Raw genomic sequence first — 121,896 nt, forward strand, 5'->3', positions numbered from 1 at the left:
AGTCATATCTTACTTTGCACACCAAGAACTCCAGGTGGGTCAAAGATTTTAAATGTTTTTTAAAAAACAATTAGAGCATGTGGGTGAATTCCTTTATAACCATGGGATAGGATGACTTTTCTGATAAAGACTCAAAAATCCAGAAGTCTTAAAAGATCAGTAAGGTAAATACATAAAATTTTTTAAACTTTTTATGACAAAATAAATATTTAAACAGATAAAGTGTAGTAAATTCTAGGTACATACATAACTACTGGAAAAACTATAGCTTTGACTAGATGGACCTTTGTCGACAAAGTAACGTCTCTCTGCTTTTTAATAAGCTGTCTAGGTTGGTCATAGCTTTTCTTCCAAGGAGCAAGCATCTTTTAATTTCATGGCCACAGTCACCATCTGCAGTGATTTTGGAGCCCAAGAAAATGAAGTCTCATTGTTTCCATTGTTTCCCCATCTATTTGCCATGAAGTGATGGGACCAGATGCCATAATCTTAAATTTTTTGAATGTTGAGTTTTAAGCCAACTTTTTCACTCTCCTCTTTCACTTTCATCAAGAGGCTCTTTAGTTCTTCTTCATTTTCTGCCATAAGGGTGGTGTCATCTGCATATCTGAGGTTATTGATATTTCTCCCGGCAATCTTGATTTCAACTTGTGCTTCATCCAGACCAGCATTTCACATGATGTACTCTGTATATAAGTTAAATAAGCAGGGTGACAATATACAGCCTCGACATACTCCTTTCCCAATTTGGAACCAGTCTGTTGTTCCATGTCTGGTTCTAACTGTTGCTTCTTGACGTGCATACAGATTTCTCAGGAGGCAGGTAAGGTGGTCTGGTATTCCCATCTCTTTTAGGAATTTTCCACAGTTTGTTGTGAGCCACACAGTCAAAGGCTTCAGCGTAGTCAATGAAACAGAAGTAGATGTTTTTCTGGAATTCTTTTGGTTTTTCTACGATCCACCAGATGTTGGCAATTTGATCTCTGGTTCCTCTGTTTTTTCTAAATCCAGCTTGAACATCTGGAAATACTCGGTTCACATACTGTTGAAGCCTAGCTTAGAGAATTTTGAGCATTACTTTGGTAGCATGTGAGATGAATGCAACTGTGGTGTTGAACATTCTTTGGCATTGCCTTTCTTTCTTTGGAATTGGAATGAAACAGGGATTAGAGTAAGGCTTTTCAGTGTAATTTTCGTATTTTGATTTAGAGCCATATAAATATATCAGCTACTAAAATTCTTATCTATTTTTAAAGTTAGTACAATAAAGGAATGTAAAATGCAGTTGAGTTTCAGTTAATTGTTCTCAAACAGATAATTAGTTCTTTAATTTAACCTAATGTTTATAAGAAAAAGGGATTAGGGAGAATAACTATTGGAAAAGAGGGGGAATCAAAATATGATTTATATTTAGAAAATTTTAAAGGATCAATTAAAACATGATATTTAATAGTTTTACAGTAGGTCAGTACAAATAAATAAATATCAGTAGCATTCTTAAACACAAAATAATGAGAGCTCTCCTTCAGAATGACTATAACATAGGAGTAATATAGAGAGATGTTTTATATGGTAAATAGAAGAGATTTTTTGAATATTGGAGAGAAACAGGTCTAAATGGGAAAACTAAAATCAGGTAAAGATATCAGTGCCCTCCAGACTTATACTGTAAATGTACTCTGTCAAATTGGTGAAAGAAGGGAATGTTCTGACTAACTCTACCAATATTAGACACGTTATGAACAACAAACAGTGTGATACTAAACTTCAAAAGTATCAGAGTTAAATAAAAATAAGTCATAAAAGAATGGCCAGAAAACAATAGAAATTTATTGGATTTTAAAAGACTGATTTTCTGGTTTTAAGTTGTGGGGTTATTATAGAAAAAGAATTTAATTTTAAAAATATCAATGATAAAGAGATTAAGATTTATAATATATACAATTTATGTATTTTTATTTATTTTTGGCTCCATTGGGTCTTTGTTGCTGCAGGCGAGCTTTCTCTGGTTGCGGTGCTCGGGCTTCCCAATGCAGTGTCTTCTCTTGTTGCAGAGCATGGGCTATAGGGTGCTTGGGCTCAGTAGTTGTGGTGCACAGGCTTAGTTGCTCCTCGGCATGTGAGATCTTCCTGGACTAGGGATCGAACCCATGTCCCATGCACTGGCAGGTAGATTCTCAATCCCTGGGTCACCAAGGAAGTGCTATAAAATTTATTTAAATTTATAAATGTGTCAGCCAATAGATAAATTATTAGTTTGCAATAATCAAAGTGCAAAATAAAGCTACAATGAGAAACCATTTTATACCTATTAAATATTTGAAAATTATATCTACTACCAGCAAGATTAGTTAAAATTGATACCTAGCCACATGTTGATGGTTATATTGAAATCTGTACAGTTCCTTTGGAAAGCAGTATGTCAGTTCATCTTAAGAGCTGCAGTTAAAAAAAAAATTGTCCTGTGCTTTGGCCCAACATTTTCATTATCCTAAGGGGATCATTAAATGAAATAATTTTAAAAAAAAGAAATCTATTGGTGTGAAAGTGCTAAATCCAGCAGAGATTCAGATTCTGGCTTTAGGATCAGTCACATTATCTAAAGTGGTTGATTTCATCCTTTAATTTCACTAAGTTGCCCAGAGTCAGGCAAAGTCCCTTGTCATTCCACCTGTTCATAGCATACTTTTTTTTTTGCTTTGTTACCTAGTCTTTGTAATCTGGTGGGTTTTTTTTTTTTATGAAACTCTTCACAAATTTGCGTGTCATCCTTGCGCAGGGGCCATGCTAGTCTTCTCTGTATCTTTCCCATTTTAGTATATGTGCTGCCAGAGCAAGTGCTGTAATCTGTCATTTTACACAGGCTTTTTTTGGAACTACAAGTCCTAAGTATACAGCTCAGATTTCCACAAAATGAACACATTTGTCTAAAATCAACTAATACCCCAGATATCCCTCTTGTGATCCTGTTCAGTCACTAGTTTCCATTCTCCCCTGAAAAATGACAACCATTGACTTCTACCATAGTTTTCATTTTATCAATTGTAGTAGTCTTTTTTTTAATGTAGATCATTTTTTCTCTTTGGCTACACTGTGCAGCATGCAGGATCTTTAGTCCCCTGACCAGGGATCAAATTCAGTGGAAGCACAGATTCTTAACCACTGGATTGCCAGGAAAGTTTGCTGTAGTAATCCTTTCATGTCCTAAAAAATAATACACTGTGTGAAAATACTTTGCCTCCTTTAGTTGTGGTCATTTGAATTGTTTGCAGTTTTTCACTATATTGGATGTTATAATATTAGCTAATTGTATTATAATATAGTGAAAACCTGGAAGTAACTCATCTTACCATTTACTTACTAGCCTCCTAAAGATTACAAGTAGTACCTTTTAATATTTATGTCCTAAAAAAAAAATATTTATGTCCTTCACCCCCTGGTCCTTATTAGCTCAGTGATTTACACATAATATAAGATCAGTATGAACTTGTTGAGTAATTGGTGCCTATTCAGAAAACAAACATGGAAATCTTTCAGTCTAGTTCCACACATTTCATTAAAAAAAAAAAAAAGAGAGGACTATGTGCTTTCATTATGGGTAAGGGAAGATTTATCAGTCATGTATCCCATCCTCAATAAGGATGAGGAAGTGTTGATGGCAACTTTCTGCCCGTCAGATTTCTGATTTTCAAGGTTATGGTCTCATGAGAAATCTAACTTGGGTTTTCCTGCATGGTATCATATCCCTCAAAAATTATTATATTTTCTCTCTGTTTCAACAGTCAGTGGCAGTAATCCTGAGGGTGAAGAGCTTCAGACGGAACCTGTAGAGGATGAAGATCATAGAGAAGAGTCTTCAGATTGTGATGAAATGGATTGTTCCATGGTCCCTGAGCAGTCTCCAGATGGCCAAAAAGAAGAAAGATTAAATGCATCTATTCCAAAGGAAAGGAAAATGAGAAATCTTTTAGTTACCATTGAAAATGATACTCCTCTAGAGGAACTCTCAAAATACGTGGATATTAATGTTATCGCACTTACCCGAAATCGTAGAACAAGAAGATGGTATACTTGTCCACTGTGTGGGAAACAATTTAATGAGAGTTCTTACCTTATTTCCCACCAGAGGACTCACACTGGAGAAAAGCCCTATGACTGCAGTCACTGTGGGAAAAGCTTTAATCATAAAACAAACCTTAATAAGCATGAGAGAATCCATACAGGAGAGAAGCCTTATTCGTGTTCTCAGTGTGGGAAAAACTTCCGTCAGAATTCTCATCGAAGTCGCCATGAAGGAATCCATATAAGGGAAAAGATACTTAAGTGTCCAGAATGTGGGAAAACCTTCCCAGAAAACAAAGAGTTTGTGATTCACTTGCAGAGTCATAAGGCCAAGAGGCCATATGGTTGTAAAAAGTGTGGGAGAAGATTTGGTCGGCTGTCGAACTGTACCCGGCATGAAAAAACCCACTCAGCATGTAAGACTCGAAAACAGAAGTGACATGAGGGAAAGGTCTGATGATACCACCTCAAACTGAAATATTCCATAAATAATTCTGAATTGCCAGGCTGTCTGAAAAGTTACAGATAAGAAAACCTCATTATAGCCAAAATCGGATAAATATTCAAGTTTGCTGAAACCTCAAGTTTTTAGAAAATTCACAGGGAAAACAAAACATCCTCAAGGGCTATACCTCAGTTAGCAACCAGGCTTTTTGGACTAAAGAGCTTTCTTTTGTGAACTTACACAACAATGTACAGCTCACAGATCCCTTTCCCAAAAAAGGCTTTGAAATACAAGTCTGGGGGCTGCTTACTTTAAGGTGAAGACTGATAAGTGTACTGAAAGTATCAGAATATTCCATTCCCCCCCACACACACACACATAGGAATTCACACCTGAGAAATAATGTAAAGATCCTTATCTGAAACTGTTCCCCTAAAAGAACCAAACTGCTGACTTGGTAATAAGTCAACAGCTTTTATCAGCCATTCATAGCACCATCTAAAGATACCCTGAAAGCTTGAGAGATGAAAGGGATTTTTACTTTGGAATATAGGAAAACACAGCAACTGAATGTCAAAGACTTACTCCATCATTTGTGTGTGATCTAAAAACTAATGATCAATTTCAATAACTTGCAGTTTGTGGTGAAAAGTGATGTTTACAGAAGTCCTCTTCACAGTGTAATTTAAAAGTGTCTGCTGTTCTTACTGTATTTTGTGCAGTTGTTAATTGCTCAAACAGCTCTCATGCCTTTGCCTTGCTGGAAGAAGTTTGGGTCACTCAGGCCTGGCCACCCAGCCCCGCTCTTGGAAAAACTTCTGAATTTTGTCCCTCTGTTGAGTCAGGAAAACCTGCCAGGAAGGAAACCCCAGGAACCTGCAGAGCGGGAGGAAGACATTGGCTTGGATCCGTGGCTAGTCAAGAACCTTGCCATTTGTTAGTTCCCATCAGACCTTTGGCAATGGGTGGTCACTACCTCACAAGCATAGTGTTTTACTTTTAGACATTATCTTTCCAGTGGCTCGCTCACATTACCCCTCAGGAGATAGGGTTCCGGTGTCTTCATTGTAGTGGACATTTGTTCTCTGTGGCTTCCTGGTACCCACACTTTCCTGACTTGTCTGCCAGAGGCAAGGCCAGCGGTGCCTTCACAGGACCCATCCTGTGGTGTGTCATTTCCAGATTCTCCATCAGTCTTGCTTCTCTTAGACTTCCTTAGGTTTTAATTTGGTATCTGGATTGGAATAGGCCAAATCCTGTACACTAGTGGTGGAAACTGACCTTTACACGTTTTGTTCCCATCCAGAAACCTACCTTCCATTGATTCGAGTATTCTGAGTATGTTTTTTTCTAATTTTCTTCAGGTAAATTCTACACAAAATTTTGTTTTTGTAAATAGTTTTTTTTCCCCCCCATTGTATTTTTCTAGTTGGTTATTGCTCTTGCATAGGAAAGTTATTCTTAATTATATATTTGCAAAACTAGCTACTTCTGTGAATGTAATTTTCAGTAATTTCTCGGTTCTTAAAATTTGTGATTGAGAAGTATACCATCTATAAATAATAGTTTTGTTTCTTCCTTTCTGCCTGTTGCTCTTTTTTGTTGTTGTTACATTTAAAATACGTGGTTCTAAACTTTGTTGTGGTACAAAGCATACTAAGAGAAGGATGTTTTATGATGCAGTTGTCTTGAGTCGTAGTCAAAGATAGAAAAAGAAACCCCAACACTTAAAACCCACATTAAAACAGGCCTTTATCCATGTTGTGTATTTCAAGCCTACTATACCCTTTAAAATAAGGGATAAAACTGGCTGTCAGCATTATTCTCTTACTTATTTGCAATTCTGGCCAGGGTTTACCCAGTTATCATGCAGAGGGACCCACCTGCACGCCCAGAAAACCAAAGGCTAAATGACTGTTGGACAGAAAAGGGCGAAGGTGAGGTCCCAGAGGTGAGAGGGTCCTGTCCCCTGCCCAAGGGTTGAGCCACAGAGTCCCCAAGATGTAGGTGACTTTGGGTAGGTGACTCTTAGGAACCCTACCCCTTCCCCACACCCAGCAAATGTCCCCAAGATGTAGGTGACTTTGGGTAGGTGACTCTCAGGAACCCTACCCCTTCCCCAGTCCTAGCAAATGCCTTCTGTGCCCCACATGTAGAGCATGCAAAGTCAAATTCCCAGGGACAGCACCCCGAGAAGCTGTTAACAATTTTAAAAGCAATTGGATAAAATAATATGTAGGTAATTTATTGACTATGCCAAAGCCTTTGTGTGGATCACAATAAACGAAAATTCTGAAAGAGACGGGAATACCAGACCACCTGACCTGCCTCTTGAGAAACCTATATGCAGCTCAGGAAGCAACAGTTAGAACTGGACATGGAACAACAGACTGGTTCCAAATAGGAAAAGGAGTACGTCAAGGCTGTATATTGTCACCCTGCTTATTTAACTTATATGCAGAGTACATCATGAGAAACACTGGGCTGGAAGAAGCACAAGCTGGAATCAGGATTGCTGGGAGAAATACCAATAACCTCAGATATGCAGATGACACCACCCTTATGGCAGAAAGTGAAGAGGAACTAAAAAGCCTCTTGATGAAGGTGAAAGAGGAGAGTGAAAAAGTTGACTTAAAACTCAACATTCAGAAAACTAAGATTATGGCATCTGGTCCCATCACTTCATGGCAAATAGATGAGGAAACAGTGTCAGACTTTATTTTTTCGAACTCCAAAATCAATGCAGATGGTGATTGCAGCCATGAAATTAAAAGACGCTTACTCCTTGGAAGGAAAGTTATGACCAACCTAGATAGCATATTCAAAAGCAGAGACATTACTTTGCCAACAAAGGTCTGTCTAGTCAAGGCTATGGTTTTTCCTGTGGTCATGTATGGATGTGAGAGTTGGACTGTGAAGAAAGCTGAGTGCCGAAGAATTGATGCTTTTGAGCTGTGGTGTTGGAGAAGACTCTTGAGAGTCCATTGGACTGCAAGGAGATCCAACCAGTCCATCCTAAAGGAGATCAGTCCTGGGTGTTCATTGGAAGGACTGATGCTGAGGCTGAAACTCCAATACTTTGGCCACCTCATGCAAAGAGTTGACTCATTGGAAAAGACTGATGCTGTGAGGGGTTGGGGGCAGGAGGAGAAGGGGACGACAGGATGAGATGGCAAGATGGCATCACTGACTCGATGGACATGAGTTTGAGTGAACTCTGGGAGTTGGTGATGGACAGGGAGGCCTGGCGTGCTGTGATTCATGGGGTCGCAATGATTCAGACACAACTGAGTGACTGAACTGAACTGAATGTATTGTTGGGCCTTAGCACATAGAAATGTAACATCTGTATAGCAATATAGTTCCTAATAACAGCAAAGAAGCTGGGTGGGAGTAAAGCTTTACAGGACTAAGGAAATGACGGCAGACAGTAAGGTAATAATTATAAGAATGTGTTGTTTAGTTTGTAACATTGATACAATATGTAAACCGATAATACATCAGTTCAGTCGCTCAGTTGTATCCGACTCTTTGTGACCCCATGAATTGCAGCACGCCAGGCCTCCCTGTCCATCACCAACTCCCGGAGTTCACTCAGACTCACATCCATTGAGTCAGTGATGCCATATGAGGTGGCCAAAGTACTGGAGTTTCAGCCTCAGCATCAGTCCTTCCAAAGAAATCCCAGGGCTGATCTCCTTCAGAATGGACTGGTTGGATCTCCTTGCAGTCCAACGGACTCTCAAGAGTCTTCTCCAACACCACAGTTCAAAGGCATCAATTCTTCAGCATTCAGCTTTCTTCAAAGTCCAACTCTCACATCCATACATGATCACAGGAAAAACCATAGCCTTGACTAGACAGACCTTTGTTGGCAAAGTAATGTCTCTGCTTTTGAATATGCTATCTAGGTTGGTCATAACTTTCCTTCCAAGGAGTAAGCGTCTTTTAATTTCATGGCTGCAATCACCATCTGCACTGATTTTGGAGCCCCAAAAAATAAAGTCTGACACTGTTTCCACTGTTTCTCCATCTATTTGCCATGAAGTGATGGGACCAGATGCCATGATCTTCATTTTCTAATGCTTAAAATGGGGAGGGAATAAAACCATATAGAAGAAGCATTTCTGTATATAACAGGAATTAAGCTAGTATAAATCTGATGCTGATGATCAGTTAATCCTAGAGCAACCACTAAAAAACCCAAAAAATATAGTAAAAATTACTGGTGTTAAAATGCTACATTAGAAAGTACAGAATAAATGCAAAAGGGCAGGAAAGACAAAAAAGACACAAGACACAGAAAACAGAAAGTTAAATGGTAGATATTAGTATTACAAGTGAGTGGGGGGACTTTGCTGGCAGTCAAGTGGTCAAAACTCTGTGCTTCCAACACAGGTGGCATGGGTTCAATCCCTAGTCAGGAAACTAAGATCCCGCATGCTTCCCAGTACAGCCATAAAAAAAAGTGAGTGGGTTAAAAATTCAACCAAAAGTCAGAGATCATTAAACTGGATTAAAAAACATGATCAAAGTATATGTTGTCTACAGGGTACACACTTTGGACTCAAAGACACATTGAATTGAAAGATGGATGCAAAGAGATGTCATGCAAACAGAAACCACAGAAGACCTGAATGGTTACAATAATATTAGACAAAATGTTACTCTAGATAAAAGGGATACTTTATAACAATAAATGATAAAACAAGATTATATAAAACAGAAAAATATGCCTGTATCTAATAGAACACAAAAATACATGAAGCAAAGGTTGGGGATTTCTTTCAGACTTTGGAAGAACAGGTATTGTCCCTCTTATTACAAATAATACTTGGATATATAGACTAAAAATGGAAAACGCTACCATTTATCCCTTTAGACAAAAATACCAACACACAATTACAAAGAATATAAAACAAATCATTGTTATAAACAGAAATCGCCTTGGATTCAAATTCTGTCCATTTTCATAAAAGATATCATCTTAGCTCTCTCTGAAGTTAAGGAGAACTGCCCTATTTTTTGTATTTGTCCCTCCTTCTCAGTGATGTTTTAACCAGTTCCATCCATTTATCAATGTTTTATTTTCTGCAGTCATTTTCAAAATATAAAGTTGTACTTTTAAATAGTAAAACTTCCTTTATGTTTTAATTCAGTAACAGGGTGACTAGTGAGTTTACTTTGCTAGAGCGACTTGATGGAAATACAAAAGGGAAGGAAAATATTGTGGAGACTATTCAGAAATTTAGAAAGACTATTATAATATGTAAGTGGAAGATCAGGATATAGGTTTCTAGTATCAAGATTAAAAGACAAATTTTAAGTTTTACATGATGGAAAAAATAAAAATATAATTTTCTTAGAAATTAGTTCCCTCTGTGATTTTCTTAGCCCATTTCATTACTGAGCAGAAAAAAATTTCATGGCAATCACTTTTCCAAGAGCCCCTTTTATGTCCTGGTTTCTCAGGCTGTAGATGAAGGGGTTCAGCATGGGGGTCACCACAGAGAACATCACAGCAGCTGCTACATCCGTCTCAGCTGCGTGGGAGGACAAAGGGTTGAAATACAGAAATATGATGGTGCCATAGAAGAGGAACACCACAGCCAGGTGGGAGCCACAGGTGGAGAAGGCTTTCAATCTCCCCTTTGTGGATGGGATCCTCAGGACAGCACAGGTGATAAGGACATATGAAGCCAGGATGCAAACGAACGGGGTGATCATGATCAGGGCACCCTCAGACAGTATCATCACCTCATTGACGTGTGTGTCAGAGCAGGCGAGTTTGAGGAGGGGGGTCACATCACAGAAGAAATGGGGGATGGCATTGTCTGCACAGAAGGAGAGTCGAGCCATCAGCAGGGTGTGCAAGAGCATATCCAGACTGGCAGTGACCCATGACCCAGTGACCAGCAGGGCGCAGAGCTGGGGGGTCATCTTCACTGAATAGTGTAAGGGGTGGCATACAGCCACAAAGCGGTCATAGGCCATCACAGCCAGGAGGAAATTGTCCATGTCCATGAACATAAAAACAAAATACATCTGTGTGAGACACCCAGAGAAGGAAATGGTCTGGCTCCCGAGTACATGGTTGGCCAGCACCTTGGGGACAGTGGTGGAGGAGAAGCAGGTGTCCACAAAGGACAGGTTGCAGAGGAAGAAGTACATGGGGATGTGCAGGCGGGAGTCCACGCTGATGGCTAGGAGGATGAGCAGGTTTCCCAGGACTGTGGCCAGGTACATGGTGAGGAAGAGCAGGAAGAGGAGCTGCTGCTGCTGGGGCTGCCTGGAGAGCCCCAGGAGGAGGAACTCAGAGACTCTCGACTGGTTCGCCTCTCCCATGGGGCCGGACTAAGATGCAGAGATGAGAAGCAGAGGTCACAAACCTAGAAGCCAATGGTTTGGGTGCAATAATCAAAGCTCCAGCGGTGAAGGCAATGGCACCCCACTCCAATACTCTTGCCTGGAAAATCCCATGGATGGAGGAGCCCGGTAGGCTGCAGTCCACGGGGTCGTGAAGAGCTGGACACGACTGAGCAGCTTCACTTTCACTTTTCCCTTTCATGCATTGGGAGAAGGAAATGGCAACCCACTCCAATGCTCTTGCCTGGAGAATCCCAGGGATGGGGGAGCCTGGTGGGCTGCCGTCTATGGGGTCACACAGAGTTGGACACGACTGAAGTGACTTAGCAGCAGCAGCAGCAGCAACCATAGTTATGCTAATAAACACTCCCTCAGAGTTGCTCAAGGGCTTCCCAGGTGGCACTAGTGGTAAAGAACCCACCTGCCAATGCAGGAGACATAAGAGAAGCAGGTTCAATCCCTGGGTTGGGAAGATCCCCTGAAGGAGGGCATGGCAACCCACTCCAGTATTCTTGCCTGGAGAACCCTATGGACAGAGGAGCCTGGTGGGCTACAGTCCGTGGGGTCACAAAGAGTCGGACATGACTGAAGTGACTCCATGCACGCAGAGTTGCTCAGTCAGAATCTGCCCCTACTCCCCACACCCTCAACTTCCAACTCCCAGTCCTACATGATGCTGGTCCCATTGGATTAATTTTTAAAATTATATCAAATATAACATAAAATAATGCACAGCCCTCCCGTGCCACTATGTGTGTCTCTATTAAGGTTCCCAGTCTTTCTCCTACTTAGTAGTTCATAGAGAGAAGAGAAACAGTTGGTATTGGGTTTATCTCAAGCTCCAGCTGAGGACAGCTACTACTTCCTGGATCTGGAAGATTTAATGAAGGAGGTCCTTCCAATGGGTCCTTCACCCATTAATAAAGAAATATTTAGACTTCCCTGATGGTCCATTGGTTAAGATTCTGAGCTCCCACTGCAGGGGGTGTGGGTTCAACCCCTGGTCAGGGGACTAAGATCCCACATGCTATACAGCACAACCCAAAAAAGAAAGAAATATTGACTGCTACCATCTCACCTGGAGAAGCTTGTGCTGTTGCCATCAAGTGTGCTTCACCTTTGAGGAACTGGCCAGGGCTCCTCTTTATTATAAGGTTTGGAAAGGCTTGGAAGGATAGGTAGGTCCTGAACAGGTGAGGAGCAGAGTGTTCATGACCTCAGCTTTCTTTGCAGGAAGGATGTTTTTTGGAAGGGGGGCAGGGTTGGCCAGAAATGGTTACTTACAGTAGCCTCCATGGCCATTGGGATCAGATTCCCTGAGAGCCTTATTAGAGACAAGCAGAAAATAATTGTCCCACCTGTTTCCTGGTCCCTATGAGCCCAACAATGAAAACAAAGTATATGATCTAACTTCAGGATCAGAACTTGGAGATAAATCAGTCTGGGTGGAGAGGAGTCCCAGAGAAAATCCTTTGAAATCTCCAATTTCATCACCTTGCTGATCTGGGCTTATGCTTATGTATTTGACAATTCAGCTATTAAGTCTTCTTCTTAGCTCAGAAAGTGGGGTTACTGCAGTGTTATCTGAGTGAGCCTCTTCTTTATCTAATATCTGGTCATTTACTGTGTAGAGCTAGTGATGTATTTGCGGATAGGGAAGCTGGGGTGGGGGAGAGTTGTGCTTCTTCCTGTAGAGCATCTGATGTAAAGGATCAGCCTGGAGGGAGAGATGTAGCAGACAGCACAGCATCTCACGATTGAGAAACTCCAGGCTCCCAGAGCAGACTTCTGTGGGGATGTCTTCCCAGCACACAGTGGATCACCCTTTTCTGGGGATGGTCATCAATCCATACTCACAGGAGCGTGGGCTCCAGCAGCCCAACTTAGAATCCACCATCTCCTCCCAGTGAGGATTTGTAATGGATTTGGAACTTTGCACTGATGCTGAGGACCTGTGGGTTATTCCCAGTATGACTTGGTCTGGATGGGGAAATCCAGAAGCTTGCAACTCTCTCTTGTCTGCCTCATAGATAGAGAAGGAACAATCTATGCAGAAAAGCAAAAAAAAAAAAAAAAAAAAAAAAAAAGCACAGAAACAGCAATGAGCTGGAGAGAATATTAGCGGCCACCCTGTTCAGAGTTCAAGTCCTTTCCTTTTTAAAAAATATTTCTTTGTTTAAGTGTTTCTTTCTCTGTGTGTGCTCAGTCATGTCCAACTCTTTGTGACCCCATGGACTGTAGCTCGCCAGGCTCCTCTGTCCACGGGATTCTCCAGGCAATAATACTTCAGCAGGTTGCCATTCCCTATTCAGGGAATTCCCTGGTGGCTCAGATGGTAAAGAATCTGCCTCCAATGAGGGAGACCTGCGTTTGATCCCTGGGTTGGGAAGATCCCCTGGAGAAGGGCATGGCAACCCACTGCAGTATTCTTTTCTGGAGAATCCCCATGGCAGAGGAGCCTGGCAGCCTACAGTCAATAGGGTCACAAAGAGTCAGACAAGACTGAGCGACTAAGCACAGCACATTCCAGGGGATCTTCCTGACCCAGGGGTCAAACCCACATCCCCTGCATTGACAGGCAGGTTCTTTACCAGTAGTGCTACCCGGGAAGCCCCTAATATTTGTTCATGTGGCTGTGCCCAGTCTTAGTTGCAGCATGGGGATTCTTAGTTGCATGTGGGATCTAGTTCCCTGAGCCGAGCCCCCTGCATTTGAAGTCTTAGCCACTGGACCACCAGGGAATCCCTCAGGTCCTTTTCTGATGGTTGAGCCCTGTGGCCTCACTCACAGTTCTTAGGTGAAAGTAATAGAGTCTTGCCAATTAAGCAGAAAAAGATTTCTTGAAACTGATAATTCTTACTTTAAAAACACGGAGCAACTGGAGAAGTAGGCCCAGGAGGTCACATGGCAGCTAGAGTGGCCCAGATCATCCACAGCACAGGCTGGATTGGCAGGTTTATCCCAGCATGAACCTCACAGCTCATGACTCCGACACAGCTAGCACTGGGCACAAATTGCCACCAGAAGCGCTGTTGCCCAGCAATCCCTTTTTGCTGCAATAGCTGCCACTGCTAGGAAAATCTCCCTGCTCCCTTTCTTTGTGTCAAGGCTGACTCAGTATATCTAATGGGTCCACACATGCCCACAGCTTAGCTCCTAGAGGGGCTGGGATAGAAGTGATTCCGTTTCCTGTGACACAGGAAGAAGTAGGCTTTTCTTCCCCACCAAAATGACAAGGTAGGTATTTTTACCTAAGCTTTGGAAGGAGTCACAGAAGTTGGGAAGCCAAAGAAGATAAACTCCCATTGGAATCCATCCTCCCAGCTATAATATTAATACACACTCCTCTCACCTACTTACCCTTCAATAGAGAAATTCTCTGGTCTAACATAATACAAGTATCCTCACCACAGAAGAACATGAGTTACTGTATCCAGGAGCCAAACTAAGATCTTCCCTTCTCCAATCATGATCCCATTATGACTTTCTATAACTTCTGAATCAAACTTGAAAGCTAAGCAATAACTACATACCATACGTACATGTAAAACAGGAGGGAGAGAAAAGAAGAAAGCTAACTAGCTCAAGAGATAAATATAAACATAACAGAAAGAGGGAAATAGGACTGAATAATGTAATATTCATTTCCATAGGTAGTCACGAATGATTAATTGATATCAATAATTTCCTTTATCCACAATCTTTACTTTTTTATTTATTTTAATTTTTTTGGTTGGGCTGGGTCTTCGCGGCTGCAAGTGGGGACTACTCTCTAGTTGCAGTGCATGGGCTTCCTGTTGCAGTGTCTTCTCTTGTTACGGAGCACAGGTTCTAAAGTGTGGGCTTCAGTAGTCGTGGCAAACCAGCTTAGTTGTCCCGTGGCAAGTGGAGTCTTCCCAGACCAGGGATTGAACTCATGCCTCTTGCATTGGCAGGGGGATTCTTAACCAGTGACCCACCTGGGAAGTCTCCCTTATCCACAATCGAATTCATGTTCCATTTACCTTTAGCCAGCATCTCAGCTACTGAAGGTTTTAAGAAAATCTGAATAGTAACCTAAATTCTCATGTCTGAGAGATCTGACCTTCTTATGATCTTGCCCATATAAGACTCTCCTAGAGAAGGCAATGGCACCCGACTCCAGTTCTCTTGCCTGGAAAATCCCATGGATGGAGGAGCCTGGTAGGCTGCAGTCCATGGGGTCGCTAAGAGTCAGACACGACTGAGCGACTTCACTTTCACTTTCCACTTTTATGCATTGGAGAAGAAAACACTCCAGTGTTCTTGCCTGGAGAATCCCAGAGACAGGGGAGGCTGGTGGGCTGCTGTCTATGGGGTTGCACAGAGCTGGACACGACTGAAGTGACTTAGCAGCAGCAGCAGCAGTCTTTTATTAACTCCCATCACAGGACATGGCAATTCCAGAATCTCTCAGGAAGATCTTTCCACCCATAATCGTCTCTGCTACCATTGTGCAGCAGAAAAACTACTCTCTATAGACAGTCAAACTCATAACAATATTAGAATCTCCTTTTGTTCAGTTTATCCAGTAGCAAAAGGATCCCAAATTGGCCAGCAGGAAGTCTCTTCAGAGCCCAGTACTGCTGGGGTAAAAAGCAAAATGTTGCAAGTACATCATGAGGTATTACAAAAAGAGGTGCCTACTTCTACCTCTTGTTTCCTTGCCCCATAAACTGCTACTTGGGAAAAAGTTTAGCATATATTATCCACTGGTATGAAACTTATACTGTATTCTATAAAACAGCACCCTAATCTTACAGGGTAGCCTTGCTCTGTACATGTGTGCTCAGTCGTGTCCAACTCTTTACATCCCCATGGGCTGCAGCCTGCCCAGCTCCTCTGTCCATAGAATTTTCCAGGCAAGAATACTGGGGTGGGTTGCCATTTCCTCTTCCAAGGGATCTTCCCAACCCAGAAACTGAACCCACGTCTCCTGCATTGGCAGGCAGATTCTTTACCACTTAGCCACCTGGTAACCTCAACTGGGGTCAAAACTGAGTCTTTAAAAGACTATTTCTTTATTCCTAAGTTTTCTCAATTCCTAAGGTCAACTATTCCTGGTAATGGTGTGGAAGTAAACACCAAAGAATCCCATGGACACCAGCCTTATCCTTTGTGTAAGTTATCTGTTGTCAAGTAACAAGTTATATCAAAACTTTGCAACTTAAAACAATAAACATTTATATCACACAGTTCCTATAGGTCATGAATCCAGTCATGAATGGTTTAGTGGAATGGTTCAGGATCAGGGCCTCTCATGAGACTGCAGTTATCTGCAGGTGCTCAGTCATCTGAAAGCTCAACTATGGTGGAGGATATGTCCAAGATGGCTTGCTCACGCATTGCTATTGGCAGGAAGCCTCAGTTCCTCGTGTGGAGTTCTCCAGGGAGCTAACTTGATATGTCCTTGCAACAGAGGAGCTCATTTCCCCCCAAGCAAGTGATTCAAGACAGCAGCATAGAAACCACAGTATCTTTAATACTGAGCTCTAGAAGTCACACAGCATCATTTCCGTAATACCCTATAACTCACACAGTTCTGCAGACCGAATGTCCCAGCAAAATTTGTATGTTGAAATCCTAATCCTCAGGTGATGAAGCCTATGGAAGGTGATTAGCTCATGAGGGCAGAGCCTTCCCCAACAGGATCAGCACCCTTCTAAGAGCCCTGAGACAGCTCCCTTGTCCCTTCCACCATATGCAGTAGAACTGCCATCTATGATCCAGGAAGTGTGCTCTCACCACACAACAAATGTGCCAGGATCTTGATTTTACACTTTCTAGCCTCCAGAACTGTGAAAAATAAATTTCTTTTAAAAGAAATGTATTGGTTGCACCAGATCTTAACTGAATTATGTGGGGTCGGTTGAGGCATTTGAACTCTTAGTTGCAGCATGTGGGATCGAACCCAGGCACCCTGCATTGAGAGCTTGTGGAGTCTTAGCTACTGGACCACCAGGGAAGTCCCCCAAATAAATTTCTGTTATGTACAAGCTATCCAGTCCATGATATTTTGTTACAGAAGCCCCAATACATTAAGACATAAATCAGCCCAATTCACTGTGTGAAGAGATTACACAAGACTAGGATTGCCCACGGAGAAGGCAATGGCATCCCACTCCAGTACTTTTGCCTGGAAAATCCCATGGATGGAGGGGCCTGGTAGGCTGCAGTCCATGGGGTTGCTAACAGTCGGACATGACTGAGCAACTTCACTTTCACTTTTCACTTCGATGCATTGGAGAAGGAAATGGCAACCCACTCCAGTGTTCTTGCCTGGAGAATCCCAGGGATGGGGGAGCCTGGTGGGCTGCCGTCTATGGGGTCGCACAGAGTTGGACATGACTGAAGCGACTTAGCAGCAGGATTGCCCAGGACTATCCTGACAACTGGCTACCACATTACTTTTACTATAAAGTGAGTTCCTTGGTTAGAAATGATGTTGGTGGGATGCCAAGTTGATGAATAGATTCATTCATCCCTAACACATATGCTATCAGTCTTTTGACCTCAGGTTGATTATGAGGGTGTCATAACAAACACCCTCTTCCAACAACACAAGAGAAGACTCTACACATGGATATCACCAGATGGTCAACACCAAAATCAGATTGATTATATTCTTCGCAGGCAAAGATGGAGAAGCTCTATACAGTCAACAAAAACAAGACCAGGAGCTGACTGTGGCTCAGATCATGAGCTCCTTATTGCCAAATTCAGACTTAAATTGAAGAAAGTAGGGAAAATCACTAGACCATCCAGGTATGACCTAGATCAAATCCCTTATGATTATACAGTGGAAGTGAGAAATAGATTTAAGGGCCTAGATCTGATAGATAGACTGCCTGATGAACTATGGAATGAGGTTCGTGACATCATACAGGAGACAGGGATCAAGACCATCCCCATGGAAAAGAAATGCAAAAAAGCAAAATGGCTGTCTGGGGAAGCCTTACAAATAGCTGTGAAAAGAAGAGAAGTGAAAAGCAAAGGAGAAAAGGAAAGATATACGCATCTGAATGCAGAGTTCTAAAGAATAGCAAGAAGAGATAAGAAAGCCTTCCTCAGAAATCAGTGCAAAGAAATAGAGGAAAACAGCAGAATGGGAAAGACTAGAGATCTCTTCAAGAAAATTAGAGATACCAAGGGAACATTTCATGCAAAGATGGGCTCGATAAAGGACAGAAATGGTATGGACCTAACAGAAGCTGAAGATATTAAGAGCAGCAAGAATACACAGAAGAACTGTACAAAAAAGATCTTCATGACCCAGATAATCACAATGGTGTGATCACTGACCTAGAGCCAGACATCCTGGAATGTGAAGTCAAGTGGGCCTTAGAAAGCATCACTATGAACAAAGCTAGTGGAGGTGATGGAATTCCAGTTGAGCTATTTCAAATCCTGAAAGATGATGCTGTGAAAGTGCTGCACTCAATATGCCAGCAAATTTGGAAAACTCAGCAGTGGCCACAGGACTCGAAAAGGTCCGTTTTCATTCCAATCCCAAAGAAAGGCAATGCCAAAGAATGCTCAAACTACTGCACAATTGCGCTCATCACACATGCTAGTAAAGTAATGCTCAAAATTCTCCAAGCCAGACTTCAGCAATATGTGAACCGTGAACTTCCTGATGTTCAAGCTGGTTTTAGAAAAGGCAGAGGAACCAGAGATCAAATTGCCAACATCCGCTGGATCATGGAAAAAGCAAGAGAGTTCCAGAAAAACATCTATTTCTGCTTTATTGACTATGCCAAAGACTTTGACTGTGTGAATCACAATAAACTGTGGAAAATTCTGAAAGAGATGGGAATACCAGGCCACCTGACCTGCCTCTTGAGAAATTTTTATGCAGGTCAGGAAGCAACAGTTAGAACTGGACATGGAACAACAGACTGGTTCCAAATAGGAAAAGGAGTACGTCAAGGCTGTATATTGTCACCCTGCTTATTTAACTTATATGCAGAGTACATCATGAGAAATGCTGGACTGGAAGAAACACAAGCTGGAATCAAGATTGCCAGAAGACATATCAATAACCTCAGATATGCAGATGACACCACCCTTATGGCAGAAAGTGAAGAGGAACTAAAAAGCCTCTTGATGAAGGTGAAAGTGGAGAGTGAAAAAGTTGGCTTAAAGCTCAACATTCAGAAAACGAAGATCATGGCATCCGGTCCCATCACTTCATGGGAAACAGATGGGGAAACAGTGAAAATAGTGTCAGACTTTATTTTTTTGGGCTCCAAAATCACTGCAGATGGTGACTGCAGCCATGAAATTAAAAGACGCTTACTCCTTGGAAGGAAAGTTATGACCAACCTGGATAGCATATTCAAAAGCAGAGACATTACTTTGCCAACAAAGGTTCGTCTAGTCAAGGCTATGGTTTTTCCTGTGGTCATGTATGGATGTGAGAGTCGGACTGTGAAGAAAGCTGAGCGCTGAAGAACTGATGCTTTTGAACTGTGGTGTTGGAGAAAACTCTTGAGAGTCCCTTGGACTGCAAGGAGATCCAACCAGTCCATTCTGAAGGAGATCAGCCCTGGGATTTCTTTGGAAGGAACGATGCTAAAGCTGAAACTCCAGTACTTTGGCCACCTCATGCAAAAAGTTGACTCATTGGAAAACTCTGATGCTGGGAGGGATTCGGGGCAGAAGGAGAAGAGGACGACAGAGGATGAGGTGGCTGGATGGCATCACTGACTCGATGGACGTGAGTCTGGGTGAACTCCAGGAGTTGGTGAGGGACAGGGAGGCCTGGTGTGCTGTGATTCATGGGGTCGCAAAGAGTCGGACACGACTGAGCGACTGAACTGAACTGAACTGATTAAGCACGTCCTCGTGTACATCAGTTTCCCTTTCCTGAGTGCTTCTGCACATTCCCAAATAACCATGCTCACCATAAACTGTCTATTTATATCACCCCTCACCATCACTTTCCTTATGTCATCTTGATTAAGTAGTAGGTGATGCCTGGGATGTCATAAAGATCTTGAGGCTGACTTACCAGTCTCAAACCTTAACATCTCCTTTAGCTCTGCAGTAGAGGCCACCGACTGCAGAAGCAATTATATACATCAACACTGCCTCCTAGACTAGAAATCTTGGAAAGCCGAAGGCAGAGGTTCTCAAAAATTAACCTGCACAGAAATCATCTAGAATGTTTTTAAAGTGAAGGTTCTGACTCAGGAAGTCTGGGATGGAGCCTGAGCTTAGGCATTCCTAACAATCGCCCAGGCAGTGACGCCAGGTCCTCGGATCACACTGGGCGGTAGCAAGCCCTCAGCAATGGAGTAAAAGGAGCCCTTATCCTGAATAAGGTACACCGGCTTTTGCGGTGCTGGCTTCCCAGTCCACCTTGCCTTTTGAAAGGACATCCAGATTGGAATTCAGACGTTGACTTCCTAGAGTTTCGGGCTCTGGAAGTAGGAGACAGGAATCCTGAACTCCTCGGGACCCATCCTAACCGGGAACGCCAAAGAGATGGAACAGAGACCTAAAGGACCGGGACTAGGTGACGTGTGGAAGGCTCATGGGATCCGCCAGTTGCCCAGATTTAGCAGGCACCAACCCCAGAGGGCCTCTTTACAGCATTTTGGGGTCAAGGCAGAACCACTTACTACATCGCTGAACATCCGCTCCACACCGGAGGTCCCAGCCTGGGGTACTTCCGGTGAAAGAATCGCTCGCTCTTTCCCAAGAAGACCGCACAGAGCTGAGACTCCGCCTCCCGCCTTTCTAATTGGGCAGGAGCACGTGGTTGCGGAGCGGCAAGGGGCGGAGCAAGGCAAGCCGGTCCACGCCGCCTCTGACTGGCCCAGTCGAGGGCCTGTTCAGTGCTTCCGGTAAGAAGTCCCGCCGTGTCCGCGCCTCCTGCGCTGCGCATGCGCGTGAGGGGCGAGCATAGGGACATCCTGTAAAGGGCGGCAGACTCCTTACTTCGAGGTGGGGTTGGGGGGACTGGAGATGCAGAACTCCCGGGACCCCCGAAAGCTTAACGTCCAAAGTAAAGCGTATTTCAGTGCAGTGGGGTTTTTGTTGTTTTGTTTTCTTTTAGCCTTGCAAGTGCAGGGCCTCAAAAAGTTGGGTAAAAATTGTTTTCAGAATTGTTCCTTTCCACAGAAATCTTTAATAAAAGGCGAAAGAGTTATATGTTCTGAAAAGAAACCAGAGTATCGATGCGGTGTTTTTTCAAAGCAAAATCAATGCAAAAAAATCTTGGAACAAAATATCAAAGTTTAAAGATAAGATCAGTAAATAATTTAGAGCTTCCGTTGATCAAGAGAAAATATCTAAGACGGCAATTCTTTCTTGAAGCCAAAATAGGAAAAGAACTAGATTTTGAAAATATTACTGATGTTTGATTCCACTGAACTTAGTGTCAAATATACACATCAACCAGACATTAGTTAAAGTGGTGAAGCCGACTCTGTTCAGTAGTTACAGTGATTTCCCCCTTATCCTTGGGGGGTATGATCCAAGACCCCCAGTGAATACCTGAAACTATGGATCTACTGAACCGTATATATAGTATTTTTCTTGTACTAACATAATTGTGATACAGTTTAATTTATAAAATAGGCACAATAAGATATTAACAATAAAATTAATAAGATAGAACACTTACAATGATATACTGTGATAAATGGAGAAGGAAATGGCAACCCACTCGAGTATTCTTGCCTGAAAAATTCCATTGACAGAGGAACCTGGCAGTCTATAGTCCACCAGGTCCCAAAGAGTCCAACATGACTGAGCAACTTAGCACACACATTGTAATGAAATTATGTGAATATTGTCTCTCTCAAAATATCATGTACAAATGAAATGCCATTCCGTCTTTACTAAGCACTCATTGCACACAATGGCTGTAATTTTTGCACTTTGGAGTGCAACACAAAACTTGCACAAATTTCTTCCGTTCAGTTCAGTCACTCAATCATGCCTGACTCTTTGCGACCCCATGAATCGCAGCAAGCCAGCCCTCCCTGTCCATCACCAACTCCCGGAGTTCACTCAGACTCATGTCCACCAAGTCAGTGATGCCATCCAGCCATCTCATCCTCTGTCATCCCCTTCTCCTCCTGACCCCAATCCCTCCCAGCATCAGAGTCTTTTCCAATGAGTCAACTCTTCGCATGAGGTGGCCAAAGTACTGGAGTTTCAGCTTTAGCATCAGTCCTTCCAAATTTCTTACTTTTTCACAATTTCAAAAAAGATTGTTATGGTAGATCTTAGCAATCTCAGCATATTTTTTTCATCCTTTCCTTATCAGGTTGAAAACGTCAATCTTTTTACTTAAAAGAAGCACTTTATGGCTTCTCTTTAGTGAATCTGAATTTCCAGAATCTCTACTCTCGTACTTTGAGGCTGTTAATAAGTAAAATAAGGAGTGACTTGAACACAAGCACTGCAATACCAGGACAGTTTACCTGAAAACCCAGAGAACTGCTAAGTGACTAATGGTCAGGATGTGCTGGATGAACAGATAATTCACGTCCTGGGCTGGACAAAGTAGAGGTGGCATTAAATTCCATCAGGCTACTCGTAATTGTGTGAAACTGAGAACTTACGAAGTGTTTATTTCTGGAATTTTTCATTTAATATTTTTCAAACCACAGTTGACCATGAGTAGCTAAAACTGCAGAAAGTGAAACTGTGAATAACAGGGCGGGGGGTTGGGGACTAGTGTACTGGCAGCAAGGGAAGAAGCTTGAGCACAGTTTCTGCAGAGGTCATTGGGCCTGTCTGGGTCATTGGGCCTTTTGAAGGGAGATGAGGGAGTCAAGAGAGGGGATGGTGGGGGCTCAAGGAGAGAAGTGAAAAATTACAGAAAGCAGGACAAGAGGGTTAATTTTTGTGAAAATGTTTTGGAAAAAATTAACCATTAAAAACTACATTAAAACATGTATATAGGCTTCCATAACACTTGAAAGGTGGTGGAGATCTGAACCATCAACTCCTTCAGGAAACTTTCTCATCTACCTCTCCAGTGACTTCCCCATACTGATTCAGTCATATAATCATTTATTCAGGCAAATAATAATTCTAGAGCAACCACTACAGGCCAATTGAAAAAAAAAATTAAAAACTCAGTGCTTGCACTAGTGGAGATACAGTCTAACTGAGGTAGGGAGCATGAGAATGAAAAACCAAAATAATTACTTCAAGGAAATTGATTTAAGCTACTTACTCATTCTTCATGAAACATGCTACACTTTACATGAACCAGACCCAGTGCCCAACGCTGAGTGTACAAATGAAATGCCATCCATCTTAACTAAGCACTCATTACACACAATGGCTGCAATTTTTGCACTTTGGAGTGCAACAGCAAAACTTGCATAAATTTCTTACTTCTTCACAATTTCAAAAAAGATGACCCAATCCTTATTGCCAGAATGGAAGACCCAAGAAGAATGCAAAAAAACTGCAGAAGACAGTTATACAGGAAAAGGCAAGCAATTCTGTGGGGATACCATATTAGATTCCAAGGGCTGCTGTAACAAAGTGCCACAAACTAGATGGCTTTAAACAACAGAAATTTATCTCACAGCTCTGGAGGCTAGAAGTCCAAAATCCAGGTGTTGGCAAGGTTGCTTCCTTCTGAACGTTCTGAGGGAGAATTCATTCCACTGTCTGGCTGCAGCAACCCTGGGGATCCTTAGGTTGCTTATTGCCAGCAATCCAGATGGTGCTTGTAAATGCATCGCTCCAGTCACTCAGCTGATTGCCAGCTGAGAAAGTACACTGGGGCTCCCCGGTGGTCTAGTGGTTAAGAATACACCTTCAAGCAAGGGACAATGGTTCGATTGCTGATCCAGAAAGATCCCACATGCCGCGGAACAACAAAGTTCATGTGCCATAACTACTGAGCCAGGGCACCTAGAGCCTCTGCTCTGCAGCAAGAGAAGCCACTGCAATGAGAAGTCCACATGCCACAATAAAGAACAGCCCCTGCTCGCCACAACTAGAGCAAGCCCAACTGCAGCAAGGAAGACCCACCACAGCCAAAAACTAAATAAATAAAACTTTTTTTTTAAGTGCCTTAAAGCCCCTAGGGAAACTTTAGGGGGGGGGGATTACTAATGCCCAAGTCCCAGCACAAGGATACTAATTTAATTGGTCAAGGTTTAGTCCAGCATTAGTATATATACTTTCAAAGCTCCATGGCTGATAATATCAAACATCTGAGATTGAAAACCAATAGTGGTTTCTGAGAATATTTCCAGAAGGGAAATGCAAAAGTATTTGTTATGTGTAACTTTTAAAAGTGATCACTTAGAAATGAAAACAAACTTTTTGCAAAGTAACTAGAAATAAATGCAATTACCTGTTTAAAGGGTTGTACTTAAGTCCCAGGTCATTGATAAGTATCTGCTGAGAGTATTTCTTTATTCTGAGTTCTTTGTAGACACTGAGAGATTGCTACATTTCAGGCAATTGGCAAAGATTTACACAACTGCCAATGAAAGATCTATGGTACCATCATCAAGAAGAGCATGTTTTCCTGCCAATCACTTTTTGCAAGGCCCCTTTCAAGTCTCTGTTCCTCAGGCTGTAGATGAAAGGATTCAGCATGGGGGTCACCACCGTGTACATCACAGTAGCGACAGTGTCCTTCTCCGACGAGTGGGAGGACAAAGGGTTGAAATACACAGCAATGATGGTGCCATAGAAGAGGGAAACCACAGCCAGGTGGGAGCCACAGGTGGAGAAGGCTCTCCATCTCCCCTTTGTGGATGGGATCCTCAGGACCGCACAGGTGATGAGGACATACGAAGCCAGGATGCAAACGAACGGGGTGATCATGATCAGGGCACCCTCAGACAGAATCATCACCTCATTGAGGTGTGTGTCAGAGCAGGAGAGTTTGAGGAGGGGGGTCATATCACAGAAGAAGTGGGGGATGGCATTGTCTGCACAGAAGGAGAGTCGAGCCATCAGCAGGGTGTGCAAGAGCATATCCAGACTGGCAGTGACCCACGAGCCAGTGACCAGCAGGGCACAGAGCTGGGGGGTCATCTTTGCTGAATAGTGTAAGGGGTGGCATACAGCCACAAAGCGGTCATAGGCCATCACAGCCAGGAGGAAATTGTCCATGTCCACAAACATGAAAACAAAGTACATCTGCGTCAGACACCCAGAGAAAGAGATGGTCTGGCTCCTGAGTATGTGGTTAGCCAGGACCTTGGGGACAGTGGTGGAGGAGAAGCAGATGTCCACAAAAGACAGGTTGAAGAGGAAGAAGTACATGGGGATGTGCAGGCGGGAGTCCACGCTGATGGCTAGGAGGATGAGCAGGTTTCCCAGGATGGTGGCCAGGTACATTGCCAGGAAGAGCAGGAAGAGGAGCTGCTGCTGCTGGGGCTGCCTGGAGAGCCCCAGGAGGAGGAACTCAGAAACACTTGACTGGTTTGCCCCTCTCCTAGGCTGAATCTAGGTGAATAGACAACAGCAAAATCAGAAACCCAGACAAGGAAGGTCAATAGCTGCGAAATCGGGCTCCAGGCAGGATCCCATTTGCAAATCAGTTTACAGATTTGCTCCTCCCGTTGTGCTCACCCCACCTACGCTCCTGATCTCCAACACTCAGTTCTGATGTTCTCCCCATTGGACTCACTGATTCTTATGTTATTAGAATCCCATGGACAGAGGAGCCTGTAGGGCTACAGACTATGGGGTCGCAGAGTCGGACACGACTGAGCACCTAAAACTTTAGCCCTCGTGTGGCTGCTTTGGGGAATGACAGTCTTTGCTGACTGGTCTGGAAGAGCCGTGAATAGAACAACCAACTGCTTGTTTAGTCGCGAGGCCGTGTCCAACTCTTTGCGATTCCATGGACTATCGCTCGCCAGGCTCCTCCATCCATGGAATTCTCTAGGCAAGAATACTTAAGTGGGTTGCCATTTCTTCCTCCAGGGGATCTTTCCTGAACCAGGGATCCAACCTGCATTGGCAGGCATTGCCAGGCAGATTCTTTACCACTGAGGCACCAGGGAAGCTGATAAATAATCAGCTGATGTTATACTATTATCTTGAAAATACCATTGCTTTCTCCCCTATACTTTATTGAGGATTTATTGAGACATAACTGATGAAATTTTTATTTAAAAAATCTGAAAAACGGGCAAGCTTCTACACAGCATGACTCTTTGACTATATGCTGCTGCTGCTGCTAAGTCACTTCAGTCGTGTCTGACTCTGTGCAACCTCATAGACAGCAGCCCACCAGGCTCCCCCATCCCTGGGATTCTCCAGGCAAGAACACTGGAGTGGGTTGCCATTTCCTTCTCCAATGCATGAAAGTGAAAAGTGAAAGTGAAGTCACTCAGTCATGTCTGACTCTTCGCAACCCCAAGGATTTCAGTCTACCAGGCTCCTCTGTGCATGGGATTTTCCAGGCAAGAGTACTGGAGTGGGGTGCCATTGCATTCTCCCTTTGACTATATAGTCTCTGCTTTAAGACTTTAAATACTTTAAATACTCCAGTTCTTCCCCTACCCACCTAACTCATACATGGCTCTTAAAGAAACAAGAGGAACGGTTGATCATTACAGGGTTCATCTTGAGTGACACCTGATGGACTCACGACCTCCTGCTATTAACTTCCTGTATCTGGAAGACATAGCAGAGGAGGTTCCTTTAAAGATTTCCTGTCTTAATAGACATCAGTATCTTCCCTGCTGTATTCTTACCTGGGGGAGGTTGGTGCTTATTGCCATCAAGCGTTCTTCATGTCTGGATAAGTGGTCATCAGTGCTTCTATCCATTTTGAGGACCAGAATGTCTTAGAAACACAGACAGGTACTGTGAGTGGGGAGCAGGGGTTCATGGTCCTAGTCCCCTGTGCAGGAATAATATTTGGGGCAATCACAGAGCAGGTGTTTGCAAGAACTTCACAGCCATTGGGACCAAATTCCCTAAGAGCCTCATTAGAGAGAAGAACAAGGATTTAATAACTGAATCTCTCCATCTATGGGCACAGGCCCAGATCAGCCAGGTCCCAGATTTGAGGTCCCAGGGAATTTTGTCTGGGATTTATCACCATAGTACTGTCTTCATTTCTTTTTTTTTTTTTTTCTTCCCAGAAAAAATATGGAACGCTTCACAAATTTGCGTGTCATCCTTGCGCAGGGGCCATGCTAATCTGTCTTCATTTCTAATATTTTCAAGTTTTGACCCAAGAGTGACATCTAAACCTTAGACAATATTTTTTACCATCATCATGTGGTACAAAGAGGCCAAAAAGTAGGCAAGACAATTATTTATGCAGTGGCATTGTGTCTTTAAAAAAATGAACATACCTTACTTTATTTTAACAATAATGTTACATATATATTAATTTTTGGCTCTGCTTGGTCTTCGTTGCTGTGTGGGCTTTTTTCTAGTCGCAGCAAGTGGGGGCCACTTTCTAGTTGTGGTGTGCAGCTCCTCATTGCGGCGGCTTCTCTCATTGCAGAGCATGGGCTCTAGAGCGGAGGCTCAGTAGTCACGGTGCACGGGCTTAGTTGCTCCACAGCATGTGGGATCTTCCCAGACCAGGGATCAAACTGTGTCTCCTTCATTGGCAGGCAGATTCTTTACCACTGAACCACCAGGGAAGCCCCATACCTTACTTTAAAAATACTTTTTTTGCCAAAAAAGTGCTAACCATTATGAGTCTTCAGAGAGCCAGAATCTTTGGCAGTAGTAACATCAAAGATTACTGATTATATGTCACTATAAAACTATCAGAATAATGAAAAAGTTTCACATATTGCAAGAATTACCAAAATAGGACAGAGACACAAAGTGAGCAAATGTTTCTGGGGAGAAGGCACCAAGAGACTTGTTTGACACAGAGTTGCCACCAACTTTCAATTTGCTAAAAAAAAAAAAAAAATGCAGTAACTATGTAGCAAAATAGAATGAGGCATGCCTGTGTTACTCCCAGCAGGAGCAGGAGCCAGAGTACCTGCATTTACACCAGTTCCTAAGCCCTGATTCTCACAGAATGATGTGAATAAGGACAAGTACCACCTGCATACACAATGGATGTGTTACAGGAGAGGATTCCTCAAGCTTAAGAGATCAGATCTTGTCATTGGAAATAAGCCTGGCTGAAACTTTGCCCGAAAAGAATACATTTATTACACTGCTGCTGCTAAGTCACATCAGTCGTGTCCGACTCTGTGCGACCCCATAGACGGCAGCCCACCAGGCTCCCCTGTCCCTGGAACTCTCCAGGCAAGAACACTGGAGTGGGTTGCCATTTCCTTCTCCAATGCAGGAAAGTGAATGAAAGTAAAGTCGCTCAGTCGTGTCCGACCCTCAGCAACCCCATGGACTGCAGCCCACCAGGCTCCTCCATCCATGGGATTCTCCAGGCAGGAGTACTGGAGTGGGGTGCCATTGCCTACACTGGATGGTGAAAAGTCTGCCCTTTGCTCTGGAAAGACACACTGTTTCTATCTTCCAGTGCTGTTCATTATAGAAACATCCTTGAAGAAATGGTCTAGAACAAAAGAAGTGAATGTCTCTGGTCACAAAATGTGCAGAAAAGCAATAAACCTATGGAGAACTGTGTCTTACAAAGCATGTATTAATTTTATACTCGTGTTTTTTTAAATAAATGTATTTATTTATTTTTGACTGAACTGGGTATTTGTTGCTGCATGGGGACTTTCTCTAGCTGTGGAGAGCAGGAGCTACTCCCTATTTGCGAGGGCTTCTCATTGCCATGGCTTCTCTTGTTTCAGAGTCTGGGCTCCAGAGTGCAGGCATCAGTGGTTGTGGCAACAGGCTTAGTTGCCCCACGGAAGGTGTGGAATCTTCCTGGACCAGGGATGGAACCCATGTCCCCTGCGTTGGCAGGTGGATTTTTAACCACTGGACTACCAGGGAAGTCTGTTTCCTTTATTTGTAGCAGTGAATGGGAGATGGAAACATTCATCAGTGACTATTCTTTCTAAGTATAGAATTATATTCTAATTTTATCTAGTGTACTAGAAGCTTAAAAACAAAAAGAAAAAAGACACTGACACAGGGAAAGAACCCTTCATCAAGTCAACTATTTTAGAAAGTCTGAGAGAATGAATTAACACAAGCTGAAAGGAAGTAGAGATGTGATTTTAATATTAACTAAAGCCTCCTTTAAGATGAAAAAAGGATTAAAGAGGATAAAGATCTTTCAGTTCCTAACAGATACAATCTACGATGAATGTATAACATTCATGAAGCTCCATGCCCTCCATAACCCAGCTTCAAATCAAAAGGTAAAATCTATTTAATATACAGAGAGAAAATAGTTGAAATGTTTATTACTTTACAGATCAATCAACATCCAAATATTATAGAGAAAATAGTTAAAATGTTCATTACTTTACAAATCAATCAATATCCAAATATTATCATCTTCATATACACTTATGTAAATCCTGTTTCACAGATACAGCTATGATGTAGAAGAAACCTGATTGAAGTCCATTCCATATAAAAAAAAGACCCCAAGGATCCAGCAGGAATCTCAAAGGTGGAAGGGTAAATCTGAGCTGGGTGTTCATGGCCAGAGCTGGTTTGACACAGTGGAGTTGGGAGCCCCCATGCATGGAGCCACCATGGAGCAGAGTCAGAATTTTATGGAGGATAAAATAAACTTGACCTCCAATAGCTGTGACCCCAGGCCAGAGGTGGACCCCCAACGGGATGTGAGCCACGAGCATCAATGCTGCAGCAAAACAGGCCTCCAGGAGATCAAACAAGATCAAGCTTCAGTAGCTACACTGGGTTCTAGCAACTCACACAATCATGGCCTTGGGCGGGTCCAACTTCGCCTTCTCTCTCCACCTGGCAGCAGAAAGCAAGAGTGACTGACTCCTTTGAGTGAATTTCTGAGATGCTCTGACACCAAGAGAAAGGTACTTGACTTCCTGACAGTTTTATCAGGTGGGGTGGGACAGAAATAATGAAGAAATAAAGGAATGATGACCTTAATTTTTACTCCAAGTTCGGGCAATAGGTATGTAGGCTAACTGTGACACTAAGGAACACAAAGATCTCTACCCCAGGAGGTACAGCTGCGTTATTTATAGCACAGAGACACTTTAAGTTGTCCAGAGTCGAGGAATAAATAAATTGCATCCATGAGTGGATAAAATATTATATGGCCATTAAAATCAAATTTCTAAGACTTTTACTGAGATGGGAAGAAGGAGGTAGAAAATGAGAACACAAATGGGAAAAGTGCGGCCAACTTTTCTAAAGCTATGCTAAGTCGCTTCAGTCGTGTCCGATTCTGTGTGACCCCATGGACTGCAGCCTACCAGGCTTCTCCGTCCATGGGATTCTCCAGGCAAGAACACTGGAGTGGGTTGCCATTTCCTTCTCCAATACATGAAAGTGGAAAGTGAAAGTGAAGTTGCTCAGTCCTGTCTGACTCTTAGCGACCCCACGGACTGCAGCCTACCAGGCTCCTCCATCCATGGGATTTTCCACGCAACAGTACTGGAGTGGGGTGCCATTGCCTTCTCCCATGTGTAATACTGAAGTTATCTTGGAGTAGCAAATTTACAAGTTATTTTGATCTTCTTCTTAGTGATTTTTTTTAATGTTCCATAGTATGTAGGTATTACCTGTCAAGTAACAAGTGATTCTTAAATGAGGCAAATTTTAAACTCCTTCTCAAGCAAGAATGTTCAAATTAAAAGTTAAGGCAAGAATTTCCCTGGTGATCTAGGGGTAAAGAACTTGCCTTCCAATGTGGGAGATGCGGGTCCCATCCCTGGTTGGGGAACTAAGATGGTATATGCCTCTGGGTAACACAGCCCCTTCACTGCAACGAAGACCCAGCACAGCCAAAATAGATAAAAGTTTAGGCGACATTCATTCATCCTTTTTTTTTTTCTTTCAGCTAGATCTGAGCATTGCCTTGGGTCTAAGAGCAGTGCCAGACACTGGGGAATAAAGTGAATAGCATGTAAATTTGGGTATGGACTGTCTCATAATATGTGGGAAGTCCTTGTGGAGGGGAAGCATAAACCAAAGAAAAAAACAGAGCTCGAGAATCAGAAGGGCTCGTGGAGGTGGAGGTGGCATTTGACTTGGTTTGAAGGTTGTGGCAGAGGGTTGCTAGCCAGGGAGGAAAGCAAGGGGCGTGGTCCCAGCAGAAGGAAGAGCAAATGTTGATATGGATTCCTAGTATCAAAAATTGCCCGGATGACCCCGCCCCCTAAGATCAGACAGCCAATCAGGATGCTCTAGGGGGTTTCCGCATTCGGCGCCGCTTCGCCTCTCCAAGCTCTGAACCAAAAGTCCACCTGAGCCTCTGAGTCTTACCTGAAATATTACTATCGACTTTAGTCCTCATATTTCTTTCACTCGGTTGTTTCTTTATCTGCGTCTCATAACTACTCTTGTGAGCGTTTTTGTGACCCAATCTTTATGACTCACCATGACAGAGAGCACATAAGATGATGGAGACCAGTGATTCTTCATCCTGACTGCACAGTAGAATCGCGAGATTTCTAAAATCTCAGTGTTGGAGCCCCACGTCCAGAGATTCTGATCTATTTGGTCTGTGCTGGGACCTGGACATCAGTGGGTGGGCCGTAACTTCCAGGTGACTTAAATATTCAAAAATATGTGGAACATGTATCTTTCTAAACATACCATTTAAAAAGAAAAAATTGGATGTGGTTGTAAAATAATTCAAAAGTTAGTCATTAAAAAAAACAACACGTCTCTTTACTTGGTAGATGCAGCAAGGTTATAGGTGAATTAGGTCCACAAATAAATAGTGATTGTCTTCTACATGCCCCTCAGTTCAGTTCAGTAGCTCAGTTGTGTCCGACTCTTTGGGACCCCATGAATTGCAGCCACCAGGCCTCCCTGTCCATCAACGTTTCCTTCCAGACTGCCCTTGGCAAAACGGCTCAACAGCTACTTAGTTACTAAGAAAATAAATCTGCATGGGGAGGAGGCTCAGTTTTGATTCTCTGCTGAGACAGAAAACATTTTCCTGCCAACCACTTTTCCAAGAGCCCTTTTCAAGTCTCTGTTCCTCAGGCTGTAGATGAAAGGATTCAGCATGGGGGTCACCACCGTGTACATCACAGTAGCGACAGTGTCCTTCTCCGACGAGTGGGAGGACAAAGGGTTGAAATACACAGCAATGATGGTGCCATAGAAGAGGGAAACCACAGCCAGGTGGGAGCCACAGGTGGAGAAGGCTCTCCATCTCCCCTTTGTGGATGGGATCCTCAGGACAGCACAGGTGATGAGGACATACGAAGCCAGGATGCAAACGAACGGGGTGATCATGATCAGGGCACCCTCAGTCAGAATCACCACCTCATTGAGGTGTGTGTCAGAGCAGGAGAGTTTGAGGAGGGGGGTCACATCACAGAAGAAGTGGGGGATGGCATTGTCTGCACAGAAGGAGAGTCGAGCCATCAGCAGGGTGTGCAACAGGACATTCAAGTTGGCGATGATCCACGACCCAGTGACCAGCAGGACACAGAGCTGGGGGGTCATCTTCGCTGAATAGTGTAAGGGGTGGCATACAGCCACAAAGCGGTCATAGGCCATCACAGCCAGGAGGAAATTGTCCATGTCCACAAACATGAAAACAAAGTACATCTGCGTCAGACACCCAGAGAAAGAGATGGTCTGGCTCCCGAGTATGTGGTTGGCCAGCACTTTGGGGACAGTGGTGGAGGAGAAGCAGATGTCCACGAAAGACAGGTTGCAAAGGAAGAAGTACATGGGGATGTGCAGGCAGGAGTCCATGCTGATGGCTAGGAGGATAAGCAGGTTTCCCAGGACCGTGGCCAGGTACATGGTGAGGAAGAGCAGGAAGAGGAGCTGCTGCTGCTGGGGCTGCCTGGAGAGCCCCAGGAGGAGGAACTCAGAGACTCTCGACTGGTTCACCTCTCCCATATGGCTGGGAGCCTAGACCCAAAAGCAGACAGCAGCAGGAAAAATTCAAAAGCCTGGAAATGATGGTCAAAATGGGACAATTAAGAAGAATGCAAGGAAAAAGGCAGTGGTATTAAAACCTTGCTGAGGCATTAGCACTTTTCTCCAGCTATGTTTTGTGCCTCTTCTATCAGCAAAATGAGGGATGTTTCCCTATGCTCGTGCTGTACCTCTAGAAGGACACCGAGAAAATATGACAGTGGTTTTGTGCATAATTTTTGTGTATGTTTAAACTTTGTACCATAATCATGTATTTTTTAATGTAAGTATCAGAAACACTATAGATACAGGAATATTAATAGAGACTTTATTATTTATGATGAGTACTGGATAACACAAGTGTAAGAGGTTGACATAGAGACTGATATGTAGTAAGCATATACCCTGAAACAGAGTACTGATGTCATTGATATTAATATCATTAGTGATGTTGCCTTAGAAAATATTTTTTAGTTCCCTTACCTCTAATCTGTAGCTGTTACACATTCCTAGCACACCTGCTCTGAGGATGATATAATGAACAATCAAAAACTGCTACTAATGATAGTATCACTGCTACTTCTTCCTGGGCTCAAATTTCTGGAGCAATTTACAGAGCTCTGAGCCAGCCTTGTTGGCTATGTGTGCTGAGCTCCCTAACTCAAATTCCTAAAATTAAAATGGAAACAACCCAGAGGATTGGCAGAAACTCAGTCCATTTGTTTTCCTCACAGTTCAGGGTCTCGTAAACAGATAAAACATACTGGCTATGCCCGAGCAAGAACTGCAGATGAGCTCAGAACTGTTTCTACAAAGTCACTAAAGGAAGATGTAATGAGGAGTGCCCCCTTAAGACTTTACACCTTGCTGCTGCTGCTGCTAAGTTGCTGCAGTTGTGTCTGACTCTGTGCGACCCCATAGACAGCAGCCCACCAATAAATAAATTTACATAAATAAATGATTGATGAAGTCCCACCCATCTGACTCTTACCCCGGAAGAATGTAGTCTTCACGGTCCCCAGAATTCCCATGTTTGCTTCTCTTTTCTAGACCTGGCAAGAGATTTTTTTTCTGAAGGAGAGGGACTCATCTTTGGGTTTTTAGGCTGAGTCTGCATGAACAAGGGGATGGGGTGCACAGACACAGCCCTTTGTGCAACAAGGATGTTTGGGTATCACATGGCCAGCTCTTTACAGGAGACTAGATGGCCATTAGGGCCATATGCCCTGAGGGCCTCATTAGAGACAAGCAGATAGTCACTGTCTCCTCTCCTCTGTGGGCTTTTTTTGGATCCAACACTGATAATAAAGACCTATCATCAGTTATACAATTGCTGCTTCAGGACTTGGCAACACTGGAAATCATGTAATCTTGGGGATCGTCAGTAGCTGCAACCCTTCTGCTAGAGAAAACTCCCAATTCTATATTTTATCCCCCAACTAGCCTTGCTGGGAAATACACATGAAGCTGGATAAGGGTTAAACTTTGAATCACCTAGATCGGTACTGAATTCCAGACCCACATCATCGGTTGTATGACTTTGAGAAAGCTACCAATCTTCAGAGAATTACAAATTTTCACTCTCTGTAGGAAGGAGAAATAATAATCACCTTGTAGAATTGTGAGATTAAATGAGGTAATTTATGTTAAACACCCATGACCTCTAACTTCATCAATGCACTAGGCTAGGACCATGACCACTAGGTGAAGGTTAAAGGTATTTGTGATATTTATACCCTTTGTTTTCTGCTTAATCACCTGTGTTTTGGATAAACAACATTCGGAAATAGTGTCATATTTATCTTCATATGTCAATAGTTATTTTTACAATGGGTCGGTGGAAAAATCTTTCATTCTATATTTTAATTTGGGGGTAAATGAGGTAGAAATAGGAAACATTGCTGAGTTCATTTATAAATTGGTAGAACATGGATGTTAATGAGGAACAGAGAATTCCTGAGTCCAATACATAGTGTTGTATTTGTGCTGAGGGCAAGATCTGGCTTTAAGATGCCCAATAAAGCCTATAATCATATGCATTGCAATTTACTTTCCTGGGTTGATAGTATTAAAGGGTTACTCATAAAAACCATACACCTGGGTCATAAGTGACTGTTGAATGCCTTTAAAAAAAGAAAAAAAAAAAAGGTCCTTTAGACATCAGAGTGTTTCTGCTTCCCTGGTGGCTCAAAGGTAAAGCATCTGCCCGCAATGCGGGAGACCTGGGTTTGATCCCTGGGTCAGGAAAATCCCCTGGAGAAGGAGATGGCAAGCCACTCCGGTACTCTTGCCTGGAAAATCCCATGGACAGAGAAGCCTGGTAGGCTACAGTCCATGGGGTCACAAAGAGTCGGACACGACTGAGTGACTTCACTTTCACTTTCTAGCTAGTCATCCACTACTTGGGTTATTGATCATCAATATATTTCCCATGCTAACTAGGGCATTTTAATAAACATCTTTAACCTGCTCCCAGTAACTCAACGGAGAAGGCAATGGCACCCCACTCCAGTACTCTTGCCTGGAAAATCCCATGGACGGAGGAGCCTGGTAGGCTGCAGTCCGTGGGGTCACTAGGAGTCGGACACTTTCACTTTTCACTTGCATGCACTGGAGAAGGAAATAGCAACCCACCCCAGTGTTCTTGCCTGGAGAATCCCAGGGACGGGGGAGCCTGGTGGGCTGCCGTCTATGGGGTCACACAGAGTCGGACACGACTGAAGTGACTTAGCATTAACAGTAACTCCAAGGGTTTCCCAGGTGGCACTAGTGGTAAAGAACGCACCTGCCAATGCAGCAGACAAACGTGGGTTCAATCCATGGGTTGGGAGGATGCCCTGGAGGAGGCATGGCAACCCACTCCAGTATTCTTGCCTGGGGACTCCCATGGACAGAGGAGCCTGGCGGGCTACTAACCATGTGGTTGCAAAGAGTCGGACATGGCTGAAGTGACCCAGCACGCATGCAGTAACTCAAAATAAGAATCTCAGGACTGTAATGAGCCTTCACATCTCCATCAGATACATGCTATGACATCAAGTTCTCTACATTCCACCTCCAAAAATAGGCCAATGTCCCCACATACAAAATTAATTATCAAAGATCTGGGGAGGGGGAGGAGAATGGTGACTGGATTATCAGCTTAAGGATAAATAGAGTCTATTGGTTGATGTAACTGCAAAGTTCAAAGTTCTTTTTGCAAAGCCTGTGTGTTTCAGACAGGGCTAGATTCAGGTGCCCAAATAATGACATCAGGACCTATATTTCTCTATCCTCTACTCTGTTTGCTTCTGTTTGTCTTCACTCTGCAGACTCTCTCCATGTGGCAAGAAGGTAGCCACCAGTACGTCCAAACTCACATCTTCCCAGACTAACCATCGAAGGGCGCTTCTATCAGTTTATTGGCACTGTTGTAAGGCAAAATTATGATAAATCCTTCTTGAATCATATGCGCAGATCAGAATTAACCATGCCTGATGGGAAAGTAGGGCATTCTGGTCAACGTGTGTCATAAACCCAGCCCATTCCATATGGGAATTCAGTGATGGAAATTTATTACTGGGACTAAATGGAGGAGAGGAGTAGTTTCGCAAATATATCCAAAAGGAAAGAGAAAGGAAAGAAATGGGAAGGAATGAGATGGAACATATATATATGTTCCATATATATGTACACAGAACACAAACACATGTTTTATATATATGAACAAAATAAAATATATAAATATCAGTTACTATGATCCACTAGAGTCACTCCATCAACTGACCTGAGTTAAACAAAGGATTGGAGAAGGAATACTCAAAACACAAGAATAAATTAGTAAGCTATTTTAAAAGTTAGAGAGAACTAAAAAAACCAAAAACCATAATTAATGACAATCCAGTAGCATTCAGCATACATAGCACCCAGATCTTGGTTTCTAAATACCATTCTCTACTAAAAGGAAACAGGATTCCTTACAGAAAGGGCTGCTACCAGGTGTGGGCAGAAAAAAAGTAAGGTGAGTGAGTCTAGGACATTATGTGTGTGCCAAAAAATAAGGAAAGGCTCAAAGTCCAATGTGGACATATATGAACTGCAAATGACTTTCAAATGGATCACCATACCCATATATGATGCTTAATGTACTATTTTATTTTGTCCTGCCTTGAGGCTTGCGGGGTCTTAATTCCCAGGCCCGAGATTCAACCCACGCTCTGGGCAGTGAGAGCATGCAATCCTAAACCACTGGATTGCTGGGGAATTCCCTGTACTATTCTTTCAACTTTAATTTTTCTCCAGGATTGAAAATTTTCAAATTGAAGATTTGTGATAAACAGAGATTTTTGAAAATAAACAAAGATGCTAGCTTGAAAGGGCTCTCCCACTGGTTGAATCTGGAATAATTTAAGCATCAAAGAGAATAATAGGGAATTCCCTGGATGGCCAGTGGTTAGGACTCTGGGCTTTCACTGTGGAGGGGGCAGTTTTCCACCCCTGGTGTGAGAACTAAGATCCCACAAGCTGCATAGCACAGCCAAACAAAACAAAACAAAAACCTATAAGTGATTACTAACTACTTCTTTTATTTATTTATATATCTCTGGCTGTGCTGGGTCTTTATTGCTGTGCAGGCTTTTCTCCAGAGTTGCCTGTGCAAGGGCCTCTCATTGTGATGGGTCTAGAGCTCAGTAGCTGTGGTTCCCAGGCTTAGTTGCTCTTCTGCGTTTTGGATCCTCCCAGCCCAGTGATCAAACCCTTGTCTCTTGCATTGGCAGGCGTATTCTTTACCACAGAGTCCTACCAAGTGTTGGGACCAGTGCAACATCGAACCGACCTGAGGGAGTATTGCCGCAGAAGAATAAGGAAAAATAAGACTCAGAAATAAGGTGGGGATCAGAGGGCTGATGCCGCTCGCAGGCAAAAGCCCAGATCCTAATCCTTGCATGCCTTTTATTGCTAACATCTATTTCCTTGTATGTGCTCTAGAGATATCTGTTTTTTACAATCTCAGATTAGGGATAAAGAATTACAATGCACAGTCCTCAATGTCAAACCTTCAGGCCTTTCATGACTCTGTTTAGCTCCTCAGCTAGTGACAACCTTTCTCAGCAACTCCCTCAAGACTCTGGTTACGAGAACCTTCACTAATGGCTTTCCATCAGTCACATCTGTACTGCAACATCTTGTTTTCAATATGTTTTTCCATGATGTACTTTTTACTGCTCCCAGCCCTTTGCCTGGGGGTGATGAGAAAGTCATTCTTATTTTTCAAAGAAGCCCTGTTAATTATAGTACAGGCCTGTGCATAGCATATCCCCTACACCAAGGAAGCCCTATAAGTGATTATAAAATATTCAGTTCAGTTCAGTCCTCAGTCGTGTCAGACTCTTTGCGACCCCATGAATCGCAGCACGCCAGGCCTCCCTGTCCATCACCGACTCCCGGAATTCACTCAGACTCACATCCATTGAGTCAGTGATACCATCCAGCCATTTCATCCTCTGTCGTCCCCTTCTCCTCCTGCCCCCAATCCCTCCCAGCATCAGAGTCTTTTCCAATGAGTCAACTCTTCGCATGAGGTGGCCAAAGTACTGGAGTTTCAGCTTCAGCATCTTTCCCTCCAAAGAAATCCCAGGGCTGATCTCCTTCAGAATGGACTGATTGGCTCTCCTTGCAGTCCAAGGGACTCTCAAGAGTCTTCTCCAACACCACAGGTTCAAAAGCATCAATTCTTCGGCACTCAGCTTTCTTCACAATCCAATTCTCACATCCATACATGCAAAATATTAAATATGTCAAAATTTGTGAATCAATATTAACGCTATTTTTAAAAGAGAAAATTTTAAGGTAATTTGCCATAAATAAGTTTAAGTGTTAGTTGCTCAGGTCTGTCCGATTCTGTGTGACCCCATGGACTGTAGCCCCCAAGACTCCTCTGTCCATGGGGTTTTCCAGGCAAGAACACCGGAGTGGGTTGCCATGCCCTCCTTCAGGGGATCTTCCCCACCCAGGGAGCAAACCGGATCTCCTGAATAACTGAAGGTGAAAATGAACAATTAAAGGAATGAATTTAGCATTTACTTTTTTTCTTCTTCCTTCTCCCTCTCTCTCTCCCCTCCCTCTTTCTCTGCTTCTTTAGGAGAGTCGGCGATAACGTCATTGCTTCGGGGAAGGGAGTCGTCCAAGGGCTGTGGGTGGGGCAGGTCCGCTGCTGCGGGCTCCGCAGGAGGGGGCGCGCTCTGCGGATGGCGGCAGCGCCCAACTCCGGCGGTACTTATTCTTTCGGATCAAGTGCGGGGGGCTGCGGTGGATGGCCAGGGCCGTCGTGGGGCTGGTGGTCCGCACGTAGAAAGGGGCCTGCTTTCGCTGGCCGGAACTCCGCTCCATCACCATCCGACCCTTTGCAGTCAGCGGCGGCTCCGCGCTCGCAGTCTTGGGGTGAATGAGCCCGTCTTAACTGAAGGCGTTGCGGGCCTTCGGCCTACTGGGTTCGGTGCTGAGTATGCTTCTTCCTCCTGACCTAGAGGCTGGAGCGGTTCCACACGTCCATCCCTTGCTTATGAGCCTACAGGGCGGCAGCTCCTCTCCTTGCGACGGACGGACATGGGAAAAAGCGAAAAGTTCGATATATATAGACCATGCCAGTTAAGAAATACAGAAAACTGATGCTGATGGCAGGTAGGAAAATATACCACTTAAGACCTGCTTTTATGAAGTCTTCTGCTAGTAGTGAGGCTCTGATGTCACCATGAAGGGATTTAGTGCTTTTCTAGATATAAGGAGATGCAAGGATTGAGATCATAACCTGAAAGTGAAAGTCGCTCAGTCCTATCCGACTCTTGGCCACCCCATCAACTATACAGTCCATGGAATTCTCTAGGTCAGGATACTGGAGTGGGTAGCCATTCCCTTCTCCTGGGCATCTTCCCAACCCAGGGATCGAACCCAAGTCTCCTACATTGCAGGCAGATGCTTTACCCTCCAAGCCACCAATGGCAACCCACTCCAGTACTCTTGCCTAGAAAATCCCATGGACGGAGGAGCCTGGTATCCATGGGGTCGCAAAGAGTCCAACACGACTGAGCAACTTCACTTTCACTTTCACTTCACTTTTTGAAGTCACTACCACCAACCCTCTTTACCAGCGAAACAACAGTTACCAAGTTAACAGAAAACGTTAGTAATACCTCCAACTCCAGTGCAACACCATAGGATTTGTTGAAGCTTTCCGACTCCACCAGCAAGAAATCTGGCTCCTGCTAGTCTCAATATATTAACGTATTTGTGAAGTCCTCTTGTTGTTGTTGTTATTCAGTCGCTAGCTCTTTTTGGACTCTTTGCGACCCCATGGACGGCAGCACACCAGGCTTCCCTGTCCTTCGCTATCTCCCAGAGTTTGCTCAAACTCATGTCCATTGAGTCGGTGATGCCATCTAACCATCTCATCCTCTGTCGTCCCCTTCTCCTGCCATCAATCTTTCCCAGCATCAAGGTCTTTTCCAATGAGTCGGCCACTTCAGGTGGCCAAAGTACTGGAGCTTCGGCTTCAGCATCTGTCCTTCCAATGAATATTCAGGGTTGATTTTCTTTAGGATTGACTGGTTTGATATCCTTGTAGTAAAAGGGACTCTTCAGCACCACAGTTCAAAAACATCAATTCTTTGGCACTCAGCCTTCTTTATGGTCCAACTGTCACATCCAAACATGACTACTGGAAGAACCATAGCTTTGACTGTACAGCAAAGTCCAGCAACTTTGCTTTGTCAGCAAAGTCCCCTGTACACAGCCTATTTGCTGACCTTACCAGGCTGCCTTCTGAGTTGGCTGTCTCAGGATGAAATGACCCTGCCATCTGGCCCTTGTCAAGTTAGCCCTCCTGTAAGATTCCACATGTGAACTGTTTGTACCAATATGTATGCCCTCGGTTCTCTGGACAGATGACTCCAACCAGAAACAACTTTGCCTCCCAGAGGACTTTGGACAGTGTGTGGAGACATTGTTGGTTGTCACAAGGAGGCTACTGACATCTAGAGGCCAAGGATATTGCTAAACATTCTGCCATGCACAGGCAACCCCCCTTCCCCCCACCCCCCACAGAACCATCTGATTCAAAATTTCGAAAGTACTGAGGTTGAGGCTATAATGCATCTCATTGATAATTTGTATATTATTACGTGGGAAATTATAATAACTTAGTTATGGCTCAGCAGGAAAGAATCTGCCTGCAGTGCAGGAGACAAGCAGACATGGGTTCAGTCCCTCGGTGGGGAAGATCCCCTGGAGGAGGAAAATAGCAGCCCACTCCAGTTATTCTTGCCTGGAAAATCCCATGGATGGAGGATCCTGGTGGGCTACAGTCCAAGGGGTCGCAAACAGTTGGACATGACTGGGCGACTAAGCATAGATAAGATAAAATATATTATTAACATTGACTTCATTTTTAAGAATTTAATGAGACTACTAGAAAAAAATTTTCTAAAATATTTATTTATCTGGCTGCACCAGGTCTAGTAGAGGCATGCGGTGTCTAGTTGAGGCATATGGGATCTAGTGCCCAACTGGGCCCCTTGCATTGTGAGCAAAGAGTCTTAGCCCCTGGACCATGAAAAGTGAAAGTGAAGTCGCTCAGTCTTGTCCGACTCCTAGCAACCCCATGGACTGCAGCCTACCAGACTCCCCTGTCCCTGGGATTCTCCAGGCAAGAGCACTGGAGTGGGTTGCCCTTTCCTTCTCCAATGCATGAAAGTGAAAAGTGAAAGTGAAGTCCCTCAGTTGTGTCCGACTCCTAGCGACCCCATGGACTGCAGCCTACCAGGCTCCCCTGTCCCTGGGATTTTCCAGGCAAGAGTACTGGAGTGGGTTGCCATTGCCTTCTCCATGAGGGAAGCCCCTACTAGAAAATTCTTCATTACAAATGTGACATTTGCTGCTTCCAGGATTCCCTCAGGAGGCATTATATCTAGCTGTCTTTTTTTATTCTGTTTTCTTTTTTGTAATTGTTTTCTTGGTTGCCCTTTTTAAAAATTGATATAGTACTATAGATACCATCTTTCTAAGTCTTGCTAAATTTAAGAACTTTCATTCAAAGACACCTTCTGGTATGTATTTAAGAGAATCCTGGCTTTCGTGCCTTCCCCTGCAAAAAGGAAGAAGAAAAAACTCTACGCCCAACGTGGGGCTCGAACCCACGACCCTGAGATTAAGAGTCTCATGCTCTACCGACTGAGCTAGCCGGGCTTGCAAGGAGTTTACGTCCTTCAGGAGAAAGTGTGCACCTACTACCTGACAAGACCCTGAAGATGAAGTGGGAGCACCACCGACAGCTGCTGCGGGAGGATAAGAGTTCGGTCGGAGCCGGGACTCCTTGGGCCGGGAGCCAGCGAAACCCACCGAACTGGGCTGCACCGCCTGGCGGGGAGCATGCATTTTCCCATAAGCTCTGGACCCCAAACGTGTCCCAACATACCAGAGGTCACTCGCCTAATAGAGTCATCCATTCACTCAAGTGTTGATTGAACGCTTAATGTATGCCAATCACTGAGGATACCGCAGTTGACAAATTAGATTTTTAAGAAAGAGGAAGAAAGGGGGCCAGACTCCAGATCAAAGGAAATTGCTGCTGTTCATTTTTGTTTCCTTCTTTACCAGACTCGACGCCTGCAGTTTTTTAACACAACAGGCAAGCAGGAAGTGCGGTAGGAGTCTTTTAAGGGGCGATTCTCTCTTCCCTGTTAGGAAACTCCCCTGCCCTCTTCAGTTATTAAAAGAAGAAAGAAAGAGAAAAGAAAAGAGATGTTTCTGAGGACACGGGGCACTTTCTCCTGGCCTGTGATTATAAAAAGTCACAAAAGTAGCTATACTGAAATAACAGAAGTCCAGGCAGAAAATCACCCACAGTCCTAACCCAGATCAAGTCAATGTTATCATTGCCCCCCCCCCTTACTTCCAATTCTCCCCTAAGTACTCCTTCAGTTCTTACACCCACATTTCAAAGGGGCAAGCTCTGCTGTCCACATTTTCTGTTTAGTTTTTGATCTGTGTATTTCTGCATTTTGCTAGAGTCTCTTTTTTTTTCTCCCCTTCCTTCCTGGGTCCTTCCACACCTGATTCCTTTCTGTACAGTCATGCAGGGACAGCTGCAGCTTAGGAGTTACTGTTTGTTATGTAAGAAATACATCGAGCATGACTTTCAGAGCAAGAACTTCCAAGTCGACTGGGATAGACTGAACATTCTTTTCTGAGGTTGGACAGTATTAATGAAGGAAAGTATATTCCATCTGTCTCCCACAGATGGCCATTCCCATCTCCCTTTTATTTATTATTTACCAAACTCTGCTGCAATAAAACATCCTTGTACTTACATCAGTCGTTTTATCTCTGAGACAGATTCAAAGAATTGGAATTAGAGAATCAAAGAAACCACACATATTCCCACATTAAGATGTATGTGTAACCACATATTTTTTTCCCATTTAGATGTACGGGAACACCGTCTTTGTCCTTCCTTGTTAGAGATTGTGGGGAATCTTTGTATCTTATAATCTATTATGATCTATTTATCTAATGATCCAAAATGCAACTCTCCATTTAAGGAAAGATAGGCCATCCCTCATACTACCCCAGGTGGGACTCGAACCCACAATCCCTGGCTTAGGAGGCCAGTGCCTTATCCATTAGGCCACTGGGGCTGCTGCCAAGTCTGTTTCCAAGAACTTGGGAAGAAGGAATAACTAGTGGCCAGTAGTTAGAAAGTGATCCAGGAATTGGTTTGGGTGCTTATTAGAAACCTGGTTGAGTCCTTACAAGGTCCCAGTCTCTGTTCAAGTCGCCAAGGAACAGAGTCCTGAGCGAAACAGACAATCGCGGCTAGCGACAGAGCTCCTGTGCGCGCGGCGCCCTCGCAGCCCGCCGCGCCCTCGCCGCCCGCCACGCCCTCCTCTGCCTGCATTCCCGCGGCTCCTCCAGCGCTCCCCAGAGTCCGGTTTGTCTGCTTCCTCCAGCGGGAGTCTCAGGCTCCGGAACGCCCTGGGTTGTCCTGCGGATGACAGATGCAGCGAGCAGTGAGGGTCCCTGGCTGCATCAGTCCGCGGCGCGTTGTGCAGGATCACCCTGCGGCGTGTGTGATAAACGTTCAGTCCTCCGGGGACGCGGCTGGACAGTAGACCCGGGGGAGCGCAGGGCTGGAAGAAGGCGTGCGGCGCCAACACCGCGAGCAGGGGAGGCCACCCCTCCGCGCCCGCCAAGGCTCAGCCGCAGGCGGCAGTCAGAATTTCCCCCAAAGCCTCCTGCGTTGGGCATCGTCACCCAGGGCTTGGCAACGTCCGGGAGACCGCCCGCCCGCAGAATACTCCCCGCCCGACCTCGCTTTTCCAGGCCAAACCACACCCTTGGAGCTGCCCAAAGCCGAAGTCCGCGGGATCGGGACACACCCCCTGCAATTTCCCTCGCCACCCACCTTTCTTTCTTCACTGAAGTTCCTAATTAATCCGAAGGGTAAAAAGTCAGCAGAATCCAGAGCCGCTCAAGATCCGACCCCCACCCCACCCCACCGCATCCCCTCAGGAGAGCTCCCGGGACCTCAAATTCTCCTCTCGTTACCCCCTATCCCGATTTCATCCTTTGTCACTCGAGCAACAAGATTATCCATGCGCAGTCCAGATTCCAATCTCCTTCAATCTCCTCCAATAAGTCCTTTATGACTAAAAAAAAAAAAAAAAAAATCCAGGACAGAATCAGAGGACAAACTTTGATTCAGTTGCCGCGGCTTCTAATCTCCTTTGTCCTGTTGGTCCTGGCAGTCTGGCCACCCGCCCGGATGAAGCGGAGGGCTAGGAGTGGGGGGCGCTGGAGCCACCGGCCCGGAGACTGGGGAGAAACCAGCATGGGAACAACACGGCGGACGCTGAGAGGAAACAGGACTCTGTAGACATGGGCCCCTTGTGCCTCGGGTGTACTTCGTCCCACGGGTGCGCGCGGTCTCCGCACAGGCTCGCCTTTTAAAGCGATTGTATTTTATTTAGTAAAAGGGGCCGGGAGGAGGAGACGCCGGGGAACATGCATTGCGGAAGCACCTGGCTGCGTTGTGGCCGGACGAATGTGTTCCTGTTCATACTCGTCTTTGGGGGTCACAGATTCCAGGGGGGACCCAGGAGCAGATCCTGGGCTCTGCCTCGGTCTCCCGGAGCCCAAGGCGGTCACGTTTGCCGAGATTGGCCGGTGTCCCTGGTCCCACGGCAACTTCGGGCCGCCATCATCCCTCTGGTTTGCCACATCCGTTTAAATTGGGCCCGGAATTTCTTGACTTTTCCAAAAGCAAGCTCTTCACTGCTTTGAGGTTTGTTTGTTTTTTATATCCAACATTTTCAGTTGTTTTTAGAAAGAGGGTTGGTCCCCAAAACCCATTTGTGTTACTGGAAACCTCGATTCTGCCAGGGTGTTTTTCTTTATAACTTCTTTAAAACTGTTTATAGTTTTTTAACCAATAAGTTAAAGTGTTTTTGTTTGTTTTTAACAAATTTGGAGAGAGATGGTTCACCCACTCCCTCCAGGAAATCAAATCCAATAGTCAAATCAGCCTTGGAGTTCTGCAGCAGACTCTGGAAAAAGAGGAGATTTGGCCTGAGGCATGGCCCTGGTCTCCGTCCATGGTGACCCTGACCTACAGGGTGACTGACCCTGGCATGTGGTTGCCCCTGGAAGTGGGGAATCTTTGCGTTTTACTGAAAGCAGCTCTCCAGATTTGGAACTCCTTAAGGGTCAAACTCAAACTCCACCTGGACCCCCAGCCGCCAAAAATGGGGCCCAACACAGCCTGAGGTTCAGAGCGGGGGACAGGATCCCTATCCTGATAGCATGGACTCCAGGTCTCCGTGCCCAACCCTGGCTCCCAGAACCCTTCCCTGACCTGGGGCTGTGAAGCCAGGGCAGACCTGGGAGTGCCCAGGTGAGGGGTGACAGGAGACCGAGAGAAGGAGGAAGAGAAGTGAATCAAGAAAGAGAAGGAGGGCCTTGGGTGTCGGAGTCAGGCCCGATACATTACTGGACACTTAGCAGGAATGTTTGAGTCTCAATGGAGTAATTAATTGCTGGACTCGAAGCCTGAAAGGTAGGTGATTTGGGGAGACTGTTTCAGGTTTTCTCCCCTGCCGGCCTTAACCTGACCGAAGCCCCGAAGAAATTGCTCCGCACTGTGATGTCCACACCCCTGAATCGCCAAGACTCCTACTAAAAGTTTAAAAGTATCTGGAAACAGCTTGAAGCTTTTAAATGTTTTCTCTAATTCTCTCGAAGTGTGGAGCTTTGAAGTACAAGATCTGGGGACTTGGCGTAGTTCTCAAATCTCTGGAGAAGAGCTGTTTTCATGTAAAAATGGCAATAAACGGGCTCGTCCGGGATTTGAACCCGGGACCTCTCGCACCCTAAGCGAGAATCATACCCCTAGACCAACGAGCCACACAAACTATACCCTCTGGGTCTCTTCTGTGACTCCGTGGCATCCCGGATATGGAATTCCAGAGACCAGTGAGGTGGGGCGGGGAGGAAACTCCAATTTCAGACCCATGGGAAAGTGTTGAGCTCATAGATTAGTGGGCAAGGGGAGGACGCCAGAGCTTCCTGTGCCAGCAAGTTGGGAAGCAGCCCCTGTACCCTACCCGCACCCTCGCCCCCAACCAAGTCTAGTGGTCCCTGTGCTCAGATTACAATAAGCCCAACGCCAGGAAAGACGGGCTATACTAGCACCCCGGCTTGGCCTTTAGGTCACTTTGCTGACACTTCTTGCAGCCAGGAATATGCTTGAGGAGGAGCTGGGGTAAAAGCCAGCAAGGAGCTGTGGGTCCGGCTGGGCAGTTGAGTGCCCTTTGATGGCAGGTCACAGGATTGCCTTGCTTGGAAAAGGCGATCCCCAAGGTGTAGTATCCTGGTATTCATCTGATGTTCACTGATGCTCACCTGCTGAGTTTCTCCGGACTCCAAAAGGTGCAAATGAAGAAAAGACAACGCCCAACGTGGGGCTCGAACCCACGACCCTGAGATTAAGAGTCTCATGCTCTACCGACTGAGCTAGCCGGGCAGCCATGAAGAAACCCTACCCTTGCATATATTGATGGGGTAATGTGATGGAACCTAGGTGACGGGTACTGACTTAGACATGGACACCAGGGTCGGGTGGTCAGTAGCCAAAGGTTCCTGGGCCTCACAGGAAGTCCCCACTTCAAGCTCCACTCTGCATCTAGGGCCCCTTCTACGACAACAGTTCCTCTAGCCCAGGACTTCCCTCACCACCCCATAGCTGGGGAACCCAGTCTGGCCCCTGTGCCCACCCAGCCCACCTGACCGTGGGCTTAGGGAGGAGGAGCTGGGCGAAGTCGCACAGAGAGAGCAGCACAAACCTAGGGCGAAATGCACAATTGACCCCTGGGGAGACATCTGGATTATTTCCAGTTTCTTGGCTGTTTTGAATAAAACTATAGACTTGTGTACAGATTTTTGTGTGAACAGAAAGAAGTCTTCATTTTTCTGAGATAAATACCCAAATTGCTGGGTTATATGGTGGTTATAAGTTTAGTTTTTAAAGGAAATGCCACAGTGTTTTCCAGCATGAGTGTACGATTTTACATTCCCACCAGCAATGTATGGGGTGACTCACTGTCTCCAATAAAATGTTCAACAGAAGTAGAGAGTGTCAGCATCCTTGTTGCATTTCTAACCTCAGATAGAATATTTTCAAGGTTTCACCACAAACTTGAAATTTGCTGCAGTATTTTGTAGATAATTTGGGCAAGTTATGGGTACTAACAGCTTTCAAAAAGTTATTTAGAATATACTTTTATTATCTTCTTAATTTATCCAATAACTGTAAAGTCATTCTCTAACATGGGTTGTGTATCTTCTGTCATTATTTCTTAATTAGTTTTTGCAGAGTTCATCAATAGCATTAACTTTTTGTCATTAATCTCTATTGTATGCTTGTTTTCAACATCATTATTATCTTTTTTTTTTTTTTTTTTTAGTTCAACCAGTTTATTGCTACCAACCATCTCCCTCCATCCTCATGCGTGCGTGCTCAGTCATGTAACTCCATGGACTGCAGCCCGCCAGGCTCCTCTGTCCATGGACTTTTCCAGGCAAGAGTACTAGAGTGGGTTGCCATTTCCTTCTCCATCAACATCATTATTTTCAGCTCTTCATCGCTTCTCCCCTTGTTCTAATTTATCTGGGTTTATTTTTTGCTGTACTTTTTCTAACTTCTTGTCATTAGCTTTAAGCTTGTCTTCTTATTATACACATCTAAGGCTATCAATTTTCCTCTAACTACTGCTTTAGCTGTGTCTTAAAGGTTTTGGTATGTAGTATTTTTCATCATCATTTACTTCAAAGTATTTTAAATCCCACTGTAATTTCTTCCTTAACTCATATAACTTCTAGAAGTGTATTGCTTAATTTGTAATATTAGGATATTTTAGGTTTTTTGTTTATTTTATATTATTTATTTTGACGTATTTTTAGTTTACCATTTCTTTCATCTTTCTAAACCATTGCGTACATCTATTGAGATTTGTTTCACTTTTTGCATATTTTTAGACAAATATAGTCCTGTTTCATTCTTCTAGAGCATTTTACATAGCTTTGGTTCTCAAATATATTTTCATTATTGTCTTTCATGTCTTTATACATAGTAAGGATAGTTGTGTTATAATCTGTATCTGATAATCTTGCATCTTTCCAACTTTATTTTCATATCTATTGTTCACTGGTTGTTGCTCATGATGCCTAGTTTCCTCGTTATTTTCCATTGTGGCATCCCATGGCACGCTTTCCAGCATATGCTGAAGACATCCTGGCAAGCACCTGAGACCCCACAGTGGGGTGGGGGTCCCGGTGTCCACCTCTTGCACCTCAAAGGCGGCCTCCGCAGAATAGGGCGGAGGGGATTTGGCTCCTGTCAGGCCCTGGGGCCCAGGACCCTGGGTACCCAGCGGTGCCGGAAGTCCCGGGACTCCTGCTGACTTCCGGCAAGGAAGGAGGGAAGACGCATGAGTCCACACCAGGTAGTGACTGGATTTAGAGTGATGCGAATGCCTGCAGCCCATTGCCTCTCCCCAGCCCATTGCCTCTCCCCAAGTGGATGCCCTGCCCTCCTGACTAGGGACTGTGGGGCCCAGGCTTGACAGTTCAGAGGCCTCCAACCGAGTAAGAACTGGCTCCTTATGTACGGAGGAAGGAAACACCTCTCCAGTCTTCCGTGCCTGGAGCTTGGACTAACAAAGTAGCTTGTGGCCAGATTCGTGGAGACACTTTCGCTCCTGGGCCTCAAAAAAAGTTTTAAAATGACAAGGGGAAAATAAAATAAAATGACAAGGGGAAGCACAGAGTGGCTCCCGAGACCTGCCAACTGGGGAGGAAAAATAGGGCTCGTCCGGGATTTGAACCCGGGACCTCTCGCACCCTAAGCGAGAATCATACCCCTAGACCAACGAGCCACATGCTTACGCATTTTGGATCTCCTCTTCCACCGGTGGGATCCGGGCTGGACCGGCCATGCCATGGAGCTGACGCGGAATGGAGACGCCAATTTCAAGCTCACTGGGAAGTGTAGAGGCCCAGGACTGATGGACGCGGAGAAAACAGCGCTCCCCCAATCCGGGGCCCCGCGTCGCCTCCCCTCGGCCCCAGGACGACAGAGAGCCCCGGACCAGGAAAGGCGGCCGGCCTCTGCCCCCGCGCCGCTCATCGGTCATCGGTCACTTCGCAAGCCTCCTCGCAGCCGCAAGCGCAGGGGACCCGCTGGACAAAGCCGGCGAGGGACTCCGGGGTGCGCGGGAGAGCTCGAGAGCGGGCGGGGGCGCGGAGGGTCCCAGAGCCGCTATCTCTGGGACGCTCGCTTTGGGGGCCACCGAACCCCCAAGACGTGGCCCCGGTGATCGCTCAACAAACGCCGGCGGAGTGCACGGAGGGGACACCGCCTCGACCTCGGCCTTCCGCGCTGCTCTCGCTTCTCCCGGGTCGGCTCCCAGCTCCCGACCCGCAGGTCAAAACCTAGAAAGCGCGTTTCGGACGCGGGGCCCCCAACCCACCAGGTTGACTGTGAGAGTCGCTTTGTTCTACCGACTGATCCAGCAAAGGTCCCGGCCTCAGATGCCCTAGGATGGCCTGATCTGGGGGTGGTCCCTAGAGGGGGGCGGGTTAGCCCATCAACCAGACCGCGCACCAGGACGGGTCACGATGCCCCTCCCAGCCCAGCTTGGGGAGGAGGCGGGCACTGCAGTCGGGCTGGGGAGGAGGAGGAGGCCGCCCTCGGAGCAGCGAGAGCCCGCGTCCAGGAGTCAGGGGTCAGGTCGGGGCAGAGTCTGCAGTCGGTATGTTCTCCCTCGACGTCCAGCCACTCCCCAGCCCCTCCGGATACTTAGCCCCATTTCTTCACCCTCTCATCAGGGAAAGCCCCGGGGACGAGGCCCCGACCCAAGAATGAAGTTGTGCCCAGGGAAGCCCGGGAGTCTCTTTGTCTCTCCCCGCCTCCCCGCCACTAAAATGCAACTTTAAGTTACAGTAGGGCTGATCGGGGGCTGGAGCGGTGATCCTCCCGAATCATCAGAGACCTGGAGCCCTAAGGCAACCTACGAGGCACTTTCCTTTACTCTGTTTGCAGGAGCGATTACCGCATGTCCTTCTCTCTGAGGACGCTGTCTAGTCTGTGTCTCCCAGACGCTTCCACCAGACCAAAACTCAGTCCTCCGCTTAAAGAAAAGGGGCGGGCTCGTCCGGGATTTGAACCCGGGACCTCTCGCACCCAAAGCGAGAATCATACCCCTAGACCAACGAGCCACTACATCATTCCCTCTCCCGCCTCCAGTCCTGTAGGTGACTCCAGTGAAGCTCGCTGCCATAGCTCAGTTGTCAGCGTGAGCACCGGAGAATCCGGCTCTCGGGGATCGTCGGGTCGCAGGTTCGCAGCCGCAGTCCGGTTTCAGAGGGACGTTTCGATTATCTGCTCCTCGTGCGGCGGGAACTGGAGGGAGACCAACCCCCCCACCCCCCACCCCCCACCCCACCCCCCCCCACCCCCCCCCACCCCCCACCCCCCACCCCCCACCCCACCCCCCCCCCACCCCCCACCCCACCCCCCCCCACCCCACCCCCCCCCCACCCCCCCACCCCCAACCGCCAAGCTGCAGCTTTGCTCAGTTCCGGCCTCAAATAGAGGCAGGAGATTCCCCGCCCAGAACACCTCGACCGCAAGAGGCCTCTCCTCAGGTCCCTGGGCCTGAGGCAAAACAGACTCTGGAACTACCGAACAACCCTATATCCCTCTACTTAATCGACACCTGAACCAAATTTCTCCTCCAACAAAGCAGTCTCTGAGCGAGAGGAGGAGGAGGTTCCGCAGGACCGCTCACTGTCCAGGGGTAGGAGTCTCCATTGGAGAAGGCAATGGCACCCCACTCCAGTACTCTTGCCTGGAAAATCCCATGGACGGGGGAGCCTGGTGGGCTGCAGTCCGTGGGGTCGCTAGGAGTCGGCATGACTGAGCGACTTCACTTTCACTTTTCACTTTCACGCATTGGGGAGGGAAATGGCAACCCACTCCAGTGTTCTTGCCGGGAGAATGCCAGGGACGGGGGAGCCTTGGTGGGCTGCCGTCTCTGGGGTTGCACAGAGTCGGACACGACTGAAGCGACTTAGCAGCAGCAGCAGCAGGAGTCTCCATTAGGTGCAAGAGGGTCAAATTCCCAGAGCAGCCTAGGTCTTCACACCTTTTAATTTGGGGGACTTATCAGCCTTTAAGAGCGCTCGTTCTTCCCTTGTCCTGAACTTACTCTCCTAACCTTCCAGAAATGGGAGTCTAGAAGTTTCCATGTGAGGCCCAACCGTTACAAGGAGCAGACAAGGCCAGGGCAGGGCCCAGCGTGGCTTTCTATGGTGAGCAGGAATCTGTTTGTGTCTGCACCCTGTGCCTCCAACAGGGCACTTTTTAGTTGGGAATGGACAGCTAGGAGCAGAAAACCAGCACACGTGGCACTGGAATCCACAACAAGCACACGTGGCACTGGAATCCACAACAAGCGGCAAAAACTACGCCCAACGTGGGGCTCGAACCCACGACCCTGAGATTAAGAGTCTCATGCTCTACCGACTGAGCTAGTCGGGCGGCTGAGGATAGCCGCCTACGGCCAGGTTTCCGAAGTTGACGGGCTGTGGACCGCCCCAAACCAAAGTATGGAGCAGGTACCAGGGTCAGTGGGTAAGTGGAGTGCCTGGATTTGAGGTGGGGGTGGGCTCCGGCTGCGAACGCCAGCAGCGCATCTCCTCTCCCCACGCCGATGCCCTGGCCTCCTGACCGAGAACCGTGGGGTCCAGCTTGACGGTTCTGAGACCTGCCACCGGCGAAGAACGGGCTCCTGATGCAGAGGAAGGGAACATCTCTGTCTTCCGTTCCTCGTTCCTCCAGCACAGGCTGACAATGTAGCTTGTTAGGAGACTCACGGGGGAGAAGGCAATGGCACCCCACTCCAGTACTTTTGCCTAGAAAATCCCATGGACAGAGGAGCCTGGTAGGCTGCAGTCCATTGGGTCGCTAGAGTCGCACACGACTGAGCGACTTCACTTGCACTTTTCGCTTTCATGCATTGGAGAAGGAAATGGCAACCCACTCCAGTGTTCTTGCCTGGAGAATCCCAGGACGGGGAAGCCTGGTGGGCTGCCGTCTTATGGGGTTGCACAGAGTCGGGCACGACTGAAGCGACTTAGCAGCAGCAGCAGGAGATTCACGGAGACACTTTGGCTACTGGGTCTCAATGAAAAATTTTAAAACGACAATGGAAGGGCACAGAGTGGGCCTTGAGACCCGCAAGTGAGAAAGAAAAGCAGGGCTCGTCCGGGATTTGAACCCGGGACCTCTCGCACCCAAAGCGAGAATCATACCCCTAGACCAACGATCCCCACACACCTGGCTCCCTCCCCCGGTCCTTCCGCAGGTGACTCCGGTGAAGCTCGCCGCCATAGTTCAGTTGTCGGTGTCCCCACCTGCGAACCCCAGGTCACAGGTTCGTAGCTGCAGTCCAGTTTCAGAAGGACGGTTGGATTATCTGCTCCTCGTCCGGCGGGAGCTGGAGGAGACCCCGCAGCTGCAGCTCTGCTCAGTTCTGGCCTCAAACGGAGGCAGGAGACTCCGCGTCCAGGGCACCTCGTCTGCAAGAGGCCTCACCTAGGGACCGAGTGAGGGAGGCCTGAGTGAGGGAGGCGGGGAAAAACAGATTCTGGAAGAATCCTATATTCCTCTAGTTAATTGACACCTGAATCCAATTGTGCCCCAACGGAGCAGCGTGACTGAACTAGAGGAGGAGCGGGAGGCGGTTTCCAGCCATGGCTCTCCGGTCCAGGGGAAGGAGGAGGGGCTCAGGTTTTTACACTTTGTTCTTTTAAATTGGGACCAGTGCTCCCTGAGGAGGAAAACCCCTGTGAGCCTTAAATGGCGTTGATTCTTGCCTTGCCTTGTCCTGATCTGCTTACTTTCTTGACCTTCCAGGAATAGGAGTCTACAAGCCCCCATGAGAGACCCAATCGCTACAAGGAGCTGACAAGGACGAGGGCAGGACCCAGCATGGCTTCCAATGTTGTTCAGCCGCTCAGTCGTGTCCGACTCTTTGTGACCCCATGGACGTCAGCACGCCAGGCCTCCCCGTCCATCATCAACTCCAGGAGTTTGCTCTAACTCACGGTCATTGACTCAATGATGCCATCCAACCATCATGCTCTGCCACCCTCTTCTCCTCCTACCTTCAATTTTTCCTAACATCAGGATCTTATCCAATGAGTTGGCTCTTGGCATCAGGTGGCCAAAGAATTGGAGCTTCAGCATCAGTCCTTTCAATGAATATTCAGGGTTGATTTCCTTTAGGATGGACTGGTTTGATCTCCTCGTAGTGCAACAGAGTCTTAAGGGTCTTCTTCAACAACACAGTTCAAAAGCATCAATGGAGATCAGAAATTTGTGTGTGTCTGCACCCTGTGCCTCCAACAGGGCATCTTTTAGTCGGAAATGGACAGCTGGGAGCAGAAGACCAACCCACGTGGGGCAGGAATCCACAATAGGCTGCAAAAACTACGCCCAACGTGGGGCTCGAACCCACGACCCTGAGATTAAGAGTCTCATGCTCTACCGACTGAGCTAGCCGGGCGGCTGCACACACTCGTCTGCAGACAGGTGTCGGAACTTGACGGCTGTGGACCGCCCCAAATGCAGGATGGAGTAAGTCCTGGGATCAGCGAGGCCATGGGGTGACTGGATTTGAGGCGGGGCTGGGACCAGACGCAAACGCCAAAAGCGCATCACCTCTCTGCACACCGATATCCTGGCCTCCTGACCTGGGACTGTGGGGCCCAGGCTTGAGCGTTCAGAGACCTGCAAGCGAAGAACCACCGGCTCTTGATGCAGAGGAAGGGAACCTCTCTCAGTCTTCCGTGCCTGGAACTCGGACTGAAAAAGTAGCATGTTAAGACACTCGTGGAGACACTTTGGCTACTGGGCCTCAATGAAAATTTTGAAACGACGACAAGGGGAGGCACAGAGTAGACCCTGAGACCCGCAAGTGGGGAAGAAAAGCAGGGCTCGTCCGGGATTTGAACCCGGGACCTCTCGCACCCTAAGCGAGAATCATACCCCTAGACCAACGAGCCGCGCACACTAAGGTTTCTGGCTCCCCTCTCTGATGCCGAGGTGTCTGGGAGCTGGACCGGCGACACCAGTGAGGTGGTGCGGAAGGGAGACCCCAATTTCAGACCCACTGGGAAGTGCGGGGTTCCAAGAATGATGCCCGCGGAGAAAACCCAGAGCTCCCGAGCCGGCAAAACGGACAGAAGCCCCTGCGCTCCGACAGTTCGGGGTCCGCGCCGCCTCTCCTCCGCCGTCGGATGACAGAGAGCCCCGGACCAGGAAGGGCGGCCGGCCTCTGTCCCCGCGTCGCTCATCGGTCACTTCGCAAGCCTCCTCGCAGCCGCGAGCGCAGGGGACCCGCTGGACAAAGCCGGCGAGGGACTCCGGGTCGCGCGTGCAGGTGGGGAGCGCACGAGAGCGGGCGGGGGCGCGAGGGGTCCCAGAGCCTCGATCTCTGGGACACTCGCTTTGGGGGCGGCCGAACCCCCAAGACGTGGCCCCGGGTGATCGCTCAACAAACGCCGGCAGAGTGCATCGAGGGCACACCGCCTCCGCCTCGGCCTCCCGTGCTGCTCGCGCTTTTCCCGGCTCAGCTCCCCGCTCCCGCTCCCGCCCCCGCAGGTCAAAACCAAGACAGCCCTCTTCGGACGTGGGGCCCCCAACCCCCGAGGCTGACTGTGAGAGTCGCTTTGGTCTGCCGACTGATCCGGCCGGACAGCAGCGGTCCTGGCCTCAGATGCCCTAGGCGCGCCTTGCGTCTCCCCGAAGCTTCCACCAGGTCTGCCTTCAGTCCTCCTCTTAAAGAAAAAGGGCGGGCTCGTCCGGGATTTGAACCCGGGACCTCTCGCACCCAAAGCGAGAATCATACCCCTAGACCAACGAGCCAACACACACCTCCCACCCCCCTCCCCCCGTCCCTCTGCAGGTGACTCCCAGGAAGCTCGCCGCTGTAGCTCAGTTGTCAGTGTGTGCACCTGAGAAACCCGCTCTGTGGGTTCTTGAGGTCGCTGGTTCGCAGCCGAACTCCGGTGGCAGACAGAAGGTTAGATTATCTGCTCCTCTTGCGGCGGGAGCTGGAGGGAGACCCCGCAGCTGCAGCTCTGCTCAGTTCTGGCCTCAAATGGAGGCAGGAAACTCGCCGCCCAGAACACCTCGCCCGCAGTCGTCCTCACCCGGGGACCGATGGGGGGCGGTGCCTGGGCCTCCTGAGGAAGTGAGGAAAACAGATTCTGGAAGAACCCTAGATTTCTGAATCCAATTCTGCCCCAACGGTGCAACGTGTCTGAGCGAGAGGAGGAGGGGGAGGCGGTTTCCGGCCATGGATCCCAGGTCCAGGGGAAGGAGGAGAGGCTCAGGTTTTTACACTTTTTGTATTTTGATTAGGACCAGTCCTGGTGGGCTGCCGTCTATACGGTCGCACAGAGTCGGATACGACGGAAGAGACTTAGCAGCAGCAGCAGCGTTCCCTGAGGAGGAAAACCCTTGTGACCCTTAAAGGGCGTTGGTTCCTGCTTTGTCCTGACCTGCTTACTCCCTTGACCTTCCAGAAATGGGAGTCTAGTTATCCCGAATAGAGGCTCCTCAGATACAAAGAGCAGACAATTCCGAGGGCAGGACCCAGGCTGGCTTCCTAAGGTGAGCAGGAATCTGTATGTCTGCACCCTCTGCCTCCAACAGGGCAGTTGTAAATCGGAAATTTACAGCTGGGAGCAGAAGACCAACCCACGTGAGCCAAGAATCCAAATAGGCGGCAAAAACTACGCCCAACGTGGGGCTCGAACCCACGACCCTGAGATTAAGAGTCTCATGCTCTACCGACTGAGCTAGCCGGGCGGCTGCACACACCCGTCTGCAGACAAGTGTCGGAACTTGACGGCTGTGGACCGCCCCAAATGACAGGATGGAGTAAGTCCCGGGGTCAGCGGGGACATGGAGTGACTGGATTTGAGGCGGGGCTGGGACCAGACGCAAACGCCAAAAGCGCATCACCTCTCTGCACACCGATATCCTGGCCTCCTGACCTGGGACTGTGGGGCCCAGGCTTGAGCGTTCAGAGACCTGCAAGCGAAGAACCACCGGCTCTTGATGCAGAGGAAGGGAACCTCTCTCAGTCTTCCGTGCCTGGAACTCGGACTGAAAAAGTAGCATGTTAAGACACTCGTGGAGACACTTTGGCTACTGGGTTTCAATGAAAAATTTGAAACGACGACAAGGGGAGGCACAGAGTGGGCCCTGAGACCCGCAAGTGGGGAAGAAAAGCAGGGCTCGTCCGGGATTTGAACCCGGGACCTCTCGCACCCTAAGCGAGAATCATACCCCTAGACCAACGAGCCACACACACTAAGGTTTCTGGCTCCCCTCTCTGATGCCGAGGTGTCTGGGAGCTGGACCGGCGACACCAGTGAGGTGGTGCGAAAGGGAGACCCCAATTTCAGACCCACTGGGAAGTGCGGGGTTCCAAGAATGATGCGCGCGGAGAAAACCCAGCGCTCCCGAGCCGGCAAAACGGACAGAAGCCCCTGCGCTCCGACAGTCCGGGGTCCGCGCCGCCTCTCCTCCGCCGTCGGACGACAGAGAGCCCCGGACCAGGAAGGGCGGCCGGCCTCTGTCCCCGCGCCTCTCATCGGTCACTTCGCAGGCCTCCTCGCAGCCGCGAGCGCAGGGGACCCGCTGGACAAAGCCGGCGAGGGACTCCGGGTCGCGCGTGCAGGTGGGGAGCGCACGAGAGCGGGCGGGGGCGCGGAGGGTTCCGGAGCCGCGATCTCTGGGACACTCGCTTTGGGGGCGGCCGAACCCCCAAGACGTGGCCCCGGGTGATCGCTCAACAAACGCCGGCAGAGTGCATCGAGGGCACACCGCCTCCGCCTCGGCCTCCCGTGCTGCTCGCGCTTTTCCCGGCTCAGCTCCCCGCTCCCGCTCCCGCCCCCGCAGGTCAAAACCAAGACAGCCCTCTTCGGACGTGGGGCCCCCAACCCCCGAGGCTGACTGTGAGAGTCGCTTTGGTCTGCCGACTGATCCGGCCGGACAGCAGCGGTCCTGGCCTCAGATGCCCTAGGCGCGCCTTGCGTCTCCCCGAAGCTTCCACCAGGTCTGCCTTCAGTCCTCCTCTTAAAGAAAAAGGGCGGGCTCGTCCGGGATTTGAACCCGGGACCTCTCGCACCCAAAGCGAGAATCATACCCCTAGACCAACGAGCCAACACACACCTCCCACCCCCCTCCCCCCGTCCCTCTGCAGGTGACTCCCGGGAAGCTCGCCGCTGTAGCTCAGTTGTCAGTGTGTGCACCTGAGAAACCCGCTCTGTGGGTTCTTGAGGTCGCTGGTTCGCAGCCGAACTCCGGTGGCAGACAGAAGGTTAGATTATCTGCTCCTCTTGCGGCGGGAGCTGGAGGGAGACCCCGCAGCTGCAGCTCTGCTCAGTTCTGGCCTCAAATGGAGGCAGGAAACTCGCCGCCCAGAACACCTCGCCCGCAGTCGTCCTCACACGGGGACCGATGGGGGGCGGGGGGAGGGGAGGAAGCGGTGTCTGGGCCTCCTGAGGAAGTGAGGAAAACAGATTCTGGAAGAACCCTAGATTTCTGAATCCAATTCTGCCCCTACGGTGCAACGTGTCTGAGCGAGAGGAGGAGGGGGAGGCGGTTTCCGGCCATGGATCCCAGGTCCAGGGGAAGGAGGAGGGGCTCAGGTTTTTACACTTTTTTGTATTTTTAATACGACCAGTCCTGGTGGTGGAGAAGGCAACGGAACCCCACTCCAGTACTCTTGCCTGGAAAATCCCATGGACGGAGGAGCCTGGTAGGCTGCAGTCCATGGGGTCGCTGAGTCGGACATGACTGAGCGACTTCACTTTGACTTTTCACTTTCATGCATTGGAGGAGGAAATGGCAACCCACTCCAGTGTTCTTGCCTGGAGAATCCCAGGGACGGGGAAGCCTGGTGGGCTGCCGTCTTATGGGGTCGCACAGAGTCGGACACGACTGAAGCGACTTAGCAGCAGCAGCAGCAGTGTTCCCTGAGTAGGAAAACCCTTGTGACCCTTAAAGGGCGTTGATTCTTGCTTTGTCCTGACCTGCTTACTCCCTTGCTGCTAAGTCACTTCAGTCGTGTCCGACTCTGTGCGACCGCATAGACGGCTTACTCCCTTGACCTTCCAGAAATGGGAGTCTAGATATCCCGAATAGAGGCCCATCTGCTACAAAGAGCAGACAACTCCGAGGGCAGGACCCAGGCTGGCTTCCTAAGGTGAGCAGGAATCTGTATGTCTGCACCCTCTGCCTCCAACAGGGCAGTTGTAAATCGGAAATTTACAGCTGGGAGCAGAAGACCAACCCACGTGAGCCAAGAATCCAAATAGGCGGCAAAAACTACGCCCAACGTGGGGCTCGAACCCACGACCCTGAGATTAAGAGTCTCATGCTCTACCGACTGAGCTAGCCGGGCGGCTGCACACACCCGTCTGCAGACAAGTGTCGGAACTTGACGGCTGTGGACCGCCCCAAATGACAGGATGGAGTAAGTCCCGGGGTCAGCGGGGACATGGAGTGACTGGATTTGAGGCGGGGCTGGGCTCCAGACGCAAACGCCAAAAGCGCATCTCCTCTCTGCACACCGATATCCTGGCCTCCTGACCTGGGACTGTGGGGCCCAGGCTTGAGCGTTCAGAGACCTGCAAGCGAAGAACCACCGGCTCTTGATGCAGAGGAAGGGAACCTCTCTCAGTCTTCCGTGCCTGGAACTCGGACTGAAAAAGTAGCATGTTAAGACACTCGTGGAGACACTTTGGCTACTGGGCCTCAATGAAAAATTTGAAACGACGACAAGGGGAGGCACAGAGTGGGCCCTGAGACCCGCAAGTGGGGAAGAAAAGCAGGGCTCGTCCGGGATTTGAACCCGGGACCTCTCGCACCCTAAGCGAGAATCATACCCCTAGACCAACGAGCCACACACACTAAGGTTTCTGGCTCCCCTCTCTGATGCCGAGGTGTCTGGGAGCTGGACCGGCGACACCAGTGAGGTGGTGCGAAAGGGAGACCCCAATTTCAGACCCACTGGGAAGTGCGGGGTTCCAAGAATGATGCGCGCGGAGAAAACCCAGCGCTCCCGAGCCGGCAAAACGGACAGAAGCCCCTGCGCTCCGACAGTCCGGGGTCCGCGCCGCCTCTCCTCCGCCGTCGGACGACAGAGAGCCCCGGACCAGGAAGGGCGGCCGGCCTCTGTCCCCGCGCCTCTCATCGGTCACTTCGCAGGCCTCCTCGCAGCCGCGAGCGCAGGGGACCCGCTGGACAAAGCCGGCGAGGGACTCCGGGTCGCGCGTGCAGGTGGGGAGCGCACGAGAGCGGGCGGGGGCGCGGAGGGTTCCGGAGCCGCGATCTCTGGGACACTCGCTTTGGGGGCGGCCGAACCCCCAAGACGTGGCCCCGGGTGATCGCTCAACAAACGCCGGCAGAGTGCATCGAGGGCACACCGCCTCCGCCTCGGCCTCCCGTGCTGCTCGCGCTTTTCCCGGCTCAACTCCCCGCTCCCGCTCCCTCCCCTCAGGTCAAAACCAAGACAGCCCTCTTCGGACGTGGGGCCCCCAACCCCCGAGGCTGACTGTGAGAGTCGCTTTGTTCTACCGACTGATCCGGCCGGACAGCAGCGGTCCTGGCCTCAGATGCCCTATGCGCGCCTTGCGTCTCCCTGACGCTCCATCAGGTCGGCCTTCAAAGAAAAAGGACGGGCTCGTCCGGGATTTGAACCCGGGACCTCTCGCACCCAAAGCGAGAATCATACCCCTAGACCAACGAGCCGACACACACAAGAGCCCCTCCCCCCGTCCCTCTGCAGGTGACTCCCGGGAAGCTCGCCGTTGTAGCTCAGTTGTCAGTGTATGCACCTGCGAAACCCGCTCTGTGGGTTCTTGAGGTCGGGGGTTCGCAGCCGAACTCCGGCCTCAGACAGATGGTTAGCTCATTGGCTCCTCCTGCTGTGGGAGATGGAAGGAGACCGGGAAGCTGCAGCTCTCCGTTCTTGGGAGGTCCCTGAAGCCACCCACCCACCTGGCCTCAAGTGGCTGCCGTTGACTCCAGCCCTGCACCTCGCCAGCAGGCGGCTCTCTCCAGGACCTATCGGGGGTGCCTGGACCTGAGGCAAAGCAGACTCTGCAACTACCGGAACAACCTTTTATCCCTCTATTTAATTGACACCTGAACCAAATTCTCCTCCAGAGCACTATCTCAGCAAGAGGAGGAGGAGGCGGAGGTTCCCTGGGAAGGCTCACTGGTTCAGGCGTGAGTGAAAGTCGCTCAGTCGTGTCCGACTCTTTGTGACCCAATGGACTATACAGTCCGTGGAATTCTTCAAGCCAGAATACTGGATCCATAAGCCATTCCCTTTTCTAAGGGATCTTCCCAACCCAGGGAGACGAACCCAGGTCTCCTGCATAGCAGGCGAATTCTTTACCAGCTGAGCCACTAGGAGTCTCCATTAGGAGCAAAAGGGTCAAATTCCCCGGGGCAGCCTAGGTCTTCACACTTTTTAATTGGGGGGCTTGTCAGCCTTAACGAGCATTAGTTCTGGCCTTGTCCTGAACTCCTTACTCCCCTCGCCTTCCAAAAATGGGAGTCTACAAGCCCCCATGAGAGGCCCAAAAGCTCAAAGGAGAGGACGACAGCGAGGGCAGGACCCAGCATAGAAGCCTATGGTGATCAGGGATTTATGTGTTTCCACTCACTGAGCCTCTAACAGGGCAGTTTTTAGTCGGAAGTGGACAGCTGGGAGTAGAAAACTAGCTCACATGGTACAGGAATCCACAATAGACAGGAAAAAAAAAAAAAAGGCAGCGAAAAAGTCGCCCAAGGTGGGGCTCAAACCCACGACGACCCTGAGATTAAGCTAGCCGGGCAGCTGCACTTTTCTACGTGCTCCGAATTTCCGAAGGTGACTGGCTATAGACCACTCCAAATGACAGGAGAGGGCAGGCTCGGGGTCAGAGAGGACATGGAGTCCTCTCCGGGCATTCTGAGTGTCTAGACTGCCTAGAATCTGTGGTGTCCTCAGGCAGAGGAGGAGCTGTGCGGGGCTGCGAGGGGGCTCGGCACTGACGGATGGACGGGCTTAGCGGCCGCCAGAAGCCCTGCGGCACGACAGAACTCAGGGCAGACCCGCGGGGGCTGATCTCACAACGTGTAGACGGACACTCAGCCCCAAATGAGGATGGGCCCACCTACTTGCTGCTGCCAAATATCTGTTAAAGCCGCGTCTGGGCTCAGGATGATGCCAGGGTCTGCTTCAGATCATGGGTATTTTCAGCTGCACAGGTGGCCCTCAACCCCAACCACCAAAGTCAGACGCAGCCTGAGATCCCGGATGCTGCCTGGTACTGAGTTGAATTCGGTCTTTCTCTGGGCTTTGACACAGCCTGAGGCCCACATATTGACTCCAGTCCCCACCATGAGGCCAGGGGACGTGGGTGTGTCAGCTTGAGGTAGTGCCAGGAATATGAGGACACAGCTCCTGCCTCAGAGTGGTGGAAAGCAGGCCTGAGCCGTGGGTTCCTTCTGCCAAAATATTTTGCTGAGCCCCGACGACTCTGAGTCCGGTCGGATCACTGATAGGAACCCTCAGGATCCAGAGCTAGAAGCTGCCATCTGGGACAAGACTCTTCATGTTTCTGCCCAAAGTGTGGTGGAAGAGTGTGAGGTACAGGGGCAAGAGTGGGCCCAGGGAGCTGGGAGGGGGCCTCAGGGAGAAAACCAGTGCTTCCAGCAGCCCAGAGTTGCCTGGCTCAGGGAGGTGGCCTGTGGTGGGCAGACAGGATGGAAGCTCAAGCAAGAATTAGTTTTGCAGTCTTGAGACACTATTCTAAATGATTTACCAAAAAAATTAAGTAACTTAATATCCCAAACAAATCTTTGAGGCGTGAGCTGCTATTGTCCCCACTCTACAGATGGGGCCCTTGAGAGGCCCTTGAGAGCCCAGGCTTGGTGGGTCCAGATCTGTGAAGTCCAGATGGGGAATAGAGGAGCCTGGTCCTGTAGCCCTCCCCCAACCCTAAAAGAACTGCCCAGGATTTGCATCCTGGACCACCCACACCTAGAGGGAGGCTCAAAACCCCAGGCCACCAGCCACGTGGGTGTGGAGATTTCCTAGATCTCCACAAGGTTACTAGAGTGCTCCTGAAACTGAGGTTCAGGGACAGAGTCTGTGCAGGGAAGTATGGATGTGTGGGTCAGGGACATAGATCAGTCCACAGTGTCCCAAAGTGATACCCAGGGCAAGTCGGGGAGAGCAGGGCTTGGACCCCAGGACTCCCTGTCACTACTTACTCCCTCCTGTCTCAACCCTTTTGCTCTCCATCATAAAGTAAAAGCACCTGGAATTAGAGTCTGTCATTTCAGGCACACCACAAAAATGTCCTGAGGGCAAGGGAAGGGCTTGTCCAGGATTTGAAGCTGCCCATAGAGAGGGGTCAGAGAAGGCAATGGCACCCCACTCCAGTACTCTTGCCTGGAAAATCCCATGGACGGAGGAGCCTGGTAGGCTGCAGTCCATGGGGTTGCTAAGAGAGCGACTTCACTTTCACTTTTGACTTTCATGCATTGGAGAAGGAAATAGCAACCCACTCCAGTGTTCTTGCCTGGAGAATCTCAGAGGCTGGGGAGTCTGGTGGGCTGATGTCTATGGGATCGCACAGAGTCCGACATGACTGAAGTGACTTAGCAGCAGTAGAGAGGGGTAGGATGTGAGTCTCACTTGGTGTGAGGGTGCCAGGGGCCCTATGGAACCATCCAAAGCCAACTGAAGAGTATAACCGAGGCACGGAGACCCCAGTCAGTCAGGGAGCAGAACCTACACCCCAGCAATAGGGCAGGGACCCCCCCCAGGCCTGGCTCTGTCTTTTCTTGTTTAAGACACACCCTCCCTGCTCCCTCTGCCCCGAATATCTCCTGAGGGGAAAATCACACCCCAAATCGGTGTCCTTTCTTCCTCCTCATAGGATAAGGTGACTAAGACTTTGTGTTTGTTTTCTCAGAAAAGTGAAGTCAAGTCGCTTAGTCCTGTCTGACTCTTTGCCACCCTCCATGGACTATACAGTCCTTGGAAATCTCGGGCTAGAAAACTGGAGCCATAAACTGTTCCCTTCTCCAGGGGATCTTCCCAACCCAGGGATAGAACTCGGGTCTACCCACATTACAGGTGGATTCTTTACCAGCTGTGCAACCAGGGAAGCCGTTTCTCAGGAAGATCTCTCCAAATCGGATTCGGAGTTACTGAAAAGCCTATGCAAGTGACAGGGGTTCCCAAAATAGGAAACCCGCCCAACGTGGGGCTCGAACCCACGACCCTGAGATTAAGAGTCTCATGCTCTACCGACTGAGCTAGCCGGGCGTTGCTAAAACGGGTCGAGCCCAGGTGACTGGCTGGCTACTCCTACACCGCCTTTTCTTCCCATCTTCTTCCTCCTGCCGGAGGTTACAGGCGCTGAATCGCGGAGCTGCTGTCTTCCACTCTTGGCCCAAGTTCTAGGTCCTCAGAGGAAAGTCGGGTCCCCAGTTCCTCGCTCCAGCGAGTACTCGCTGGAGCCTCCACAGCAGACAAACCTGGTCCCCTTTGCTCCGGTAGGGGCAATTTGTGGTCTGGGGTCGCAGAGTCTGCAGCCTGGACGCCCGGAGTGCGAGAAGCTGCGACCTCCTCTCTTCCTTAACATCATCCCAGATCGGGTCCCGGATTCGAGCCCCAAGGGCGTCGTCGTGGGACAAAGTGCCGCGCGCGGCTCGGAGGACGAGTGCGGAGGTTCTGAACTCCCTCATCTCCTTCCCCAACTCGGTCCTTGTCCACAGGTCCCATCCGGGTCCCGTGGTCCCCCTGAGTCTCCAGGTGAGACGAGCAGAGGGTGAGGGACACTTCTTCCAGCAGGAAAAGTCTGTAGCCACCGCTTTCCCTGTGCTGGGCACTAAAAAGGGGGAGAGGTGATGGATCTCCTCCTCCTGGAGCTTTCCCGGCTTGCCCCTCCTGAAAGCCGCAGTGTCTGGAAACTCGGGGATGCTCAAGACTGTCGTGAAGGGCCAGTCGCCCCCAAGGCCAGCACCGTACCCTTAAACCAAAGAGCCAGAATGAAGATGACGCATTCTGGTCCTTGGTCGCCCTGACACCGCCCTTCCTCCCCTCTCCCTCGTCCCCCGCCCCCCCGCCCCCGGAACTAGGGCAGAGGCGGGATTCTCTGCTCCGAGAGAGGGGACCTGGGGGAAGTTTCGGTGCCGATACCCTGAAGGGGATGGTGAGGTTATGCTTGGTGTTCTAGGGTCCGGGGTTCGGCGATACACACTCAGGGTGGCTTCCACCACCACCCCCACCTCCACCTCGACTCCCTCCTCCATCCCCACCAGGCGCGGGGGGACTTGGGCAACCCTGGGACCCTAGGGTACCGGGCACAAGGGTGCATATATCCCAGGCCTGTGCTTGGCCCTAAACAAAGGAAGCAGCGCAGCAAAATACTGGAACAGAAGTCTCACTCTCTAAGTGTAGAAGGGGCGGGTCCTCGACAGGAAGCGAGCACCTAGAGAGCACGCCCCGGTGGCCTAATGGAGAAGGCACTGGCCTCCTAAGCCAGGGATTGTGGGTTCGAGTCCCACCCGGGGTAATCGGTCACATTTTGGCATCTGTATGTTGGGGTGGCTTCTGTCAGCAAAAACTGTTGTCAGTCTCATCCCTGAGAGCTGCACCTTCTAGGACCCCCAAAGTTGGAGGACGGGTGTTTCTTTACACCAGTGAAAGTGAGGAAGGAAGGGAGCTGGCTAGGGGATAAGGGACATGTCACAGAGGAGCAAAATCTTTGAAGTTCTGATACGTCCTTAAACTATTTAGAATGTTTACATTTAAAAATCAATGTACTTTTTATAGACTGAAAAAGACCATATGATCATCTCAATACATGCAGTAAAGGCACTTGATAAGTCCAACCTCCATTCCTGATTTTTAAAACTCTTAGCAAACTAGTGTTTGAGGGGTAGATGGAAGAGATAACAGAGCCATGAGAAAAATGTTGAGGATGATGAATTTGTTCATTATTTTGACTCTGGTGATGGTTTGGGAGTACACAAAGGTCAAAATGTATGAAATTGTGTACTTTAAATGTGTTACACTCTATTATATCAAAATTTTAAAAAATTGAAGTATGATTGATGTACAATATTTTATGTTACAGGTGTACAATATAGTGATTCACAATTTTAAAGATTATACTTCATTCATAATTACTAGAAAATTTGACTTTATTCCCTGTGTTGTACAGTATATCATTGTAGCTTATTTTGTACATAATAGTTTCTACCTATTAATCCCTTACCCCATGTGCCCCTTTCCCTGTTCCATCTCCCCACTGGTAGCCATTGGCTTTTTCTCTAAATATCTGTGAGTCTGAATAAAGCTTTTTTTTTTTTTCTTTCTTTTTTAATGACCACAAATTATTTGACACTCTTTGCAGTGAGGAGTGGGGGTCTTTGGACTGACCCCACTTAAACCTCAGTGAACTGTGGCTGCGACTTCTTCATATAATAATGTAGGGCTGAAGTGACACTATAGGACCTTCAAGGTTGGATTCTAAGCGGCTGCAGCTACCATCTTGTCCAGTAGAACACATATGTGGGGTTCCAAGTTGCCAGGTAAGAAATTCAATGAGCTAAACTAAAAGTTGGCAAATATTTTTTTTTTCTTTATTTTTTGATTGGAGGATAATTGCTTAACAATGTTGTGTTGGTTTCTGCCCTACAACAATGTAAATCAGTCATATATATATATATATATATATATATATATATATATATATGAAGGCAATGGCAACCCACTCCGGTCTCTTGCCTGGAAAATTCCACGGATGGAGGAGCCTGGTAGGCTCTGGTCCATGGGGTTGCAAAGAGTCGGAAGCGACTGAGTGACTTCACTTTCTTTCTTTCTATAGTTCCTTTTGGAGAAGGAAATGGCAACCCACTTCAGTGTTCTTGCCTGGAGAATCCCATGGACGGAGGGGCATGGTGGGCTACAGTATATGGGCTTGCAAAGAGTCGGACACCACCAAGCAACTAACACACACACACACACACACACGTATGTATAAGCCTCCCTTCCAATGGCGAATGTATGTAGTGGAAGAATTTTGAATTCTGGAACAAAAGAAGAATGCCTTCAATCAAATTTCTATTTAACATCTTATTAGATGTCAGATCTCAACTACTCTATTGGGGATCAACCCGAGACTCCAGCAATGAAAACGGCGAATCTTGATTAACCACTGGACCACCAGGGAATTCCCACAGATTTTTAAAATAGTAACAAAAAGGTAAAATTAAGTGCAGTATATTTTAACTAAACCAATATATATCTAAAGTATCATTTCAACAAGTTATCAGATCTCTTACTTTATTTGGATCGAGTCTTCAAAAGCCAATGTGTATTTTTACACCTTTACCAACGCATCTCGGACCAGCCGGAAGAAACCCGTGTCCAGTTTCGGGAAAAAGCTGCGTGCGGGGAAGGAAGAACCGAGCAGAGCTGTGCGTTGGAGCAGGGGCTGTGAGTTCAGGTTCCCGGGCTCGAGAGAGGTAGAGGGGTGTGAACCGGGGTCAGCATCAACAAGGAGGGGCCTGAAGTGGAGCGCAGCAACCGTGGCCGGATAAATCTCTAGGTTCGCTCTCGGTTCCCCGGGCTCTAAAACTATGGGTAACACGGAAAGGGTAACCTGGGCTCGTCCGGGATTTGAACCCGGGACCTCTCGCACCCGAAGCGAGAATCATACCCCTAGACCAACGAGCCACCCCTGCAAAGGCGCTCTCAACTCTTCCTTTACAACTATTCCCATCCTTGCTCGAGTCAGGTTTATTCCGAAGTAGACTGGCAGAGGGGCCCTTGAATTGGGGCGGGGAGACCCAGGAAACCCAGGCCAGCAGGGGTAGAAGGAGAGGCCCGCTAAGCCAGGATCAGGAAGGGTTGATTCCTGGACCACAGGGGGATTGATCCCCGCCCTAGGGGAGTGAGCAGCAGAAACATGGGGGCGGGGGGCGGGGGACCAGAGGCTTGGATGAGCGGGAGGGCATCTTACAGGACGAGCACCGGCAGTCCAGGGGACCCCGAGCCTTAGGCTGACAGCGTGGGGCTATGGATTGTGGCCACGGAGCAGGCAGGCACAGGGGACTGGCATCAAGCAGGCGCCGATCCCCTAAGGTGGGGCCTGTGCCCTAGAAACTCCAGAGGAGGAGGATCAGGGGAAGGAGGTGACCGCTCCGCCTTATGCGCCTGGCGCCAGGACTGCCAGCCTGTGCGCGGGAGAAGGGTGGCGGATCCCCCTTTTGATCCCCAAAGCCCCACACGGTGGGAGAGGACCACCTTGGGAGCCTCCTGCGGTTCTGGGCAAATCCCTTCCATGGGAAAAGTAAGGCAGGGTGGAGTCAACAGTGGCTGGCTCATTTGAACAGTTCAGTGGGTTTTAGTGTGTGGGGGCTGGGTGATCAAGCCCTGGGTGATTCCGGCCAGGGGAAATATTGGCTTGGTGTGTGAAAGTTAGATAAAGACATGACTCAGTGTGTGGACTAGAAATTTGTTGGTTTGCAAACTGTTTACTTCCTCTAGGAATTAGCTAGCCCTGGGGTTGGTACTCTGTCCCCAGCCAGCAGGCACCTCCAAAAGATCAAATCATCAAAAAATGAAGATCTTCCCTGTCTCCTTCTTTATGAAAGTTCCATGCTTTCTCCATGACCCTAGGTCGTCGTTGTTGCTTAGCTGCTCAGTCGTGTGGGACTCTTTCTGACTCTGGACTGTAGCGGGCCAGGCGCCTCCGGCCATGGGTTTCCTAGGCAAGAATACCGGAGTGAGTTGCCGTTTCCTTTTTCTAGGTCGAGGTCTTGAAATTTGGTCCCCGGGACTTGTGATTGGTGTGGCTAGGATTCTGTGAATGTTTGCTTGCCGCATAAGACTCTGAACTCCCCTAACGCAGCTTAACAAAACCTACGCCCAACGTGGGGCTCGAACCCACGACCCTGAGATTAAGAGTCTCATGCTCTACCGACTGAGCTAGCCGGGCGGCTCTTTGATCTTTTTTTCTTTGAAGGAACCACCCCTGTCCATAGATCCCTGCTGTGCACAGCTTGGCCCCTTCCAGTTTACTTGAGAAACAGCCAAGAAGCCTCAGGTTTGAAGACTGCGAGGGGGCAGGACGGCCTCGACTGAAATGCAGAGACTTGCCTAGGGTGCCGAGGGAAGGGGGGAAAGGGGAGGCTGACCCAGACGGACAGATGGAGGCCAGGTGGGAGCGTGCAGTGCTGGGAGGTCAGTGCCTGGGCCCCTGAAGCCCCATGCACGGTCCCAGGACCCCGCACGCAGGAGGCAGCCCCATGAAACTGCCTTCTTGCTTCCCAGATATGGGATCAGAACCCAAGTTCCCCCCGACCATCCCTCCTTCAGTGGGGTGGGAAGATCAGGACCCTCTTGCAGACGGAGGACAGGGTCCTGAAGATTAGGCTCACTAGAAATGGGTAGCACAAGGCGTTCTTATCTACGGTGGTCTTGGGGTGAGTCCCCAGGGCCTGCGAGAGCTCTTGAGGACGAATCTGGGCCCCGTGACCCCCGCCCCCAATACACACTACCCACCCCACCCCAACCTACACCCTGCTTTAGGGCGGACCATGTGGCCTGAACCGGAATGACCCAGGAGACCCGCTGCAAGCCTGGAGGGGGAACCCGGTACCCAGGGGGTGTGACGCAGTGTCCAGCCAGGGCCAACTTCTTCCTTCCCAGTCAGTTTCTGGAATAAAGAAGGGAACTGTGAGGCACCTAGAGCCACACGGGGGCTTTGGGAGCCCAGCCCAGGAGCCCCAGGGTCTGCCCTGGACCCTAGTCCCCCTTCCTGTAGGGTGAGACTTGGCTTTGATTCAAGGTCAGTGGCTGGGGCTGGTCAGGTGGTCTCGAGTTTGGGTCTCAAGGGGAGCCCCCATGCGGTCCCTGCGACTGGGCCTGGGCCAGAGGGAGGGCCCAGGGGCAAGTGGATTGGTGGAGAGGCGACCCCCCGGCCCCTGGGGCCCAGAGTGTCGATCTCATTTCTCTCTGGAGAGTAAGGCAGATCCTCCAGCCACAAGCCCCCCTTCCCTCCAGGGAGGGAGGATCTGGGGGACCACCCAAACTGAGGGAGAGGAGAGAGGAGTACGTGGATGACACCAAGGAAAAATAGGAGCCCATATGCTGTGGCTTGTTCGTGTAGGGGTGTGATTCTTGCTTTGGGAGTGGGCGGTCCTGGGTTCAAATCCCAAATGAACCCCTATGGTTAGCTGGTTTGGGGTTTTTTTGTTTGTTTGTTTTTTGTTTTAGGAAAATCTGTCAGTGATTCAGCACCACAGACACTGGCATTCCAGACCACAGAGATGAGGATATACGTCAGACTGAGAGAGAGCAGACGCCAAGGACCACCAGCCAGAGGGACTTTTCTGTTCTGAGGGTGCTTTTCTTGCTTTAGAAGTAAGAGGTCCCGAATTCAACCCCAAGAGTTCTCTTCAGAACCAAGCAGGCAGGGCCTGGCTGTACTGTCTGTGTGGACCAACAGCCCTCGGTGTTGGAGCCGGCTAGGAACGTGGGGCTGCTGGCTCAGGGTGTCACTCAGGCAGACAGGGCCCCCTGGGGCAGGGGGAAAGACTGGGCTCAAAGGGCAGCCCCTTCCATAGCAATCACCCCCACACCCAGCCCAAGGGGCCACCTGCAGGAGCTCCTTCTGATGGCCACTTCTGTTCCTAAACCACATGACTCCTGTACTCAGGGCAACACTTTTGCCCTAGTTCTGCAGTCCCCAAACTGTGTGTTAAGGCACCTTTATGGCATTTAAAATTTTCCAGGGATGTTTTAAAGTTTTGAGAGAAAGAGCAGTAGTTAACATCCATCAGACTCCATTCTATGTGAACCACTGGTTCGAGGCTGTTCAGTTTCAAGTTTTATGATTATATATATATATATATACATATATATATATATTTTTTTTTGGCAAAGTTAAGTTTTCTGTGGCTTCTGTGGAAAAAGCAAGCACTGCTGGAAAATCAACGTGAGTGGGAACTGAGAGTGGTGGTGTTCAATCTGATTCTGGGGTTGGAGAAGCTGTACAGGGCCCATCAAGTGCACACACTCCATTAGAAAATAATGATGATTATTCAAAAGGAATATAAAAATAGTATTAACAGGATTCTTCTCAAAAAGCACTGTGCTGGGTTAAATGGCGTCCTCCTAATGCTCACGGTCATCCAGAATCTCAGAAGGAAGGGTGCACAGTAGTATATTTATTAGATGCTCTCTCTCTCTCTCTCTCTCTCTATATATATATATATATATATATATATATATCCAGAATCAAACATATATAGAGCGTCATAAAACTTGAAACTGAACTGCCTTAAACAAGTGGATTTGTCCAGGATTTGAACCCAGGACTTCATGCACCCAAAGGAGGAATCATACCACTACACCAACAAGCTATCATAACCTTACTGACTGTCCTTGGTGTCATCCACTTCCTCCTCTCTCCTCTCCCTCATTCAGTTTAGGTGGTCCCCCAGATCCTCCCTCCCCGGAGGGAAGGGGGGCTTGTGGCTGGAGGATCTGCCTTACTCTCCAGAGAGAAATGAGATCGACACTCTGGGCCCCAGGGGCCGGGGGGTCGCCTCTCCACCAATCCACTTGCCCCTGGGCCCTCCCTCTGGCCCAGGCCCAGTCGCAGGGACCGCATGGGGGCTCCCCTTGAGACCCAAACTCGAGACCACCTGACCAGCCCCAGCCACTGACCTTGAATCAAAGCCAAGTCTCACCCTACAGGAAGGGGGACTAGGGTCCAGGGCAGACCCTGGGGCTCCTGGGCTGGGCTCCCAAAGCCCCCGTGTGGCTCTAGGTGCCTCACAGTTCCCTTCCTTATTCCAGAAACTGACTGGGAAGGAAGAAGTTGGCCCTGGCTGGACACTGCGTCACACCCCCTGGGTACCGGGTTCCCCCTCCAGGCTTGCAGCGGGTCTTCTGGGTCGTTCTGGATAACTCAGACGGCCCGCCTAAAGCGGGGCGGGGTAGGGCGGGGCGTGGCAAGGTGAGTGGTGAGTATTCCGGGCAGGGGGCAGGGGCACCAAGGTTTGGCCCTAGGAGCTCTCGCAGGCCCTGGGGACTCACCCCCAGACCACTGTAGAAAAGAACGCCTTGTGCCACCTATCTTGGTGACCTTGCCCTCCCGTCTGCAAGAGGGTCCTGATTTCCCCCCGGCCCTCACGGGAGGGAGGGACGGTTGGGGGAAGCTTGGGTTCTGATCCCATATCTGGGAAGCAAGAAGACAATTTCGTGGGGCCGCCTCCTGCGTTCGGGGTCCCGGGACGTTCATGGGATTCAGGGGCCCAGGCACCGGTCTCTCAGTGCGGCGTGCTCCGGGGCCTCCATATGCCTGTCCGTCTGGGTTAACTTCCGCCCCTCACCCCGCCCCTCCCCGCCCCGCTAAGCAAGTCTCTAAATTACCGTCAAGGCTGTCCCGCGCCCTCGCAGCCTTCAAACCTGAGGCTCCCTGGCAGTTTTTCGAAGAAACTGGGAGAAGCCAAGCTGTGCACAGCAGGGACCTATGGACAGGGATCGATCTTCCAAAGGAGAGACAGGGTAAACAAGTAGCCCGGCTAGCTCAGTCGGTAGAGCATGAGACTCTTAATCTCAGGGTCGTGGGTTCGAGCCCCACGTTGGGCGCAGCTTTTGTTAAGCTGGTAAGGGAGTTAAGATTCTTCCGTGTGGAGCAAGCATTCACAGAATCCTAGCCACACATATCTGCAGATGGGGCTACTGGTAAAGCAGCCACCTGCCAATGCAGGAGACAGAGAGACGCAGTTTCGATCCCTGTGTCAGGAGGATCCTCTGAATGGCAACCCACTCCAGTATTCTTGCCGGGAGAATCCCACGGACAAAGGAGCCTGGCGAGCTACAGCCCATAGGGTCGCGAAGAGTCAGACACGACTGAGACGACTTAGCACGCACACACGCAAGTTGTCCAGATTGTACACAAGTTGCCCAGATTGTGGTAATTTGTTAGGGCAACCACAGCTGACTAACACTGGTCCTGAAGGTAAGACTTTTCCACCCCCCTCCCATAAAGCTACTAAGGTATATGGACCTAACTATTCTGTACCCCAGACCGTTACTTCTTTTCACCTAAGAACACCAGGAAATATTCCTGAGACTAAGTGTGCCTTAGTCTGGCCGGAGTAGCAGCCTGGGTCCTGGGACCTGGAGTTCCAAGGGTTCGGGGGAGGGGCAGGGGCAGCCTCGCTGATGGCACTCTAAGAGAAGCCTAGGTTCCCACCAAAAAAGAAAGCAAACCTGCTCCCGTCAAACACCCAGCCTGCCCTTTTAGAAGGCTAGACCCTTGAGAGGAAACAAGAAAATCCGCTGATGGAAACTGTATCCCGTCCTCCTCGCTTTCCCCCAAATCGGGAAGCGAAACACCCCGTGTCCATGTCCTTTTTACTGGGGAGAGTGGAGCAAAGTTGAGAGCCCCTCCCCAAATAAGAGACCACCGATTGTCGGGCCCGGGGGTGAGGGGCGGGTTGGGGAGGGAAGTTCTGAGCAGCCCCTCCTCAGGCACGCGGGGAGCCCTGCTTCGGAGGAGCCTCCTGATGGCGCTCCCCAAACCTCGGTGCCTGGAACTGGCCGGGGCGCTCCGGGCTCGGAGAGTCGCCCTCCATCCCGCCCTGCCCACCCCCGCCGCCTGCACCTACACCCCGGGCGGCGGGCACCCTGCGGTTCCCGGAGTCCGGGGTTCTATGAGCCCCTAGTCAAGTGCAGCGGCGCCGGTCGCTCGGGATTTACTAAATCTAAGATCCAGGGGCTGGGCGTCTTCTCAGGCCAGGTATTCAAAAGCTGGCTGGCGGACCAAAGGTCTGAACCGCTTCGCTCAAGGTGGAGACGGAAGTCTGCGGCTGAAATGTGTGACGATCCAGGGAACCGATCAGGTTGCTGGCAACGTAGGTCTCCTGGCTGCCTGTATCGGTAAAAACCTCTGAAAACGGTTAATTATTAGTATTTTTCCTTCTGGTGGTGTGCCGCCCGTGTGGCCTCTTCATCATCCAAAAAGCACACCACCAACGTGAGGCTCGAACCCACGACCCTGACATTAAGAGTCTCATGCTCTACCGACTGAGCTAGCCGGGCTTAGACGAGGGGCGTTTTTGACTCCCTGCAGCTGAGTCCCAAAGGCCGGTCGTGCAAAAAAAAAAAAGAAGAAAAAAAAAAAAATCGGCACAGGTGCGGGAGTCCTGGAGCCTGCCCTCTGGGCATTCAGGCGGTTGGCACAGTCCCTGGACGTCCAGCCGGGCATCGTCCCCCCTCCCCCTCCCCGCGCCCTCCGCCGCCTCTCTCCCGACCCCCATTCTCATGCAGTTGTCGGCAGGCAGGGATTCTTTCGCTTACTGTTAAAGTGGAACTTTTGGCCTGGGGCCATTAGCCACAGCCCTGGGTCAGGGTCTCTCAGGGTGGTCCTCGGGGATTGAGGGTGGGGGCAAGGAACAGCCCCTCTCCTGGGTCCGAGTATGGCTCAGAGGAGCCCGGATCATGGCTCCCTCTGCCTATGTAATCCGGAATCTAACTCATGATTGAGCTCCCATCTATTTATGGCTTCAGTTGTTTAAAATGACGTTAAGAATCAGCCCCTTGCGCTCCTCTTCTGACCTATGCGCAGCACCACAGAGTCCCAGAGGGGAGGGCTCGTGGGCTACTCCTTTGCCCCTGTGTAGGGTCCTCGCATCCGCGACTCCAGGGAGCCACTGCTCTGCCCACGACCACCTGTGTCTTGGGACTCTCTTGGAAGAGTCAGAAACTGATCCTGGGCCCTTCCCAGGATGGTTCGTCTGTTCAGAAGGTCTCTGGGACCGGGGGCGGGGGTGGGGGGGGCACATTGTTTACCATTCCTGCTGAGCTTGGAAAACCCATCCTGGGTGGGATTCTGTTCCTGACCTCTCTCCTCTTACCCGCAAAGTTCCAGAAGCTGCCGCTACTGAAAAGTCAGAAGGACTAGACTGGGGCATTCCAGGGACCCCTTCCCTCCCCCCCCCCCTCCCAGTACCAAGTGACAGCTCTAGCTTTGAAGGTCCATTGGAGGAGATCAGAAATGCTCATACCCAAAGCTGAAGCTCCAATTGCCCCAAACCCGGGCAATAGAAACCTTCTCCAAGACCCAACACACTGTTCCTGCTCCCGGTGGAGCCCGGGCCCACGATCCCTGGCTTAAAAGGCCAACAAGACCCAGCAGGCCCTGGGCCTTCCCCCACAACAAGGCTGAGTCTTCCCATCCTTCCACCCGTGCACCCTGCATCAGCCCCTCTTCCAACACCCACTCCATTCAACCCCACCGCCTCTGCTCTGTCCCACATCTCCCCCTCCTCTCTCTGCCCCCAGGTGAGCACTTGAACCAGCCTCCCTGCCCTTCCAGATGTGTGTGTCTCTGCTCAAAGGTCACGGCCTCCCCCACTGGGGCTGGTGCCCTCAGAGCTGGTCCCTGCAGAGTTCTCAGCACAGGGCTTGGTGCATGGAGTGTGTGGGATGAGTCAGAATGCACAGTGGGGAGGAGGGTCACTGAGATCGCAGGGTCAACATGCAAGGGTGGTATCTCAGAAGTCCCAGCAGAATCTAGCCGTGAGCTCTTCTGAACGTTTTAGGGCCTGGGCTTGGGTGTACAGGGAAGAGCGGGCCCTCTGCCAAACTCTGAAGAGGGCAGAGCCTCTGGGGCAGGGGGCCGGGGATGGTGGTGGTGGCAGGTGGCCTGTGGACAAGGCCACCAGCTCAGGGATGGAGGCTCCCGCGGGAGGGCCCTGGGAAAGGCCCAGGCCACATTAGTTGCTCCTCTGGGGTGACCAGTGCACCTGGCCCCTAAGCCTCAGGAGACCCACATTTCTCTGAATATAATTCTCTTCCATGGAGAAGACTGACTGCTGTGTAGCTCGTGGCCTTGTCGGGACAAGAGGAATCCAGGCACCGCGGCTCCAGCTCTGTACCCAGTCCCCAGCCTTTGGTTGTAGAGAGAGGAAAGGACCCTCAAGTTCCTCTGCGGTGGAGGCCTCAGTGATGGTGGCCTGGCGTCGCCAGTCGAGCCAGGACTAGGGGAGGCAGAACGGAGTACCGGATGCCCAGAGGATCAGGCTCCCGGACCTGGTGCTCACAGGGGCGGCGACACTGCACTCTCCTCTTCTAGATGGCAGAGAACTGAACTTATCGGAGCCCTTTGTGAAACGCCTCGGAAGCGGGGAGCCGTGGCCCTGAGGCTGGACAGGGAAGTGATGTGACGATAATATGGAATGGGCAAAGAAAGTGTTACTGTGGCTCGTTGGTCTAGGGGTATGATTCTCGCTTAGGGTGCGAGAGGTCCCGGGTTCAAATCCCGGACGAGCCCATCTTTTTATCCCCAGAACTCCCAGTGTACCTATTCCAGGGCCTCCTGTGGATACCAAGTGTGGTCTGATGTACCATCACTCGCCCGCCCCATTCACTCAGCCCGCTAGCCTGAGCGGAAGGGCTAGAGGTCCAGAATCTGAGTCCTGAATTTGGGCTCCACAGTAAATAGCTTAGCGGGTGGGAATTATGAAGAGAGAGCCCCAGGCACAGCCGGCGGCCACAGCTCCCGCCTGGGACGCTGAACCCTGCCCGCGTCCCTGTGCTGCGCGGCACAGGCAGGTGGTTTTCCCCGCCTGGCCGCCATGGGGCGCGCCGCGCCAACGCTGCCGCGCGGTGAAGAGCAGCGCTTCCTCCCGGCCCTGGTCTGGGAAGGCTCCCGGGTGCGTTCCGGCCGGGGGAACCTCTGGCAGCCCGGCTGTGCTGCTGCTGTTCTTAATGGCCGGTGCGGGGTCGGGCGGAGAAGGCAATGGCACCCCACTCCAGTACTCTTGCCTGGAAAATCCCATGGACGGAGGAGCCTGGTGGGCTGCGGTCCATGGGGTCGCTAAGAGTCGGACACGACTGAGCGACTTCACTTTCCCTTTTCACTTTCATGCATTGGAAAAGAAAATGGCAACCCACTCCTCTTGCCTGGAGAATCCCAGGGACGCGGGAGCCTGGTGGGCTGCCGTCTACAGGGTCGCACAGAGTCGGACACGACTGAAGCGACTTAGCAGCAGCAGCAGCGGGGTCGGAAAGCTCCCCTGGACCACCACCCCTCTTCCCACGGGGTGAAAGGAGATAGTAGGGAGCCTGTGCAGGACTGCCCCGAGCATCCACCTGAGGAAATGGACCCCTTAACTTTGGCCGAAGTGTCTCCTCACCTCCCCTCTCCCCTCCTGGGACCTGAAACGTCAGGGCCGTTGGCCCAGCACCTAGTAGCAGCGTCCCCCCCTCCCCCGCCCTGCTTTAATCCGGTTTCTAATGATGGACGTTAAAGTTCCCTCCAACCTTCTCTTTGTCCACGCGGGGAGCAGTAGGAGGCGCCCCTCCTGCCTCCTGCCAGGGGCCATCGGCGGAAGCCTAGTGGACAGTATGAACTCTCACTCCAGCCCAGCAGTGTGGGACCCAGCAGGTCCCATCCTGTGGGAATTGCCCTCAGCAGACAGCAACAGGGTGACCCCCTCTTTCCCTACCGGGGGGCGCCTAATCAGAGAAGGCTGCTAACCCGGAAGATTTAAATGAGATTAGAGTCTCATAATGCTGAAACTGTCCAAGATGCAATTGAAAACCACTGATGAAACAGAACCAGAAAAATGTCAATTTGAAGGAGAAATGGCAATCAAGAGAAGCTGACTCAGATGTTGGAAGGTAAACGTGGTTAAGCAGCCATGTAAAAATGCTTCAGAGAGCAATTACAAGCCACTTAAATTTAAAAAGTGAAAGTCTCAAATAAATAAAATAGATAAAGAATAACCAACTGAGAAGCTTAGAGCGGAAACATACAATAATCAAAATAAAAAACTTAATTGACAGGCAATGGCAGGATCAACAGGACAGAAGAATCAGTTGAAGATAGAACAATAGATGTTACCCAATCTGAAGAACAGAGAAAATAAACTTAAAAAAATAAACCAAGTAACAGAGCCTCAAGGCTTTGTGGGGCTTTAACAAAATATATAATATTGGAGTCTTGAAGACCTAAGAGAAGAGAAAGATGGGGCTAAACAGTGTTAGAAGAAATAGTAACTAAAAAAAGAAGAGAAATGAAATCGCTGAAAGTTTCTGGTGGATTAAAAAAATAAATAAAATTTAGAAGAGGATGTACTTGCACCTCTCCATTCTTTGATCAAAGAATAAAGTTTTCAAAATAAACCTTACTTTTAAAAGTTTTGAAAAAAAAAAAGAAGCAGAATCACATAACCCCTCATCCCCCACCCACCACACCAGAGCCTCCCCTATCTCTGTGTATATTTGAAACCTGTGTACAACATTGTTTCACCCATAAAAGTTTTTTGCCTTAACTCTACAAATAAAGTCCTCCATTTTAAAATAATCTAATGCCATGTGCACATCCAACAGCATTAAGGATGGCCCCACAGTATTCTATGGTGCTCAGTGCCTGCAGGCTCCTGCTGCCTCCTAACCTCCCTTTGCATTCAGCTGGCTGGTTTCAGGATGCAGGCCAGCTCTGCACATGGGGACTGGTGGAGTCTGAAATCTCAAGGGATCCTCAGAGAATTTTCTGAGGATCTGTCTCCAGAATTTGGGGTAGCGGGGGGTGGGGGGTGGGGGGGTGGAGCAGATAACCTCTGCCCTCACTCCCAGTCCACTGTATATCTGAAGTGGCTTTCTGCTCTAGAGAGGCAAGCTGGGAGGGGGATGTGGCAGGGTAGCCTCATCCTCAGCCTACCCAGGTCTCACAAGTGCGGGGCAAGCATCTGCTTTCTTCCTCCAGGGCCACCTCACTTCTGATTCTGAATCCCGGGAGACTGGCCGAAACAGGAGTGAGCAGGGTAGGTGTCCTGGTGGGTGCCCCGGGGTCTCCAACCCCTTCCAGCAATCCACCACTGGTCCTTGGTTCCAACAATTCAAGATCACCCAAAGGACAGACCGAGAAGGGTTGGGGCAAAAAAAAACTTTAAATAAAAAAAAGTTTATTTTAGATAATGCGCAGGAAGCATGGATGGTGTTATGTGAACATAGAATCCAGTAGAATCCAGCATGTCTAACAATTCTTTTCGGTTCACGGGTTTGTTTGTGCACATACAGTGGTGGGTCCCTTGCCATTGCCCGATTTCAGTTGGTCCCCTCGTCCAGGAGTATCCGGATCAGCTTGGGCAGGTCCACCCTCAGTTCTGTGCCAGTTGCAGGGCTCCTGGCAGCTGCTGAACAGCTGTCTGTCTGTCCCTCTGTCAGTGTGGCATCTCACCCCACATGTCTCCTACTCTATCCCAGTCCCCCTACTCCCCTCGACTCCCCCCACTTTCCCTGACTCCCCCATTTTCCCCCACTCCCCCACCCCTCCCACTTCCCCCCACTCCCCTGCCCCTGCAAGGCGGCTTTCCTGCTGGGGATTCGGGGAATTCTGGGCAGTCTAAACACAGAGAAGGCCCTGAGAGGACTCCACATCCCTGCTAACCCAGCGACGTACCCCACCCAGTCATTTGGGGTGATCCACAGCCAGTCAAGTTCCGAAGCTTGGCTGGAGTCTCCCGGTCACATGTGCCCGGCTAGCTCAGTCGGTAGAGCATGAGACTCTTAATCTCAGGGTCGTGGGTTCGAGCCCCACGCTGGGCGTCTTTTTGACAGGATCTCTAAGCAATTCCTGCCTTTCTGTTTAGGAACAAAATGCACCAAAGGTGAAGTCACGCAGCCTGTGACTTTGCACCGTGCCACCCTGCCCAAGCTCTCATAAGCCCAAAGTGTCCACTCCTTACAGTGGATCTGTTAACTCACCAGATTCCTCAACTTCTTTAACCAAAGGAACCCTAGAAATAGATCCATTAAAGATTTGAACCTGGCTTCTAGACCAAACCCGGCCACCAGGTTTTCCTTTGGTTTATTTAGGGGAGCGAGCAAGCCAGCTACTATTATCTCTGCATCTGCAGGACAACATGTCCACGGTCATAAAAGCTCAGCTTACACTAGGATGCTCCTTTGGGAGTCAGGGGAGAACCGAGTTCCATGTTCTCTCTACCAGGAGTAGCCCTGTAGATCTGAGCAACCCAGACCGCTGCTCGGAAGGATGAGGATGACAGCTGAGGTGGGAATATCCATATCCGGTGAATGTGACAACAGTGTGTCCCCGGGACACAGCCTTTTATTAAAAGCAGGGCTCGTCCGGGATTTGAACCCGGGACCTCTCGCACCCTAAGCGAGAATCATACCCCTAGACCAACGAGCCACACGGTGGTAGCCTCCTCCCCTCCTGATGAGCTCAACGTGGCTCTGTCCTCCCTGGTCCGGGACTGTCCCTGTTTACTCAGTCCATGGATGGTTCCCTTTTCCCCGTGAGTGTCATGAATGGAAGGATTTGATTCCGTGGACGGGGGTGGGAGTAGGGGTGGGAAGCGGGGGCGGACATGGGACTTTGCGCATTGCCCTACGCTGAGGTTCCAAGTTGGCGAGTTTCAATGGAGGTTTTGGAGGGTTCGGCTCCTCCCCTCTCCTTCTCTGTACAAGGAACACTGAGGCGATCAGCTCAGCAGAGCACCCCCATTTCGCCTCTGTCACCGGACTGAGGCCTGGGCTGCAGAATGAAGCTGGGAGTAGAGTTCGGATCCTGTCCTCGACGTCGCGGGCTCCTAGACGCCTCCGGGACCACCTGGCTCCCCCAGCACCCACTGAAAACACCTGCCGAGGGGTTGCCAGTCTCACAGCTGGTCCAGCCTGGAGAACCGCCTCCAGAGTTCCAGACTCGAATCCCAATGCAGACCGCAGCTAGGAAGGGGCCCCAGCGATGGGTAGGGGTTTAAGTAGGGAGTAAAAGGATAAGGGAGGAAGTTTCTCAGAAAAGATGCCCCAAGGTGCTGTTGCCACTGATGTGACCTGGGTCACAGTGACTTCCTGTCCACTGAACACACACGGACCCCTGACCTCGGTGCCCAGGCCTGTTCTGGCCACTCGCATCCAGCGGGTCTGTGTCCACCACCCACTGCGCCTGCCCCATGATCCATTCTCACAGGGCCAGGACCCACACCCGCTCTCCCAGGAATTCTGTTTCAGCCCTAAAGTGACCGGAAAAAGCAAATGGGGCTCCTTGGGGATTTGATGTCAAATTTGATGCCAAAAAGCTCCACAGGGAGCTTCCTCTGCAGTGCTCATTTCCCGTTCCCTGGACAGATGACAGTCAGACCCCAGCTGCAGGCAGGACCTAGACTCAGGGCCTGCTGTAGAGGACAGCAGACCTTGGGTGCCCAAGTGGGGAGGGGGTTGAGGCAGCTCGGAGGGAGGGGCACTCCTGACACAAAGAGGAGTGGACCTGCTGCTGGAGGCAGTGGTAGTTTCCCTTCAAGGAATGGGAGTCTTAAAATGTTCTGTCTGTGGGGGAAGAAAGTGCTGGCCAGGGAGCCTGGTTACCCTGGTTGATGCCCACTAGGCCTCAAAGGCCATAGAGGCCTCCCTGGACATCCAAATGGGACCCAGGGTTCTGTTCAGGAAATGCACTCGCTAGGGGACTTGAGAGTCAGGAGGCATGAAAGGGGCACCGAGCATGCAAGACTCCAGGCTTAACCAGAGAAACTGGGGCGATTAGATCAGAGAAGAGGGTCACCAGCCGCCTGCCCCCTCTGCATGTGCTGGGCAGCTCTGGCCCTGTGGCAGCTCGCCTGGCAGGGGCTCTGTGCCTTAATACCCTGGGGAGGCCCAACTCTGGGCCTGGGATCAGAAAGCCACCTAGATTGGGGGCCCTCAGATTCCAACCAAAGTCTCAGTCCCTTCCTGTATCAGCCATGTCTTTTCTGTATTCTGTTGTTTAGATGTCTGGAACCTTGCTGACTCTGGAGCAAAGGCCTCTCCCAAGGTTGGGCAATTCATTTTTTTTTTTTTTTACATTAAAAAAATTTATTTTTGAATTTTTAATTGGAAGATAATTGCTTTACAGTGTTGTGTTGGTTTCTACCATTCATCAACGTGAATCATGCATAAGTGTATATGTCCCCTCCCTCTTGAACCTTCCTCCCTGGTCAATTGTGCTCAGTTTTTCAGTTGTGTTGGACTCTTTGCGACCCCATGGCTTGTAGCCCGCCAGGCTCCTCCGTCCATGGAAAATTTCCAGGCCAGAATATTGGAGTGGGTTCCCATTTCCTACTCCAGGGGATCTTCCAGGCCCACCGACCTGGTCAGTTCTTCGAGATAGCAAACAATTCCTCCGTCAGCAGGCATTTTTCAAAGGTAAACCAACCAATCCAGGGTCCACAGCCCACGACCACCTGTTTTATCAAACTCTCACCCTCTGGGCCACAGTCCACCTGCAGAGTCACCTCAAGGCCAGGAAACAGACAACCAGGGACAGCACCTGTGCCCCCGAGCCCACCGAACGTATTTCAGCCAGCCATTTAAACCTGTCTTCCCTGCCTGACCTGTTTCACCCTCCCTGAAGCCACAAGAAAGTCTCCTGCCCACATTTTCTTCTCCTTCCTTCCGACACTGGTGCGTCCCCGTCCCCCCTCCCCCCACGGAGACGTGCCACCTCCTCTTGGAAACTGTAATAAGCCATCTTCTCAGTGGCTGAATCTGTTGGCCTCAGAAAATAATAAAACCTATGAAAACACCGCGGTTCTTCTAGCGGAGGAGGAGACCCCGTGTTCGGAGCACCGCCCCCTGGACCCCCGTGGGGACTGGTGGTCTCTTGCGGCCCCCTGCTCAGTCTCCTCTGCGGTTTCCTTCCTTGCCTGGGTCGTGGAAGACCCTTTGGGCAGCCCCTCAAATAGGAAAGGCATTGAAACGTGGGCTTGTCCTTTACTTGGGTCATAAAATTTGAGTTTATTACCCAAAGTAGAAACACACGCCCCAAGTCACATCATCACCCAGTCCAGTGACCGTCTGGCACACGGAGCTGGTCTCCCGAGAGCGGAGACTGACTCATCTCGGTCTCCTCCCCCAGCGCCAGGCCCAGAGCGACCCCAGCGCAGTGATGGCCACTTGGCAGAACAGAACCGAGAGCGGACGATCGGATCGTGGCCGGCGGGAACCACGATTCCGTCGCTCAGGACTCCGCAGAGTTAGGATGTCTTCAAACCGAAAACTAGCTGGTGTCTGCGGAAAGGAAAAAAAAAAAAACCTGGGCTCGTCCGGGATTTGAACCCGGGACCTCTCGCACCCAAAGCGAGAATCATACCCCTAGACCAACGAGCCGGTGTTATAGTGGCTCCTGGTGCCTGTCCTTGGAGGCCTGAGACCGCGGCTCCGCCCTCGGATCCCGGGCTGAGAATCCGCAGCCAGATCCTGGGGATGGTTTTGGTTTCGATTCGAGAAGTAGAGGAGGAGGCGCAGCGCGGCCGGAATCTCCGGGTGAGGGGGCTCCCGCGCGCTCTGGCCCCCGGGCTGCGGAGCCAGACCCCCGCCCCGCCCCCCCCCCACCCCCACCCCCACCCTCGGCCACGGGGGCCGCCCAGTCCGCAGCAGCTAGAGGAGGGGGCAGGTGACAAGGAGGAGCGGGGAGGGAGTGCTGCCGGGCGAATGTGGTCTCCCATGATGGACCCCAGGACAGAAATTTCACCCAACATGCGACACGAGGAGAATGAGACTCGGCCACTTCCCAACCGGTCGGTCCGGGGTGACCCTCGAGCTTCTCCGGGTCCCTCCTGGTCTGGGCTTGGCCGCAGGAAACCCTCACGGATCTGGAACCTGATGTTGGGGTCAGAACTGGGGGTAGTGCTCACTTCTCCCCGAAGGGCAGCTGCTCCAAATTTTTGCACGAGCAAGGGGTCCACATCCTCCCACCCCACCCCCACCCTCTGGGGAAGGAAGGTCTCCCGGCTTGTCCCGGAGGCGAGGCCATCAACCCTTCCCGATCGGCTTAATGCTGCTGCTGCTGCTGCTAAGTCGCTTCACTCGTGTCCGACTCTGTGCGACCCCATAGACGGCAGCCCACCAAGCTCCCCCGTCCCTGGGATCCTTCAGGCAAGAATACTGGAGTGGATTGCCACGCTACCTCTCCTGAAAGGAGCTGAGAGTTTGAAAATGAGAAATCGCCCGTGATTGGAACCCGGCACCTCCCACACCCTAACAGAGGGAGGCGATGTGCGCGGGATTCAGAGTGCGTCCCTACTAGTTTTAGGTTCAGCGAAGTTCAGGAGAACTGTAGCTCCCACTTCCGCAACAGCCCGGCTAGCTCAGTCGGTAGAGCATGAGACTCTTAATCTCAGGGTCGTGGGTTCGAGCCCCACGTTGGGCGCAGCTTTTGCCCCTAGGGCTTTACAGCTAAATAAAAGTGATTTTAGAGAGCGACAAGGTCCATATAAACTAATCCTCTTCCCACGGGGCTTCTTTCTGAGTTCCAAGTTGCTAGACCAGGGAGACTGGAACACTGAGTCTCAGCAGAGCATCTCGTTTCATCTTCGTTTCACTACATGTGTTTTGGAATATAAAAGCTGAAACTGTAAGTTTCAGCACACAGAATGATCCTTTTCTAGGATCTTAAAAAAAATTTTTTTTTAATTTGGCTGCAGCAGGTCTTAGTTACCGCACGCGGGATCTTCCTCTAGGAATTTTCTTGCAATTCCTGAGATCCCGGCAAGGCCAAGAATTGTCCCCAAAACTAGGACTGGAACCCACTTTCTTATGAGATCAGTCTCAGTTCTACATACTGAACGACAGCAACAAGAGCGAGACTTGGAGATGGATTTTCCATCTCCAGGAGTTAGCAGGAGCTAACTCAGTCCTGCGCCGGGACCTATACGGTGCCCCGTCTGTATCCAGGGGTGATCCCCAGCCAGGAGCCTCGCCTCCTCCCACCCTGTGTGTCCCCACCGGCATCCGCTGCGCTTTCCTCCCTCCTGGGGGAGATGAGCAGGGAAGGGAGCCCCTCATCTCCTTTCTAAAGTAGAAAGAAAGCTGGAATTCGTGGGACACCTCAGGTAGAGGTGAGGTCCTCCGCTCCCCAAGAAGCAGGATGTGACTTCCTTTCTGAGAGTGAGACAGGGGAGCTGGAAAGCTTAGCGATGCCACTCCTGAGGCTCTCAGGATGTTGGGTCATCTGGAGACCTAGGTTCCAAGGTAGAGGTAAGAGGCGGGCAGGAGAAGGCTTGGGGAGGTGCCTGCCAGGTCGTGTCTCTCTTAGTGGCTGGATTGGGGCACCCTACTCATCCAAAAGAGAGGGACTCGACTGTACTCCTCAGAGTTCTGTTATAGTCTGTCTTTCTGGGGGAAGTTAGGGAGAGATTATGATTGATTGTAAAGAACTGGATCCCACATTGAAGCCAGAGAGATAAATTTAAAAACTAGTCCATTTGTCTATCCTGCGTCCTCCTCTCCCTTACAGATGCCTCCTCAGAGTGTTCCTTTCACGAACCAATTACACAAAAATCCCTGTCTCAGCTTTTCTAGGAAATATGTCCTAAAATAGTTGTGTCCTAAAATATGTCCTAAAACACTCAAAGAATGAGATTGTTACGGAACCAAATTTGAGTTGGCTCAGCCTCGTGCAGTAAAGCCAATCTACTGATGCTGAGTCGTGGTGAAGGAGTTTATTACAGACTCCAAGCAAGAAGTCCAGGCAGCTAGTGCTCAGAAGGCTCAAACTCCAGAGAGGGCTTTCAGGGAAAAGTTTTAAAGACAAGGTGAGGGATGGGAGTCGTGGGGTGGGTGTTCAGCTCATGAACATTGTGGGGAACTAAGATCCCACATACCGAGCCGGACACCCATCACTTCACAAAATTACCTTTTGTGTATGTGTGTGTGTGTTGAGAACACTTAAGGTCTACATTTAACAATTTCAGGTATACAATAAGGTATTATTAACTATAGTTGCCATTCTGTACATCAGATCTCCACAACTTATTCATCTTATAATTAAAACTTTGTATCTTTGTAACAACCTCTTCCCATTACTCCTACCCTCCCCCCACCAACAAATGGGTTTATTGACTGCTGCCTGGACCCTGGTTTGGTAATGAATTTGGACTTGAGCTCCTTGCCAGTGGAAAACGGGATACTGGTAACTCCTGACATGCAGCAGCACCGTGATCAAGCCGCCTATCACGTGGTTGATTATGATGAAGTGCCGACAGAAGCAGGTGCCCTGGGGGACCACGTGGCTGCTGCACTTGACTCTTGCAGCAGTAGAGGTGAGCACAAGGACTGTGATGTGGGGAGGACTCCCCTGGGTGCGCCTGTTTGTTTGAAGAAAGAAAATGACAAGATCAGGCCTTTAAACTTTCAGCCTAAGTCATGCCCAGAGATCCAGGGATATTTTCTGTCAGCCATAAAATAATCGTATAGCTGCAGGGCTGACATTGCTGAAAATCAAACACATAACTGAATGATGTATATTGCGGGATGACACTGTAAGTTGAGTTCACAGCCTCGAGAGATCTTTTCTGTGAAAGGAAGGACGTTGATTACGAAGGAGTGGAGCCAAAGCCTAGGGAAGTTTAGGTGGTCTTGGACTAAGTTGAGATCTTGAACCCCTGAGTCACTTGGAGTCTCCCTTGCCAGTGAAAGCAGACTGTTCTCTGATATCTGGGGAAAGTAGCTTTCCTCTGTTTGAATATGCCATAATAATCTCACCTGGAGTGGTTGTCTTGCAAGGGGAGGAGAGTTCTCCTCAAAGCCCACACCAGCCAGCCTTGTTACCTTCTAACGTTGGTTGTCCCATAACTACAGTTAGATCAGCACGCTGCAGGAGCAAGTACAAAGGCTGGCCTGGGAGGAACTCATTCATATGCCAAAAGAATGACGCTGGCAGAAAACTAGGGAATGTGTGTAGGAATGGATCTGAGGATGTTAGGATAAAGAGGACGGGATGTGATTTTTGGATCTAGTGAAGTTATTGCTCTGGGCATACATCCCAGCAAGCCTGTGTTTATTTCTTAATTTTTTTTAGCAGACAGATCTTTTATTAAATAACCGAGGATAATACACTCCTGAAACATGAGAGCAGGCTGACTGCAAAGGAGTGGCTAAAGCTTGTGTTTAAATGTTATTCATGCAGCTGAATGTTTCTTGGTTGGTTGGCTAAGCACTGAACTCAGTGGTGGCCTATGTTTAAGGGGATTAGAATTCAAGAATGTCCCTGGCATCATGTAAAGAAAGGAACTCAGACTCTACAAGATAGAAATGCTTCAGTGAGTCTGTCATATTTGATGAGCACACCCACCACCCCACTGAGAGGGCCTGGAGGATATTCCTTTCCATAAGTCAGGGAGAGACGTCAGTGAGGGAAACACTGGCAGCTTGGATCACTCTGTGGTCACTGTTCTCTGCAGGCCACATATGATGGTGGGAGATGCTGCATTGAGATGAAGTTCCTGATTTGAGAAGGGATGACAGGACCCCAGGTGCCTGGGAAAGTAGGAGAAGTAAGCCCAGAGCTGGAGGATCAGAAGAATCTCATTCATGGTCTTTAAAAGGAAAAGAAAACTATGTGCATATATACTATATATATATAGTCACTTCAGTTATGTACGACTCCTTGTGACCCTATGGACTTTGCTTTTACTTTATTTTTTAAATTTTTATCAGATATATTATCATATAATTTCTTTTTTTCATTTCATATATGATATTATACATGTTTCAATGCCATTCTCCCAAATCATCCCACTCTCGCCCTCTCCCACAGAGTCCAAAAGACTGTTCTATACATCTGTGTCTCTTTTGCTGTCTCGCATACAGGGTTATCGTTACCATCTTTCTAAATTCCATATATATGCGTTAGTATACTGTACTGGTATTTTTCTTTCTGGCTTACTTCACTCTGTATAATAGGCTCCAGTTTCATCCACCTCATTAGAACTGATTCAAATGTATTCTTTTTAATGGCTGAGTAATACTCCATTGTGTATATGTACCACAGCTTTCTTATCCATTCATCTGCTGACGGACATCTAGGTTGCTTCCATGCCCTGGCTATTATAAACAGTGCTGCAATGAACATGTACACGTGTCTCTTTCAATTCTGGTTTCCTCAGTGTGTATGCCCAACAGTGGGATTGCTGGGTCATAAGACAATGGCACCCCACTCCACTACTCTTGCCTGGAAAATCCCATGGATTGAGAAGCCTGGTGCGCTGCAGTCCATGGGGTCGCTAAGAGTCACACACGACTGAGCGACTTCACTTTCACTTTTCACTTTCATGCATTGGAGAAGGAAATGGCAACCTACTCCAGTGTTCTTGCCTGGAGAATCCCAGGGATGGGGGAGCCTGGTGGGCTGCCGTCTATGGGGTCGCACAGAGTCGGACACGACTGAAGCGACTTAGCAGCAGCAGCAGCAGCAAGGCAGTTCTATTTACAGTTTTTTAAGGAATCTCCACACTGCTATCCATAGTGGCTGTACTAGTTTGCATTCCCACCAACAGAGTTAGAGGGTTCCCTTTTCTCCACACCCTCTCCAGCATTTATTGCCTGTAGACTTTTGGATAGCAGCCATTCTGACCGGTGTGAGATGGTACATCATTGCGGTTTTGATTTGCATTTGTCTGATAATAAGTGATGTTGAGCATCTTTTCATGTGTTTGTTAGCCATCTGTATGTCTTCTTTGGAGAAATGTCTGTTTAGTTCTTTGGCCCGTTTTTTGATTGGGTCGTTTATTTTTCTGGAATTGAGCTGCAGGAGTTCCTTGTGTATTTTTGAGATTAGTTCTTTGTCAGTTGTTTCATTTGCTATTATTTTCTCCCATTCTGAAGGCTGTCTTTTCACCTTGCTTAGAGTTTCCTTTGTTGTACAGAAGCCTTTAATTTTAATTAGGTCCCATTTGTTTATTTTTGCTTTTATTTCCAATATTCTGGGAGGTGGGTCTGACCTCCCTATGGACTTTGTGATGCTATGGACCACCATGGGAAGAATACTGGAGTGGGTTGCCATTCCCATCTCCAGGGGATCTTCCCAACCCAGGGATCAAACCCATATTTCCTGCAGCTTCTGCGTTGCAGGAGGATTCTTTACCACTGAGTCACTGGGGAAGCCCATGAGATATAGCAATTCAGTTCAGCCACTCAGTCATGTCCAACACTTTGCAACCCCATGGACTGCAGCACACCAGGCTTCCCTATTCATCATCATCTCCCGGAGCTTGCTCAAACTCATGTCCATCAAGTTGGTGATGCCATCCAACCATCTCATCCTCTGTCGTCCCCTTCTCCTCCTGCCTTCACTCTTTCCCAGCATCAGGGTCTTTTCCAGTGAGTTAGTTCTTTGTATCAGGTGGCCAAAGTATTGCAGCTTCAGCTTCAGCATCAGTCCTTCCAATGAATATTCAGGACTGATTTCCTTTCAGATGGACTGGTTAGATCTCCTTGCAGTCCAAGGGACTCTCAAGAGTCTTCTCCAACACCACAGTTCAAAAGCATCAATTCTTCAGTGCTCAGCTTTCTTTATGGTCCAACACTCACATCCATAAACGACTACTGGAAAAAACACAGCTTTGACTATACGGACCTTTGACGGCAAAGTAATATCTTTGCATCTATATATATGACAAAGCCTCAGCGATCATCTCCTCTGTGGGTATGTAGTAGAGGAGGTTTCTAATTTTACTCTCCACCATGCCCTGAAATTTGGGAGATTTTTACCTTGAGGATGAAGGCATATACTGCATGGATTTAAAAAAGAGAAAACTTCATCATGGACTATTTCAAGCAAGAACTAAAGCAGAGAAAAATAGTATAATGTGTTCAGTTAAGACATTATCACCTCATAGAAAAACTTGTTTTGTGTATACCTCGATCCAGTCCATTATCTTTTTTTCCAGCTTTACTGAGATATAACTGACAAATAAAAATGATGTATATTGAAGGTGTACAATGACGGTTTGATATATACATTTACATCGTAAAATATTTACCACGGTGAAGTTAATTAACACATCCATCACCTCACATGTTACCTGATGTGTGTGATGAAAATGCTTAAGATCTCTCTTTGCAAATTTTATGTATACAGTACAATACTATTAACTGTAGTCACTACCCAGCCCACTATTTTAAAGCACATTGGCTGTCATATAATTTAATCTCTAAATAATTGGCTGTGTTTATAAAAAATAAAGACTTTTTAAAAATATAAGTAACCACAATACAATTAATACATCTAGAAAAATGAATAATTATTTCTATATCAAGTAGAAGGGACGGTTGTTAAAATAACGTAAAGAATGCAAGCACTCCTCTGACATCTGAAAATGTGCATGTTTTTATGGGAAAATTAAGACTCGCTGGACTCGTTCAGGGTGACGGCTGGCTGAGTAACCCCCTGGGGGCCTTAATTTCCCACTCGGGTAAGTAGACAGCCGGCTTCATTAAACTTTTTCCCCCCTCCTCTAGAAGGTTTAAAATACAACTCTTTTTTTTTTACCCCGGGTGGGACTCGAACCCACAATCCCTGGCTTAGGAGGCCAATGCCTTATCCATTAGGCCACCGGGGCTGACGAAAGACGTTCTCCGACAGTCTTAGACCAGCCTCTCTCTCACCTTCCCGCGGTTCCGTACAGCGTCCCGGCTCCAGCTTGCCCTGATTTTGGTCCTCCTGACAACCAAATGCGACCGGTGCATTCGCTCAGATCCCGCCCGCCCCCCAGCACCCGGGGACCCCAGGGAGACTGCGCATGCGCTAAGGAAACTGCTCAAAGACCCACGGTAGCAGTTAGCTCCGCTGTCTTGACTGGGATACTATCCTCGCTTAGGGTACACAAGGTCTGGGCATCAAATCCCGGACGAGCTCTTTTCCCCTTCTTTTAGGAGAATCTACGTCCCGTGAGAACTAGCATCAAGAAGGAGTTCGCTAGGCAAAATGTGGGCGCGAAGGGGAGAGAGGGCACAGCCGGGAGCTTGGGGAAAGCGTCGGTCACGACCTTCATTCTCCTCTCCACGTTGCTTCTTAGACCAAGAGTGTTTCCTAGTCCCAAATCTACGCGGTTTTTAGCAGACCCCAGTGGTCTTAGGTCTTTGTCCTAAGGACCCTCCGTGATGGCTCTGTATATGCCCACCTAGCTCAGTGTGTAGAGTGTGGAACTGTAATATCAGAGAGCCCGGCGTTTACTCTCCTATCAGAAGATGGGTATTCTTTCCCCCTTCGAAGATATTTGTCATTGTGGTTACCAGAAGTGGGGTCGGGGGAGGCGCGAGCGGAATTAGATGAAGGTAGTCAAAAGGTACAAACTTCCAGCTATAAGGAAGTACTAGAGATGCAGTGTACAACATAATAAAGATAATTAACACTGCTGTGTTAGAAGAGCTCATCTTTAGAGTTAAGAGAGTAAACCCCGAGTTCTCATCACAAGGATGATGGATGATCACTAAATCATGATTGTGATAATGATTGTGATGTATGTAAATTGAATCATTATGTTGTACACCTTAAACTTATACAGTGCTGTATGTCAATTACATCTCAGTAAAAGTGGGGGAAATAATTACAATGTTTATTCTAGTGAAACTTCTCTTCTTTTTATTTATGAGTCATTAGCACACCACTGAAACATCCCGAAACTGATAAAGGAGACAGTGACACTCCCCATGACCTCAAGATTACTTGCGCCCTCCATTGGGGTATAGGCTCAGCTGCCATTCCCCCACCGTCCTCCTTGGGGGGAGAAGGTCCCATCGCCTTGGTCATTCCACTTAGCCAGAAATTCCTTGGCGAGAACTTGGTTCCTCAGGGACGGTCATTTTTTCTGGGTAAAATGATGGTTCAATCCTGGGCATATTCTTTACATTAAAATTTTAAATATACATTCACACTAATCGACTCTTGAGAGTCCCTTGGACTGCAAGGAGATCCAACCAGTCCATACTAAAGGAGATCAGCCCTGGGATGTCTTTGGAAGGAATGATCCTAAAGCTGAAACTCCAGTACTTTGGCCACCTCATGCGAAGAGTTGACTCATTGGAAAAAAAAAACTCTGATGCTGGGAGGGATTGGGGGCAGGAGAAGAAGGGGACGACAGAGGATGAGATGGCTGGATGGCATCACTCACTGGATGGACGTGAGTCTCAGTGAACTCCGGGAGTTGGTGATGGACAGGGAGGCCTGGTGTGCTGCAATTCATGGGGTCGCAGAGTCGGACACGACTGAGCGATTGAACTGAACTGAATCATTTAAGGGTATATTCACTGCAAGAAATCGAAATAATCTATTATAATTAAAAAAAATTTTAGTGTTTAACTATATGCGTAACATTAGATTTGCCATTTTGACCATTTTTAGTGTACATTTTAGTGGCATCAGTTACATTTACTGTATTGCGCAACCACATCACTACTATTTCCAAAACTTTTTCATCACAATAATCTTTTATATTTTTAAATGCCCCTGACCCCTTGAGGGTGGGCCACCCCGCAAAAGTCCAACCCCTCATCTGTCGCAGTTCTAGTCATCTGAACTATATTCATGCAGCCAGTCGCCCCTGGGCTCCTGGGACTCATGGCCGGGGTTCCAGGGTCAGCAGTCCGCCCGGGTTTGATCAGCGTGGGTCTCCCCACAGCGCCCAAGGGTTCACCCTGGGGTTCCAAGTCCCTAAGCAGCAGGGATGCATCTGAGGGGTAGGAGGGAGCGTGGCTGACAGCTCGAGGGTCCTAGGCTTGCGTAAGGAGCAGTTGGGAGACACGGAAAATTTTAAATCTAAGGAGGAAAACTGAACGCTGCAACGACCACGAAGGGACTCGAACCCTCAATCTTCTGATCCGGAATCAGACGCCTTATCCATTAGGCCACGCGGCCTTGCGAAGGATGGTCTCTCAGCTTTTCTCATAAACCTTTTGCAAGCGCCTGCGTAGTGCCGCCCCTAAGTGCGCATGCGCACACTGGCCCGGCGCCCCGCCCCCGGGGCTCCTGGTGAGCCGGGCTCTGAGCCCGCAGCTGGTCAGCGCGACTGAGCACCGCTGAGGTGGCCGTGCAACTCAGAGTTCGAGCCCGCGTGACGCTGCCCAAGCCCCTCCTGTCCCGAGGGCTCCTGATCTCTTCTCCCACGAGCCCCAGGCCCACGCTAGGGCGGGGCTGCCCGCCGCTCCCGCAGCCCCTTTGCTTCCCCTATCGCAGCACCACTAAACCTGCCATCCAACCCCGTCCGCGGCCCCAGCGTGCGGTGCAGGTGGGGTGGGGGTGCTGGGAGTGTGCTGTGGACCCTGGGCTGCCCCTTCCCAGGACATCCAGCGCCGCCTAGCCCACTTGGGGCTTTCTTAACCCCGTCTTCCCCGGGTGGGCCCAGCCTCCGAAATGCCCGGTGCTCCATACATCATCTCGCTTATTGTCCTAGTTCCCTGCGTGCGGGCGCTATTCACGTGTCCAGCGATCACCACGTTTATTCCATGCCAGCCGAGCCTCCTGTGTTACCGCGCCGTTTTTAGGAGAGGAAACCGAGGGGTGGACGTGGTCACTGGTGGTGCTGGTGTGCGGCCCCCCACTGTCAGCACTCCTGGGTGGCCGCAGGCGCGGTCAGACCTGCAGGCAGAGCCGGCGCCTCAGGGAGCTGTGGATCTCCAGACAGGCCTTGCGGCGCTCATCACAGTCGGGACCCAGCACGTCCAGCTCACACACCTGCCGATTGACCTGTGTGGACCACACTCAGTCTGTGTACAGGACGGCCAGGTTCCCGACGCCCGCGCCTAGCCTGGCACCCAGTGTCTTGTGAGGCCTGAAGTTTCAAGTGCTGCCTTGACTTCTTTGGGGCTCACAGGCCCCCTCGGTTTCCCCTGCTCTTGTTAGATGTGCCCCCCACCCAGCAGGGAAGGCCCCTCTCGCGGCTAGTTCCCCCACCAACCAGACCAGATGCCCTCCACCCCCTCTCTCATCCTGAAGGGCTTCAGTTCCGTGCCAACCTGTGAAATTAGTCCAACAAGTACCCCACATCCTGCATGTACAGGGCCTGTGTCTGCAGCCCGTGCTGGTTCTCTCTGCTCCCCAGGGCAACCCCGAGTGGCCTGCAGGGCCCAAGGTGGCCTTGTCCCCCAGCTGTGAGCACATGTGGCTAATAACTGCTGGCCGTGGCTCTGTCCAGTGCCCGGTGTTGTGTGTTCAACCATCTCATGTTTCTGAGGGCAAAGGACTTCTTCCCTCAGCAAAAGGATGACTAGGAGGTGAGCAGAACACTGGAGCTGAGAAAAAGGCTGAATCCAGCCCCTCTTCTCAGGCCACCCCCACTACCCCCCAACTCACCTCAGTCATCAGCTCCAGGAGGTCCGCCTTGGGGTCAGCTCTGAGGACCTCCACCAGCGTCTGGATAAAGTCTGAGCCCTTCTCATCCCGATAGGCCACACAGCCTAGGGCAGGCGACCAGGGCCAGAAGGTCACAATTGGTCCCCTCCCAGTTGCCTTCCAGTCCCCAGGGGTCTTTTGTTAGTGGAAGTGGGGGAAAGCACACAGGACTCCAGGGCTTGGGGTAGGGAGCAGCACCTTCTTGCTTCTGGATTAAGTTGTTGCTCAATGTTTGTGGAATGAGTATACCATGGATTCAATGTCTAAGAAACATTTACTGTGAACCCACTATGTGCCAGGCCCTGAGGCAGACACAACTGTCCTGCCCTCATGGACCTTACAACCTAGAGGAGAGGAGTCAAGTCGAGTGCTTAGCGTGCCAGCCCTCCGTTTGTGCTCTCCATGTTACTATTGTCACAAATAATAAATATGGAAGGAAGATGGCTTAACTGCAATGGGGCTGCACCCCAACAGCCAAGCCCCAGATATCCCTAACGCCACTTCAGATCTCTGGCCAGGAGGTTGGGCTCTGTGTAACTGGGTTTCATGATGACCTTACCTTCAGCGGCTGCATAGACCATCAGCACATCTGCTTGGTTAAGGCTCCCTGGAGTGGGGCCCCTGGAGGACCTGCCTGCAAGAGAGACCAACACCTTTTACCCAGCATCCCGGGACTCCACCTGCCCCGAGGGCCCCCTCAAGTCCGGCTCAAGGGCACACAAAGCAGTAGAAAGAGTGCCAGGCAGGAAAGACAGATCCGGTTTCAAATCTCAGCCCTGCCACTTACCAGCTGTGTGACCTGAGAAGAGCTATTTTCCTTTCCTGTCTCCAGGGCTGTTTCGGGCTCAAGTAGAGGGAAAAACTCTCAATTTTCAAAAGTCCTTACCCTTTAGAAAGGTTTCCCTTTCTGTCCTCTTGGCAAAGAGAGGACGGAGGTGGCAGCAGGATCCCAGCTCCAAGCCCCAGAAATGCCCTCTGGCAGCTTTACCACCAACCCTACCCAAGCCCTCCAGTAGGCAGACCCACCTTGCACATCAGTACAGACGTGGAGGACATCGGCCTGGGAGGGGGTGGCTGGTGGTGCCCGCAGCCAGCGTCTGAACCAGGGGAGAGCTGCAGGTCCCATGCCCGCATCCCTGTGCCCTGGGGACGGAGGGGACAGTCAGGTCCTTTCACTCAGAAGACACCCCAGGGTGCTTCCAGGGTTCTAGCCCCCAACCTCCAGAGCTTCTGGGCCAGCCTGCCAGGCTGGAAACACTCAGAGCACTGAATGACATGTGCTGAAGGTGAAGGCTCAGGTTCATGGACATGATCTCTAGGAGAGGCTGGGAGGCGGGAAGGAGAACGGGAGCGCTCAGGCTTTCTGGAGGAGGTGAACAGCAAGTCCTGGGAGGCTGAGCGCAGGATGAGGAGAGGAAGGACAGCAGGAGGCAGGCCTCCAGGGCGGACCCGGGGCCTGCTCACCCCCACGGCAAGCCTGAAACAGGAAGATCTTGGGGCAGCCCCGCAGCGCCCCGCAGTGGCTCAGCTCCTGCACAAGCACTTCCAGCTGCCTCTCTTGCCCGTCAGCCCCCAGGAGCTTCCCCTGAGGGCCCCCGTGGGCCATGAGGGCCACAAGGGCACAGCTCACGGGGCCCCTGTGGGCGTCCAGCTGCTTCCTGAACTGCGCCATCTCCTCCTGGAAAGCCTGGGAGGGGGGGATGAGATCAGGCCTGGGCCAGTGTCATTGCCTCCCTAGTACTTGGTGTCCCCCTCCTGGGTGGTTTCTGTAGCCCTCAGCCCACACTATCTCCCACCTCCTGCCAGCCTCAGGCCCAGGGAGAGCAAGACCGTTTTCTAACCAACCCCCTTGCTGCAAAGCCCGGCATGGCCTCATTGGAGGTGATGTGGATCCAGCTTCCTGCAGCTGGTCCTCTGATTGCCACGGAGAAGTTGCACCAAAAAGTTAAGGGCCATGAGGGGAGAGCAGTGAGCTGACAGCTGTCTGGGAAGGAACCAGAGACCCTCCCAGGAAAAGCCTGAGGGTTCATCTAGAGCCTTGAGCAGGGGCCAGCGTGGGAGGTGGCAGCGGCCCGGGAGACTGGACTTCCAGGGGCAGGGAAGTGGGTTCGCATAGATGCATGCATGCAACAGGGAGGATGGGGGTGCATTTCCTGCCCAAGATTGGTGAGAGGCCCCGGAGAGAGTCCCCAGGGTCCGGGTGGGGGGTACCCTTCCTTCAGAGCACCTCCAGAGGTTCTGGGCTTCCCCTCACCTGGGCTGTAGGGTCTGTCCTCAGGGTGGTCTCGAAGCCCAGGGCCTGGCACAAGCTCCCCAGCGCCTCCACATCATGCTGGGCCCCTGGCCGGCCCTGGGTCACAGCCAGGAGGAGGGCGGCCCTGGCCCCGGACAGGTCATACTGAGCGCTGGGGCCGGGCTCTGGCTACAGACAGGGCTAAGTGGGTTCAACGCAGTCGGAGGACCTGCCGGCTCCTCACCCCCGCCCAGGTCTCCCCACGCCTCCATCCCATTCAGAACTGCTGCCATGTGGTTGGACCCCCGCCCTGCCCCCCTCACCTCGGGCCCCCAGGGCTCCACGTTCCCTAGGCACAGTGCCCCCCGCAAGGAGCTCCGAAGCACCGGGCAGTAGGCAGCCCCTGCGGACTCTTCAGCTGTCCTGGAGAAGACCTAGGGGCAGAGGACTCTTCAGGCAGCCACTCTGTGGGGGTGCAGTTATGGGGGTGCCCTGGCTCCAGGGCACAGCTTGGCCAGGCTCTTCGGGATCCCCTGCCAGAATGGAGGGAGGAGGAGACAGGAAAGAAAAGGAAGGCCTAAGGGAGGTCCTAGTCAAGCTCAGGGTCACAGAATTGCAGGACATGGAGGGCCGCAGGGAGACAGTGGCCGAGCCATTAGCCACGCTGCTCCCCGGCCCAGCACAGAGGCGGGGTGCTCCCAGAGCGGGCCAGGGCCCACCCGGGAAGGCCTGTGGGGTGGGCGCCACCTAGGGAGAACTGTGGAGCAGAGCTGGGGCCCACCCTCACCTCTGGGGTCAGCCAATGACCACCTGCTGCCCAGTGAGAACTTCGGGCCTCAAGACCAGACCTGATCCCTAGGGACCCTGATGTCTGATGAGACCGTCACGGCCGGGTGAGTGTGAACAGGGGTGGATGGGAATTCAAGCATCCACCGTTGGGTGATGAGGGGCACAGCTGACGCCTGGAGAGTCTGTGCCAGGCTGGGATGACCGGGGGCAGGGAGGGTGCAGGGGGAGGCGGGACTCCAAGCAGAGGAGCAGCCTGGGCAAAGGCACAGAGCTGAGCAGATGCTGGAAAACCTGGGGTGCCCTCAGTGGGTTGAGGACAGGCATGGGAGGGGACGGGAGGCGAGGCTTAGAGGCTGATGCCCATGTGTAGACAACAAGCCTTATTGTGGCATGAGTGGGGGTAATGGATTCAGGTGGGGATGAGATCGGGCCTCAGCCAGGGTCACAGCCTCCCCAGTACCTGGCAGCCCTCCCTCTGGGTGGTTTCTCTGGCACCCTAGAGAACACATCGGCATCGTCCTCCCCTTCCCAGGACGCCCCTCCTGGGCCTTCACCTCCGTTAGCAGCTGCAGCAGTGACCAGTGAGGACGGCGGCCGCAGAGCTCGCCCAGGCTGGCGAGGAAGGCCCCAGGCGCGGGGACAGCTGGGTGGAGAAGCAGCGGCACATGGGCCTGGAGGGAGGGTCTCGGCCCTCCTGCCCACCCCACCCCCACTCTGTCCGGCCCCCCACCCGGGGGCTCAGCCGGCCCACTCACCCCCGGGAGCACTGGAGAGCAGCAGGAAGACCTTGGGGCGGCCCCACAGGGCCTTGCAGCGGCTCAGCTCCCGGACCAGCTGCTGCGACTGCCTCAGCTGCCAGGGGCGGGCCACCAAGGCCACGAAAGCACAACCCACCGAGCCCCCATGGGCATCCAGCTGCTCCCGGAACCTTGTCAGCTCCCCACGGAAGCCCTGGGGCAGGAGCGAGTGCCAGCCTGAGTGCAGGGAAGCCCCAGGCGGGGCTGAGGGCAGAGGTCGGGGGCGGGGGGGCGCAGGTGAGGGCTCACCTGGACGGAGGCCTCCTGCCTCCGGCAGCTCTCAAAGCCCAGGGTCTGGAACACACCCTCCAGGACAGCGACCGTAGAGGCTGACACCTCAGGGCTGCAGAGGGCCAGGGCCACCCTTGGACCCTTCATGCTGTACTTACCCTGGGGAGGCAAGGCCAGAGTTGGACCGGGGTGGGGCTCAACCGGGAGGCAGCGATGGGCGAGGCCAGACAGCACCTACCTTTCTTCCCAGGCTCTCCTGAGCATCGGCCACCTGCGAGGCCACCTGCAGGGTCCCAGCCACCAAGAAAGCCATGGGGATGATGTCGGGGCTTCCTTCGAACAGCTTCAGTGCCAATGCTCTGGGTCCCAGGGCCTGGCCTCTCTCCGAGTCTTATCCCATCAGCTCTGTTTATGAGCGGAGCTGGACTCTGCCCCCTGCCCAGGAACCCTGGGTCCTGGATACCCCTAGGCCCTGCTCTGTTCCCTGGCTCCCATGGGCTACTTCCTGCCTGGCACTAACATACCCCCACCTGCGCCAGGAGACTGTGCCCAGACTATTCTTAGCTTCTGGCCCACCTGCTCTCTGATCTTGTTACACTCCAGTGTCTCCCTTCTGAGCCGCCACCAACACTGAAAAAATTCATGCCCTGCCCCCGCCACCCACCACCCCTACTCACTTATCAGGACACGTATTGGAGCCTGCCCACATAGCAACTGCCAGCCTGGGGGCATGGGGAGCAGCGAAGGGCACCGCCCCAGAGGCAGGAACCCCTGGCTGGACTCTGCTCTCCAGGGAGAGCCCCGCAGCTTCATTGGGGAAATGGGGTCCATCCAGCGACCTCGGGATGAAGCCTGGGTTACATGGGGGCCAGAGAGGCTGGCGCACAGACTGGGGGACAACACATCTTGTCTCGGCTCACCCCCACTGTCTCGCAGGTGGCCCCAAGGCCACCACCTGCTGAATTGGAAAGGACTTGGCAAGGTAGAAAGTGATCTCAGCACACACCCACCAGCTCCGCAGGAGCCCAGGCCCGGGCCAGGCAGGGGAGGGTCAGATGTGGAAGTCTGCTTGGTGTCCATTTCATCTCAGCAGTACTCGCTCCCTAGGGTCCAGCACAGCATCCAGGCAAGAGCATGAGCCCCTGCCCTGGCCAGTCACGGGCTCCGAGCTGTCTCATTTCAAGGGATAGAGCACGGGCCCCAGTGAAAACCCCAGCTCCCAGTTAGCCACCCACTCTCCTGCGGGGTAGGGAGGGGTGTGCCGGCTGTCCCACCCTGAGCTGTCCTCAGGCCGGGGCAGGTGCTAGTGGACACGGGGACGCCCCCGAGGCTCACGGCAGCCCCTGGGGCCCAGGCCACCCAGAAGCTGAGACGGTGGCCCCACCCGATGACGGTCCAGCACCATGTGCTACAGAACCACCAGGTCAGGAGGCCCAGGATGAATTCCAGGCCCCTCCACCCCCCACTCCCAACAGCCACCAAAAGAACAGACGCTTGGAGAAAGTTTCCATGTTTATTCTCACCTTTCTGCTGCCCTTCTAAGGCCAGCTGGGCCAGCTCCTTGGGAGGGCCTGTGGTCAGTCCCTGTGAATGCCCTTTTGCAGGGACTGCAATGCCTCAGGAGTCAGCAACAGCGTGCCGACAGAGCACTAGCATCAAGTACCGTAAACCCCGAGACTCGAGGGGGTGGGGGGCAGTGGGGGCAGCCGGCCTCAGCCGGCCCTGTTCTTTGTCTGCAGTTGGCCTCTGTCCCTGGAGCCCACGCCGCCCTCCCCAGCTGGTGGAGGGTGACTCTCGGGAACTCAGCTTGGGGCAGGTTGGCTGAGAGCAGAGGCGGGCAGCTTCTGGGCCGCTGGGACAGGCCAGAGCGGCCGGTGCCTGGACATGGAAAGGGGTGGAGGCCAGCAAGCCTCTGAGCCCAGGATTCACATCTTCACAGGTGTGGGCCGACCCCTCCTCTAACCCCGACCCCAGCAGCACCCTGAGGCTTAGCCTCCCTCCCACAGGAAGTCACAGGATGGCAGGACAGAAGGCCTGGCCCATGGACCCAGCCCAGAGGCTGGGAGCAAAGAGCCACGGGGCCAAGTAGGGCTGAGGAGGGCTCTGGGATGGGGACTCCAGGCCCTGCCCGAGTCCTGACTTCCCTGTGTGCCAGCCTCTCCCCCGTGCTCAGGCCACCCGCCTGCAATGTGCTGGGGCTCCAGGAAACGAGGGGCAAGAAAAACCTTGGAGCATTAGAAGTCTGGCAGTTAGGTCACGGAGGACTCCACGCCCCGAGGCATCAGCCAGGGTCCCAGGAGGGCAGGGCCGCCGGGTTCCATGAGTGGGAAGCTGCACTGGGATGGTGGATTCGGGTGGGTGGGTGCCGCTCCCGCCCTCAACCCACAGGCTGGGCCATCTTGGCGTGCAGGCTCTGGTGGGCGATGAGGTGGGCGCGCTGCTTGAAGCTCTTGTCGCACTCGCCGCAGCCGAAGGGCCGCTCGCCCGTGTGCACGCGCCGGTGGTCCAGCAGGTAGGAGCGCAGTGAAAAGCTCTTGCCGCAGTCGCTGCAGCCAAAGGGCTTCTCGCCCGTGTGGATGCGCTGGTGGTCAGCCAGGTAGGCGCTGCGGCTGAAGCTCTTGCCGCACTGGGTGCAGGAGAAGGGTTTCTGGCCCGTGTGCACGCCCTGGTGGCGCACCAGGTCCGAGGAGCTGCGGAAACTCTTGTCGCACTCCTGGCACTTGTGCGGCTTCTCGCCCGTGTGCGTGCGCTGGTGGCGCGCCAGGTCGGAGCCCCAGCGGAAGCGCTTGCCGCACTGGCCGCAGCTGTGCGGCTTCTCGGCCGCCAGGTCCCGGAGCTGCCGCCGGCGCGTGGGCGGCCGGCCCCGCCGTGCCCCCACCACCCGCCCCCGGGGCGCCCCCGGCCGGGCCCCACCCTCCCAGGCCTCGGCCTCCTCTGGCCTCCAGGACGCGGTCTCGTCGCCAGCAGCCTGGTCCGGGAGCGCCGTCACCACCTCCTCCAGCCGGGACTTCTCACAGTGGCTCCTGCGCCCCAAACCTGCAAGGGGTAGTAGGCAGCCTCCTAAGTGCCACGCGGTTCAGGGGCCACAGAGGAGGGGAGCAGGAACGGGGCTCCGGGCTAGCGCTGGGCGCTCAGTCTGACAGCCCTGCGCTCCAGCAGACCAGCCTCCATGCAACGGGGACATGAGAACGACGGCAGAGAAACCGTTTGGAGCACCCAACGGGTTTGCCAGGATTCCGGAACAGAGGTATTTACTAACTACAGACCTAACCGATCTACCGCACCTTCCGCTTACTAACTACAGGCTTAAACAATCTATGCCTGGGATCCCACCCAGAGCCCCGGCTGTGCCCAATGCTTACCCAGGGCAACATTCCGAGAGTTCTCCCTTTTTATGTCCCAGAAGAGATCCCTCTGGGCAGGGTCCAGGGACCCCCATTCTTCCCGGGAGAAATAAAAGGGAATGTCTCCAAATGTCACAGGTCCCTAGAATGAGGTGAGGAAGCCCAGCTCAGAGTTGCCTTGCTCAGGACTCCCCAGGCAGGTATGGGTGGAGATAGGAAGGGCGCTGGGATGGGAACAGGATGGGTCCTGGCAGGAAAAGGATGGATGGAGGAGGCCTTGGTGAGAAGGAGAGATCCATTTCAGGGACTCATCAGGGTCAGAGGGGACAAAGGGACAGGTAACTCACCCCAGAGGCAAAGCAGGTATCTGTCGTCTCTCTGGTGCTCCCCTGTTTAAGAGCTGGAAGCTGGGCTGTGGGGAAGAATGGAGCCTCAGAGAGCCTGGCCCAGGCCGGCAGCAAGGGCTCTCACATGCTGTCTCTCTCTCTCACACACACACACACACACCCCCCACATGCCTTGCACGCACACACAGACACACACACACATAGACACATGCCATGCACACACCACACACACACCATATACCACACACACACCTTACACACACACGCCACACATAGACACATACCACAGAGACATACACACACCACACACACACGCCTTGCACACACAAAACACACCATACACACATGCCTTATACACATACACACCACATGCCTTGCACACACACACACATACACACACCCTGCCTTCCTGGAACAGAAACACCCTACCTGCTCCCCTTAGGGCAACACCCAAGAAGGACTCAGGCCCCTGACCAGCCACTCTGCCACCTTCAAGCTTACTCACCACCACGGCTGTGCGGCTCCCAGGGTACAGGTGGCCGGCTTTGTGTCCCCGCCCTCCAGGGAGGCCCCTGGGCCTGGGACCCCTGGACTGCAGCCTCAGGTTCCGCCCGCTCTGAGGGCACATCCTGTGCAGGAACCACAACACGCTCATCAGCATCGAGACCAGACCGGGGAGACAGAGTTTAATCCCTGGGAAGGAGACACAGGACACATTCCTCAGGAGGCTGGGGGTGGGCAAGGTGGTCAGCACGGAGCCCCCGGGGAGACCAGAAGACACTGGGCAGTGTTATCTGCCCGACCAAGCATGAGGCAAGGACCAGCCTCCAAAGGCCAGAATCAGAAAGCCACTTAGCAAGGGGCCGTGGTGGGAGACCTTCCTGTCAAGGGCAGGACCCCACTCCCAGGCAACACATCAGCATCTCCCCAGATGCCTCCCAAGAACACAAATAAACGTTTGCAGATCCTGTGCAGCTAAAAGCTGCTTTCTCGGAGCATGCGTCCTCTGGTCCTGCTGCTGCCCTCCAAAGTCACCAAAAAGAAACCAGATTCACTTGGACACACATTATGACAAGCTCCCGTGGACATCCCTCGGCTCTCCGTGTCCTTCCCAATCCCCCCCTCTGACCTATGGAGGGCTCCTCTCTAGGGAGACAGCCAAGTCTCCTCAGTTCACGTGCCATCCAGGTGCCCCCAAGGTGGAGGAGGGGCCCCTCACCTGTGACCAAGCTTTCACTGGCTGCTTCTGCAGGTCCTCCACCAAGGCGACAGCCTCCTCGCCACTGCCTGGGCACCGCTGGCACACCCAGTCCTGGACACCGATGGGCAGCACGCTCAAGAACTGCTCCAACACCAGGAGCTCCAGGATCTGCTCCTTGGTGCGCAGCTCGGGCCGCAGCCAGCGGCAGCAGAGCTCCCAGAGCTGGCTGAAGGCCTCGTGGGGCCCGCCCGCATCCCCATAGCAGAACTGCCGAAAGCGCCGGCGGCACGCCTCTGGGTCCCCGTGGTCCTCTGGCTGGGCAGGGTCCTGCTCCCAGGAGGAATCTTCTACCTTCACGATCAGAAGCCCTTCTCCCTCCTCAGGGGCTTGGTCCTGAGGTTCTGGGGGGGCTGCCATCGCCCTGGCCTAGGGCTCAGGGCCAGTCAGCCTCAGCCTGGGTCTTCAGTCTCCCAGAGGGTTCCCCAGTGGCAGCGGGGCTGGCATCTGGACAGGCACTCCTGGGGAAAGAGCAAAAGAGTGTGTGTGTTGGGGGGCGTGGTATATGAGCAAGCACTGGCCTGGAAGGACGTCCAGGGGCTCTAGCTCCAATTCCTCCTGACCCTAGGGCCTTTTATCGACGCTCCTCTGATGTTTAGCTCATGCTTCTCTCTCTCTCTCTCCTCCCAGTACAGGTGCAAGGCCCCTTATCCTCAGTTCCCAAATCCCAAACTCCCAGGTTTTCACCACCTGGTCTACTGATGTGAGATGAGCATATTTATAATTCCCTTTTATCCCAGGTAATGTAAATGTTCATATGTTGTATGGCAGAAATATTACTGTATTTGTTCAGTTCATAAAAATTCATCAAGCTGAGCTCTTTTTTTTTTTAGTTCCACCAGTTTATTGCTACCAACCCATTTCCCACAATCCTCATGCAACGTGCTCAGTCATGTAACCCCATGGACTGCAGCCCGCCAGGCACCTCTGTCCATGGACCTTTCCAGGCAAGAATATTGGAGTGGGTTGCCATTTCCTTCTCCCAAGCTGAACTTCTGATGTATTTTCTGTATATTAGTCTTCAATTAAAAAAAAAAAATTCTTTTAACTGGGAATTTTGTGGCAGTTCAGTGGTTAGGACTTGATGCTTTCACTGCCAGGGACTTGAGTCCAATTGCTGGTTGAGGAATTAAGATTCTGCAAACTTTGTGGTGCTTCCAAAAAAAAAAATTTTTTTTAAACTAATGTTTTGATTACTGAGTGTTGTCCCAGATTCTCCTGGTAGTGTTATTGTTATACAATATATGTGCTGTATTACCTTTCTCAATCTGAAAACTTAATTCCAAAAGACAGACACCACCTGGAGCCATCCATTATCCATAGATACACATGAACATGACACATACTTATACCTTATTGCAACTCTACACGACAGTGAAACGTGTGTATTTTGGGTTTCTACAATTGCTTTTTTTTTAAGTAATTTTAATTATTTTACTTTTGGCTGCACCGGCTTTTCTCTAGTCGTGGAGACTGGTGGGGCTACTTTCTAGTTGCCCTGCGCAGGCTTCTCATTGAACTAGCTTCTCTTGTTGCCCAGAACAGGCTCTAGGGCACAGCGGCGACGCTGGTTGTGGCACGTGGGCTCAGGAGTTGTGGCGCACAGGCTTAATTGCTCTGCGGCCTGTGGGGTCTTCCTGGATTGGGGATCCAACCCATGTCTCCTGCACTGGCAGTCGAGGACTCTTCACCACTGAGCCACCAGGGAAGCCCTTTAATTGCTTTTTTGTTTCAAGGAAAAAAGTGATTATGAACCATTGTAATAAAAGGAGGGATTTAAACAATACAGTAATACATCAAAGAGAAATTCTTCCTTCCACATTGCAGCTGCTCCCCCATTAACAGTCTGACAGCTGACCTCCCAAATCTTTCCCGGAGCAATTACTGGAAATGTATCCACAGAAATGGGGGGAGGGAGAGGGGGGGAGTGCTTTGTGCGTGTTTTTACATAAATGAGTTCTTACTGCAACACGGTTTAGGAATCTGCCTTTCTACCTAATAATGCTTCTTCAGCAGCCACTCTAGGAGATTCTGCAGTACGGATATACTCGTTTCTTAATGAGTACCCATCCCAGCTGAGCGAGGCACTCAGATCGTTTCCAATTCTTTTCTACTATACGCGAAGCACGTCCTTTACTTTATTCTCCTACTCCTTAAAAAACCCCTGAAAGGTACGCTCTCCACGCTCATCCGCCAGTGACCGAGGAGGAGGCTCCGCTCGGAGAGAGCCAGGGACTCACCAGAGTCGCTCAGCAGGACTCGGCAGTCGGGAGCGCGGACCCGGCCGGAGCCCCGCCAGGGTCCCAGGAGCCTTGCCTGCCCGGAGATGAGAGGCGGAGGGGCGGGCGGCTGAAGCGACGCCCCAGGCTTTCCCCTCCGCACCTACAAGCGCTGCGCGGCCCCTTAGGCCTAAGCCTCCGGGGGATGGGCCGGGCCGCCCAGAGACCGGTACTAAACCTAAGGAGCCCGGCGGGCCGCGTCGCCGGTCCCGCCCCTCTCTAGACACACACCGCCCACAACCGCCCAGGCGATCCCAGTTTCCGCCGCCTGCTCCAGGTGCCGGAAGTTCGCGCGGGGCCCGCCGGGAAGCGACATAGCGCACGCGTCGAGGCACGCACTAAGCACTACACTCCCCAGGAGGCCGTTCTCCCACTATACCCGCCTTCTTTCTGACGGATGACCAATGAATGGGCAGAATTCCCAAGGATGGCCAATCAGAAGGCAGTGACCCATGCGCAGCCGCACCCATTCCCTCAGTCTGAGGAGACTCGCACTGTCTTCATCTCTCTTGGTTTTTCTGTTTGTTTGTTTTTCTTTCTTTTTTTTTTTTTTTTTTTGTGTGTGCTGCTCTGGCCCCTGAAGGGCGTAAAGGGGAAGCCAAGACTGGCCTGGTGGGCAGACATGGCTTATCCGAGCTACGAGTGGGACGCCAGCTCCGCCGGAAGGGATGCTCAGGCGCGGACTCTTCCGTCAGTCCTCGGCATTTCCCGCTCCAGGGTGGGTCGAGTACTGAGGGGACCGTGGTCCAGGAGCTGGAGCTCGGCGCTGGGAGACTCCTTTATAGCTTATAGGGTCCCGCCCAAGCCTTCATCTGCTCTTAGTGGATGCTTACTGTGGAAGCAGTTCAGTGAGGGGCGGGGGACCTCCGGCGGCGATTCTTTATCCCTGAGAGTCGACCAGGGTCTCTCAGCCGGACGCGGCCGTCGGCGACGCTCACCCCGAAGGACCCCCGCCCTCAGCCACCGATAGATTTGACTGAAGGACAGCGGGGCTCTCCGGGCTGGGGACAATCTGAAGCAGGGGGGCCGCATCGGAAAAGCTTTGTGCATCTGTCCGTGCTCCCACCCTCTTACTCGTTTTGGAGATCTGAGGCGCCAAAATCTTTTTCTGAAGTGGAAAATCCTTTCTTGTCTGGTTGTTGTTTGATTATGCAAGAATTGCATCCTTAGTGTAGGCAGGAAAATAAACTTGTCAAGGTATCCATATCCACAAAGCTAGCTTCCTCAGTCAGCTCACGTGGCACTCCATCAAAGTGGTTTTTCCTAACCCTATGTAAACAGCTCCTGCCCCCTACCTTCCCCCGCTGTTATGCCTCTGCCCTGCCTTATTTTTCTTCCTAACTTTTATCGCTACCTGATGTATCTGTATAATATTTAAATCCATTACTCGACTATAATTTTCATAAGATCAGACTTTTCATTGCTCTACTTCCATCACCTAAAATATTGTGCCCGGCACAATATTTGTTGAATAACTGAAGATAAAAATAACTGAAAGGATATCCAGTAAGGTCATTCAGAAATAAGCACTATTAATATTTCAGTGTTCTATGAATATTTCTAATGTATATCTGGAATCGTTCTATTTAAGTAATGTTTCGTTGGCTCAGAAGTCTATCGAAGGTATGTTTCCAAAGCAGCATTTATAAATAAAATCCATCTTGCAAGCTGCACAGTATTCCAAAGCAGGAAGGTTCCATATTCCAGTTAAAGTCTCTTACTCGTGGACACTTAGGTTGTTTCCATTTTCCCGTATTTGTAGATCTTTACTGCATACACCTTTCTGTATTTGTTCGAACAACTTACTGGACGGGAGGAGCCCAGTCTGTTCTATTGAGACTGATGACGTGGATGTTATTGGGTCCCTCGCCGCCCCCTACTGGCCCCAGTGGGGAACGGCACAGGAGATTTTTTTGCATTGTGGCCTTAGTGTTCTTCCAACGCCCTCTCCTGACAAAGACGAGCATCTAATTGGCTGGCGAAGGAGAAACGGCTAAGAATCTGGCTCCATTATCACAAAGAAGGACCAAAAGGGTTTATTGGGGGGGTCTGAGAGACAATAAATTAATAGCCGACACACCTACCAAATACTCTATTGGGCATTGCTGGTAGTTGGTAAATTATTCGTATGTAATTATATTGAAGTTGACCATCTTATTGCATTTTCTTTTCCTTCTGATAGTTTTAGTTTATTTTTCTAGCTAGAAAATATAAATATATATTGTAAAGAGTAAAATTTTTCTTTCCAGAAAAGTTATATTCATGTCTAGAATTTGTACTTATTATTTTTCTTTGTCTTATAGCATTGTCCAGAACTCCCAAAGTGTTAAAAATCAGGACAGGGACTTCCCTTTGGTTGGGTAAACCTCTGGACTTCCAATGCAGTGAGCCGATGTTCAAAATCTCTGGTCAGGGAACTAGATCTCACATGACACAACTAAGATCCTGGTGCAGCTACAAATAATAAATGAATGAATAAAAAGAAATAAATATTGAAAAAATTCAGGACAGCAGGCATCATTGGCTTGGGTAATGAAAATACATTTTGTTTGTCTCTGATATATATCCATGCTTGTATTATGGAGCATCTATTCTCATCTGAAGAAGAAAGACCTAGTGGTTCCTCAGTATCAGTTTTCCCTTTCAATAGTAAGTTTTCAGTGGGCATATGGCCCTTAAAAATAAAGAATATGTATTTCCCAGTCTACTGCATTGAAGTATGGCCATGTATTTATACTGAAGACAATGATACATGAGCAGATGTGCTGTATGTATCTTACTAGAAAGGGGTTCTGTCTTCCTATTCTCTCTTCCCCAACTGCTAGCAGGAATTTGGACATGGGGGCATGGACCATGCAGATGACACTAACCCTATGGGTGTCAAAGCAAGAAGGTGGAAGTGCCTGGATTCCTGATAATTGTGGGTGGATTTATGCCCAGATGATGGTGTAAGAGAGAAACAGATACTGAAATTAAGCCACTCTTATTTTGGATCTCTATTTTAACCAGAATGTAAACCCCAACTAGCATTACTGCCTACTAAGAATTTATTCTTGCCTGGGAGATTACATGCACAGAGGAGCCTGGCAGGCTACAGTCCATGGGATCTCAAAGAGTCGGACACAACTGAGTACACGCATGCACACACAGAGTGCACTTTATGCAGGGGTAGCTAATTTCCTCACCTAAAGTCTTTCCCCATCTCAAGCAAATAATGTTCAAATCCTTTGACCTGAGTCTCTCTTCTCACCCTGCCTACTGGAAAATTGACAATGGTTCTAGTGCCTTTCCTGTCAAATCTAAACCCAAGCTAAAATCAGATTTTCTCCCAGTCTTTAAAGAAAAATGGTAAAAATACATATTTTTTATTTTTATAATTTCCCTATGGGATACTGGATATTCAGAATTTCTATGTGATCTTGACTAAATCTTGATATTATGATTTTTCTAGGAAATCATCCCTTTCATCAACAATTTCAGATTTATTAACATGAAGTTGTACATAATATTCCCATTTGGTTAAAATTTTAAAAATTGGCACATATGGTTAAGTCCCACTGCTTGTTTGGGGTCAGTGAGGTGAGATTTTAATGGTGGTGGGGCAGCAGGCTTGGAGGAGTCTAGGTATCTACTGACTTTGTGGATTAGGGCTGCCGTGCCAGTCCTGCCATAAGCTATCTCCAGCCCACCTACAGGTGTTATCTTAAGAAATTCACTTCTGTCTTGTTTAAGATCATCTTTATTTTGGGTCTCTATTATTTGCAGTTGAACTGAATCCTGATTCATTACCTCATAGGGTTGTTATAAAGATTAAATAAATGAGAGAATACACATAGACCACTTAGCCTAATACTAACTTTTAACACAAGGAAACACTCAATAAAGAATGGTTATTCTCAGGGAATTATGCATCACCAGGAGCCTATCAAACGGTCATGCCACAGGAAAGAGGACTCATGCACGAGAGACAGCAGGAGTTAGGACCTCCCAGACATCTTTTCCACTTTCCCTGGAAGATTTGAGCCCAGCTTGTTCTGGTCAGTGGCCTGTTGGATCTTAATCATTAGGGCTCACCTGGAGCTTTGTTAGTTGAGAACAGAAAAACTGGCATTAGTTCCAGGAGGTGACAGGCACAAGCCACAGAGTCCTGCCTCTGCAACCCAGGCAGGAAGCCTGCCTGATCACACATCTCTGGATGGCCGAGGAGCATGAGAATGCGGACGCCACGGTAGGACCATCTTCAAGAACGCCCGTTCTCCACCCTTCACACAAGACACCAGGGAGAAATCGCAGGCCACAGCCTCTCTCAAGTCTCACCTTTCTAACCAACCCCCACCCCTCCCTTCCACTACTGGTGTCATTTCAACTCCTGGAACACCAATCTCTTCCTCAGGGCAGGGCTTTTATCCATTCTGTTCCCTTAGCTTGGAAGGTCCTACCCCCAAAGCCTGAACGTTCCTTCCTGGGAGGGGCCGTCTCCGACAACCAGTACCTAACATCCTCCCTTACTTCACCCGGTTCCATTCTTTCTGGCATCTGTCACTACTTGAAAGTAATGTATATGTCATTTATACGTTTACACTGCTTGTTAGTCTCCCTTACCAGAGCGGAACCCCTTGAGGGCACGGATCTTGTCTGGCTTTTGCATCGCTTATTCTTCGATATTTAGCAAAGGACCTGGAAGGCACGTTTTCATTTCGTATTTGAAAAATGAAGGAGTGAATGCAGCAAAGCCCCTATTTAACGTTTCCTCGCCCTTTACCATCCACCCCTGCGCGCCACTCATCACCACGTCCCCCCTCCAGCATGGACTGTCTCACTTTCCCCGGGTCCCAGCAAAAGAATCAAGGTCTTCTTCAGGCCGTTTCCACACCCGACTCTTCCAGGCAGCCCAGTTAGGCCCTGCTCTAAGGCTCAGCAGGTGTTAGTGTGCCGGCAGGAGGAGTCTGGGCTCTCGCTGAGCTCCTGTGCCGGGGCCACGACTCGCCGGCTACCGTGCACAGGCCAGCCATTACCAGGGCCTAATGTGGTCTCTGGGCTCGGGCTCCCGGGGTCTCTGGGCAGCAAATCTCAGCTCTTCGCAAGAAGCTAAGCTGGAAGCGGCTGTGGCCCGAGCCCTCGCCTTCTGTCCGCCCCCTCTCTAGGACGGCAGGAGGTTTGGAGTCTCGGTGGTAGGCCAGGGGCCTGGGCTGAGCGGAAAAGACAAAGTTCCAAAGCCCAAAGCACCGACCAGTTGCCAGGCAACCGTGCGGCTTGGGGGCGTGAGGGGGAGTGAATGCCTAGAGAACAAACATCGGTCGTGATTGGTCACTTTTGCTGGAGCCCACCCCTAGCTCCGCCTCGACACTTGATTGACAAAGGCCAACGTGGGAGGGGCGGGACCTTATGGAACCCGTCCTCCTGGATATGAGGCGACACCCAGACCGCCAACTCTGAGAGGTCACACGAGTTTGGGAGGAGCTTCTCAGGCTATCGCAGTGGTGAATCAGCCAACGACCCCGACCCGGCCCGGCCCGGCCCGGGGACGGCATTATGCCTTTAACAAGGACTTGGGCCGGAGAATTCCCTGGCGGTCCAGTGGTTAAGAACTCGAAGTTTTCATTTCATCAAGGCCAAGGGTAAAACAGGCAGGCAGGCTCAGGCAGGGCAAATTACAAAGGACATGTACTATAATGAAAGCTGAGCGCCAAAGAATTGATGCTTTTGAACTGTGGTGTTGTTAAAGACTCTTGAGAGTCCCTTGGACTGCAAGGAGATTAAACCAGTCCATCCTAAAGGAAATCAGTCCTCAATATTCATTGGAAGGAATGATGCTGAAACTCCAATACTTTGGCCACCTGATGTGAATAACCAACTCATCTGAAAAGACCCTGATGCTGGGAAAGATTGAAAGCAGGAGAAGGGAATGACAGAGGATGAGATGGTTGGATGGCATCACTGACTTGATGGACATGAGTTTGAGTAAACTCCAGGAGTTGGTGAAGGACAGAGAAGCCAGGCATGCTGCTGGGGTTGCAAAGAGTCAGACACAACTGAGAGACTGAACTGAACTGTGCAAAGAGGCCAAGGAAGTTAGAAGGAGAGGGAGATGGCATCAGCCTCAGAAAGGACCAGGAGAGGTAGGGGGTCCCTGTAAGTGAGAAATCCTCACTGGATTGAAGCTGGGACCCCAGGGATGCGGGTGAAAATGTGCAGCCACAAAATGCAGGCCCCAGAGCCTGAGACAGGAGACAAGGTAGGCAGAAGACACTGAGCATGAATCCCCATGCTGACTCTGCCCTGCTCCCGACTCCCTAGGAAAAGAGGCATGGCAGGGTCCAGGGCTCAGTGGGAATTCCTAATGACAACAGCAGCAGAAGTGGCCGGTTGGCTTCAGGTTGGAAACCTCTAGATTCTGGAATGGGTCCCAAGCCAGGTAAAGGCTGCGGAGGAAGGTGCCTTCTCAGAGGACTGAGTGAGAATGCCTAGTTGCCCCGGAAGGCTCCACTTTCCCCACGAGTCCAGGATCAGCTTCCAGGGCCCCATGAATGGAAGCTATAGGCTGTCGCTTGAATTCCAAGGCCTTTAATTTGCAGCGAGCATGCCTGGTCCTCATCTGAGCTCCTCCCGTGTTGCCACCCCCATGCCAGCACCTCCCCGCCTCCCTTCCTGGGTCTCCCAGGTCACACTCCCACACCAGATGCCCCGGCCCCTCCCTCCCAGCCTCCTAGGTAGGGGCAGGCGGGGGTGCTGCCAGAGTCCCGGCCGCCCCCAGCATCAGCATGGCCAGGGCCTTGGGCCCTGCCGTGTGGATCTTCTCGTGCCGATGCAGGTTGGAACGCCGGCTAAAGCTCTTGCCGCACAGCGGGCAGGAGTACGGCCGGACGCCGCGGTGGGTGCGCTGGTGGGCGGTGAGGTGCGAGCTGTGGCTGAAGCTCTTGCCGCAGTCGAGGCAATGGTAGGGCTTCTCGCCGGTGTGTGTGCGGTTGTGCGCAATGAGGTTGGATCGCTGGCTGAAGCACTTACCGCACTCGGGGCACGGGTAGGGCTTGACCCCGGTGTGGGTGCGCTGGTGGGTGACCAGGGCCGAGCTCTGCGTGAAGCACTTGCCGCAGATGGGGCACTTGTGCGGCTTGGCGCCCGTGTGGGTGCCCTGGTGGGTGACCAGGTCCGAGCGGCGGGTGAAGCGCTTGGCACAGCGGTCGCACACATAGGGCTTCTCGCCCGTGTGGATGCGCTGGTGCTGGATCAGCGTCGAATGGTGGCTGAAGCTCTTCCAGCAGGATGGGCAGGTGTAAGGCTTCTCGCCCGTGTGGATGATCTGGTGCTGGATGAGGTGTGAGCTGCGGCCGAAGCGCTTGCCGCAGTCCGTGCAGGCGTAGGGCTTCTCGCCCGTGTGCGTGCGCCGGTGCGTCACCAGGTGCGAGTGCCAGCTGAAGGCCTTGCCGCACTGCTCGCACTTGTAGGTCTTCTTGCCCGCCTCGCTGTCCAGCGCCAGGCCCTCCTCGCTGCTCTCGGGGGCGGCCGTCCCCACTTCTCTGGGTTGCTCTGGGAAGTGGCCCTCCTGGGTTTTCGGGAGGTCAGTGTCAGGCGGGGCTGATTCCGGCTGTGCCTCCTCCACGGGACAGGGCTGCACATCGTCCTTGGCTGGCCCTGAGTTCTGGCCGCTGGCTGCTCGCTGCCCGCACCGCGGGGCCTCCCCCTGGGCTCTTCCCACTCTGCTTTTGAAGGACTTTGCATCGCCAAGGGCTCCCAGGGATGCAGCCAGCTCCTCCTTGTCCACCTCCACCACTCCTGGATAAACAGTGTTTCCAGCAAGAGAGAGGCTTTCATGAGGGCCCCAGGGGAGTTCTGGAGACAGCGATGAGGGCAAGCACCTGCGGGGCACCCTAGAAGCAAGAGCCACCTCCACACAGGAGGGGAGGTGGGTGGCCCCACCCCAGGAGGGGCTGTGTGCCTGCACCCCACAGGAAACAGCCCGTGCTGACCTGGGGCATCAAAGAGTGACAGCCAAGACCCCACTACCCTGCCCACCTGTCCCCTCTGCACGCACCTCTTTTCTCCTCCTCCTCATGTCCCAACTGCCTGCTGGAGCCCGGGGCCTCGCCCTTGCCCTGCACTTGAGAGGCCCAGAAAGGTCTGCTGAAGGGAAACCCTGCTTGGAAAGAGATGCTGCGCTCAGTCAGGGCCCTTCGGGCTGCACAGTGGGAGATACCAGCACCCACCCCCTGGAGAGGTGATGGAGCGAAAGAGGGGGTGCAGCTTTGCAAACACAGGGCAAATCCAGATGGCCACACCCTCTCAGGACACAGTTTCCCAGGCATTGTCCGACACTCTTCTCAGGGCTGGCCACCCCTGTGTCACACAGCCCCCAGCAGCGGCCCCCTCACTCAGAATCCAGATGCATCTTCCTCTCCTGCACCTGCACCTTCCCAGGACCACAAAGAGGGCTCCTGGGACAGGGGCAGTGGGCAGAGAGAGGCCAGCGAGAGGGCCAGGGACACCGACCACCATAAGTCAGGGACCACGGCCCATTTGCCAAGTCCCCCAGGTTTGAGGGCCTAGGAATTCTGGTCAAGCCAGGAAGACAGCAGAGGGGGCCCGGGCTTCATGACCTGATCCAAGCCCCATGGGAGGGAAGGAACGTGTGGACCAATGGGTGGTTTAGGGCATTCATGAGGCCCACCATGGGGCTGCAAGTGGAGGTTGGTTCCCTCTGATCTCCCAGGACTTGCCTGGACCCGCTGGCCGAGGCCCCACAGAGTCCCAACACTGGGTGGCGAGCAAACCTGAGATAATTACAGGCGTGGGCAGAGCCACTGCTGTGACCCTGAGGCCCGCCACCCAAGCCAGAAAGTGGAGTCACCCAGTCTGTGGCTCCACCGGGACTCGCCGGTGTGTAACAGACAAGCAGACAGACTGACTGACCAAATGAACGAGTCAACGCTCTGATTTTCCCATAAACCCTCACAAAATTCTGTCATGAAAACTAGAGCCTAAAACTGAGGAGTCAAAGCCCTGGGACTTAAATACTCACCATGAGAAAAACCAAGGGAACCAAGGCTCCTCTGAGAAGAGGACAGGGCCCTGGGAGGGGGATGTGACAGCTCAGAGTCAAAGGCCCGGAGGGACCAGCTGGCACCGTTTCCCGTCCCCTGGGCCTGCAGCCTGGCCCGGAGCCAAGCTTTCTGCTCAGACACCTCTGAAGCTGGGCTTGGAGGGGAGAAGGGGAGCTACTGGAAGGAGCTAGGGAAGAACTAGAGCACAGTCTCTAGGGGGGCATTGTCCAGCATGGCAGCTGCTGGCCATGCGTGGCTACTTCAACTCAAATCTGAGCTGATTAAAATGAGATAAAAGAGCTCAGTGGCTCCAGCTGCATTTCAAGGACTCACTAGCTACATCTGGCTTGTGGCCACCACATCAGCACAGAAAGAACACGTCTACCACTAGGAAGGTTCTATAGGACAGCGAGGTCCAGATGAACTGCAAGAGGGGATTCAAGCCCTGGCAATGGGAGAGGAGGTGGCAGTGGACGGGCCCCACTCTGATTCCCCAGCCCTTACCCAAGGAGAGCCCGCTCCTCTTCTGCAGGACCTCCCTGTAGAAGCTCTGCTGGGTGTGGTCCAGCCGCCCCCATTCCTCCCGGGAGAGGTACAGAGCCATGTCCTCAAAGGTCACCGGCATCTGAAATAACACAGAAGGCCCCCTCTCCAGGACATGCCCCATCTCCAGGATTCATCGGGACATGGTGGAGGCGCTCAGTGGTGCCAGGACGAGGACAGACCTGGACCCCCATCCTGCCGACTTGGGTGAGGCCCGCCCTGGGTCTGCTGGTGAAGCAGGGCAGCTGCCTAAGGAAGACTTTTGGGGGCAAGAACCATGCGACTGTGGACAGCACAGGAGAAAAGCAAGACTCCCTTTCGGCACCACTTCCAAAGCTCAGGGTCTCTGGCCCCCACCCTCAGGTCCCGCGCTAGGATCCGGAGCACAGCTCCGTCACAGATGCTGTCCCTCCACGTCCTTTGGCTATGCCTCCAGTCCTGGACATGGACACTCACCTGGGACCAGGCGGTGAGGAGCGCCGCGGCCATCTGCCGGTCTCTGGTCCTCCCCTCTCGGGAGAGCACAGGGGTCTGGGGGGCTGGGAGGGCTGAGAGAGGAGAGAGGTCCTCAGGCGGCCACCTCGTCCTGCCTGGCCCTCCTGCTCCCGGGAGTGAATGAATGCCAGGCCCACCAGGGATCCCCTGCTGCCTCCAACTCCACCCCCCAACCTGACCCGAGAGGAGGGTCAGTGGGCTCTGAGGGTGAGTCAGGCAGCTTCTGCAAGAACGGTGGGGCAGACACCTGGGTCTTCCTACCTGGGCTGGGAGCAGGGAAAGGGCCCCTCTCCCCGTTCCCTTTCTCACCTCCTCCAGGCAGGAAACACACTTTCTCCTTAGCGCCCTGGCTTAGGGGCACCCAGCCCCGCGCTCCTTCAGCTCTGGTCTCCTGCGACACCCCTTCAGGGTGCAGCTCCTCTGGCTCCATCTTGATGTGGGGTGACTCCCGGGCCTCTCCTAGAGGCACTGTCCCCTCTGACTCAGAGAGCATTTCTGGACAAGAATGCCCATGACCTGGAGTCTAGGAATGACGGCTGCATCAGCACTGGGACGGAGGATGGGAGACACAGAGGCAGACCCCGCGGGTGGTGGAGCGTACACCCAAGTGCAAGACTGCCCTGCTCCCCTCTCTGTCCCCAAGACCTGCACACCCTGGTTCACACCCACCAGCAAGCAGGACCGTGGGGGAAGGAAGGGAGGCTGGACATGGCCCTGCAGGTGCCCACAGGGCAGATACCTCTTCCCAACGTGAGCCTCACACCTCCCACAGCAGTGTGGATTGTTGTTCTCTAAAAAAAAGCAAGAGCATTCCAGAAAAACATCTATTTGTGCTTTATTGACTATGCCAAAGCCTTTGACTGTGTGGATCACAATAAACTGTGGAAAATTCTTAGAGAGATGGGAATACCAGACCACCTGACTTGCCTCTTGAGAAATCTGTATGCAGGTCAGGAAGCAACAGTGAGAACTGGACATGGAACAACAGACTGGTTCCAAATAGGAAAAGGAGTAGGTCAAGGCTGTATATTGTCACCCTGCTTATTTAACTTATATGCAGAGTACATCATAAGAAACGCTGGACTGGAGGAAGCACAGGCTGGAATCAAGATTGCTGGGAGAAATATCAATAACCTCAGATATGCAGATGACACCACCCTTATGGCAGAAAATGAAGAAGAACTAAAGAGCCTCCTGATGAAAGTGAAAAAGTTGGCTTAAAGCTCAACATTCAGAAAACTAAGATCATGGCATCTGGTCCCATCACTTCATGGCAAATAGATGGGGACACAGTGGCTGACTATTTTTCTGGGCTCCAAAATCACTGCAGATGGTGATTGCAGCCATGAAATTAAAAGATGCTTACTCCGTGGAAGGAAATTTATGACCAACCTAGACAGCATATTAAAAAGCAGAGACATTACTTTGCCAACAAAGGTCCATCTAGTCAAGTCTATGGTTTTTCCAGTGGTCATGTATGGATGTGAGAGTTGGACTATAAAGAAAGCTGAGCACAGAAGAATTGATACTTTTGAACTGTGGTGTTGGAGAAGACTCTTGAGAGTCCCTTGGACTGCAAGGAGATCAACCAGTCCATCCTAAAGGAGATCAGTCCTGGGTGTTCATTGGAAGAACTAATGTTGAAGCTGAAACTCCAATACTTTGGCCACCTCATGCGAAAAGCTGACTCACTGGAAAAGACCCTGATGCTGGGAAAGATTGAGGGCAGGAGGAGAAGAGGATGACAGAGGATGAGATGGCTGGATGGCATCACTGACTCAATGGACATGGGTTTGGGTGGACTCCGGGAATTGGTGATGGACAGGGAGGCCTGGCGTGCTGCGGTTCAGGGGGTTGCAAAGAGTCAGACACAACTGAGCGACTGAACTGAACTGAATACATGAGGAAACAGTGTAGTTGGGTCGGGTGAATAGTGTTCCTCCAAAATTCATGTCTACTTGGAACCTTATTTGGATTAAAGGTCTTTCAGATGTAATGGAGTCTAAGGTCCATAGAGTCGCAAAGAGTTGGACACAACTGAAGCAACTCAGCACAGATGTAATGAGTTAAGGATCTTGAAATGAAATCATTCTGGAATCAGTTGGGCCCTAAATCCAGTGACTGGTGTCTGTATATAAGGAGAGGACACAAGGATTTCCCAGTGTTCCAGTGGTTAGGACTCCAAGCTTTCACTGCCAAGGGCCAGGGTTTCATCTCTGATCGTGGAACTAGGACCCCACAAGTCAAAACAAAACAAAAAAATAGACGGCATAGAAACAGAGGCAAAGCCACGTGAAGTTGTTAGTAGAGATTAGAACGATGCTGTCAGAAGCCCAGGGACACCTGGAGCCACCAGAAGCTGACAGGCAGAAAGGATCCTCCCCTAGAGCCTTGGGAGGGGGCCCTGCCAACATGTTGATTTTGGGGTTCTGGCCTTCAAATGTGTGAGAGAATAAATGCTGGTTGTTTTAAGCCACCCATTTTGTGGTCCTTTGTTACAGCAAACACAGGAACCTAACACACCCAGGCTCTGAGATCAGACAATGGCCCAAGGTCACAGAGCTGGGAGTGACTTGACCAAGACTGGAACTCAAGTGGAGCTGACCCGCAAGTCACCTCCAGGGCCACCACTTCTTGAAAGTGACAGGAAGGCCTGTGGCCTTGGGCTGTTTCAGGCCTTACTCAATTGGTCAAAGAAGCTGGAGTTTCTGATTTGGAAAAAGTCTAAGAGTACCTCTAAATGTGTTGAGTCCCTGCATCCATCTAGGTCTGATGGAAAGAAAACTCCCAGGCTCGTCCCCTTCAGCACTGCCTCCCACAGTGGGACTTCCAGGGCCCTCCCTGCCCCCTTCACAGCAGCCTCAGGGCCCAGCCCTCTGGGAGGCTGAGGGGCAGGCTTTGGAGTCAGGCTGCTGGAGCTGAAATCCGTAACCTCTGGTCACTAGCCTTTCAGCCCAAAGCAGAGCAGAGCATTGCAGAAAGTCACTTCCCTTGCACTGGGAGGTCCTGTGAGGCCTCATCTCACCCACAGCACTGGGCACCAGCCAGCTTCCTGCTGGGAACTCAAGTCTATCCCTCCACCTCCCAACCACCTGGGTACAGGTTAGGGTCTGGACGAGAAACACCTCAAGCCGGGAGTCAGAGTGCCTGGGAGCCACATGGGCCCGGTGGCCTCTGAGACCCAGCTGCTCTACCTCCGCACTGGTGACACGCGAGAGCTACCCTCTCCAGAAAGTTCTGGATGAACAAAGAGTGGTGCTGGTAATTATTATTTTCACTCCCCTGTGGGAGCTGACAGAATCCAACATCAGCAGAGAATGCTATGGGCCTGTGAGGCCCATTGGGTGTTACAAAGGCATGATGGAAGGGAAACTGAGCAGCGGTAAAAATTCTTTGTACTTCTATGATATGAACACAGAAAACAAACACTTGATTTGTCTTTGCACTTGCAGTCACTGGAATCTAGTTGAGGAGTTCCAGGTTTCTCTGACCCAGGATCTAGTTGCTATGGGTGGTGCTGGTTTATAACCTGCAGTAATGAGCTCCTAGGGGCTGACGAGCTGCACAGAGATGACTCCCCTGCCTATTATCTTCTCCCAGCCTCCCCACCACCTGGCGAGACAGGTGGGTATGGCAGGCACATGATCCACATTTTACAGATGACACGCCTGGTTCCCAGAGGCCAGGGGCCCTGCACAAGGTCGCACACTCAGCTGCAGCTGACTCAGGTTCCCCCACGGCTGGTGACCCTGGTCCTCCCTCAGGTTGTTAATTACACACACACAGGTACAGGAAGGACTAAGTGCTCAGGCCCAGAGTGAGAGGAGCTGGGAACCCAGGCAGAGGGGTGAGGCTTGCCATGTGCCCATTTGCCCAGAGCAAATCCCACCTGTAGGACCCCCCATGCAACCCCCTTACCATATTATGTAGCTTTTGGTCTGCTGACTATGAATTCACCAGGCAAAGGAAAACAGTCCCATAGAAGTCAATTCCCTGGTGGAAGGTATTTCCCATCATACCTTCTCTTCAACACCCCCAAACTCATTTACCAGCCTTGCTCCCTCAGAGAGTCTAACTCTTTCAAATGCCCTGCCCCGAAAATCCCCTCCCACTCCAATCCTTCCAGTGCATGCCTCCCCTTCCCAACACCCCATTCATACCTCTCGGGCTCTCTCCTTGTCCTGGGCAGCCCGGATGTCTCCCTCGTCTGCAGACATTTTTTTTTTATCTCAGAGCCAGAAAGCACCGTTGAGTCGTTTTGTGCTTTTGTTGGCCAAGCCCCCTCCAGCTTCTGGCCAGGAGCCTGGAGGAGCAGAAGGAAATCAGCCAGCGTCTCCTGGACACCCCCTGAAAGCCCCGAAATCCCCACGCGGGACCAGACCCATCCTTGGCCCCAATCGGACGTAAAGCCTCCCGGACGCCCTCCAACGGCCTCCCTCTCTAAGCTGTTTTTGGTTCTTCGCTCTGACTGAATGCTGTTTTCTGTGATCCCCTTTATCGCTGAAGCAACAACTCCGAATCTCAGAGCAGCTGGGTTAGGGAAAGCTGGGGGAATTTGGAATCTGTATCTCCCGTCACCAAGAGCGTAAAGATCTGCAGAGATGCTACCAAACAGGTGCTGAGTGGGGCCCCGCCCGCCGCAGCCAGCTCGGCGGAGGAATCGAGGCTCCGGAGTCTCCCGGCCCCGGACACACACACACACACACCCTGCCCTCAACCTGACTCGGTCCCACCTGGGATCCCGAAATTGAGCCGCCCGCTCTCAGCAGCCCTCCCTGCGGCTGCAACCACCCGCCCGGGCCGGGCGTCCATGCTGCTCACGGTCCCGCACGAATGATGTCCTTCCTCTCTCCGAACCCGGTCCAGGCCTCCTCCTCTCCCCGCCAGCCCGTAGCCTTCCACCTTTGACCCCGGCCCCTCCTGCCAGCCGGCCACCCTCGCGGCTCTCGGGATCCAGGCGCCCTCCCAGCCCCGCTCTCACCGACGTGGAGGCGGAGGGGGCGCTACGGTCGGCGGAGCCCCCGCCCCCGGGGAAGGGAGTCTCCGCAGCCTGCACCGGGCGCAAGGAGCCGGGTGGAGACCGGGATTAGGGACGACAGGAAGTCCCTCCCAGATCCCGTTCCCCGCGCAGCTGCAGCCCTACAGGGTTCCCAGCCTGGAGGGTTCCGGGTCTGGGGTCCCGAGGCCGGCTGCACCTGCTCTCGGCCGGCCAGGAGATGACTCCCCAGATCCTCCTTGCTGGCTCACGACCGCTTTACCCGGCCTGTACTCGTGAAACCAGCCAAGCAGGGGCGCCAAAGCGGGAACATAGATTTTATCGAAGGATTTTGATATTTGAAAACGTTTCAGATTTGCAGCTGTCCTTACAGGACGGACACTGCCTTGTGGAGGGACACGGTGCTCCTTTTCAGTACACAGTTTCTGAAGGTCTTATCGGTGTCTCCGTGGAGACATCCTTGGATTTCATTTAAGGCTCCCAGAGGGGTCAGCAGGTCCTCTGAGTTCACCTTAAGGCTGGCATGGAGGTCTCGCTGCCTAAGAGCAATCCTAGGAAAGAGAGACCTGGGAACAACTCTCTACCCACAACTACCCCACATGCCTCACACCTTGGAAAGATGTGGGATTAATCTGATTTTTTTCCAGACACCTTCCCCCCACCCCCAGCTCCCTCTCAAGGCTAGGGATAAAAGTGACATAGGGGCCTGACCCAGCCACCCCTTACCCAGCATGGGGTCCCAACCCCTCAGACAGCCCTCCCTGCGGCTGCAACCACCCACCCGGGCCGGGCGTCCATGCTGCTTACGGTCCCGCACGAATGATGTCCTTCCTCTCTCCGAAACCGGTACAAGCTTCCTCCTCTGCGCACAGGAGAGGGTTCATAGTCCACCTCTGGTGGGTTCATAGTCCACCTCTCTGCCTCTGACTTTCCTTCGGACCCTGAGAACTAAGTTTCCCAAAATAGGAGAGCAGAAACTATGCTTCACTTCCTGGGGCAAGGCACCCATTCCTCCTTAACAGGGCACAGGAGACCGGGTGTCAGGAAACGGGTGAGGGTCAGCCCTGTAGTCAGATACCAGGAAGATTCCTCCTGCAAATGTTCCCAGGTCCCCTGCCTTCTGCCCATCAGAGTCCTCCGAGATGCATCCACGTCACCCAGGAAGACAGACACCACTGGCCCCTGTACCACCCCCCTGGTGTGCTTGCTGTGTGCGCTCAACAAGGGTTTAATTAAAAACAAAACAAAACAAACAAACAAACAAAAAACCTTAGATCCCAAAACTTAAAACTTAGGAGAGTCCCCATAAGATTGACTGTCTTGAGAAAGAAGAACAACCAGAGCAATCTTGAACCCATATTTCTCCCATTAGGGAATCTGCTCTCAGTTTACCACCTTTGGTTCCCCACTTGGCCCTTGCAGCATTTTTGGGGTTTGCAGCAAATTGGGTTTGCAATTCTGCTTGTGGAGTTCAACTTGTTTTAGGAGACCTAGAATTCTGAGGGATTCTACTACACCCTCAGAAATGAAAAATTGAAAAATGAAAAAATGAAAAATGATGAAAGAAACATTACCCCTGGAGTTTGGTTCTGGTCAATAAATAGTGTTTTCAAGCCTGAGAGGGTTATAAACTGAGGGAAAAGGCACAAGGGGCCTTGGAAAAGATGAACTGTGCAGTCTGGGAGTGTTTCTTCATCAAGTCGGTGTCCAGAGTAAAGGAATTCACCCTGAGGTGGACCATCGCACACATGGCAGACCCAGGAATATACCAAGGGCAGAGAGAGTGTGTGTGTCCTGATTCCTGGGCAAATGTTTCTCTATCAGACAAAAGGGGCTA

The 121,896-nt window shown here is 50.7% G+C and overlaps 7 protein-coding genes, 1 long non-coding RNA gene and 33 other non-coding genes across 52 annotated transcripts in view; 6 read left to right on the forward strand and 35 right to left on the reverse strand.

The window, feature by feature from the left end:
- Window positions 1-6,085, forward strand: part of ZNF200 (zinc finger protein 200) — an 11,524-nt gene extending 5,439 nt beyond the window's left edge. The window contains exon 5 of the mRNA XM_006054848.4: window positions 3,783-6,085. Coding sequence (XP_006054910.1) covers window positions 3,783-4,501 — 719 coding nt within the window. The 3' untranslated portion in view covers window positions 4,502-6,085. The remainder of the gene's footprint in view (window positions 1-3,782) is intronic.
- On the reverse strand, window positions 2,735-2,837 carry LOC112581910. Its single transcript, XR_003106585.1, has one exon. It is a non-coding gene; the product is annotated as a U6 spliceosomal RNA (small nuclear RNA).
- A 3,531-nt stretch (window positions 6,086-9,616) lies between the features above and the next one.
- LOC102394449 (olfactory receptor 1F1-like) lies at window positions 9,617-20,687 on the reverse strand. Its single transcript, XM_025275752.3, has 2 exons — window positions 20,518-20,687; window positions 9,617-10,861 (listed from the first exon to the last, which is right to left on the reverse strand). Exons 1-2 carry the CDS (start codon window positions 20,530-20,532, stop codon window positions 9,911-9,913), a joined length of 966 nt encoding a protein of 321 aa, XP_025131537.3. The 5' UTR covers window positions 20,533-20,687; the 3' UTR covers window positions 9,617-9,910.
- A 265-nt stretch (window positions 20,688-20,952) lies between these two features.
- On the reverse strand, window positions 20,953-21,073 carry LOC112581901. Its single transcript, XR_003106576.1, has one exon. It is a non-coding gene; the product is annotated as a U5 spliceosomal RNA (small nuclear RNA).
- Window positions 21,074-24,388: 3,315 nt separating this feature from the next.
- LOC112581787 (olfactory receptor 1F1-like) lies at window positions 24,389-25,330 on the reverse strand. The gene has a single exon (XM_025275021.3). The coding sequence runs from the start codon at window positions 25,226-25,228 to the stop codon at window positions 24,389-24,391; it is 840 nt and encodes a 279-aa protein (XP_025130806.3). The 5' UTR covers window positions 25,229-25,330.
- A 1,659-nt stretch (window positions 25,331-26,989) lies between these two features.
- LOC112581916 lies at window positions 26,990-27,097 on the reverse strand. The gene has a single exon (XR_003106590.2). It is a non-coding gene; the product is annotated as a U6 spliceosomal RNA (small nuclear RNA).
- Window positions 27,098-31,858: 4,761 nt separating this feature from the next.
- Window positions 31,859-32,815, reverse strand: LOC102393795 (olfactory receptor 1F1). The gene has a single exon (XM_025275023.3). It carries the CDS (start codon window positions 32,813-32,815, stop codon window positions 31,859-31,861), a length of 957 nt encoding a protein of 318 aa, XP_025130808.2.
- A 9,164-nt stretch (window positions 32,816-41,979) lies between these two features.
- On the reverse strand, window positions 41,980-42,052 carry TRNAK-CUU. The gene has a single exon. It is a non-coding gene; the product is annotated as a tRNA-Lys (tRNA).
- Window positions 42,053-43,430: 1,378 nt separating this feature from the next.
- On the reverse strand, window positions 43,431-43,503 carry TRNAR-CCU. The gene has a single exon. It is a non-coding gene; the product is annotated as a tRNA-Arg (tRNA).
- Window positions 43,504-46,195: 2,692 nt separating this feature from the next.
- Window positions 46,196-46,267, reverse strand: TRNAP-AGG. Its single transcript has one exon. It is a non-coding gene; the product is annotated as a tRNA-Pro (tRNA).
- A 546-nt stretch (window positions 46,268-46,813) lies between these two features.
- Window positions 46,814-46,886, reverse strand: TRNAK-CUU. The gene has a single exon. It is a non-coding gene; the product is annotated as a tRNA-Lys (tRNA).
- Window positions 46,887-49,224: 2,338 nt separating this feature from the next.
- Window positions 49,225-49,296, reverse strand: TRNAP-AGG. Its single transcript has one exon. It is a non-coding gene; the product is annotated as a tRNA-Pro (tRNA).
- Window positions 49,297-50,566: 1,270 nt separating this feature from the next.
- TRNAP-UGG lies at window positions 50,567-50,638 on the reverse strand. Its single transcript has one exon. It is a non-coding gene; the product is annotated as a tRNA-Pro (tRNA).
- Window positions 50,639-51,889: 1,251 nt separating this feature from the next.
- Window positions 51,890-51,962, reverse strand: TRNAK-CUU. Its single transcript has one exon. It is a non-coding gene; the product is annotated as a tRNA-Lys (tRNA).
- A 718-nt stretch (window positions 51,963-52,680) lies between these two features.
- On the reverse strand, window positions 52,681-52,752 carry TRNAP-UGG. The gene has a single exon. It is a non-coding gene; the product is annotated as a tRNA-Pro (tRNA).
- Window positions 52,753-53,918: 1,166 nt separating this feature from the next.
- TRNAK-CUU lies at window positions 53,919-53,991 on the reverse strand. Its single transcript has one exon. It is a non-coding gene; the product is annotated as a tRNA-Lys (tRNA).
- Window positions 53,992-54,418: 427 nt separating this feature from the next.
- On the reverse strand, window positions 54,419-54,490 carry TRNAP-AGG. Its single transcript has one exon. It is a non-coding gene; the product is annotated as a tRNA-Pro (tRNA).
- Window positions 54,491-55,280: 790 nt separating this feature from the next.
- Window positions 55,281-55,352, reverse strand: TRNAP-UGG. The gene has a single exon. It is a non-coding gene; the product is annotated as a tRNA-Pro (tRNA).
- Window positions 55,353-56,227: 875 nt separating this feature from the next.
- TRNAK-CUU lies at window positions 56,228-56,300 on the reverse strand. Its single transcript has one exon. It is a non-coding gene; the product is annotated as a tRNA-Lys (tRNA).
- A 428-nt stretch (window positions 56,301-56,728) lies between these two features.
- On the reverse strand, window positions 56,729-56,800 carry TRNAP-AGG. Its single transcript has one exon. It is a non-coding gene; the product is annotated as a tRNA-Pro (tRNA).
- Window positions 56,801-57,590: 790 nt separating this feature from the next.
- TRNAP-UGG lies at window positions 57,591-57,662 on the reverse strand. Its single transcript has one exon. It is a non-coding gene; the product is annotated as a tRNA-Pro (tRNA).
- Window positions 57,663-58,832: 1,170 nt separating this feature from the next.
- On the reverse strand, window positions 58,833-58,905 carry TRNAK-CUU. The gene has a single exon. It is a non-coding gene; the product is annotated as a tRNA-Lys (tRNA).
- A 429-nt stretch (window positions 58,906-59,334) lies between these two features.
- On the reverse strand, window positions 59,335-59,406 carry TRNAP-AGG. Its single transcript has one exon. It is a non-coding gene; the product is annotated as a tRNA-Pro (tRNA).
- A 776-nt stretch (window positions 59,407-60,182) lies between these two features.
- On the reverse strand, window positions 60,183-60,254 carry TRNAP-UGG. The gene has a single exon. It is a non-coding gene; the product is annotated as a tRNA-Pro (tRNA).
- Window positions 60,255-63,761: 3,507 nt separating this feature from the next.
- On the reverse strand, window positions 63,762-63,834 carry TRNAK-CUU. Its single transcript has one exon. It is a non-coding gene; the product is annotated as a tRNA-Lys (tRNA).
- A 1,179-nt stretch (window positions 63,835-65,013) lies between these two features.
- TRNAR-CCU lies at window positions 65,014-65,086 on the forward strand. Its single transcript has one exon. It is a non-coding gene; the product is annotated as a tRNA-Arg (tRNA).
- A 2,096-nt stretch (window positions 65,087-67,182) lies between these two features.
- TRNAP-CGG lies at window positions 67,183-67,254 on the reverse strand. The gene has a single exon. It is a non-coding gene; the product is annotated as a tRNA-Pro (tRNA).
- Window positions 67,255-68,445: 1,191 nt separating this feature from the next.
- TRNAK-CUU lies at window positions 68,446-68,518 on the reverse strand. Its single transcript has one exon. It is a non-coding gene; the product is annotated as a tRNA-Lys (tRNA).
- A 3,589-nt stretch (window positions 68,519-72,107) lies between these two features.
- TRNAK-CUU lies at window positions 72,108-72,180 on the forward strand. Its single transcript has one exon. It is a non-coding gene; the product is annotated as a tRNA-Lys (tRNA).
- A 1,379-nt stretch (window positions 72,181-73,559) lies between these two features.
- On the reverse strand, window positions 73,560-73,638 carry TRNAK-CUU. The gene has a single exon. It is a non-coding gene; the product is annotated as a tRNA-Lys (tRNA).
- Window positions 73,639-75,799: 2,161 nt separating this feature from the next.
- Window positions 75,800-75,871, forward strand: TRNAP-AGG. The gene has a single exon. It is a non-coding gene; the product is annotated as a tRNA-Pro (tRNA).
- Window positions 75,872-79,079: 3,208 nt separating this feature from the next.
- Window positions 79,080-79,152, forward strand: TRNAK-CUU. Its single transcript has one exon. It is a non-coding gene; the product is annotated as a tRNA-Lys (tRNA).
- A 535-nt stretch (window positions 79,153-79,687) lies between these two features.
- On the reverse strand, window positions 79,688-79,759 carry TRNAP-AGG. The gene has a single exon. It is a non-coding gene; the product is annotated as a tRNA-Pro (tRNA).
- Window positions 79,760-82,062: 2,303 nt separating this feature from the next.
- Window positions 82,063-83,200, reverse strand: LOC123331566. Its single transcript, XR_006548273.1, has 3 exons — window positions 83,075-83,200; window positions 82,694-82,800; window positions 82,063-82,611 (listed from the first exon to the last, which is right to left on the reverse strand). It is a non-coding gene; the product is annotated as an uncharacterized LOC123331566 (long non-coding RNA).
- TRNAP-UGG lies at window positions 82,639-82,710 on the reverse strand. The gene has a single exon. It is a non-coding gene; the product is annotated as a tRNA-Pro (tRNA).
- A 479-nt stretch (window positions 83,201-83,679) lies between the features above and the next one.
- On the forward strand, window positions 83,680-83,752 carry TRNAK-CUU. The gene has a single exon. It is a non-coding gene; the product is annotated as a tRNA-Lys (tRNA).
- Window positions 83,753-89,869: 6,117 nt separating this feature from the next.
- TRNAR-CCU lies at window positions 89,870-89,942 on the reverse strand. Its single transcript has one exon. It is a non-coding gene; the product is annotated as a tRNA-Arg (tRNA).
- Window positions 89,943-91,501: 1,559 nt separating this feature from the next.
- On the reverse strand, window positions 91,502-98,322 carry LOC102401048 (caspase-14). 3 transcript variants are annotated; one of them, XM_025275746.2, is made up of 11 exons: window positions 97,998-98,322; window positions 97,778-97,918; window positions 97,487-97,682; window positions 97,286-97,374; window positions 96,266-96,376; window positions 95,964-96,131; window positions 95,174-95,396; window positions 94,736-94,852; window positions 94,269-94,343; window positions 93,671-93,774; window positions 91,502-92,956 (listed from the first exon to the last, which is right to left on the reverse strand). In XM_025275746.2, exons 1-11 carry the CDS (start codon window positions 98,070-98,072, stop codon window positions 92,951-92,953), a joined length of 1,305 nt encoding a protein of 434 aa, XP_025131531.1. In that variant the 5' UTR covers window positions 98,073-98,322; the 3' UTR covers window positions 91,502-92,950. The 3 variants fall into 3 exon arrangements, with proteins under 3 accessions (XP_025131531.1, XP_006072409.1, XP_044791742.1); XM_006072347.3 differs by having other exon boundaries at window positions 91,502-93,064; window positions 97,998-98,317; XM_044935807.1 differs by lacking the exon at window positions 95,964-96,131 and having other exon boundaries at window positions 91,502-93,064; window positions 97,998-98,318.
- On the reverse strand, window positions 92,164-92,236 carry TRNAR-CCG. The gene has a single exon. It is a non-coding gene; the product is annotated as a tRNA-Arg (tRNA).
- Window positions 98,323-99,258: 936 nt separating the features above from the next.
- Window positions 99,259-105,279, reverse strand: ZNF213 (zinc finger protein 213). Of its 2 annotated transcripts, none has more exons than XM_006072326.3 (6): window positions 104,949-105,279; window positions 102,670-103,169; window positions 101,956-102,079; window positions 101,451-101,515; window positions 101,122-101,245; window positions 99,259-100,795 (listed from the first exon to the last, which is right to left on the reverse strand). In XM_006072326.3, the coding sequence occupies exons 2-6, from the start codon at window positions 103,066-103,068 to the stop codon at window positions 100,137-100,139; spliced, it is 1,371 nt and encodes a 456-aa protein (XP_006072388.2). In that variant the 5' UTR covers window positions 103,069-103,169; window positions 104,949-105,279; the 3' UTR covers window positions 99,259-100,136. The 2 variants fall into 2 exon arrangements, with proteins under 2 accessions (XP_006072388.2, XP_025131532.1); XM_025275747.2 differs by lacking the exon at window positions 104,949-105,279 and adding an exon at window positions 104,147-104,188.
- Window positions 105,280-111,535: 6,256 nt separating this feature from the next.
- Window positions 111,536-120,856, reverse strand: ZNF205 (zinc finger protein 205). 9 transcript variants are annotated; one of them, XM_006072331.3, is made up of 7 exons: window positions 120,841-120,856; window positions 119,224-119,366; window positions 115,373-115,586; window positions 115,025-115,116; window positions 114,530-114,650; window positions 113,020-113,124; window positions 111,536-112,760 (listed from the first exon to the last, which is right to left on the reverse strand). In XM_006072331.3, exons 2-7 carry the CDS (start codon window positions 119,278-119,280, stop codon window positions 111,694-111,696), a joined length of 1,656 nt encoding a protein of 551 aa, XP_006072393.2. In that variant the 5' UTR covers window positions 119,281-119,366; window positions 120,841-120,856; the 3' UTR covers window positions 111,536-111,693. The 9 variants fall into 9 exon arrangements, with proteins under 9 accessions (XP_006072393.2, XP_006072391.2, XP_006072390.2 ...); XM_006072329.3 differs by lacking the exon at window positions 120,841-120,856 and adding an exon at window positions 120,045-120,200; XM_006072328.3 differs by lacking the exon at window positions 120,841-120,856 and adding an exon at window positions 119,885-120,167.
- Between the last annotated feature and the right edge of the window lie 1,040 nt (window positions 120,857-121,896).

Source organism: Bubalus bubalis, chromosome 24 (assembly GCF_019923935.1).
Source record: "Bubalus bubalis isolate 160015118507 breed Murrah chromosome 24, NDDB_SH_1, whole genome shotgun sequence".
NCBI classification, from domain to species: Eukaryota; Metazoa; Chordata; class Mammalia; order Artiodactyla; family Bovidae; genus Bubalus; species Bubalus bubalis.

What these genes read in the sequence shown, in the direction of transcription:
- ZNF205 (XM_006072331.3), bottom strand. Translation starts at nt 119,280, where the DNA reads ATGTCTGCAGACGAGGGAGACATCCGGGCTGCCCAGGACAAGGAGAGA. An exon ending in GAGGAGCGGGCTCTCCTTGG is followed by an intron (nt 113,125 to 114,529) that starts GTAAGGGCTGGG and finishes TCTCTTTCCAAG; the next exon opens with CAGGGTTTCCCTTCAGCAGA. An exon ending in TGAGGAGGAGGAGAAAAGAG is followed by an intron (nt 112,761 to 113,019) that starts GTGCGTGCAGAG and finishes CTGTTTATCCAG; the next exon opens with GAGTGGTGGAGGTGGACAAG.
- ZNF213 (XM_006072326.3), bottom strand. Translation starts at nt 103,068, where the DNA reads ATGGCAGCCCCCCCAGAACCTCAGGACCAAGCCCCTGAGGAGGGAGAA. An exon ending in ATACCTGCTTTGCCTCTGGG is followed by an intron (nt 101,246 to 101,450) that starts GTGAGTTACCTG and finishes ACCTCATTCTAG; the next exon opens with GGACCTGTGACATTTGGAGA. An exon ending in CTCTCGGAATGTTGCCCTGG is followed by an intron (nt 100,796 to 101,121) that starts GTAAGCATTGGG and finishes TACCCCTTGCAG; the next exon opens with GTTTGGGGCGCAGGAGCCAC.
- LOC102393795 (XM_025275023.3), bottom strand. Translation starts at nt 32,815, where the DNA reads ATGGGAGAGGTGAACCAGTCGAGAGTCTCTGAGTTCCTCCTCCTGGGG.
- LOC102401048 (XM_006072347.3), bottom strand. Translation starts at nt 98,072, where the DNA reads ATGGCTTTCTTGGTGGCTGGGACCCTGCAGGTGGCCTCGCAGGTGGCC. An exon ending in TGGAGCCCTGGGGGCCCGAG is followed by an intron (nt 96,132 to 96,265) that starts GTGAGGGGGGCA and finishes CCCTGTCTGTAG; the next exon opens with CCAGAGCCCGGCCCCAGCGC. An exon ending in GGACAGACCCTACAGCCCAG is followed by an intron (nt 95,397 to 95,963) that starts GTGAGGGGAAGC and finishes CCCCCCTCCCAG; the next exon opens with GCTTTCCAGGAGGAGATGGC.
- LOC112581787 (XM_025275021.3), bottom strand. Translation starts at nt 25,228, where the DNA reads ATGTACCTGGCCACCATCCTGGGAAACCTGCTCATCCTCCTAGCCATC.